This window comes from Lissotriton helveticus, chromosome 5_1 (genome assembly GCF_964261635.1).
Source record: "Lissotriton helveticus chromosome 5_1, aLisHel1.1, whole genome shotgun sequence".
NCBI classification, from domain to species: domain Eukaryota; kingdom Metazoa; phylum Chordata; class Amphibia; order Caudata; family Salamandridae; genus Lissotriton; species Lissotriton helveticus.
In genome coordinates, this window is record NC_136065.1 from 30,743,706 (window position 1) to 30,887,884 (window position 144,179).

A 144,179-nucleotide genomic window follows, 5' to 3' on the forward strand; every position below is an offset into this window, starting at 1 on the left:
AGCCAGAGCCCAGCAGCACCTGAGCCAGAGCCCAGCAGCAGACTAGCCCCAGAGCCCAGCAGTGACTGGCCCCAGAGCCCAGCAGCACCTGAGCCAGACCCCAGCAGCACCTGAGCCAGAGCCCAGCAGCACTTGAGCCAGGGCCCAGCAGCACCTGAGCCAGAGCCCAGCAGCACCTGAGCCAGAGCCCAGCAGCACCTGAGCCAGGGCCCAGCAGCACCTGAGCCAGAGCCTAGCACCTGAGCCAGGGCCCAGCAGCACCTGAGCCAGAGCCCAGCAGCACCTGAACCAGAGCCCAGCAGCACCTGAGCCAGGGCCCAGCAGCACCTGAGCCAGAGCCCAGCAGCACCTGAGCCAGAGCCCAGCAGCACCTGAGCCAGAGCCCAGCAGCACCTGAGCCAGAGCCCAGCAGCAGACTAGCCCCAGAGCCCAGCAGCACCTGAGCCAGAGCCCAGCAGCAGACTAGCCCCAGAGCCCAGCAGCACCTGAGTCAGAGCCCAGCAGCAGACTAGCCCCAGAGCCCAGAAGCAAAGGAAATGTCCCTATGTTTATACACTCCCATTGGGGATTGGTTAAGGAAAACATGTTGTTAGTACACACCAGCTAAATACTCCTCACAGCTTTTTATGGATTGTGTGGAAGAAGTTGCTGGTCATGTAGGCTCCATAAATTAGTACTGCGGCTGATTGGCACACCAGGTGTGCGTTTGCATTTTGTTTGTTTTTTTGCATTTCTTTTTAGATTGCGCAAATTCAACCCAAAGGTAATGACACACTTTACATGGGAATCAGTTACATTACACAAGGACACTTTCATGTTTTTTTGGCACCGCAAGGTTAAGTGATATTTCCAGAATCACAGGATGTTGTTGAGCCGATGCCGAGACTCCTTCCTTGTTTTTCCACTGTTGGCAGCTCTTGCTGTTACGACACATCCTCTTCCATTTGGTCCGACAGGGAAGGTATGACCGTGTAAGGACAGCGATGAAGACTATGGGGAACTGTTAGACCTGGCACCTTGGCGTGAGTTTCCCTTCCACTTTTTGCTGTTGTGCCTCAGATGTTTTTGCTGGTGTCCGCTGCTCAGGGCACTGCGCCACGGCCAACCCGTGCCGCAGTGCAAGTGCTCCCTACTGTAAAGTATACATGTGATTGATGTCCCTGATTGGTTCATTGGATTTACTGGTAGTCCCCAGTAAAGTGCACCAGGAATGCCAGGGCTTGTAAATGCCAATACTGCTAGTGGGCCTGCAGCGCTGATTGCGCCACCCACAGAAGCAGCCTTAAAATGTGTCTAGGGTCTGCCACTGCAGAACCTGCGTGCAGTCTGGTACTGTCATGCTGGCTGGGCAACTGCACACACTTGCCAGCCCCTAAACCTTCCCTTAACTTCATATTAGTCACCCCTATGGTAGGCCTGAGGGCAGGGTGCATTGTAAGTGTAAGGTAGGGCATGCTCTGATGTGTGTGGCATGTCCTAATAGTGAATTACTGCCAAATTCGTTTTTCACTATTGTAAGGCTACCAGTTCCCTTTAGGCCAGATGGGCTGCTGGAATTATTACACTCTATAATCCCAGCAGGCTCAGGGAACATGGTGGAAATTAATGTTTAGTATGCCTGAACTCAGAATAATAAAATACTTCTTTTAGTAAAGTTTATTTTAATATCCTGTGTTTGCAAATGCTACTTTTAGAAAGCTAGCATTTGCTTGCCTAACCATTTCAGCCCGCCTCTGCTTTTGTGTGTATCTGACTGTCTGAGTTGTGTGAGTGACAGGGCTGGGGGAATGACAGGTGGTGAATGGGAAGATTACACCTTAGTGGGAGGTGGGAGTTTCCCTCGGCTCTGCATCAGCCTGTGCTCTGCCACCACAATGCTGGCTCCGCCCCCCTGGGGAGCGGCTGATGACTCAGCCTGCACCTGGCCCAGGAAGGACCGAAGCTTGTCAACAAAGTGCTCCTGGCAGCCCCTGTCCACACAATGCTGGCTCCGCCCCCCTGGGGGGCGGCTGATGTGCCTGCCCTCACCCTGAATGAAGAAGCCAGAAGTACCCACCACAAGTGCTCAGAGGCTGAGAGCAGTTATGCAGAGGCCCCCCTGGCCTGTAAGGACAAAAGAAACTGGGTATAAGAGTAGGAGCCCTGCTCCTTGTAAATTAGATCCTGCCTGTGAACCAAGACGCCCCTCTGCCTGAGGAGAAGGAACCAAGGAAGCTGAAGGAGAGAGCCTGTCCCTATCCTGGAGGACTAAACCTGCAGTGGGAACATTGCTGCCAAAGGAGAGGAAGACCCCTTTTGAAAGACTTTGCTTTTATTTTACTTTCAACAAACTCTTGTGCTTCCTAGCTGATCTCCAAGGGCCTGGAAGTGAGCTGGCCCCCTGACCTGAGCCCCAGGACCATTGGGCTCTTCCCCCCTGCCTTCGCTGAAGAGTGCTGACCTGCCTGTGTCCCCGCCGCTGGAGCCGTCGCTGAATGCGCCTCAGAGACCTGCCCTGTGAATCCAGCCCGTGCTGTGCCACCTGACTCCGTGTGGCCCCGCTCCTCCTCGAGCCGGAGTCCGCACCGTAGCCTAATTTGGGCCGCCTTGCACTGTGCTATCCATTTTTCCCCCACGAGCCGCATTGCCACTGACTTCAAGCCGCCCGGACCCGCCAGCCTGTGACCTGCACTCTTCAGCCCCCGAAGTTACCCGGTACCGCCGTACGCTCAGTCCGCTTGAAGCGTACACTTCGGCAAGGCGCCGCAGTACGCTCCGTACGCTCTATACGCTTGACGCGTACATTTCGGCAAGGTGCCGCAGTACGCTCCGTACGCTTGAAGCGTGCACCTTGGCAAGAGGTCGCAGTGCGTTCTGAGCGTACTCCTGAAGCGTACGCCTGTGTTCTGGGCTTGCCCGCCTGGTGGAAACAAGCGTCCCCCAAGAAGACACCATCGCCAGCCTTTCCTTTTGGCGCAGCCCAGTACGGTGCGTACCTGGTAGACGTACTGCACCGAACTGCTCTCCCCGGGGCCGTGCCGCATTGAGAGCCGTCCTGTACCTTTAACCCCTTACAGGCCGCTCCGTGCCGCCTCCCTGCTCTGGAGCCCCTGAGCCCCCCAAAGGATCGCCTGTGCCCGGCCCCTCCGCTGCGCCCCCCTCGAGGTCCCGAATAGACGCCCTGCACCGCGGCGCCTCTCTACGGCCGGATCCCCGTGGACAGCCCGCCGAGGAACGTCTTCTTTTGCCCCGCAGCTATCCTCCAAGAAAACAGGTACTTTGCGCATCTAATCCCCGGGGCCCACTGTGGACCAGAGAGTCCGTTTTTGTTTTTGACAAGCCTCCTGCCTGTTAATCAGTAGAGGCCCCAGCCGGGAGTCAGAGTTGCGCAGAGCGCTATTCACAACAGTCCTCTTGTGATAGGAGGTATCGTGGGCATTTCTGGGAACAACGTGATTACTGCTTAAAAGAATGCTTTGCTGAATGAACATTGTTTTAAGAAACACCTGAACATTGTTTTAAGAAAAGAACTATTGCCTTCCAAGAAAAGTATCCAATCCAACCTCAACAAAAGTATTGTGGGCATCCTACTTGAATGTTATTTAAGGTCTTGTGATAAGTCTACAAATCTGCTATCTTTTACATAAAGTTTACGTATTTTTTTATATAAATACAGCCTGGTGTCCATTTGTGGGGGGATCAGTGTTATTTACTGTGTATGATTGTGAATGCTTAACTAAATGCGCCCTAGGGATTAGCCTTGACTGCTCGCGCCACGCAACCTAGAGGGTGAGCAGGGGTTATTCTTGAAGGGTAGTTCCCTTGCCCTGACTAGAGGAGAGGGTCCCTGTTTGTCACAAGTGCATACTTGCGTCAACCAGAGACCCCCAATTCTTACATTGGACGCAGCGGTGAGGATTTCGAATTTGCATTCATAATTTATATACAGTATACATACTGTTGAGGTCGTGTGTCTAATTGTGGAATTGCTGAGGAATCTCCATTTTTGTGAATCATGCCTGGCTCAAAGTCTGGAGGAAACGCAGTATCCATAGCCTCTGGTGGAAGTGGAATAGAAGAGGTAGATTGGGAAGAAGAGAGGCTAGAAAGCTACACAGTACAGCAACTGAAGGGCTTCTGTGAAAAATTTGGAGTCTCCAGAACTGGATTTAGAAACAAACCTCAATACGTAACGGCGCTGAGGGCCTGGATTGAGTCAAGGGCACCTGGGAATGGGGGGGAAATGGTACCCCCAGAAAACGGCCATGGAGTTGGCGCAGTCCTGGCGCCAGAGGAGCTGGCAGACAGGGCAACAACCAGGGCACATGAAGTGGAGATGGCAAAACTTAATGGACAGATGGAGCAACAAAGATTGGCAATAGAGGAGAAAAAAATCCTATTGGAACATGAAGTGAAATTGAGGGAGTTGGAGCTGAAAGCGAAAAGTTTGGATCATCCTCCCTCTGGTGGCAGCACAACGCTGGTGCAGGTAGAGTCCAGGGTGTACATCCCCAAAGATGTGGTTAAGGAGTTCTTTAGGGGGAATGACATAGGACAGTGGTTTAGGGCTTATGAGGTAGCCATGTCCTCCCACCGGGTCCCTGACAAGGATTGGGGAGCGGGGTTGTGGGGAAGGTTCCTTAGCGAAGGGCGGGATACCCTGCTAGATTTGCCCACTGAAGAACAGAGTTCCTACCCCCGCATGAAAGAGGCCTTAATGACCAGGTATGGGCTTACCCCTGAAATGTATAGACAGAGGTTCAGGGGGTGTGCAAAGCGTCCTGGGACTACATATGTGGAGAATGTGACTTTTTTTTGCAGAGCACTGGATGGTTGGGTGAAGGGTAACAAGGTGAATGATTTTCAAAGTCTCTTTGATTTAATTGCATGGGAGCACTTGTCTGATAACAGTTTTCCTGAGTTACGCCAGCACCTGATTGATAGCAAGCTGTCCAACCCGAGGAAGCTTGCTGAGGAGGCGGACCGCTGGCTCAGCACCAGGGTCCACAAGGGTTCAGTGGGAGACTCAGCCAAGGGTGGGCAGGGTCCCCAGCAGAAGAGTGGGGGGGACAGGGGTAAACAGAAAGGGTTCCCTAAAGGCCCCCAAAGTAATCCCCAAGGGAACCAGCAGCGAGGTTCTCAGCCACCCCCACCCCCAAAGCAGAATGGGGCCCGACAGGTAGGCCTGTTCCAAAGGGGCCCTTCAATTGTTTCAGATGTGGTGACCCGGGCCACATTGCCAGTGACCCCAAGTGTCGCCTGTTTGGAAAAACAGCACCCACTGGTGCTCCCCCCCGGCAAGTGACTAGTGTTCACTTAGGAGAAGAAGTAATGGTCCCAGGGGGTGGAGATCCTGTTCAGATGACCCTAGTCTCGCTAGGAGACAGTGAGATGGTCCCTACAAACTACCTGCCCTCTAACACTAAGAAATATGGGCAGGTGGTGACCATCAATGGTAGGAAAGCTGAGGCTCTTAGAGACACAGGAGCCAGTGTGACTGCAGTGAGGCATCACCTGGTGTCTCATGAGCAGGTTGTACCCCATGCCTACTGTAGGGTTATCAATGCTGATAATTCAGAGAGTCAGTGTCCGATGGCTCAAGTTCCCTTCGAGTGGGGGGGGGGTCTCTGGTACTCTGCAGGTCTGTGTGAGGAAAACCATGCCTGTAGACTGTTTGCTAGGGAATGACTTGGAGGACTCCCCTTGGGAAAAGGTGGAGAAGACGACTCACCTGAGGATGGTGGGTCTACCTGACTGGGCGTGCGTGACCACCCGGTCAATGGCAGCCAGTAGGGGTGATCAAGAGGTCCTGGGGCCTGAAGGAGAGGCCCAGGAACCGGCCTTAGGGAGAAGGCGCAGGGGGCGCGGGAAACCGGCCCCTGAAGTTCCCACGGTCCAGGAGGAAGCAGACCTTGAGGGGGATGCCCTGGAGCCTACAGGGGAACAGATTGCTGAACTGGGGGACCTGCCTGAGCTGACCCATTGGCAGCAAGAAGGAGGCCCCTCCAGGGAGGAATTCTGCAGGGAGCAGAAAGAATGCCCTTCTCTCGTGGGTATGCGGCAGCAGGCTGCAGACCAGGCCAATGGTGTTCAGGCCAAAAACCATTATGTGTACTGGGAGAATGACCTCCTGTATTCAGAGCCTAAGGCTGCTGAACCTGGGTCAGCCCGTGTGCTGGTGGTACCCCAGAAGTTCAGAGCCTTCCTACTGGGACTGGCTCATGATGTGCCGTTAGCAGGACATTTGGGGATGGACAAGACCTATGACAGGCTTGTCACCCACTTTTACTGGCCCCAAATGCACAAGAGCTCAGATGCTCATTGTAGGACCTGTCCAACTTGCCAGGCAAGTGGGAAGTGCGGAGGGAAGAACAAGGCTCCCCTCCAACCATTCCCTGTGGTCAGTACTCCATTCCAACGAGTGGGTATTGACATTGTTGGGCCTCTGGACCCCAAGACAGCCATGGGCAACAGGTTCATCCTGGTCTTGGTGGACCATGCCACCCGGTACCCTGAAGCCATCCCTCTGAGGACAGTGACGGCCCCCATGGTGAGACGTGCACTGATGGGAATTTTCTCACGAGTGGGATTCCCTCTAGAGGTGGTGAGCGACAGGGGGACCAACTTCATATCCAAGTATATGAAGTCCCTTTGGCAAGAGTGTGGTGTAACCTACAAGTTCACCACCCCTTACCATCCCCAAGGAAATGGGTTGGTTGAGAGGTTCAACCGAACCCTGAAGGGCATGATCATGGGCCTGGAAGGTCCAATGAGGCGTAAGTGGGACGTCCTCTTACCATGCCTACTCTTTGCATACCGTGAGGTGCCACAGAAGTCCCTAGGGTTCAGCCCCTTTGAACTACTGTATGGTCACCCCGTGAGAGGACCACTGAGTTTGGTAAAGGAAGGCTGGGAGCAATCTCCCAGGAAACCTCCCCAGAATGTATACAGTTACATGCTGGCCTTCAGAAACCAGACCAGGCGCTTCAGAAAACTTGCTGAGGCAAATCTAGAAGCTAGCCAGGAAGAAATGAAGCGGTGGTACGACCAGAATGCCACTCTGGTAGAGCTTCAGCCTGGACAAGAGGTGTGGGTCTTGGCCCCAGGGGAGCCTTGTGCACTTCAGGATAAGTGGACAGGTCCATTTGAGGTTGTGGAGCGCAAGAGTCCAGTAACCTACTTGGTGGACATGCAGACTCCCAGGAACCCTTTAAGGGTCCTACATGGTAACCGCCTCAAGCCCCACTTGAAAAGGTCCGAAGTGGGCATGTTGTTGGCAACTGATGATGGAATGGAGGAGGAGTCTGAGCCTCTTCCTGACCTCTTAGTGGCCTCTGAGAAAGATGGGTCAGTGGATGGAGTTAACCTCTCACCCACCCTGACCCCTGAGCAACAGGAAGACTGCCGCCAATTGCTGGGGCAGTTTCCAGATCTGTTCTCCCTGGTTCCTGGTGTCACAGATTGGTGCGTCCATGATGTGGACACAGGAGACAGCTTACCTGTGAAGCATAAGGCTTACAGAGTGACTGACAGGGTCAGGGCCTGCATCAAGGAGGAGGTCTCCAAGATGCTTGCTCTTAGGGTGGTTGAGTCCTCCAGCAGTCCTTGGTCCAGCCCCGTGGTCTTGGTCCCAAAGGCTGCTGCGCCGAGAGCCACACCTGAACTCCGGTTCTGTGTGGACTACAGAGGACTCAATTCAGTCACCAAGACTGACGCGCACCCTATCCCCAGAGCTGATGAGCTCATTGATCGGCTAGGGGCTGCCCGGTTCCTCAGCACGTTTGATTTAACGTCTGGGTACTGGCAGATCGCCTTGACCGATGGGGCAAAAGAGAGGTCAGCATTCTCTACACCAGATGGGCATTTCCAGTTCCGGGTTATGCCATTTGGAATGAAGAATGCCCCTGCCACCTTTCAGAGGTTGGTCAACCAGGTGTTGGTTGGGCTGGATGAGTTCAGTGCCGCCTACCTGGATGACATCGCAGTGTTCAGTGGTACCTGGCCAGAACACCTGCGACACCTCTGGGAAGTGTTGATGGCCCTGCGCAAGGCAGGCCTCACAATCAAGGCGAGCAAGTGCCAGATTGGGCAGGGTTCAGTGGTGTACTTGGGACACCAAGTGGGGAGTGGCAAGGTGGCACCCTTGCAACCCAAAATTGAAACCATCCTGGCTTGGGAACCCCCCAAGACCCAGACTGCAGTGAGAGCCTTCCTGGGGCTCACTGGGTATTACAGGAGGTTTGTCAAGGGCTTTGGCACTATTGTGACCACCTTGACAGAGCTGACTTCTAAGAAGCAGCCCAGGAATGTGATTTGGACTGACACCTGTCAGAAAGCTTTTGACACCCTGAAGACTGCCATGTGCACGGCGCCCGTGCTCTTGGCTCCTGATTTCTCCAAGGAATTCATAGTGCAAACAGACGCTTCAGAGCATGGTGTAGGGGCTGTTCTCTCACAGATGACTGAGGAGGGCTGGGACCAACCTGTAGCCTTCATCAGTAGGAGGTTACTTCCACGGGAAAGTAGGTGGAGTGCAATAGAGCGAGAAGCAGTTGCTGTGGTCTGGGCACTGAAGAAGCTAAGACCCTACTTGTTTGGGTCTCACTTCCGGGTTCAGACAGACCACAGGCCCCTCAGATGGTTAATGCAAATGAGGGGTGAGAACCCAAAACTGTTGAGGTGATCCATCTCCCTACAGGGTATGGACTTCACGGTGGAACATCGCCCTGGCACAGATCACGCCAATGCTGACGGTCTGTCCAGATTTTTCCGCCTTAGTGATGTGGAACTCCCTGGGGAAGGGTAGTTCTCCCCACATTTCAGCTGGAGGGGACACGTGTTAGACCTGGCACCTTGGCGTGAGTTTCCCTTCCACTTTTTGCTGTTGTGCCTCAGATGTTTTTGCTGGTGTCCGCTGCTCAGGGCACTGCGCCACGGCCAACCCGTGCCGCAGTGCAAGTGCTCCCTACTGTAAAGTATACATGTGATTGATGTCCCTGATTGGTTCATTAGATTTACTGTTAGTCCCCAGTAAAGTGCACCAGGAGTGCCAGGGCTTGTAAATGCCAATACTGCTAGTGGGCCTGCAGCGCTGATTGCGCCACCCACAGAAGCAGCCTTAAAATGTGTCTAGGGTCTGCCACTGCAGAACCTGCGTGCAGTCTGGTACTGTCATGCTGGCTGGGCAAGTGCACACACTTGCCAGCCCCTAAACTTTCCCTTAACTTCATATTAGTCACCCCTATGGTAGGCCTGAGGGCAGGGTGCATTGTAAGTGTAAGGTAGGGCATGCTCTGATGTGTGTGGCATGTCCTAATAGTGAATTACTGCCAAATTCGTTTTTCACTATTGTAAGGCTACCAGTTCCCTTTAGGCCAGATGGGCTGCTGGAATTATTACACTCTATAATCCCAGCAGGCTCAGGGTACATGGTGGAAATTAATGTTTAGTATGCCTGAACTCAGAATAATAAAATACTTCTTTTAGTAAAGTTTATTTTAATATCCTGTGTTTGCAAATGCTACTTTTAGAAAGCTAGCATTTGCTTGCCTAACCATTTCAGCCCGCCTCTGCTTTTGTGTGTATCTGACTGTCTGAGTTGTGTGAGTTACAGGGCTGGGGGAATGACAGGTAGTGAATGGGAAGATTACACCTTAGTGGGAGGTGGGAGTTTCCCTGGGCTCTGCATCAGCCTGTGCTCTGCCACCACAATGCTGGCTCCGCCCCCCTGGGGAGCGGCTGATGACTCAGCCTGCACCTGGCCCAGGAAGGACCGAAGCTTGTCAACAAAGTGCTCCTGGCAGCCCCTGTCCACACAATGCTGGCTCCGCCCCCCTGGGGGGCGGCTGATGTGCCTGCCCTCACCCTGAATGAAGAAGCCAGAAGTACCCACCACAAGTGCTCAGAGGCTGAGAGCAGTTATGCAGAGGCCCCCCTGGCCTGTAAGGACAAAAGAAACTGGGTATAAGAGTAGGAGCCCTGCTCCTTGTAAATTAGATCCTGCCTGTGAACCAAGACGCCCCTCTGCCTGAGGAGAAGGAATCAAGGAAGCTGAAGGAGAGAGCCTGTCCCTATCCTGGGGGACTAAACCTGCAGTGGGAACCTTGCTGCCAAAGGAGAGGAAGACCCCTTTTGAAAGACTTTGCTTTTATTTTACTTTCAACAAACTCTTGTGCTTCCTAGCTGATCTCCAAGGGCCTGGAAGTGAGCTGGCCCCCTGACCTGAGCCCCAGGACCATTGGGCTCTTCCCCCCTGCCTTCGCTGAAGAGTGCTGACCTGCCTGTGTCCCCGCCGCTGGAGCTGTCGCTGAATGCCCCTCAGAGACCTGCCCTGTGAATCCAGCCCGTGCTGTGCCGCCTGACTCCGTGTGGCCCCGCTCCTCCTCGAGCCGGAGTCCGCACCGTAGCCTAATTTGAGCCGCCTTGCACTGTGCTATCCATTTTTCCCCCACGAGCCGCATTGCCACTGACTTCAAGCCGCCCGGACCTGCCAGCCTGTGACCTGCACTCTTCAGCCCCCGAAGTTACCCGGTACCGCCGTACGCTCAGTCCGCTTGAAGCGTACACTTCGGCAAGGCGCCGCAGTACGCTCCGTACGCTCTATACGCTTGAAGCGTACATTTCGGCAAGGCGCCGCAGTACGCTCCGTACGCTCTATACGCTTGAAGCGTACATTTCGGCAAGGTGCCGCAGTACGCTCCGTACGCTTGAAGCGTACACCTTGGCAAGAGGTCGCAGTGCGTTCTGAGCGTACTCCTGAAGCGTACGCCTGTGTTCTGGGCTTGCCCGCCTGGTGGAAACAAGCGTCCCCCAAGAAGACACCATCGCCAGCCTTTCCTTTTGGCGCAGCCCAGTACGGTGCGTACCTGGTAGACGTACTGCACCGAACTGCTCTCCCCGGGGCCGTGCCGCATTGAGAGCCGTCCTGTACCTTTAACCCCGTACAGGCCGCTCCGTGCCGCCTCCCTGCTCTGGAGCCCCTGAGCCCCCCAAAGGATCGCCTGTGCCCGGACCCTCCGCTGCGCCCCCCTCGAGGTCCCGCCTAGACGCTCTGCACCGCGGCGCCTCTCTACGGCTGGATCCCTGCGGACAGCCCGCCGAGGAACGTCTTCTTTTGCCCCGCAGCTATCCTCCAAGAAAACAGGTACTTTGCGCATCTAATCCCCGGGGCCCACTGTGGACCAGAGAGTCCATTTTTGTTTTTGACAAGCCTCCTGCCTGTTAATCAGTAGAGGCCCCAGCCGGGAGTCAGAGTTGCGCAGAGCGCTATTCACAAGAGTCCTCTTGTGATAGGAGGTATAGTGGGCATTTCTGGGAACAACGTGATTACTGCTTAAAAGAACGCTTTGCTGAATGAACATTGTTTTAAGAAACACCTGAACATTGTTTTAAGAAAAGAACTATTGCCATCCAAGAAAAGTATCCAATCCAACCTCAACAAAAGTATTGTGGGCATCCTACTTGAATGTTATTTAAGGTCTTGTGATAAGTCTACAAATCTGCTATCTTTTACATAAAGTTTACGTATTTTTTTATATAAATACAGCCTGGTGTCCATTTGTGGGGGGATCAGTGTTATTTACTGTGTATGATTGTGAATGCTTAACTAAATGCGCCCTAGGGATTAGCCTTGACTGCTCGCGCCACGCAACCTAGAGGGTGAGCAGGGGTTATTCTTGAAGGGTAGTTCCCTTGCCCTGACTAGAGGAGAGGGTCCCTGTTTGTCACAAGTGCATACTTGCGCCAACCAGAGACCCCCAATTCTAACAGGAACTCTGGGCCATATTATCAAGAAAGGGCGATACATTATCGCCGCTTTTATTGGCAGGAAACTGCCGCTAAAGCGGGGATAATGGGCTTGATAATATGCCCTTTCTTGATAATATGTCTGTGCAGGTCATAATGTGGCCCATGCGAGGGCGTGTTTAAACCTCCCAGTGAGGCATTTAAAATGATTCCTATTGTTTTCTAAAACACCAGCCTACCTTTGCTGAAACATTTGCGCACTCACTCTTTCGTTCAAGGGGTGCCTAGAGGTGATCCATTTCCGCATGTTGTGCTATCCTAGTATCATATTCCATTCATCAGTTCCTCCCAGTCATTCAGTCTGGGTTGATCATTGGGGCGTGGGAGCTTTCTTCCCGTGCCCCCAGCTCCTCCTCATCACCCAGGGGTGAAGTCCTGGACTCGCTTCATTCGGCCCCGGCAGGGGTAGAGCCTGTCTAAGCCCATTGGGCCACACGCACTTGGAATGCATCCCTGCACCCGAGGTGTCCAGGTTGCCAGCTACACCAAGGTGAAACTCCCCCCTAGCAGAGGAAGACGGATTGAGACAGTCCATATGAATAAACACGCGACTTCAACACTGCCAACACGTATGAACAGAGAATTGGTAAGTAAAGCCTGTGTTCATAGAAGCAATCACAGGCAGACCCCAAAGAAGTGTCCGAGCCCAGGAAGGGTGAGAGGGCGGGGATAACGGTATGGATGGTAAACTGAGCACAGCAGTCAAGATCGTGTACAGAAGGCAATGTGGAAATAATGAAAACAACAAGATGAAGGCATGCAAGCAGCATGTGCGCTGCTGCTCGCTCCCGGGCCATACTACATGGGAGTGAACTTTTTAAATAAGGTGGGACATTCACCAATTTTTTGCCATTTGGAGGCTACGATTTTTTTAAATGACATAGACAAAAGCCAATCCAATGCGTGGGAGGAGTCAGACTCCACATGGTACAGACAACAGGTCATCGTCCAGTGCAAGCACTGTAGGCTCGACCTAAAAAGCACATCATTTCATTGTAGCGCTGCTTCTGAACCTATATAGGCAGTGTTCTCTAACGGTACCGGTTAGCTTTAAGGTACTTGACATCTACATAATGGATACATCCCTAATGAAGATTGCAACTGGAACTTGGTGTGAATGAAACCTTTACAGTGATTCAAGTTGTGAATTCCTCTGGAAGAGTGTTGACGCGCTTCGGCCGGATACATTTAGGCCTTCTCAGGACATTTGCAAGGGCGTGAAAGAACATTCCTGAATTTGTGCTTAAAGAAACGTATGGGAGTTGCCTCTATTGCTGTGTCTCTGGCTATATGAATTTACATGAGCACTACAAGATTATGCAAAATACATATTGTCCCTTAGGATGTCACCTCTATCAAGGGCAGCATTATGAAAGTCATCTGCAGTTCAGCGTGAGGGAGCAGCCATAGCACACCTATTCTTTCGAAGAGTACAGATGTGTCCATTGTGATGTAATGGTGGTTGGTGATATCTCCGAATAGGACACTTTACCCCACACACTTTTACTCCGCATGCCATTACCCTGCAGGTTTTACACCGCAAAATATTTTACAACACAGGGCTTTGCAACGCAATCCATTACAATGCATTTCCCAATACATTAGAGCAGGGGATCGCATTGTGGAGGGATTTTGCTTGTTTGAAGGGGGAAGTTAATCTCAGGAGGGGAAACCCTACAAAAGAGTGTGAGTTCAGAGGTTTAGGATTGTGGGCAAATAATTTTTGTGGCAGGGATCGAGAGTTTAGAGAAATAGGTGATGGTGGATTGGCCCTTGGGTACATGAAGCTGTGATGAGGCAACAGCTTGGCACTGAACAGATTGCTGTGAGCCAAAGGAGTCTCCTGACCTGAGCCCTGGAGGCCCACCAGTAAATGTCACCTGGATCTCTGGTGCCAGCATTGTCCTGGGAATCCACTTCACCTCAGGTTAACTGGGCGAGAGGAGGAAGAGGAGGAGAATGGGCTGGGCATAGTAAGTAATTGCAGGAGGTAAGAGGATAAAAGGAAGGGCTGCTAGAAGGGAAGGCAGAAGAAGCTGTGGACAGGAGCTGCAACTGTGAAGAGAAACTGAAGTTTGTGAAGCTGAGGTGAGAAGAGGGCGAGGTGGAGTATTTATTTTGTGAGGGCATGGCACCCAGAAACCACAACGATTCAGGTCTAGAGTGAGGGTTGAAACATTGCATCCTTTGGCTAGTCCTGACTTTAGACACAAAAGTACTTTGCATTCTAGGACATTTAGAACCTTACTGAGCCCTTGCCCATTTGGTCTGGTATTAAAAACTTTAAGGCAATCTGCCTTCTGGTTGAAGGATTGCCTTACTGTAAGTGATCCCATTCCACCTTATTAGCATCATGAAAGATAAGCATGTTTATTAACTTGCCCTGTTCATGAAACCTTCTGTGCTGCAGCTTCTTCTCCCAGGTAAATACATTCAGGACACTCAAAGTAGTTCTACAGAGCTCAGGTGGACAGTGAGCTGCAAGGGGCAAACGGTGAGGGACAAGCTGCAAGGGGCAAACTGTGAGGGACAAGCTGCAAGGACAAACTGTGATGGACAAGCTGCAGGGGACAAACTGTGAGGGACAAGCTGCAAGGGACAAACGGTGAGGGACAAGGGACAAACTTTGAGGGACAAGCTGCGAGAGACAAACTGTGAGGGACAACCTGCAAGGGACATACTGTAAGGGACAAGCTGCAAGAGACAAACTGTGAGGGACAAGCTGTAAGGGACACCCTGTGAGGGATAAGCTGCAAGGGACAAGCTGCAAGGGACAAGCTGCAAGGGACAAACTGTGAGGGACAAGCTGCAAGGGACACCCTGTGAGGGATAAGCTGCAAGGGACAAGCTGCAAGGGACAAACTGTGAGGGACAAGCTGCAAGGGACATATTATAAGGGACAAGATGCAAGCAACAAACTGTAAGGGACAAGGGACAAACTTTGAGGGACAAGCTGCGAGAGACAAACTGTGAGGGACAAGCTGCAAGGGACAAACTGTGAGGGCCAAGCTGCAAGGGACAAACTGCAAGGACAAGGGACAAACTGTGCATCACAAGCTGCAAGAGACAAGCTGTGAGGGATGAGCTGCAAGGGACAATCTGTGAGGGACAAGCTGCAAGGGACATATTATAAGGGACAGGATGCAAGCAACAAACTGTAAGGGACAAGTTAAAAGGGGCAAACTGTAAGGAACAAGGTGCAAGGGGCATACTGTGAGGGACAAACTGCAAGGGACAAACTGTAGGGGACACGCTGAAAGGGACAAACTGTAAGGGACAAGCTGCAAGCGACAAACTGTGAGGGACATGCTGCAAGGGGCATACTGTGAGGGACAAACTGCAAGGGACAAACTGTAGGGGACACGCTGAAAGGGACAAACTGTAAGGGACAAGCTGCAAGCGACAAACTGTGAGGGACATGCTGCAAGGGACATATTGCAAGGGACAAGCTGCAAGGGACAAACTGTGAGCATCAAGCTGCAAGAGACAAACTGTAAGCGACAAGGGACAAACTGTGTGAAACAAGCTGCAAGGGACTAACTGTGGGGCAAGCAGCAAGGGACAAACTGTGGGACAAGGGACAAACTGTGTGGGACAAGCAGCAAGAGACAAACTGTGGGACAAGCTGCAAGGGACAAACTGTGAGCAGCAAGCTGCAAAGGACAAACAGTGAGAGGCAAGCTGCAAAGGGCATACTGCTAGGGACAAGGTGCATGGGACATATTGCAAGGGCCAAACTGTGAGGGACAAGCTACTAGGGGCATAGTACAAGGAACATACTTTAAGAGACAATCTTCAAGGGACAAACTGTGAAGGACCAACTGCAAGGGAAACACTGTAAGGGACAAGCTTCAAGGGACAAACTGTGAAGGACCAACTGCAAGGGACACGCTGTAAGGGACAAGCTGCAAGAGACAAAGTGTAAGGGACCAACTGTAAGGGCCAACCTAAGAGGGATAAGCTGCAAGGGACACACTGTGAGGGACATGCTGCAAGGAACACACTGTGAGGGACAAGCTGCAAGGAACACACTGTGAGGGACAAGCTGCAAGGGACATACTGTGAGGGACAAGCTGCCAGGGACAAACTGTAAGTGACAAGGGACAAACTGTGTGAAACAAGCTGCAAGGGACAAACTGTGGGACAAGCAGCAAAGGGACAAACTGTGGGACAAGCAGCAAAAGGACAAACTGTGGGACAAGCTACAAGGGACAAACTGTGTGGGACAAGCTACAAGGAACAAACAGTGAGAGGCAAGCTGCAAGGGACAAACAGTGAGAGGCAAGCTGCAAGGGACAAACAGTGAGAAGAAAGCTGCAAGGGACAAACAGTGAGAAGAAAGCTGCAAGGGACAAACAGTGAGAGGCAAGCTGCAAGGGACAAACAGTGAGAGGTAAGCTGCAGGGGGCATACTGCTAGGGACAAGCTACTAGGGACATAGTACAAGGGACACACTGTAAGAGACAAGCTTCAAGGGACAAACTGTGAAGGACCAACTGCAAGGGACACACTGTAAGGGACAAGCTGCAAGAGGCAAAGTGTAAGGGACCAACTGCAAGGGTCAAACTGCGAGGGATAAGCTGCAAGGGACACACTGTGAGGGACAAGTTACAAGGGACACACTATAAGGGACAAGCTGCAAGGAACATACTGTAAGGGACAAGCTGCAAGGGACAAACTGTGATGGACAAGCTGCAAAGAACATACTGTAAGGAACAAGCTGCAAGGGACAAACTGTGATGGACAAGCTGCAAGGGACATACTGTAAGGGACAAGCTGCAAGGGACACACTGTGATGGACAAGCTGCAAGGGACATACTGTAAGGGACACGCTGCAAGGGACAAACTGTGATGGACAAGCTGCAAGGGACATACTGTAAGGGACACGCTTCAAGGGACAAACTGTGATGGACAAGCTGCAAGGGACACACTGTGAGGGACAAGCTGCAAGGAACATACTGTAAGGGACAAGCTGCAAGGGACAAACTGTGATGGACAAGCTGCAAGGAACATACTGTAAGGAACAAGCTGCAAGGGACAAACTGTGATGGACAAGCTGCAAGGGACATACTGTAAGGGACAAGGTGCTAGGGACATACTGTAATGGACAAGGTGCTAGGGACAAACTGTGATGGACATGCTGCAAGGAACAAACTGTTTGGGACAAGCTGCAAGGGAAAAACTGTGATGACAAGCTGCAAGGGACATACTGTAAGGGACAAGGTGCTAGGGACAAACTGTCCTTGAGGCACACAAGCCCGCTCCTGCCTTTTGCCATTATGAGGTGATGCAGGTGGGCCACTATGTGGCATTGTAAATCTACCCCTCACCACCCCTGGTGTTACTGATATTGGGGGCAGGGGAAGAATGGAAAAAACTGCCCCATTACAAGTTGGATACTAAGGGTACACTTATAAAAGGGAGGGCACTGAAGAATCGGGAAGACTGCACCAAGTTCCTTGTGTAATTCTTCATTTCTCCCAGAAGTTCACATCCAGCGCATAGATACACTTACACTGGTGATTGATCACGCTATATCCAATTGATTGACTGATTAAGGAGTTTCACAAAGAACACTGCCTGGTATTAAATAGGGTAAACTCAAGCTGAATTAACAAAGATCCCCAGATTCAGTGTATTTCTCCCAATTCTGATGGAGCCGATAACTCCCAATTTTTAATCGGCATCTAGGCGATCAAGAAGTTACAACCTGTAACAAGCCATCGGTGAACAACCAGAGACCAGCTGGGAATGTGGCGTGTCAAGGATCCAGGGGTGTAGGTTCCGGGTGGGGTGTTCAGGGTGTTACACCTCCCTAATAAATGTATTCTGTAGCAGTGGTGGCTGGTAGGGAACGGGATGGCGGGGTGGGCGAGGGGGTATGAAACCACCCCCCAAAAAACACTTACCTCTTCGGCTGGGAGCGTCTCTCCTCCGCTTCCCTGCCGACGTCCCCGAACAAAAGCAGGAACTGGAAGCACACACAGATTCCCTCTCTAAGCGAATTACAACACTGAATGCAGTGTTGTGATTGGTCTGAGCGCCCTGGTTTGGTCCTCAAATGGGGAATGGCAGACTGGGCATGTTCCTCACCAGGCTGTGTAATGTAGCCTGGTGGGGAACATGCTTAGTGTGCATGACTGTTTTGCCGGCCAAAATGGCGGGCCAAAAAGTCACCAACACTTAGATTGTGCCCACCACTCTTCCCTGTGTGACCTTAGCCCGCCCGCCCTAACCCAGCCCCCAGTTACCCCCCCAAATTATAATAATGACGTTATTATCATTGTTTTCTTCTTTTTTCTATGCTTTGAAAGAAGTAGGGCGACCCTCCTCCACCTTAGCGGAGGAGCCGCCCCTGTTCTGCAGAAAATTGTAGTAAATCGTTGGCTACAGGTGCTTTAAGTTGGATTTGGAGAGGTGTTTGTCGGATTTCCCATGGGATTCTACATATACATGTAAAAAACACCCAGCCACACTCTCTAGTCTCTGTTTTAAAGGTCTTAACATATGGTTATTTTACAAAATATTGAGTTGAAAGTACCCCCAATATTGGCAGTCCTCTCCCTTCCTGCTGCTCTTTAAGCAGCCCTTGTACTATGCTCCTCATATAATGTATTTCAACCAGCGTGATTGTTGGGAAATCTGAAGCCCAACCCCCATAGCCACCCAATCCTACTGACAAAGCTCCTTCCCTGCATGGGTCCCCTTGCAAACACTTTGTAACTTCTCACTCCCTAACCTGCCTACTACGGCTTCCTCCCACTGATGCAGGTCAAACTCATCAGGCCTACCTACTCCTCGTCCTGCCCACTCCTCGTTCTCCTCTTTACCCTTCGCTTTCTTTCCTCCTTCGCCCTCCTCTCATTCCCAGTCTTTCTCGCTCAACCTTAGCCTTGCCTGATTCCTTTTCTCTCCGTTCAATCCTCCTCCTCCACCTTTAGCTGTTTTATCCCATTGAACTCTCTTCCTCTGACACTCTCCTCCTGCTGACTTTACTATACTTCCTCTGTAGCAACCCCAGCACAGGATTATTCTTGAGGGGAGTCAAAAGGATATATTACAACATGAAAATATAGTTTATTAGTATAAAGTATTATTTCACAATCTTTTACAAATATCCTGAGTGAGACAAAATATTTCAGCAAAAGAAAACAAACAATTGACTCTCAAGTAATGAGATCATGAGTAGAGGCGGATCGTTTTTATTAGGATGACCACCGGCCGACACGTGTTTCTCCGAGTTAAATGGCTTTGACTTCCTCAGGGTAATGTTTTACCCCACAACTCAAAACGTTCATCAATTTTGTCATCTATCTAGAACTCACATTTAAAGTTAGCCTTAGTGGCACTCATTGTCCTCATCTAAGCAACTATCAACCGCACAGTACTTAAGTGCACAGTTATATTCATCTAATGAAAAAGGATTTAATCTAATTCTACGGCTCGTCACCAATCTTCATGAGGAACAGGTAAATACTACCAGGGGCGGCTACTCAGCTAAGGCGGAGGAGCGTCGCCCCACTGCTCTCAGAGCAGGAAAAAGGGGAAATAAAAGGATAATAACATTGTTATTATCGTTTTGTTTTTCGTAGCTACGGAGCTGGGTTAGGGCTGGGCCGGCCAGGTGTCACACGGGGAGGAATGGTTCATGCACTTAAGTGCGCATAATGGTTTCGCCAGGAGTCTTGGGCCGGCCAAACAGTCATGTGCACTTAGCATGTTTTCCACCGGGCTGTAATACACAGTCTGGGTAAAAAACATGCACATGCTCCCAGTCCCTCTCTGAGCGCCGAACCACAGTGCTCAGACCAATAACCATGCTGCATTGCAGAGTTGTGATTGGCTTAGGGGAGCCTGTGTGATTTCTGCTTCCAGGACTCATCAGGAAGCAAAGCAACGACGGAGGAGAGACTGCGGCTGTGAGGAGATAAGTCTTTTAAAAAATATATTTTGTCCCCCCTGCCCGTCCACCCCAATTCCCTGCTAGCCACCACTGAAGGCTACCAAAGAAATCCAAACCTGCAATTTGAAAACCACTATGCATCCGTGCTGGTACTCAGTGAGGGCCGGATGTTTCATTCTATTTCAATGCTCTTGCATCTCTCATGGTGTCACAAGAGCAGCACAATAATTTGGTCAGATTTACCAAACAACGCACGCAAGGCCGCATTGCCTGGCCCTGCATTGCTTGGTAAATCTGGAGTCACACACAGCGGTGCGAGTCCCTGCCTTGCATTGTCTGGCCCTGTGTTGCTTGGTAAATCTGGAGTAACGCACAGCGGTGCGAGTCCCTGCCTTGCATTCCCTGGCCCTGCATCGCTAGGTAAATCTGGAGTAACGCACGGCAGCGAGAGTCCCTGCCTTGCATTCCCTGGCCCTGCATCGCTAGGTAAATCTGGAGTAACGCACGGCAGCGAGAGTCCCTGCCTTGCATTGCCTGGCCCTGCGTCGCTTAGTAAATCTGGAGTAACACACGGCAGTGCGAGTCCCTGCCTTGCATTGCCTGGCCCTGCGTCGCTTAGTAAATCTGGAGTAACACAAGGCAGTGCGAGTCCCTGCCTTGCATTGCCTGGCCCTGCGTCGCTTAGTAAATCTGGAGTAACACAAGTCCGTGCGAGTCCCTGCCTCGCATTGCCTGGCCCTGCGTCGCTTGGTAAATCTGGAGTAACGCAAGGCAGTGCGAGTCCCTGCCTTGCATTGCCTGGCCCGGCATCGCTTGGTAAATCTGGAGTAAGGCAAGGCAGTGCGAGTCCCTGCCTTGCATTGCCTGGCCCTGCATCGCTTGGTAAATCTGGAGTAACGCACGGCAGTGCGAGTCCCTGCCTTGCATTGCCTGGCCCTGTGTCGCTTGGTAAATCTGGAGAAACACACGGCAGTGCGAGTCCCTGCCTTGCATTGCCTGGCCCTGCATCGCTTGGTAAATCTGGAGTAACACAAGGCAGTGCGAGTCCCTGCCTTGCATTGCCTGGCCCTGCGTCGCTTGGTGAATCTGGAGTAACCCACGGCAGTGCGAGTCCCTGCCTTGCATTGCCTGGCCTGCATCGCTTGGTAAATCTGGAGTAACGCACGGCAGTGTGAGTCCCTGCCTTGCATTGACTGGCCCTGCATCGCTTGGTAAATCTGGAGTAAGGCAAGGCAGTGCGAGTCCCTGCCTTGCATTGCCTGGCCTGCATCGCTTGGTAAATCTGGAGTAACGCACGGCAGTGTGAGTCCCTGCCTTGCATTGACTGGCCCTGTGTCGCTTGGTAAATCTGGAGAAACACACGGCAGTGCGAGTCCCTGCCTTGCATTGCCTGGCCCTGCGTCGCTTGGTGAATCTGGAGTAACGCACGGCGGTGCGAGTCCCTGCCTTGCATTGCCTGGCCCTGCATCGCTTGGTAAATCTGGAGTCACACACAGCGGTGCGAGTCCCTGCCTTGCATTGCCTGGCCCTGCATCGCTTGGTAAATCTGGAGTAACGCACGGCAGCGAGAGTCCCTGCCTTGCATTGCCTGGCCCTGCATCACTTGGTAAATCTGGAGTAACGCACGGCGATACGAGTCCCTGCCTTGCATTGCCTGGCCCTGCATCACTTGGTAAATCTGGAGTAACGCAAGGCAGTGCGAGTCCCTGCCTTGCATTGCCTAGCCCTGCATCGCTTGGTAAATCTGGAGTAACGCACGGCAGTGCGAGTCCCTGCCTTGCATTGCCTGGCCCTGCATCGCTTGGTAAATCTGGACTAACGCAAGGCAGTGCGAGTCCCTGCCTTGCATTGCCTGGCCCTGCGTTGCTTAGTAAATCTGGAGTAACACAAGTCAGTGCGAGTCCCTGCCTCGCATTGCCCTGCCCTGCATCGCTTGGTAAATCTGGAGTAACGCAAGGCGGTGCGAGTCCCTGCCTTGCATTGCCAGGCCCTGCGTCGCTTGGTGAATCTGGAGTAACCCACGGCAGTGCGAGTCCCTGCCTCGCATTGCCTGGCCCTGCATCGCTTGGTAAATCTGGAGTAACGCAAGGCAGTGCGAGTCCCTGCCTTGCATTGCCTGGCCCTGCGTCGCTTGGTGAATCTGGAGTAACCCACGGCAGTGCGAGTCCCTGCCTCGCATTGCCTGGCCCTGCATCGCTTGGTAAATCTGGAGTAACGCAAGGCAGTGCGGGTCCCTGCCTTGCATCGCTTGGTAAATCTGGAGTAACGCACGGCAGTGCGAGTCCCTGCCTTGCATTGACTGGCCATGTGTCGCTTGGTAAATCTGGAGTACCACACGGCAGTGGGAGTCCCTGCCTTGCATTGCCTGGCCCTGCGTCGCTTGGTAAATCTGGAGTAACGCAAGGCAGTGCGAGCCCCTGCCTTGCATTGCCTGGCCCTGCGTCGCTTGGTGAATCTGGAGTAACCCACGGCAGTGCGAGTCCCTGCCTCGCATTGCCTGGCCTGCATCGCTTGGTAAATCTGGAGTAACGCACGGCAGTGTGAGTCCCTGCCTTGCATTGACTGGCCCTGTGTCGCTTGGTAAATCTGGAGAAACACACGGCAGTGCGAGTCCCTGCCTTGCATTGCCTGGCCCTGCGTCGCTTGGTGAATCTGGAGTAACGCACGGCGGTGCGAGTCCCTGCCTTGCATTGCCTGGCCCTGCATCGCTTGGTAAATCTGGAGTCACACACAGCGGTGCGAGTCCCTGCCTTGCATTGTCTGGCCCTGTGTTGCTTGGTAAATCTGGAGTAACGCACAGCGGTGCGGGTCCCTGCCTTGCATTCCCTGGCCCTACATCGCTTGGTAAATCTGGAGTAACGCACGGCAGCGAGAGTCCCTGCCTTGCATTGCCTGGCCCTGCATCACTTGGTAAATCTGGAGTAAGGCAAGGCAGTGCGAGTCCCTGCCTTGCATTGCCTAGCCCTGCATCGCTTGGTAAATCTGGAGTAACGCACGGCAGTGTGAGTCCCTGCCTTGCATTGCCTGGCCCTGCATCGCTTGGTAAATCTGGACTAACGCAAGGCAGTGCGAGTCCCTGCCTTGCATTGCCTGGCCCTGCGTTGCTTAGTAAATCTGGAGTAACACAAGTCAGTGCGAGTCCCTGCCTCGCATTGCCCTGCCCTGCATCGCTTGGTAAATCTGGAGTAACGCAAGGCGGTGCGAGTCCCTGCCTTGCATTGCCAGGCCCTGCGTCGCTTGGTGAATCTGGAGTAACCCACGGCAGTGCGAGTCCCTGCCTCGCATTGCCTGGCCCTGCATCGCTTGGTAAATCTGGAGTAACGCAAGGCAGTGCGAGTCCCTGCCTTGCATTGCCTGGCCCTGCGTCGCTTGGTGAATCTGGAGTAACCCACGGCAGTGCGAGTCCCTGCCTCGCATTGCCTGGCCCTGCATCGCTTGGTAAATCTGGAGTAACGCAAGGCAGTGCGGGTCCCTGCCTTGCATCGCTTGGTAAATCTGGAGTAACGCACGGCAGTGCGAGTCCCTGCCTTGCATTGACTGGCCATGTGTCGCTTGGTAAATCTGGAGTAACACACGGCAGTGGGAGTCCCTGCCTTGCATTGCCTGGCCCTGCGTCGCTTGGTGAATCTGGAGTAACGCACGGCGGTGCGAGTCCCTGCCTTGCATTGCCTGGCCCTGCATCGCTTGGTAAATCTGGAGTAACGCACGGCGGTGCGAGTCCCTGCCTTGCATTGCCTGGCGCTGCGTCGCTTGGTAAATCTGGAGTAACGCACGGCGGTACGAGTCCCTGCCTTGCATTGCTCTGCCCTGGGAAGGCGTTCCGTGGGTGGCGAGTTGGCGTTCCACCCATCCACCTACAGACTTTGGCACATTCCCTGATTTACCATTACTGGTGGACCTGGGAATGTGTCAAAATGCTCCGCCTTCTCCTCGCTCTTTGTACGTGTGCTGCATTCAGAGAAAAAGCTTCAAAGGATTGATATTGTGAAGCAAAACCATCCTGCCTGCAATGGATAAACCCTTGCACCATGATGCAACCGTGCCTGCGTTGCTGCTAGGCAGGAGACTGTGCACCAGCGCAGGCAGAGAGCAAGGTGCCCCTTTCTGCACAAAACCATCCTGCCTGCAATGGATACACCCTTGCACCGTGATGCAACCGTGCCTGCTTTGCTGCTAGTAAGTGGACTGTGCACCAGCGCAGGCAGAGAGCAAGGTGTCCCTTTATGCACAAAACTATCCTGCCTGCAATAGATAAACCTTGCACCGTGATGCAACCGTGCCTGCGTTGCTGCTAGGCAGCAGACTGTGCACCAGCGCAGGCAGAGAGCAGGAATGTGCTATATCTTGGTAAATATGGGGCGTTCCTGCCCTCGTCCTTTCACGCAGCGCAGCGCAGCAAGGTGGGTGGCTGTGTTGCGTTGCGTGAAATATTAATAAATCAGCCCTAGCAGTCCAAACAAACAGGTCGAGCAAAGGATTTGTGCCTCAAAAATCAACACGATACAAAAGGGGATGATGGACGGAGCGTTTGAGCAAATTAAACACTCACCCCCAGTCAACTGATCTGGGTTTAATCCATCACCATTCTTTAGCCCACTCAGCCACCCCAGTTCAGACATGGCTATATGCAAATCAGTCTGACCCTGTGCCTCATGGGAACAGTCCAGCCCGAACTGCCAAGCCATGTCTTCCCTGGACGGGAAACAAGCATCCTGGGACCCGTTTCGGATTCATAATCCTCATCAGCCAGGCTATCTTGAATCCAGTGGCCAAGTGAGCAAGGGATTCACGTCTGAGCATACCCTGCCACACTTAGGGCGAACAAAGCGATACAAAAGGGGATGATGGACGGAGCGTTTGAGCAAATCAAACACTCACCCCCAGTCAACTGATCTGGGTTTAATCCATCACCATTCTTTAGCCCACTCAGCCACCCCAGTTCAGACATGGCTATATGCAAATCAGTCTGACCCTGTGCCTCATGGGAACAGTCCAGCCCGAACTGCCAAGCCATGTCTTCCCTGAACCGGAAACAAGCATCCTGGGACCGGTTTCGGATTCATAATCCTCATCAGCCAGGCTATCTTGAATCCAGTGGCCAAGTGAGCAAGGGACTCACGTCTGAGCATACCCTGCCACACATAGGGCGAACAAAGCGATACAAAAGGGGATGATGGACGGAGCATTTGAGCAAATCAAACACTCACCCCCAGTCAACTGATCTGGGTTTAATCCATCACCATTCTTTAGCCCACTCAGCCACCCCAGTTCAGACATGGCTATATGCAAATCAGTCTGACCCTGTGCCTCATGGGAACAGTCCAGCCCGAACTGCCAAGCCATGTCTTCCCTGGACCGGAAACAAGCATCCTGGGACCGGTTTTGGATTCATAATCCTCATCAGCCAGGCTATCTTGAATCCAGTGGCCAAGTGAGCAAGGGATTCACGTCTGAGCATACCCTGCCACACTTGGGGCGAACAAAGCGATACAAAAGGGGATGATGGACGGAGCGTTTGAGTAAATCAAACACTCACCCCCAGTCATCTGATCTGGGTTTAATCCATCACCATTCTTTAGCCCACTCAGCCACTCCAGTTCAGACATGGCTATATGCAAATCAGTCTGACCCTGTGCCTCATGGGAACAGTCCAGCCCGAACTGCCAAGCCATGTCTTCCCTGGACCGGAAACAAGCATCCTGGGACCGGTTTCGGATACATAATCCTCATCAGCCAGGCTATCTTGAATCCAGTGGCCAAGTGAGCAAGGGACTCACGTCTGAGCATACCCTGCCACACTTAGGGCGAACAAAGCGATACAAAAGGGGATGACGGACGGAGCGTTTGAGCAAATCAAACACTCACCCCCAGTCAACTGATCTGGGTTTAATCCATCACCATTCTTTAGCCCACTCAGCCACCCCAGTTCAGACATGGCTATATGCAAATCAGTCTGACCCTGTGCCTCATGGGAACAGTCCAGCCCGAACTGCCAAGCCATGTCTTCCCAGTGGCCAAGTGAACAAGGGACTCACGTCTGAGCATACCCTGCCACACTTAGGGCGAACAAAGCGATACAAAAGGGGATGATGGCCACTGGATTCAAGATAGCCTGGCTGATGAGGATTATGAATCCGAAACCGGTCCCAGGATGCTTGTTTCCGGTCCAGGGAAGACATGGCTTGGCAGTTCGGGCTGGACCGTTCCCATGAGGCACAGGGTCAAACTGATTTGCATATAGCCCTGTAAGGGGTGTCCGGGGGGCCCATGGGACCCCCTCTATCCCCACCAGCGGGCTGCCGTCACGGGGTGTACTGCTTTAAGGTGGCGTACTGTCAGTGCGCCTCCAGAGGGCTTCTTTGCCTCTGTCCCTGCGTCTATGGCGCTGGCGAAGAGGCAATAGGATTCCCTCATTTGAATGGGGCACGACCCCTGCAGATAGCACTAGCGCTTTATGTGCGCCAGCGTTATCGGTATTACAGAAGGGGACGCACAAGTCTGAGGCCCCTTCTGTAATACCAGAGTGCCCCGGGAAATCGCAAAGTGGGCGCAACCACCCATTGCGCCCCCGGGTCACTCTCCATAATACGGCCCCAGTTGTGTTACAGACATACACATTCATTTTTGTTAGGCACGGGGAGATTTTGTCCAGAATTACAGAATGTTGAGGGTCCCTGCAGAGACTCAAATTCGGTACCCCAACCTGAACGCTCTTGTCATTTGGCCACGTCCTCTCCTTATTAGTGTTTAATTTGTAAAAATAAATAAGTGCTGTGGTCCAATGGTTTGCTCTGAAGTATCTGGCGCTATCTAACTTCGGAGTTTGAAAAACTGAGGATGCCAGGGCCGGAGTGGCCGTAGCAGGTCCCGGGCATTACCCCAATGGACCGCCAGGGTGGGGGCCGGTTTTGGGCCCCAGGGGGGCCGTATTTGATACCGAGGGCCTGCAGTACTGGCCCCTGGTAACAAAATCGTCCAAAACCGGCGCATGCAAACAGCTTGGCCACACCCCCTCAGCCCCCCAGGGGGGGCAGCCGAGCAGTTTGCCAAGGCCGGTTTGGGTTCCCAGTCCGGCCCTGAAGGCTGCGTTGCCTTGATTCCTCCTCAGGCCTCTCATATCCACCGCCCAGGGGCTTCCTGCCCCATCTCAATTCTGCAGGTTCTTACTCATCCCTACTTTCTCCCTTTGTGGATGTTTTTCGTTTCCCCTTCCTTCCTCCTTGAGCGTGTTTCTTTCTCTTGCTCTAGGTCAAAGTGTGAGGGATAATAAGTGCCGGTCCCCCAAAAGAGTTCTGGGGGCCCCTACCTGCAACCACCAGCTCAAATTAAGCATGATTGGTAGACTTGTGATGCTGCTGAAGGTTGTTAAATCAATAAAAATATATATATTGAAAAACAGTAAGTTGTAAAATCTATTAAAAATATATTGAAAAAAAATAACTCTTGGACATGGCAAAACCAATGTAACAGAGTCAGACTTACTCAGCACACTGAACCCTCTCAAGAGCAGGAAAGGTTTTGAGTGTGTCTGACAGGCCCGCGAAACTCCTCCTGCGAGCAGCAGGCGGGGCTTAGCTCAGTAATGATCAATAACGCGCAATACAGCAGTGTCATATATGCATTATTAAGTTGTATGTATGCACATTGCAATCTATCATCTCTCTTCTTTAAAAACACACTTACCTTTACAATATTTTTGTTGTCAGTTCTCTTGCTGCATATTTTAAGAGCAATATGTTTGTGGCTGATAGTCAACCAATCCTCTTCCTCATCACTTTATTTCGCCAGTAGAAAAATCAGCATATAAAGTATTCGACAAACAATACACATAGAATCTTAATATACAAACTTTAAGAGTACAAATATGTGTGCAGTTCTTTCACAAGTTCCAATTAAACTTTTATGATTTGACACCGCACAGCTCAAAGGAGAGACAATAAGTATAAAGAATACATATATTACTTTCATTGTATTTCATATACAGAAGTTGTTTTCTACTTTTCAAGGCACACCATCAAAACAAGCCAGGCAAGAGCATGTACAAAGGACCAGGCAGCGACTGCAAGAAATAGAGAGAGCAGCGACATGGTCTAAAATAAAAACTAGGGATGAGCGGGAGGAGGTATCTTTTCCTTTCCTCATTACACCGACTACAGAAGTACAAGAGATGAGGATCCCCTTGAGAGGACCCTGCATCACATGGGCAAAGTGAAAGAGCATCTCCAGAGTAAGAACTGGAAGGAAAGCCTCACAGGAGGGGAGTGAACTTCAAACCAAACCTCAGCAATACAGATCTGTGTTGTGCGTTCACAACAAAGCATAGATATGTAGTGCCAATTTTATTTGTTCTAGGTGCAAAATGATATTGTATGACCCAAGATTTCATATAGTTAGAGCCCCACCTATCTCTGTTGGTTTAGGCAGTCCAGCAGCATTTCTTGAGTTAGCTTTAAGGATTCTCTTCTCCAATCTGAATGCCATAAGAGAGTCGGAGCAGAGCGGATCTGATCCAAATTGTAAGGGCCATCCAGGTCAAAGGGACAATTCTAGCTGGAGCACGATTCGGGGACACCTACCAATCTTTTCAGAAAGCTGTCCGCCATTCGATGTGAGTCAGATGTATTCGTCATCCCCGCACGGCTGCCCCATATGTAGTGACCGATATCCATTTTTGTCTCATAAATATTTTTAATTGTATCTTTGGATCCAAGCATTTTTATGAATCTAAACAGAGCCCCTCAACGTCCTTCCATTAGAAGCCCTCTGTTCTCCACCATGTTTTGCCATGTGTTTTTTTTGTCAATTAGTACTCCCAAATGGGAGAAAGTATCCACCACCTCCAATTTTCTTCCTTCTATAGTTAGTCTTGGCTGTTTTTCAAGTCTCGCTCCTGCCACAAGCACATAAGCCGTAGATTAATTTACCCTGAGGTCTAGGTTCTTCATGCATTTAGCATATGTTTCTCTGAGGGTCTGCAGTGTGTTGTTAGTTCATGCCACTAGCACCGCATTATCTGCATATTGGAGTAACAGGACTGAAGATGAGTTAATAAAAGGGACATCTGAGTTAGACCCACCAGCGCGGCCTTCACACCATTAAGATATAGTGAGAATAGGAAGTGGGCAAGTACACACCCCTGTCTCATCCCACTGGTGATTCCAAAGTGTCTTGTACATTCGCTCTGTCTACCGTAATGGACACACGCTGAAGCCGAAGTGTACATCCCTCGAATGTAATTGATTATGGACTTCTCCCTACCCATACCTTCCATTATTGTCCATAGTTTATCGTGGGCCATGCAATCGAAGGCGGATGATAGATCCATAAATGCCATGTAAAGATGGTCTTCCTTAGCCGCAGTGTACTTGGCAATTAACACATTTAGGTTGAGGCACTGGCACACGATATTAAATCATCAAAAAACCTCTCGGTTGCAAAGTATATTTCTTTGCAAATATCAACAGATAAGGTATTAAAGTAGGCAAAATGACAATTAGCAACAGAAAAATATTCTAATAAAATTCTAGGTATCACAATGCATTATGAAATCACATCTAAGAAAAAATTTGGTTAAAAGAAAGATTTATTGTTCTTCATATATCATGAACCTGGGGCCTCCCTAGTGGTTACAATCTAAAAAGATAAAAGATCTTGTCTCCATTTAATGAGACACTAACAATTAGTTAAAAACAGTCAACGCGGCATTTCGGTGTAGTTTCCATCTTCATCAGGACGTAACCATTTCTTGTATTTACAATCTTATTGTATTCATAGGGTTATGTGTCATCACTGCCGGTATACTACAATAAATCTTTCTAACATTGTGCTCTTATCATTAATACATTTATGTATTTTAAGTTGCAGTGATCATGAACGAAAGTCATGATTTCTTAATTTGTGAACATATATTAGAAAGTACTGTGTTGCTGAGATAATGGATGAGCCAGCAAGTTCATATCTACTGTTTCTATGCCCAGGTGCATAAAGATAGGGCAATTGCCAAGCCACTGCTACATTCCATAAAGTTATATGGAATAGAGTACCCACTACTATTTATTCTAAGGGCCTAATTATGTGCTTGTTGGTCCATTGGACCTCCAAACATGCGGTGGAGGTGCAGTGGCAGTCAGGTACTGCCGGATTACGACTAAGGTGGTCGGACCGCCATAGGACCACTGCAACCGGTGGCATGGTGGTCTGAAGCCACAATATGCTTGGCGGTGTCGCTGCAGCAGTGCAAAGCATATTCAAGTTTCCTCACTGGTAATGGTCTTGTGGCAGTGGTCAAGCCATGAAAATGCGGCTGTTGAGGAAACTAAGGGGCCGATTATGATTGCGGTGAATCCGCATCTTCCGGGACGGCGGAAGCCACCGCCGGCCCGGAGGATGCGGATTCACCGCTGCGTTGTTTGTAAAGACCACCCGCCAGATTAGGATGGCTGGGGGGTCATCGGCGGACGGGGAGACCGTCCGCCGCTTTTCCGCCCCGGTCGCCTTCAGACCACGGCGGAAAAGCTCTAATATGGTGGCGGTGTCTGTCAGACACCGCCAGCCATATTAGGATTGGTCTTGGGACATGCCTTTCCGCGGCGGCAATGCCGCCACGAAAAGGCATACGGTCTTTTCTTTGGGGGCCCGTTGCGGGCCCCCAGGGTGAAGGGGGGGTGAAAGTGCACTGCAGGCAGTTTTAACATTGCGGCGGGTGCTGCTTCAAGCAGCACCCGCCGCCATGTTAAAAAGACAGGATGTTACCGCCAGGGTGGCGGTCACATCCTAATTCGCACGGAGGGACCGCCGCTGCCCCTGCGGACGGTCCCTCCACCTCTGGGCTGGCGGACGGACGCAGGTCCGTCTGCCATCATAATGACCCCCATAGTTAGGGGCCCCCTGTTGCCTCTGAGCCTAGGGATACATGCAGGGGGCACATTATGTATGAGATTGTATGGTTGCAGACATGAAAAGTGAAAGGAAAGTCTGTTGGGCAAAATTAAATACACCAGAAATCAGTTAGTAATTTGAAATACAAATATAATAGAATCAGTTAAATGTTACATCAGAATAAAAAATGTTGTAGCTCAAACTGCAGAGTCCATCTTTCCTGTTATGACCCAGACCGTTTTAAAAATAAACTTGTTGACATAAATATTTTCTTTCTGCTATCTGCTGATAGAATGAAAAATCAGTTAGCATTTTCCTTCTTTAAACAGCAGCTGAAATAATGCACCATCATCTGCCAGCAATGATCCTCTGTGACTTGCCTTTCATCTTGGCTGCTGGCTCCGGCACGCAACATCGCGACACAACTGTGGTAACTTACTGCATCTGAGCAGCAATGCCATTTTGTTAATACAGAAACATCACAACTTGACTGGAATAAGGAAATCAGAAGCAGGATTTTAGACAGGAATTGCAGGCTACAATGAGAGTCACAAGGTTAGAAGATGAATATGGAAAATATTTATTGAGCACAAACAATGACCCTGAGTGTTATCTCACGCTGGCACAACACACACATTACAGACAAACATCCATGAAAGGTGAATAACAAAATAAAAAAATCTGAAGATTAAAAGAGTTGCCTAAATAAGTACTTTTTCAAATTTGCAGTAGAATAAACAGAAGCTATGTACTACACCTCATATATGTCAGGAATGTATTCTACAAATGTGTTTTTCAGAAAAGGGCAGCATACTCTGTAGAAAGAAGTGATACAGAAAGAACACAGACCTCCGGATAGAGAGACAGTTAAGCTCTACTTCATTCACACCTGATCCTGACTGCCTGGCCTAGCACCTGAAGATCAGAGGGAGACACGTCCGACATCACTGAATCTCGCTCTGTCACTAGGGCATGTCCCAGCCCTCTGCTGCATGGCCTGGCACCTGAAGATCAGAGGGAGACACGTCCCACGTCACTGAATCTCGCTCTTTCACTAGGGCATGTCCCAGCCCTCTGATGCATGGCCTGGCAGCTGAAGATCAGAGGGAGACACGTCCGACGTCACTGAATCTCGCTCTTTCACTAGGGCATGTCCCTGCTCTCTGCTGCATGGCCTGGCAGCTGAAGATCAGAGGGAGACACGTCCGACGTCACTGAATCTCGCTCTGTCACTAGGGCATGTCCCAGCCCTCTGCTGCATGGCCTGGCAGCTGAAGATCAGAGGGAGACACGTCCGACGTCACTGAATCTCGCTCTGTCACTAGGGCATGTCCCAGCCCTCTGCTGCATGGCCTGGCAGCTGAAGATCTGAGGGAGACACGTCCGACGTCACTGAATCTCGCTCTGTCACTAGGGCATGTCCCAGCCCTCTGCTGCATGGCCTGGCACCTGAAGATCAGAGGGAGACACGTCCCACGTCACTGAATCTCGCTCTTTCACTAGGGCATGTCCCAGCCCTCTGCTGCATGGCCTGGCAGCTGAAGATCAGAGGGAGACACGTCCGACGCCACTGAATCTCGCTCTGTCACTAGGGCATGTCCCTGCTCTCTGCTGCATGGCCTGGCAGCTGAAGATCAGAGGGAGACACGTCCGACGTTACTGAATCTCGCTCTGTCACTAGGGCATGTCCCAGCCCTCTGCTGCATGGCCTGGCAGCTGAAGATCAGAGGGAGACACGTCCGACGCCACTGAATCTCGCTCTGTCACTAGGGCATGTCCCAGCCCTCTGCTGCATGGCCTGGCAGCTGAAGATCAGAGGGAGACACGTCCGACGCCACTGAATCTCGCTCTGTCACTAGGGCATGTCCCTGCCCTCTGCTGCATGGCCTGGCAGCTGAAGATCAGAGGGAGACACGTCCGACGTCACTGAATCTCGCTCTGTCACTAGGGCATGTCCCAGCCCTCTGCTGCATGGCCTGGCCCAGGACCTGAAGATCAGAGGGAGACACGTCCGATGTCACTGAATCTCGCTCTGTCACTAGGGCATGTCCCAGCCCTCTGCTGCATGACCTGGCAGCTGAAGATCTGAGGGAGACACGTCCGACGTCACTGAATCTCGCTCTGTCACTAGGGCATGTCCCAGCCCTCTGCTGCATGGCCTGGCAGCTGAAGATCAGAGGGAGACACGCCCGACGCCACTGAATCTCGCTCTGTCACTAGGGCATGTCCCAGCCCTCTGCTGCATGGCCTGGCAGCTGAAGATCTGAGGGAGACACGTCCGACGTCACTGAATCTCGCTCTGTCACTAGGGCATGTCCCAGCCCTCTGCTGCATGGCCTGGTAGCTGAAGATCTATTATAATCATTCTAATATCTACTTGCAAAAGCATCAAATCCGGCTCTCCAAGTGATCCTGCGCCTCCGAAAATTCTAGCAGCTTGTCTGTCTGTCTTAGAGCCCCATTTCAGACACATACTGCAACTCTCCTTTTCCAATGCCTGTCTACCTGCAGTATGGAAGAAAGCCATAGTCCTCCCCATAAAAAAAAAACCCAATGTGAGTCAGGATCTGTTAGAGAATTTACGCCCCATCTCCCTGCTACCATATCTGGCTAAGCTAGCAGAGAAAATTGCCAACGTCCAACTTATGGCTCATCTGGAAGCCCAAAATGCCTTTCATACATCTCAGTCCGGTTTCAGACCAAGATTTTCTACTGAAACAGCTCTCTTGAGAGCTACTGAAACCCTGCGGGAGGGAGCTGATGAAGGCAAGACTATGGCCCTTATCATGCTAGACCTAAGTGCCGCGTTTGACACTGTAGCTCATTACACCTTGCTACAGTGTCTAAACCGAGCGGGTGTTATCAAAGAGGCTCTGGGATGGCTGAAGGCTTTTCTCACCAACAGAAGCTTTCAGGTTCAGAGAGGGATCTTCCTCTCTGATAGTATGACACTGGAACAGGGGGTACCTCAGGGCTCTGCCCTGAGTCCCACCCTGTTCAATTTGTACATGGCTCCTCTGGCAGAGGTGGTACAATCGTTCGGCGTAGAGCTAGTCTCTTACGCCGACGATACCCAACTGCTGATCTCTCTATCTCAAGCACCCTCCTCTGAGGCTGATAACTTCAAATCCTGCATGAGTAGACTGGCAGCCTGGATGAATGAAAACTGCCTCAAATTAAATGGTATAAAAAGTTTTAGCCGCACTCCGCGAAGCTACGCGAAGACGCACTTGCACTCCGCGAGCTACGCGTAGCTCCGCGGACATGCGTAGTAGCTTGCTAGACCCGTTCGCGCGCCGTTTTTCGTCTTCGGGAGCGCGGTGCGCGTGTTCGGGGCGCTGCCTGCATGCTCGCAATAGCTAGCGCGCTAAGTTACTCAATGAGGTTTGTCCCGCCCGCTTGCGTTCCCTTATTTCCGGTTCCGGGTCACAAGTAACGTGTTCGCGTTGTGTTAGACATGTTCGGGAACTCATCTTCTCGTTCGCACTGCCAAAGTGCGTGATCGCGTCAAATATCGCGCGAACTTACCGCGGCGGTCGCGACGGGCAGAGCCATCTTCGATTTCACACTCTGGCTATGGTTTTGGGCCTACTTTAGCATCTCACTCCTATCTCTTCCATCCTGGTCTTTTCCCTCAGTTTTTCTAACTTTCTTTACTTCTTACCTATTTCTGTCTGTGCCTAGGTTTATATTTCTCATTTTATTTTTACTTTTACCACTTTTTTTGCAACTTTTCTCTTGTTTTATATTACTTCCTTCTTTTATCTTTCTTCTTTCTTCCCCTAACCTTTTTGTCTTCAACTTTCCTTCTCCCCTCCACCCAGAACCATGGTGAAGGGTGCCAGCAGCATCGGCGGCTCAAAGGGCAAGGCGGCTGTGCCTAAAAAAACCCGGCTGCCTTGCGGCAGAATGCGCCCGGCAGGAGTGACGCCCCGCCAACTTTTTGGGGAGGAGGAGGTGGCCGCCCTGGTCTTTTTTATCCAACGTCACCTCCCCTTGACTTTGGCAGCAGGCGGCAGGCCCGGCTCCGGCTACCAGCGCATTGAAGAGCGTCTCCGGCGGTGGGCGAAGGTGCGCCGTGCAGTCTTCCGCTGCTCCGGTATCCGGCGTACCCACCATCAGCTGTCCCACCGCTGGGCCGACATTTTGGACCGGGAGCAGGACCTGTTGGACCTGCTTGGTGTGGAGGTTGTGGGTCTTGGTGAGTGGCTACCCCAAAAATAAAGTGTGTATATATATATATATATATATATATATATATATATATATATATATATATATATATATATATAGTTATATACATATATATATATATATATATATATATATATATATATATATATATATATATATATATATATATATATAGTTGTATAAATATTGTTATTGTATCTTTGTAAATATTGGCTGAATAAGTAACGCGATGACTGTTGCCCCTAGTTACATTTGCGATGTATTCCGGTATATCTACTGTCATTGTATGACAGTGTTCTTCTTCTTCACTGGCTCTTGCGTGTTGTTTCAACTTGGCGCTAGCTGTTGCTGTTTATTGATGTGAGATTTTCTTTATTGTTGAGAACTGAAGTTAGTTAATGCTATTAATAGAGTCTTGTCCTTTCTTTGTCCGTCAGTGAAATAGCGGTGGATGGATAATTGTACGTTGTTTGCATATTGTAGCATTTTTTTCACAGCCTTCTCTTCTGCATGAATCGAATCCTTTTCTTGCAAAGAATGCTAACGTTACTTTGTTCTTCTTACCTCAGCCAGGGCCGGCTCTAGGGGGCATGTGCAAGCTGTGCAACTGCACAGGGGCACCAAACTTCAGGGGCCACCGCACCAATAGATATCCTTAATTTAATAATACTCTAAGGATGGATACATATTTGCGTTGCGGCCCCTGGCATGGATTTGTTGCCTCCGGCTCTGTTCCACTGTAGCAGTGTTATTTGCAATGATGTCTATGTTTCACAGCACTCAATGTTTTTCTCTTTGTTTATTATTTTAATTTTTACATGAACCACAGAACCCAGGGGCAAGCAGAATACAGGGACCGAGTCGGCGGGTGAACCACCAGTTACACAGAGCTCCTCTACTGAGGATCCTGCTGCTGTCCCCAGTAAGTCCAACAGTGCTTGTTTTTTCCTCTGTAATGTGTCTGCAGTGCTTTGGCAATTGACAGCAACCAAGTATGCATCCAGAATGATGTTTGTCTAGTATTTTTGTAAACGTTAGTATACCACTACTAGTCTTGTGGGTATTCTTCTATCTCCTATGGAGTTATATACATATTACACAACTATGTAACTATGCACACGAAAATTGGATGTTGTTGGTACTGATAGGCAGGTTGGACCTTACTTACACCTCAGTCACAGAACTCTGAGGAACGCACAATTCACTGAACGTCAGCCTATATGGCCTGAGTCATTGGTCTATTGTTCAAATCACACTCCTGAACCCCAATACCAAGATGCCAAATGCTTTTAGGACACAAACCGTTACCTAAGAAACCCCCTTTTGCTCACTCACTCGTGTGAGCCTCTAAGACAACAGACACTGAAAATAAACTTCAGAGTCAAAGTGGTCATTCAAAAGCTTTATTTTGTTAGAAGTAAGTAAGTAACATCAATGTTTTTAAGTTGTTCCGTCAAATACGTTGAAGGGCCCACCAGAAAAAATCCAGAGTTAAAACAGGCATAATAAAGTAATCAACATTTGTACAGCTACTAGTGCACAATAGGGAAATGTGGCAACTATCGGAGACCTCTCACCAACGTATACTGGTCAGATATTCCTCTTTTTTTGTAAGCTATGGAAATGTCCGCTTCGTAGAAGGCAATCTTCTCACCTGCCGAAAAATAATGACAAAAGTGGTGCACGTTAGACAGTATGAAATACATTTATGCCAGTTTTATGCAGCCATGCTAAAAAGAAGTTGTAACCTGTAAGCAAACTCTATTCCACAATCCACATAGAAAACTTAAATACGGGCCCTTTTACTTTCCCACCTCTTCAGGTGTATGCATTGAACAATGATGTGTTGCCCCAGAGCGTCTTCTCGTACTGCGCAACAAGCTGCGAGTTAACATGCGCAAAACTGGATACATTGATGTACAAAGGTTACATAGTTCACTTCCAATTTCCAAGGACTAGAGTAGCAGGACAGATGAGATGAGCTTGGGTACCATACCATAACAATGAATGCTAATATGTGTAGTGACTCTGCTGTACTATGCAATGTGGACTCATACTGATTACGTACGTTGTACTTAACTGTTTTGAAGAACTCCATTCTTGGTGAACAAGTACAAAGGGGGCTGTGCATCCATCTAAAAAGGTGTACTTATTTTTATAGGTGCAGAACCCTTACCATCGACCAGTGCCGACGGGGACAGCGGCGCAGCTTCAGCGATCCCGGCGGGGACAGGAGGAACAGAGGCACCTACACCAGCAGCAGTGGGGGGGGAGCCAACAGCGGCGGGCGATGGTAAGTTACATTCAATAGTGATCTGCATTACTTGGTGGGAGGGGAAAACTTTCTCACTGTACTCTACTGGAAAATATATGATGTTACCTTTACTTGTCATTAGCATGCTAAGCATTACCACTACAGTAATGCAAGTGGCTGATAGCAGTCGGATGCATGGGTTGTTGTTAAAGCATGTAAAGGGGAAAACACAGCTGCCAGCGTGGTTGGGAGACACACCCAATACCGGTGGTTAGTGGATAGTCTCAGCAGCAGCGGTGTTTTGGGCAAACCCAAAGGCAAGGGAAGGAGGGGACGACTGGGTGCATGGGTCGTTGCTGGTGAAACACAAACCAAATAAGGTTTGTTGCGCGGTATAAAGTATTATAGTCTTTACTAGACATGTGCTACTAGCTGCCCCCTGTTAATTAATGTTACTTTGAGAGTGTTCCCGCCTTCCCGGAATCAGAGTATATAATACAAAAGGAGATATGAAAAAGACAGGTGTTCGTTCTAATGTGTGTGACCGTTGAAGTACACCCATGCTAATAGGGCAGGCATAATGCCGTGCCAAAAAGTCCAAAAAATTAATAGAGGCTGTAGAATGTTCAAGATAGACGCAACACAATTTCTGGTACTCAGCTTGCTTGCTAGTGCTACTGTGCCGCCCACTATGTGTTGAATCAATGTTGTGTTCTTGATTTGCGGGGAGTTTGGATTACAACAATTCTGTTTCTTTCTTTATAGTTACTCCTTCCCAAAAACCAACAAGGAAGGAGTTGGCAGTCCGGGCCCGGCAGCGGAAACTGCAGGCAATTGTAGAGGCCTACCGCCGGCTGGTGGATCAGGCCGAGGAGGAGGAGGAGGAGGCGGCGGCAGCAGCTGCTGCCTCTTCCAATGCCCCGGGCCCCAAGCCTGCAGGACTACGTCGCCGTGGTCAGGCAGCCGCCCGCCGCCGCATTGTTACATCTTCGGCGGCCCCCCCACAACAACAACAACATGCATGCAAGTGTAGGTGCCGTGATTTCAAAGCAAAGATTCTCCGCCGGGTAGCGAAGTTGGAGGAGGAGCGGAAGAAGCTGGAGGACGGTCTAGAGGAGCGTGTGAAGATACTGGTGGACAAACACCTGAAAGCCCGCCGGCTTTGAAATGGACCCTGTTTTTTGCCCCTTTTTTAATCCTTTTGTTGGTGGGTGGGATGTGGGAGTTGGGGTGTACATTTGGGTTGAAATTTGGTTGGGGTTAGGGGAGGGTAGGGACAGCTCTGGGTCAGGGGGGTTACATTTGTTATATATTTTATTTTTCTATTATCATTATGAAAATATAAAAATAAAACAAAGATATTTTCACAAGAAAACATTTGAAGTTCATTTGTGTTTGTTGGGGGGGTGGAGGGGGGACTGTTTCACCAAATAATGTACGTTGTGCAACATGAACATGAACTACGAACGATAAATTAAGTACTGACTGCACCTGTAGTAGTAGGGTCACAAGTGCATAAATAATTTATATTATTAAATAACATGGGAAAATTGCCCATCACGTGAGTCTGAAGTTACTACTAGTATACTTTAATTCCATGCACATTTGCTCAGAGTCGGCTAAACAATCCTATGCAATGCATTGCATCATTCCTTTAATATACCTGTCCTAGTTGTCAGGGAAGAGGAGCTCGTCCTCAAACTCTGTGCGTTCAGACAGAAGTAGGTCATGTAACCCAGTAGTGAGGACGTCTTCTTCACACTCGCTTTCTTCATCCGGCGGTGATTCACGTACTTGATAGTCTGGTGGTATGAAGCGTTGATTCATTTTTATCATTGTCAGCCGCTCCACGCTTTTGGGGGAGAGACTAGTCCTTTTCGATGTGACAATGGCACCAGCAGCACTGAAAACCCGCTCAGAGGAGACACTGGCTACAGGACAAGCCAGATACTTTATCGCCAGCCTGCTCAGCACTGGCCACTGTCTCCTTCTTTCATACCAATAGACCAATGGGCTTTGCTCCATGAACACCTCTGTTGTGTCATCCAGATAGGCCTGAACCATCCGCTCAATGTTCATTGGTGCTCGGCTTTGCTGGTCCTCTTTTCCCTTTGCAACAGCAACGGACTTACCCATCCCTTTCTGTAGAAAAAAAGCAGTTATGCTTTTGGTTGGGTCTGCTGAATCAGATCGTGTAGGTGCTGCTTTTGGTACTGTTGGTGCCTGCTGGAAAGCAGACGCACTGCTCTCACGCTGTGAAGAACTTGCGTCAGGAGTACTTGGACTGGCCTGGGCTGGCAGTGGCAGGCCTTTAAGTAACAGCCGTTCAGTTTCTAACTCATTAGCTTCCGCAGCTATGGAAGTTTTGTACTTGTCAACATCCTCATCTGAAAATGGAATTACTTCGTTACTGCTGACAAATAATTTGTACCGTGGATCCAAGATTGTTGCAGTTATGTAATGTTCACCTGACACAATATTGTTGAGCCTTACATTTTCACACAAGCGGTTGACTAAGCCCTTGGCTAAGGTATATGCATCAACTTTTTGTTCGTCACCTTCGTATGTTTCACAGACCTCCTTCACCTGTTGCTCAAGCATGTACAACAATGGGATGGCTTGGCCCATAGTACAGTCCTCCCTGCTAACTGCACGTGTGAAGACCTCAAAGGGTTGTAGCATCTCTGTGATGCATTTAATGAGGTCCCACTGCCACATCTCAATGGTCAGGGCTTTAAGATTAACAGTAGGATCCCCTAATCTTCTTGACATGACATAAGCATTCAGTGGGATGTACTGCTCAAAGAGACGCTCAAGCATGAAATAAGTTGAGTTCCAACGTGTTGGGACCTCCTGGATCAGTGCTTTGACTGGCAACCTATGCTCTTGCTGAATGACCCGTAGCAGCTTCCGTCCTTTGAAAGAATGGTTAAAGTGCGTGCATATTCTTCTGCAGATGGCCATTATGTTGCTGACTTTGGCTTCATTTTTCAGAAAGTCTTGCACGACTAAGTTTATGCAGTGTGCCAAACAGGGTACCCTGAAATAATGTCCTTCTCTCATTGCCTTCACTACATTACTGCCATTGTCGGTGGAAACAAAACCAATCTTAAGGCCTCTTGGTTTCAGCCATTCAAAGACCTTGTCGTTAAAGTCAGACAAAATGTTTTCAGCAGTATGACTTTTGTCCATACCAAACATGGCTATAGTTGCATGTCTGCGCGTATCATTAAAAATTCCAGCAACGTCACGGAGGCCTGAAGTTAACTTGTCTTTAACACCTGCAAAAGAGATCCAGTGTGCGGTGATGCACATGAAATCTGTAGCATCGCAACTGCTCCACATGTCTGTTGTCAGGTGGATACAATGGACAACACTCTGTTGTAAGGCTTTCCCAATCAATTCCAGCACATCGTGGTGTAGTGCTGGAACAGCCACTCGGGCAAAATAGTAGCGACTGGGAACGTTCCATTTTGGGCAGAGGGTTGCCACTAATTCCAGAAATCCAACAGCCTCAACAAATGAAAATGGGAGAAGGTCCAGTGCTAACATTTTCGCAAGCTTGGCATTGTATAAACGTGCTACTGGGTGGTTCCGCTCGTACTTTCCCTCCTGCCTTAACATGCTAGGAATGGTAAGCTGCTTTGCATGTCTTTGAGTTGTGCTAGACGGACCACCTTGCATCGCAGACTTTGCACTCCTTGGTGTTTCCAGCTGACTCTGGTGCCACTGAGAAGTTGCAGATGCGGAGGATGTGGACTTTACCACTCCAGTGCTGGCGACAGGGGTCGATTGTGTACCACTCCTAGATAGAAGGTCATCGTCTCCCTCTTCTTCTACCTCCTGGTCAACCATGAGTGGACCTTGTACCACTGTATCCCCACCAACACGAGTGCTAACATTTTTTAAGCTTGCAAGGTGGTTCTCCCACCTGATCACGTGTGTTTTTTTCAAATGGGTCGTTTGGCCTCCAGTCCCATAGTTTGTACCAAGCTTACCACGACTAACATTGACATGACAAATGGTGCATACAGCAATGTTCTCCTGAACTGGGTGAACCGTAAAGAAGTCCCACACTGGGGAGGTAAACTTTTGTCTCCTGCCATAGGAAGAGGAGGACCCACTGCCAATGCCGGATGGACTGGAGGATTGTGGAATTTCACTATGGGACAGCTCAGTCCTAGTACTGCCACTACCTCCTTCTGTTGAAGTGGCGCTTCTGCTGGATGTCGGATGCTGCCGGGCCTTCGCTGTTGAAAAAATTGGAGCTGGTGTTACTGTGGGTGTTGAGTGTGTAGGAGTTATGCGTGGTACCTGCTCATCAGTCATTGCAGCATTTCTGGATAGGGTGAAAATGTTGGTCTCTACATCCTCTGCACCAGGAATAACGCTTGTGATGATGACAGTGTTAGACCCGTCTTTATCACCAGCAGTATCCTGCTCACCTACATCGACCTCCATAAGTTCAAGCCTGCCTGGAAACTTCCTTTTTCCTAGCATGGTCTTCTTGGGATGTCTCTCCTTTGAATGCGCAGATAGTTGTGGCTGCCAATCCGTATCAAGGTCATCGGAAGGGATGCTTTGCGAAGAACTCGATGCACTAACCCTCCTTTCCCTTGGTGAATTCAAAGGAAATAGATCACCTACAGAAGTGGCTTCCTCTTCTTCTTGCTCGGAAGGAGGCTCTACTTCCTGAACTGCCCCGACTTCGGGAGGAACAACTACTACTATTTGGTGCGGAGATGGTGGTTGTTGTTCTTGAGGAAGTACTATTGCGGGCTGGGGTTTTTCAACAACAACTGTTGCGGGCGGTGGTTGTGGTTGTTCAACAACTGTTGCGGGAAGTGGTTGTGGTTGTGGGTGAACAACTCCTATTGCGGGCGGTGGTTGTGGTTGTTGAACATCTACTGCTGGCGGTGGTTGTTGAGCACTTCCATCTTGCGTGGATTGTGTACTACTTTGAGACAGCGATAAGTTTAGTTCTGGCTCAGTATCACTGCTCGCAAGCAGAAGGCTGGCTACCTCTTCGACCCTCATCATGTGCTTGGAACTGGGATGCTGGCTTGCCCCCACTAATGCAGATGTGCTGGTCCCAGCTTGCACCCCAGACCCCGCTGCTGCAGGCGTACCTTTTGGGGTGCCAAAAAAGGTTTTGGGGTCCATACCAGACTTAAGTGACACTTCCTTCTGCTGTTCCTTCTTCGCAGCAACTTTCTTTGTGGTGGAGGACCTGGTAGCTTTCTTAGGGCCCATCTTCTTCTGATGTCAGTCAGCTCACAGCAGCACAAATTGCAGAGATGTCTGGTCAGATGAGTCACACACCACACGTGGCGTACAACTGAAGGACGTCCGTCTGGCAGTAGAACGAGCGATGGATGAAAAAACAACCAGCACCTCCTCAGTCTTTTTTGTGCACCTACAAGTAAAGAAGGCAGAACAACATCAGTCAAACAAGCAGTAAGGCAACATGAACAATTGAAAGACACACAGGTCAATGTATAAAAGACAAAACAGAAGACTAATAATACCAGTCCAGCAGCACCACAGCTCAAAGGCCACATGAAGTCCAGAAAGAACCAATAAAGTCAAGCAGGCCTATAGATACCAATATGGACAGAAAAACGAGGATGCCTGCTGCACATGACAGGTTAATGTGCAAGGAATAAATAGCCCATGGCTAAGACAGAGGTTGTAAACCTAATACCGCAAAAACACATACAAAGAAACCCCTGCCCATGCTCCCAAAACAACAACCAAATGACAAATTCTGTTTTTTTGGGTGCACAAGAAAGACCTGCAACATTTTTGAGAAACTTTTATGCAACTCGGGACATATTGTCCGCGAGAATGCTAAATCGGCATGTTCGGCAGCGCGAACGGAATAAAAAGTCGTGTTCGCGTTCCCGAGCAAGTACATTGAGTGCGCGAACAAGACAAAAAATGTAAGTTCACGTGCTCACACTGTGCGAAGTTACCAAAACTACCCAAGCTGTATTCCTAGGGTTACCTAATGGCAGAAATTGACAGAGTATTTAAAGTTTAAACACACCCAAAACCAGAAATACCCCACACATAAAAATAAGATTTTCTATATCAATCCAAGACATCCATGATTTTCACATTAAGGGTACACCACAAAAACAGTTGATTAACTTTCATGACCCTACTATGAGTAGTACCTATGGCCTACTGCCAGAGTAGGCCACAAGGTTGGAGGCCTATGCCTATGGCAAAAGCACAAAGGAAGGACACACAAAATGGCCGCCGACATAGGGCCTGGCCACCAACAACAACATGGCAAAATCACAAAGGATGTATACACAAAATGGCCTCCACCACATGGCCTGTCCACCAACAACAACATGGCAAAATAAATCACAAAGGAAGCCTACACAAAAGGATCACCACCATAGGGCCTGGCCACCAACAACAACATGGACAACTTTACAAAATGGCCTCCACCACATGGCCTGGCCACCAACAACAACATGGCAAAATAAATCACAAAGGAAGCATACACAAAATGGCCGCCACCACATGGCCTGGCCACCAACAACAACATGGCAAAATCACAAAGGATGTATACACAAAATGGCCTCCACCACATGGCCTGGCCACCAACAACGACATGGCAAAATAAATCACAAAGGAAGCATACACAAAAAGATCACCACCATAGGGCCTGGCCACCAACAACAACATGGACAACTTTACAAAATGGCCTCCACCACATGGCCTGGCCACCAACAACAACATGGCAAAATAAATCACAAAGGAAGCATACACAAAATGGCCGCCACCACATGGCCTGGCCACCAACAACAACATGACAAGAAAGAGAAGACAGACAATATTGCCTATGGCAAAGGGACAATGCTTTGCTTCAGAAAATGGACACACCACACCACCGCCCAAATTGGTCACCCCACCCCAAAAAAAAAAAAAAAATTACATAGAGGACAGAAAATGGAAGTGGTCCATGCTCCAAAAAGAGAAAACTACAACCAAAATGACAACATAACATAAATGAGGACTTTTTAGGTGCACAAGAAAGACCTGCAACATTTTTGAGAAACTTTTATGCAACTCGGGACATATTGTCCGCGAGAATGCTAAATCGGCATGTTCGGCAGCGCGAACGGATTGAAAAGTCGTGTTCGCGTTCCCGAGCAAGTACATTGAGTGCGCGAACAAGACAAAAAATGTAAGTTCACGTGCTCACACTGTGCGAAGTTACCAAAACTACCCAAGCTGTATTCCTAGGGTTACCTAATGGCAGAAATTGACAGAGTATTTAAAGTTTAAACACACCCAAAACCAGAAATACCCCACACATAAAAATAAGATTTTCTATATCAATCCAAGCCATCCATGATTTTCACATTAAGGGTACACCACAAAAACAGTTGATTAACTTTCATGACCCTATGAGTAGTACCCATGGCCTACTGCCAGAGTAGGCCACAAGGTTGGAGGCCTATGGCAAGAGCAAAGTGGCTGGAAACATTAAATGGCCGCCAACACATGGCCAGGCCAACCACAGAAAGTTAATACAATGAACTCATGCATGCCTACACACTAACTACATGGGGTACTAGGGTCAGATATTGGCTTAAAAATTAGAAACATTTTAACTTCCACAAAATGCAATGTTAGAAAAAAATTACAATTTGGGACCTCATGAAAGTACAGGCCTCCATCAATAATTTCATTCCAGGATTGAATACTGTAGTTAAAAAAAAAATCAAATCAAACAAGCACAAGTCTACATCACTCATACATTACACAAACTTACTTGAAAAAGAGAATTCCAATTCAAAAAGTCCTCATTAAATCCAAGGTAAATCAGTAATGCAGCCAACACAGACAGAAAGTGATCCTTCCAGCTCAAAATCCAAAGGAAAGTGAGCACCACATGGACAAAGCACTGGGAGGAGCCTGGTGGACAGGAACAGGAAGTTGTAAACTCAAGAGCCCTTCCTCCTTACTCTGCAAAACAAGAGTAGAAACAAAAAGAGGGGTCCTTCCCCCCTAAAAATAAAGCCAAAGGTACAACTTTAAGGTTTTTTGCTTTTTTTTCCTAACCAAAATGGTAATTTATTATGGTTTTAACATGCTCGCGAGTTATTCTGTGCAAGAATGCAGTTTCTGCGTGTTCGGCAACTCGATCTTACCAAAAAGCATCCTCGCGCATCCTTATGACGCTATCTCGCATCAAAATGACGTTATCGCGTTCGCACAGTCGCACGGGACTGTGCGAGAGTGTTTCCAAACATGGTGGCACAAGCGACCAGGAAAAAACGAACGCAGAACGAAGGTAAGCCATTGCCGCGCACGCGATAATGTTATTCAGCACGCGAGAACTACGCTACGCACCGGATCGCGGAGTTATCGACAGCTACGCGTTCTCCGCGGAACGCGGAGCTGCCGAAACTCCGCAAGCTCCGCGAACGGAGCGTAGTTCTTCGCCCAGGGTTAATAAAAACAGAGGTACTGGTAATAGGAGGAAGAGACACTATGTGGACAAAGGACTGGTGGCCCGCTAGTTTGGGACCCCTACCTAATCCTAGTAAAGAAGCGAAGAACTTGGGTGTCTGGATAGACAACAAGCTCTCGTATGACAGCCATGTAAAAAAAACGGTAGGCAAGTGCTTTGGAGTCATGAAAACTCTTAACCGCATCCTGGATCTGCTCCCCCTGAACTCCAGGCGGACCATGACTCAGGCACTTGTTACCTCCCGAATAGACTATGGCAATGTACTGCTGTTGGGAACAACGGATAAAAACATCAGAAAACTGCAAGTCCTGCAAAATTCAGCTGCACGCCTTGTGCTGAGACTTCCCCGTAGGGCTCCTTCCAAACCCTCCTTGGCCTCCCTCCACTGGCTACCCATTGGACAGAGGATACTATTCAAAGCTCTCCTGTGGTGTCACAGGATCATCCATCAAAAAGCCCCCTCTTATATGTCCGACTTAGCTATACCCTACGAGCCGAATAGGTCCCTTCGCTCCGAGGGAATGGGGCTGCTTAAAACATCACGCATAAAAAAAGCCAGGATGGGAGGCAAGTCCTTCCGCACTCTGGCGGCTAGGAAATGGAACGCCCTCCCCACACCCATCAGGTTAGAAAATAATGAGGCCTCCTTCAGGAAACTGCTAAAGACCCATTTGTTCACCTGTTAATCAGCCTGTTCTCCTTGGTTCTGGTTATGATTCTTTCTCCACAGCGCGGGGACACGCCGGGAGGCGTCACCAGGCGCTTTATAAGCCCCTTTAAAAATAATAATAATAATAATCTGAGGGAGACACGTCCGGCGCCACTGAATCTCGCTCTGTCACTAGGGCATGTCCCAGCCCTCTGCTGCATGGCCTGGCAGCTGAAGATCTGAGGGAGACACGTCCGACGTCACTGAATCTCGCTCTGTCACTAGGGCATGTCCCAGGCCTCTGCTGCATGGCCTGGCACCTGAAGATCAGAGGGAGACACGTCCGACGCCACTGAATCTCGCTCTGTCACTAGGGCATGTCCCAGCCCTCTGCTGCATGGCCTGGCAGCTGAAGATCTGAGGGAGACACGTCCGACGTCACTGAATCTCGCTCTGTCACTAGGGCATGTCCCAGCCCTCTGCTGCATGGCCTGGCAGCTGAAGATCTGAGGGAGACACGTCCGACGCCACTGAATCTCGCTCTGTCACTAGGGCATGTCCCAGCCCTCTGCTGCATGGCCTGGCAGCTGAAGATCTGAGGGAGACACGTCCGACGTCACTGAATCTCGCTCTGTCACTAGGGCATGTCCCAGGCCTCTGCTGCATGGCCTGGCACCTGAAGATCAGAGGGAGACACGTCCGACGCCACTGAATCTCGCTCTGTCACTAGGGCATGTCCCAGGCCTCTGCTGCATGGCCTGGCACCTGAAGATCAGAGGGAGACACGTCCTATGTCACTGAATCTCGCTCTGTCACTAGGGCATGTCCCAGCCCTCTGCTGCATGGCCTGGCAGCTGAAGATCAGAGGGAGACATGTCCGACGTCACTGAATCTCGCTCTGTCACTAGGGCATGTCCCCGGCCTCTGCTGCATGGCCTGGCAGCTGAAGATCAGAGGGAGACACGTCCGACGTCACTGAATCTCGCTCTGTCACTAGGGCATGTCCCAGCCCTCTGCTGCATGGCCTGGCAGCTGAAGATCAGAGGGAGACACGTCCGACGTCACTGAATCTCGCTCTGTCACTAGGGCATGTCCCAGCCCTCTGCTGCATGGCCTGGCAGCTGAAGATCTGAGGGAGACACGTCCGACGTCACTGAATCTCGCTCTGTCACTAGAGCATGTCCCAGGCCTCTGCTGCATGGCCTGGCACCTGAAGATCAGAGGGAGACACGTCCGACGCCACTGAATCTCGCTCTGTCACTTGGGCATGTCCCAGCCCTCTGCTGCATGGCCTGGCAGCTGAAGATCTGAGGGAGACACGTCCGACGTCACTGAATCTCGCTCTGTCACTAGGGCATGTCCCCGGCCTCTGCTGCATGGCCTGGCAGCTGAAGATCAGAGGGAGACACGTCCGACGTCACTGAATCTCGCTCTGTCACTAGGGCATGTCCCAGCCCTCTGCTGCATGGCCTGGCAGCTGAAGATCAGAGGGAGACACGTCCGACGTCACTGAATCTCGCTCTTTCACTAGGGCATGTCCCAGCCCTCTGCTGCATGGCCTGGCAGCTGAAGATCTGAGGGAGACACGTCCGACGTCACTGAATCTCGCTCTGTCACTAGGGCATGTCCCAGGCCTCTGCTGCATGGCCTGGCAGCTGAAGATCAGAGGGAGACACGTCCGACGTCACTGAATCTTGCTCTGTCACTAGGGCATGTCCCAGCCCTCTGCTGCATGGCCTGGCAGCTGAAGATCTGAGGGAGACACGTCCGACGCCACTGAATCTCGCTCTGTCACTAGGGCATGTCCCAGCTCTCTGCTGCATGGCCTGGCAGCTGAAGATCAGAGGGAGACACGTCCGACGCCACTGAATCTCGCTCTGTCACTAGGGCATGTCCCAGCCCTCTGCTGCATGGCCTGGCAGCTGAAGATCAGAGGGAGACACGTCCGACGCCACTGAATCTCGCTCTGTCACTAGGGCATGTCCCAGGCCTCTACTGCATGGCCTGGCAGCTGAAGATCAGAGGGAGACACGTCCGACGCCACTGAATCTCGCTCTGTCACTAGGGCATGTCCCAGCCCTCTGCTGCATGGCCTGGCAGCTGAAGATCAGAGGGAGACACGTCCGACGTCACTGAATCTCGCTCTGTCACTAGGGCATGTCCCCGGCCTCTGCTGCATGGCCTGGCAGCTGAAGATCAGAGGGAGACACGTCCGACGTCACTGAATCTCGCTCTGTCACTAGGGCATGTCCCAGCCCTCTGCTGCATGGCCTGGCAGCTGAAGATCAGAGGGAGACACGTCCGACGTCACTGAATCTCGCTCTTTCACTAGGGCATGTCCCAGCCCTCTGCTGCATGGCCTGGCAGCTGAAGATCTGAGGGAGACACGTCCGACGTCACTGAATCTCGCTCTGTCACTAGGGCATGTCCCAGGCCTCTGCTGCATGGCCTGGCAGCTGAAGATCAGAGGGAGACACGTCCGACGTCACTGAATCTCGCTCTGTCACTAGGGCATGTCCCAGCCCTCTGCTGCATGGCCTGGCAGCTGAAGATCTGAGGGAGACACGTCCGACGCCACTGAATCTCGCTCTGTCACTAGGGCATGTCCCAGCTCTCTGCTGCATGGCCTGGCAGCTGAAGATCAGAGGGAGACACGTCCGACGCCACTGAATCTCGCTCTGTCACTAGGGCATGTCCCAGCCCTCTGCTGCATGGCCTGGCAGCTGAAGATCAGAGGGAGACACGTCCGACGCCACTGAATCTCGCTCTGTCACTAGGGCATGTCCCAGCCCTCTACTGCATGGCCTGGCAGCTGAAGATCAGAGGGAGACACGTCCGACGCCACTGAATCTCGCTCTGTCACTAGGGCATGTCCCAGCCCTCTGCTGCATGGCCTGGCAGCTGAAGATCAGAGGGAGACACGTCCGACGTCACTGAATCTCGCTCTGTCACTAGGGCATGTCCCCGGCCTCTGCTGCATGGCCTGGCAGCTGAAGATCAGAGGGAGACACGTCCGACGTCACTGAATCTCGCTCTGTCACTAGGGCATGTCCCAGCCCTCTGCTGCATGGCCTGGCAGCTGAAGATCAGAGGGAGACACGTCCGACGTCACTGAATCTCGCTCTTTCACTAGGGCATGTCCCAGCCCTCTGCTGCATGGCCTGGCAGCTGAAGATCTGAGGGAGACACGTCCGACGTCACTGAATCTCGCTCTGTCACTAGGGCATGTCCCAGGCCTCTGCTGCATGGCCTGGCAGCTGAAGATCAGAGGGAGACACGTCCGACGTCACTGAATCTCGCTCTGTCACTAGGGCATGTCCCAGCCCTCTGCTGCATGGCCTGGCAGCTGAAGATCTGAGGGAGACACGTCCGACGCCACTGAATCTCGCTCTGTCACTAGGGCATGTCCCAGCTCTCTGCTGCATGGCCTGGCAGCTGAAGATCAGAGGGAGACACGTCCGACGCCACTGAATCTCGCTCTGTCACTAGGGCATGTCCCAGCCCTCTGCTGCATGGCCTGGCAGCTGAAGATCAGAGGGAGACACGTCCGACGCCACTGAATCTCGCTCTGTCACTAGGGCATGTCCCAGCCCTCTACTGCATGGCCTGGCAGCTGAAGATCAGAGGGAGACACGTCCGACGCCACTGAATCTCGCTCTGTCACTAGGGCATGTCCCAGCCCTCTGCTGCATGGCCTGGCAGCTGAAGATCAGAGGGAGACACGTCCGACGTCACTGAATCTCGCTCTGTCACTAGGGCATGTCCCAGCCCTCTGCTGCATGGCCTGGCAGCTGAAGATCAGAGGGAGACACGTCCGACGCCACTGAATCTCGCTCTGTCACTAGGGCATGTCCCAGCCCTCTGCTGCATGGCCTGGCAGCTGAAGATCAGAGGGAGACACGTCCGACGCCACTGAATCTTGCTCTGTCACTAGGGCATGTCCCAGCCCTCTGCTGCATGGCCTGGCACCTGAAGATCAGAGGGAGACACGTCCTATGTCACTGAATCTCGCTCTGTCACTAGGGCATGTCCCAGCCCTCTGCTGCATGGCCTGGCAGCTGAAGATCAGAGGGAGACACGTCCGACGCCACTGAATCTCGCTCTGTCACTAGGGCATGTCCCAGCCCTCTGCTGCATGGCCTGGCAGCTGAAGATCTGAGGGAGACACGTCCGACGCCACTGAATCTCGCTCTGTCACTAGGGCATGTCCCAGCCCTCTGCTGCATGGCCTGGCACCTGAAGATCAGAGGGAGACACGTCCGACGCCACTGAATCTTGCTCTGTCACTAGGGCATGTCCCAGCCCTCTGCTGCATGGCCTGGCAGCTGAAGATCTGAGGGAGACACATCCGACGCCACTGAATCTCGCTCTGTCACTAGGGCATGTCCCAGCCCTCTGCTGCATGGCCTGGCAGCTGAAGATCTGAGGGAGACACGTCCGACGCCACTGAATCTCGCTCTGTCACTAGGGCATGTCCCAGCCCTCTGCTGCATGGCCTGGCAGCTGAAGATCTGAGGGAGACACGTCCGACGTCACTGAATCTCGCTCTGTCACTAGGGCATGTCCCAGGCCTCTGCTGCATGGCCTGGCACCTGAAGATCAGAGGGAGACACGTCCGACGCCACTGAATCTCGCTCTGTCACTAGGGCATGTCCCAGGCCTCTGCTGCATGGCCTGGCACCTGAAGATCTGAGGGAGACACGTCCGACGTCACTGAATCTTGCTCTGTCACTAGGGCATGTCCCAGCCCTCTGCTGCATGGCCTGGCACCTGAAGATCAGAGGGAGACACGTCCTATGTCACTGAATCTCGCTCTGTCACTAGGGCATGTCCCAGCCCTCTGCTGCATGGCCTGGCAGCTGAAGATCAGAGGGAGACACGTCCGACGCCACTGAATCTCGCTCTGTCACTAGGGCATGTCCCAGCCCTCTGCTGCATGGCCTGGCAGCTGAAGATCTGAGGGAGACACGTCCGACGCCACTGAATCTCGCTCTGTCACTAGGGCATGTCCCAGCCCTCTGCTGCATGGCCTGGCAGCTGAAGATCAGAGGGAGACACGTCCGACGCCACTGAATCTCGCTCTGTCACTAGGGCATGTCCCAGCCCTCTGCTGCATGGCCTGGCAGCTGAAGATCTGAGGGAGACACGTCCGACGTCACTGAATCTCGCTCTGTCACTAGGGCATGTCCCAGCCCTCTGCTGCATGGCCTGGCAGCTGAAGATCAGAGGGAGACACGTCCGACGTCACTGAATCTCGCTCTTTCACTAGGGCATGTCCCAGCCCTCTGCTGCATGGCCTGGCAGCTGAAGATCAGAGGGAGACACGTCCGACGCCACTGAATCTCGCTCTGTCACTAGGGCATGTCCCAGCCCTCTGCTGCATGGCCTGGCAGCTGAAGATCAGAGGGAGACACGTCCGACGTCACTGAATCTCGCTCTGTCACTAGGGCATGTCCCAGCCCTCTGCTGCATGGCCTGGCAGCTGAAGATCAGAGGGAGACACGTCCGACGCCACTGAATCTCGCTCTGTCACTAGGGCATGTCCCAGCCCTCTGCTGCATGGCCTGGCAGCTGAAGATCTGAGGGAGACACGTCTGACGTCACTGAATCTCGCTCTGTCACTAGGGCATGTCCCAGCCCTCTGCTGCATGGCCTGGCACCTGAAGATCAGAGGGAGACACGTCCGACGCCACTGAATCTCGCTCTGTCACTAGGGCATGTCCCAGCCCTCTGCTGCATGGCCTGGCAGCTGAAGATCTGAGGGAGACACGTCCGACGTCACTGAATCTCGCTCTGTCACTAGGGCATGTCCCAGCCCTCTGCTGCATGGCCTGGCAGCTGAAGATCAGAGGGAGTCACGTCCGACGTCACTGAATCTCGCTCTTTCACTAGGGCATGTCCCAGCCCTCTGCTGCATGGCCTGGCACCTGAAGATCAGAGGGAGACACGTCCGACGTCACTGAATCTCGCTCTGTCACTAGGGCATGTCCCAGCCCTCTGCTGCATGGCCTGGCAGCTGAAGATCAGAGGGAGACACGTCCGACGCCACTGAATCTCGCTCTGTCACTAGGGCATGTCCCAGCCCTCTGCTGCATGGCCTGGCAGCTGAAGATCTGAGGGAGACACGTCCGACGTCACTGAATCTCGCTCTGTCACTAGGGCATGTCCCAGCCCTCTGCTGCATGGCCTGGCAGCTGAAGATCAGAGGGAGACACGTCCGACGTCACTGAATCTCGCTCTGTCACTAGGGCATGTCCCAGCCCTCTGCTGCATGGCCTGGCAGCTGAAGATCAGAGGGAGACAAGTCCGACGCCACTGAATCTCGCTCTGTCACTAGGGCATGTCCCAGCCCTCTGCTGCATGGCCTGGCAGCTGAAGATCAGAGGGAGACACGTCCGACGCCACTGAATCTCGCTCTGTCACTAGGGCATGTCCCAGCCCTCTGCTGCATGGCCTGGCAGCTGAAGATCAGAGGGAGACACGTCGGACGCCACTGAATCTCGCTCTGTCACTAGGGCATGTCCCAGCTCTCTGCTGCATGGCCTGGCAGCTGAAGATCAGAGGGAGACACGTCCGACGTCACTGAATCTCGCTCTGTCACTAGGGCATGTCCCAGCCCTCTGCTGCATGGCCTGGCAGCTGAAGATCTGAGGGAGACATGTCCGACGTCACTGAATCTCGCTCTGTCACTAGGGCATGTCCCCGGCCTCTGCTGCATGGCCTGGCAGCTGAAGATCAGAGGGAGACACGTCCGACGCCACTGAATCTCGCTCTGTCACTAGGGCATGTCCCAGCCCTCTGCTGCATGGCCTGGCAGCTGAAGATCTGAGGGAGACACGTCCGACGTCACTGAATCTCGCTCTGTCACTAGGGCATGTCCCAGCCCTCTGCTGCATGGCCTGGCACCTGAAGATCAGAGGGAGACACGTCCAACGCCACTGAATCTCGCTCTGTCACTAGGGCATGTCCCAGCCCTCTGCTGCATGGCCTGGCAGCTGAAGATCAGAGGGAGACACGTCCGACGCCACTGAATCTCGCTCTGTCACTAGGGCATGTCCCAGCCCTCTGCTGCATGGCCTGGCAGCTGAAGATCAGAGGGAGACACGTCCGACGCCACTGAATCTCGCTCTGTCACTAGGGCATGTCCCAGCCCTCTGCTGCATGGCCTGGCAGCTGAAGATCTGAGGGAGACACGTCCGACGTCACTGAATCTCGCTCTGTCACTAGGGCATGTCCCAGCCCTCTGCTGCATGGCCTGGCAGCTGAAGATCATAGGGAGACACGTCCGACGTCACTGAATCTCGCTCTTTCACTAGGGCATGTCCCAGCCCTCTGCTGCATGGCCTGGCAGCTGAAGATCAGAGGGAGACACGTCCGACGCCACTGAATCTCGCTCTGTCACTAGGGCATGTCCCAGCCCTCTGCTGCATGGCCTGGCACCTGAAGATCAGAGGGAGACACGTCCGACGCCACTGAATCTCGCTCTGTCACTAGGGCATGTCCCAGCCCTCTGCTGCATGGCCTGGCAGCTGACCCCCACTCCTGAATCTCCTTTCCAGCTAGGAACAACTGAAGCCAAGAACACTGCATGCTCCAGAAATGATGTACCTTGGGGCAGAGCACTTCCTTGGGATACTTTTTCGTTGATGCTAGCTTGCTTTGTGATTGTTTACAGCAGTAGTCATCCATGCTACAATATATGGCCATAAAATACTTCTCTTCACTGCCCGTCTGGAGCTTGGGACAGTAACTTATCTTTCAAGCCCTCCCACCCTCTCCTCAGAGTAAACTTAGATTCAAGCCCTGGGCAGATGTTGTGAACAAAGTCAGAGTGGGTGGTGTGTTAGAATGACTGCATCCTGTGGAGGAGAGAACCGACCCCTCCCCTCTGGAAGCTTTTGCCACCTCACCATGGATAGCTGCACCCTTGGGAGTCAGAGGTCTTATCTCAGAAAGTAACTCCTTACTTCTTTTACAGGATGGCGCTGATGTATTCCCTGGCAGTGTTTTTCGCCATGGTTCTTGCGGCTCGTGGACAGAACGCCACATGCGGGCCTTGCGGGGCATCAGGTAGGAAGCCACCTTGCGTGTTTCTTCTACTCTGGGAGGTGGTGAGCAATGTATGGGATAAGAAAATAAAGGCGGTCCAGGCAGGCCTCACTCATCTCAGAATGACTCATTTTACAAATAAATACAGGTGATAAATGAGTAACAGCTTGTACTATAGAGCTGAGTCCATCGATATCCAGGGCATTGCCAAAGACCACATGAACAGTGTCAAATGTGAAAAAGTCTGCTTTAATGCGACAGATGAGTGGATTTCACTGAAACAACCCTTGGCATTATGCCGTACGAACTAGCATTGAACCCTGTCCTCACTTGTCTTTAAGAGAACCTACCCATCCACCTCCCCCTCCCAAATAACCCATATCACGTCTTCACTCCCAACTTCATGCATTCGACCATCACTGCGCATGCTCAAACTGTTGCCTTCCTCTTGCCTTCCAACTCCCTTCTCTCTCAAATGAATCTCAAACTCACCAATTTTCTTAAAATGATTTGAAAAGTTGTAAAATTCCAAATGACACCTGAACAAACTCCGCGTTTTTCTGCTCTCCCCAAACCTTAGCAAGGGAAGTGCAACAACTCTTTCCTAGCACCATGCGACTGAAGCAGATAGAGCTCCATCCCAAAGACAGCCAGATGCACACCATCATCCCTAAGAAAAGGGAAGAATCTCATGCCTAATGCCAGGATGCTCCAGCAAGAAAAACCCCTTTAACTCTGCAAACCCTGGTCATTTCCCTATTAAACTTCCTCAGTTCTTTGTCAATAGCCCCTGGTTTCTTGGTGCCTCTCCACTCCCTAAGGGGCAAAAGCTCAGTCCAAACCACCTTTTTATTCCCATAAGGTCCTCTTTTGTACATTTCAATAGGGCAAAACCTTTCCTGTTCATGAGACTATTCTCTCCTAAATGCATAACTAGCAAATGTAGGCAAGCGGGCGCGCTCCTCATCAGTTCTAACTTTCATAGGGCTTTGTGCCAATACATTACACCTTTACCGAACCATTTTTTTTGCACCGTCAGGTTATCAAACCCCAGTTGCTTTCCAAATTTCTATCATTCGGCATGATGGACTGTCCATTTTATGAAGGAATGCCCTAAATCATGACAGGTCCTGCAATGCATCCTGCAACAAACAAAAACATTACTCTTAGCCACCATTCTGCAGTGTCAATCCCAAATGTACATACCTCTTATAACAGTCTGACATTCACCTCCCCAAACGCTGACTCAAGGCAGCAGACCAACCCCGGACTTCCGCTGCTGTCACCAAACCAATACAAAATGAGTGAGTACCAAGTTAACCACGTTGCAAACAACGCCTTTCTCATTACTCCCAGAACTTGCGATGCCAAGTTATCAAGCGGAAAAACCTCCCTTTGTCTGCTCCCCCCTCAAAAAACTACTCCCACAAGCACAGAGGGCAAATCTTCTCATATGTGTAGCTCTGTAAATTGGCACATTTTACTCTACCAGAGTGATCAGTCTTCCGCCTGGGGGGCCACACCTGAACCCCTCCCTCCAAAACCTAATGTCTTCCCCCTGAAGTTCCTCTTTCCACTTCAAACCCCAAAAAACAACCACACCATGACCACAGAGAACAATAAAAACTCCTGTGCATCCACACACCTCCGGAAGCATCCTCAATAATCCCTTAAAAATGCACACCATCTCTGCACTCTGTCTCTTCTTCCGCTTTCCTGCACTCTGGCCTCTAATATATTATTTCCCATCTCACCTGTTGACTGTGTATTATAGACGGTTTGTTCAGAACTATGGGATAATAGTGCCCCCTGACAGAACTCACCTATAAAAAGCAGCCCAAGAAAGTCAATTAAACCCCAGAGTGTCAGAAGGCCTTTGACACTTTGAAAAAGGCTCTATGTTTAGCCCCAGTGTTACTGCCCCCTCCGACAACAGAATGGAATTTATAGTTTAGGCCGATGCTTAAGAACAAGTTTGGTGCAGTGTTGGCACAAGTAAATGAAATGGGCCTTTGTCAGCCATTTGCCTTCATCAGCAGGCAACGTCTCCCTAGAGAAAACGGAGATGGAAGCCTTTGCTGTGGTCTGGTCCCTGAAGAAGTTGAGGCCAAACCTGTTTGGCACTCACTTCCGTGTTCAAACTGAACACAGACCTCTCAGATGTCTCATGCAGAAGAGGGAGAAAATCCTAAACTGTTGAGGTGGACAATTTCACTGCAGGGGATCAAGTTCACAGTGGTACACAGACCTGGGACTGACGTGTCAAAGCAGGTGAACTCCCCATGTTTTTTCACTTAGCTGATAAGGGCTCCCAGAGTGTAGGTTAGTTACCCATCACCTTTCATTTGAGGGGTCTGTGTGAGAAAGTCATCCTTTTTTCCCTGATCACCCCCAATTTTTGACTGACACTGGTGGTAACTGACTCTGATTGTGCCCTTGGCTTTGCTAACCAGACCCAGGGCCAGTGCTCTGGTTAAATGGTATATGGTAATTAGGTGTAATTATAATTGGTACTGACAGACTTTTTGTAAGTCTCTAGTATATAATAGGGCATGTAGGCTTAGAGGCCCAGTAGATTTAAAACACTTAAGTGTGTACTGTTAAGGTACCTACTGTCATTTTAAAAGCCATTGCTGCCTCGAAGGCTGCTTTAAAAATAACATTATATGCAAATGTAACTTTGAAATTATAAAAGTACTTCCAGAGACTCAAACGACCTTATTTTTATATTTGAGTCTCCCCGGAAGGTTTCCCATAGGTGCCCTAGTGGAGGGTGCCTTGTAGCTATGAGCATGGACATTATAAAATATATTTTATATGCCCCAATGACAGAAAATCTGCTAAATTCAGTTTTCCCTATTGTAGTAAATTAGCTTGACAGGCTAACATGGGAATACTTTATTAAAGTATAAATATATCCTGGAGTTAGCTACAAATCTATTTCAAAGTATCAAAATGACAGTTACGATAAATCTAACAACTTGCCACTGTTAGATTTATAATAACTATTACACAAAATAAGTTATAGAACTTTCTTTTCTGTGAGCCAAAATCCAGCCTTCCAGCAGCCCTCTCCTAATTGGCCAGCTTTACCAGGCTGAGCCAAGCTGTCTTAATGAGGTGTCAAGCAGCCTGACTAGGGACAAAGGACATCCTGTGAGAGGAGATCTGCAGTTGCAGAGCTAAAGGCAGAATGGGGTAGAGAAGCCAAACTGCCCTTCAAAGGATGAAGGGCAGTTTAAGATAGCACACGCTCACCCCCACTACCTGCACCCCCAGCGAGACAGGAGTCCCAATAATTGGATTAGCAGAGGGGCTGGAAGGAAAGTGTTAAACAAACTTAGCCACACCAGACCAGTGGGTTGGCTAAGCCAGCTCTAACCCTTCAGGAGAGAGTTTCTCCATTTTGGATTTTGCATGAATATTGTTTTCTGGGACAATAAAATGGCACACTTTGGAGGAAGTGGTCATACCTAAGGGTGGCACCCTGCATGTCATTGGTCAAGGGTGTCCCCCTGCTTGGCTCTCAGAAACACTGGATAAATATGGGGGAGCTGCACAGCAACTGAGATCCTTATCTGAAGAAGGGCTGCCCTGCTAAACCTTTTGGAGGAAGTAGTCATACCTAATGTGGCACTCTGGATGCCATTAGTCAGGGGTGCTCCCCTGCTTGATGCCCAGGGACACTGGATAAATATGGGGGAGCTGCAAGGCAACTGAGATCCCTGCCTGAAAGAAACATGAAGAAAAAGGGATGCTCTGCTGAACCCCTGGCCTGCACCAGGAGGACTGCATTCACAAGGACTGCACCTGCTGCACACTTTGGGCTCTAGCAAAAGAAGGACTTTGCCTGACTCTAAAAGCGTAAGGCGTGAACTCCCAGAAAGCAACAGGTGAAAAGAGGTCCTTCTGTATCACCACCACCAAGAAGAACCCAGCTGGACAGCATCTAGTGGATTTTAAAGGTGTTGGCCAGGTGGATTGTGGGAAACGTAGTCCCAATATCCCAAGGAGAAACTCAGAGCTTCAGGAACCTTGCGTTGGTGTTGTGGACCCTTTTGAACTGAAGAAAGATTTTATGGAAGAAGATCTAGAAGTTTGAGCAACTTTTATAAAAAACTCAATGAGTTGAATGACCCATTGTTGAGAGTCAAGCCGCCGTTGTCGAACCGCTATCCAGCCTGACTTTCAGGTACGTCCGGCTGAAAGACCCGGAGCTCTTGACATCGACAAGACTTCCAGAATTTTCACTGATGCCTCGAGCTGAAGCAAGCCGCCGTGATAAACTTAAAACCAGGCCTGAAGAGGTGCCTCACTCATTGACAAGCAAAAAGCTCCAGAAAAATGATTAAGTGTAAAAGTAAAAACTTGACAGAGACCTCCTACTCAGTGTAGCTGACCTGTGCTCCATAGCGGTGGACCTCAACTTTGCATTTGTCCCAGTCAAGCACGATCAGATGTCTCAAGCTGTTGCAATTTGTTTTTAGGCACTAGAAAACATTTAAACACTAAACATTTATCTCTCTGTTTCCCCACATTGGATTTTGTTTGTTTGGGTGCCATTTTAACCTTACACATATTTCCTATTTTTATAAATTGGCTTTGGATTTTTATTATGTGTTGGATCTTACTCATTTAATGTATTAGTCTTTTTAAATGCTTTAAACACCTGTCTCCTAAGTTGAGCCTGCATGCTCGTACCAACTACCAAGAGGTGAGCAAGAGAATAATTTATTGAGACCTTGACAACGATAATGTAGGGCACAATATTTTTGCATCATAATATTTGTTTTCATTTTTAATGTATTCTGATATTTTGTCCAAACACCCCATATTCTGAACTGCACACTGGTGATAATAAGCTGAGGCCTGGAAGGCCCAGGAAATCTAAATAATAATGTCTCAGTAATGGCTCAGTAGTAGTAGACCATCCAGCACTTACCTCGCTAAGGGTGCTGTCCATTCTCCAGTAGTTATTCTGCTGGTATTATTATGCACTTCATTCATTCTTACCTTGCATACTGAAGTAGGCTAACTGTTTTTTGGAATCCTGAAGAACATATACACTCTAACACAAAGACAATCACAGTTCATAAGCACAACATTGATCTCTTTGCACTGTTACTTACTCAAACATGTCTAAGGAGTACCTGAATATCACAAGAGGTACTTTAGGGCACACTAAAGGTGGCAGATTTGATGCCTTCAGCAAGAGTTCACCTCCTGCTTCCCGTAAACACACTGTAGGGAAAACAGCTCTCCTCTAATGTAGCATTAGTGGATATAGAGCCAACCAATAACTATCACAACTGGCTCTTATCAGACTTACTGAGTAGCAGGTGAGAACAAGGTTCCGTGCACTAACTAGCATGATTGACTATATCCAAAGTCATGGTGCTATTAGGCGGAGTTCCAAACTACCCCTGTCCCAACCGCGTCTTCACCATCGGACAGAAATCAGACCCTCCCTCATTGGAGTCATCAACTCGACGTTCAGCTTCGCTGCCTTTCCGGAAACCTGGAAGCACACCGAAGGTAAAGCACTTCTGAAGAAACCCACAGCGGGCCAGTCCGACCTCAAGAACTACTGCCCCATATCGATCCTCCCCTTCCCAGCCAAGGTACTGGAGAAAGCAGTCAACCGCCAGTTTACAGTCTACCTGGAATCCAACCACTTGCTTGACCCCTCCGAATCCGGCTACCCGCTCAAACCACAGCACAGAAACCGCCCACATCAGAGCCATCCTTGACTGCGGTGAGTCTGCAGCCCTGATCCTCCTTGACCTGTCACCTGCCTTTGACACCGTCTCCCACCACCTCCTCATCCAAAGACTTTACCACATTGGCATCTACGGCAACACCTTCAAGATGCTATCCTCTTTTCTCACCGGACACACTTAGAGAATTTGTCTCCCGCCGTACACCTCTGATCCCAAGAGCATCATCTGCGGCCTAGCCCAGGGCTCCTGACTCAGCCCCACACTGTTCAACATCTATATGACTCTGCTGGCACCCATCGTTCACAGCCACGTTTTCAACATCATCTCCTGCGGTTTATCACCCAGCTTATATTCTCCCTCACTAAAGACACGGACACCACCATGGCGAACTTCCAGAACGCCATGACCGACACCGCCAACTGGATGAGAGCCAACTGCCTCCAACGCAACACTGACAAAACCAAAGTTCCACTCTTCGATTTTTTTTTTTTGCATCCCCAAGAAGACGACAGCGCGGAGGAGCAGGGAGGCCGAATTTTAAAGATAAGAAAAAAACTCCAACCAGGAGAACAGCCTGTGGACAAAAGACAAGAAGGAACAGTGTCATTATATGAATTGGCCAAATTCAAAAGCAGAGACTTGGGATATAAGATCAAAAGAAGTTCTTACCCCACCAACGGTGGCTCCTCCGTGCGACTATAAGTCGATATTTTACATATGAGAGCTCAAGGATTTATGATAGACCTGAGCAGTCCAGAGTACGTGTAGTGATGAATTGAAATGAGACTACCATAAAGAAGAAAGAGATTTTTTGGAGTCAAATGTTTTAAAGTCCTGAAGAAGGTGTCAAAAGAAAATAAAGCACCGAAACGCTGCGTCGACTGTTGTTGTAACTTTGACTGTTTTTTTAAGATTTTTTCATTGTATGACCACGCCAGGTGGCGTTTTTAACTGTATGGATGGTACTACTTTTTAGAATGTAACCCAATTGGGAGGGTAATAATAAATTCTATGTTTTTATATGACTTATTTGTTTTAGTACTATATTTAGTTGTGTGTTTAATTGATTCAAGTCGTAGTCCATTAATCCAACCTTGCCTAGTGGGAGATCACCGTAATCCACAGAAAAGATAGAATTTCATCTCTATAAAGTTAGATCGTGTCCATAAATATGTAGTTGGCCATTTCAATTGTGCCAATCTAAAGAGTCAGGGACATTTTACTTTGTCTGTTGGAAAAAAGTAAACCAACCGTTATTTTCGGGTGAGGAGAATTCCCCACTTGAAGCCAACATTCCAGATGAGGGATGGATAAAACATTTTGGAGAAATATACTCTGACCCCAGCAATGATACACAAAGGGGTGACTTCCCTCTTAGAATCAAGGGTTCCACTGTAACCTTTGAGGTCTCGGAAGTGGAAAAAGCGATAGACCTGACCCTAAAAAATAAGGCTCCTGGCCCAGACGGGGTCCCTGCAGATGTATTTAAATGCGCACCGAAATTTTGGTCAAAGATTTTGTGCAATGTTTTTAATGTTCTAAACCAGGATAACATACCGGCCTCGTGGAAAAAAATCGATCATCATCCCCGTCTTCAAGAAGGAAAATAGACAGGACCTGTTATAGACCCATTTCATTAATTGACTCGGGTCATTTTGTTTAAATTGAATGAATGGGTAAACGAAAAAGGGGTCCTGCCAAATGTGCAATATGGATTTAGACCAAAAAGGGGTACTTTAGACCAATGTCTCAACTTACATCTGCTCCTGAATAAATACACCACGGCTAAGGAGGGGTCCATGTACCTGGGGTTCATGGACCTCTCCTCAGCTTTTGACATTGTAAATCGGTCAAAGCTGTGGGAAATTTTACTCAATATTGGTCTTGATAGGGCCCTGGTTAACCTTCTGGCGGACTTACACACGGGACTGTTAGCCTCTATCAGGGTCACCACGGAGGGCCGATGTACCACCCATTTTAAATCAGAAAGGGGGGTCAGGCAATGGTGCATCCTGGCTCCCCTTCTTTTTACGATATATATAAACGCTTTGGAACCCGTACTAAAGGAGGCCACCCTTGACATCCCCTGTGTAGGAGAACTTGGAATACCAGTTCTCCTTTACGCGGATGAAGCTGTTCTTCTTTCGCGGACCGGGGTTGGATTACAACGCCTGTTGGATGTTTTTGAGAATTTTATGGGCTCCTTGGACCTTAAAATGAATGCTAAGAAGTCCCAGATCATGATCATGGGAAAGTGTTCTAGGAAGAAGTACTTTAAGACATTCACCTGTGGAAAAGAAGAACTCTGCAGAGTTACTACATTCCCCTATTTGGGGATAATGTTTGATGAAAGAGGGAACTGGGGACCGCAGTTAAAAAATAGAAACATTTCCCTCGCAAGAACTACTTCTGCTCTCCAGGGTTTTTCTAAACGATTGAGGGCAAGGCCCATAGTAGCTCTAATGAAAATTTATAAAGATAAATGCCTTGCAGTGGCAACTTATGGCAGTTCAATCTGGGGATATTGCTCCCCGGACTGTCTGCAGACTACTGAAAATAAATTTTTAAGATCTGTCCTCTCAGTGCCACAGTCTACTCCCTCATATACTATCCATTCCGAACTTGGGGAAGGTTTTATTTCAGACAGGATAAAAATGGCCCCTCTAATATCTTGGATGAAGACCAGGTTAAATCAGGAGATTCCCCAGAACCATATTATCCTGAAAGACTGTCTACTCTTATTAAAAACAGTTTTGTCAAACTAGGGAGACAATAACATCAAAGGACATTGCACTAATTAAGGGTGCAATGGGACACATGTTAAGTTTGGAAAGGGAAGAACTGGAACTGAAAAAACCTACTGTGAGGGCTAATCTTATCATTTCTAGTCAACCAGGACCTGAAACCTATCTTAAAATAGTGAATCGCCAATATCATAGGTTTCTTTTAACCCGATTCCGTTTCAATATGATCCACTTGAACCTTGGACATTTCCCCATCTGGAGTACCCCAGAAAATGCAACTCTGTGTTCTTGTGACAACTTTTCTACCCAGAACACAATGCATTTCCTGATGTTCTGTGGTCATTATACGGAACTAAGGTTAACATTTTTGGTCCCTATTTTAAAGGAGGCTGGGCTTCTGCAGGTTAAGCCTGCCCTTTTGTACCTGCAACTACTACATATCCCCAGGATTATCTTCCATGTTGCTAGTTTTTTAGTGGGGGCAGTCAGGATTAGAAACAAGAACATGAACGAAAACCCGTAAACGTACGGAAATGAACTGAGCTGAAATCTGGGCTAACTATTCACAATATGACATAGCATTTAAGGATAATTATTATGAAAGATCCATTTTAAATAATCGAAAAAGTTTTTTTAATTTTTTACATTATGATCTCATTGTAGGATATTTTATGAAACTTTTTATGAATTTTATGGAAATTTTAAATGTTTGATATTCTTTTTGTGTAAAATAAATTTTGTATAAATTAATTCTGTTTTTAGTACGCACAATTATTGCAACTGTATTTTATGTTAATTCTGTATTGTACCATTGTCTTTTTATGATATTAATTTATAGAAATAAAGTATTCTGACTGACTGACAGGTGTAATTACAATTGGTACTGACAGACTATTTGTAAGTCTCTAGTATATAATTGGGCATGTAGGTTTAGAGGCCCAGTAGATTTAAAGTACTGTTGAGGTACCTGCTGTCATTTTAAAAGCCATTGCTGCCTCGCAGGCTTCTTTAAAAATAACATTATATGCAAATGTAACTTTGAAATTATAAAAGTACTTCCAGAGACTCAAACGACCGTATTTTTACATTTGAGTCACCCCGGAAGGTTTCCCATAGGTGCCCTAGTGGAGGGTGCCTTGTAACTATGAGCATGTACATTATAAAAGATATTTTATGTGCCCTGATGACAGAAAATCTGCTAAATTCAGTTTTCCCTATTGTAGTGAATTAGCTTGATAGGCTAACATGGGAAAAGTTTATTAAAGTATAAAAATATCCTGGAGTTAGCTAAAAAATCTATTTCAAAGTATCAAAATGACAGTTACGATAAATCTAACAACTTGCCACTGTTAGATTTATAATAACTATTACACAAAATAAGTTATAGAACTTTCTTTTCTGTGAGCCAAAATCCAGCCTTCCAGCAGCCCTCTCCTAATTGGCCAGCTTTACCAGGCTGAGCCAAGCTGTCTTAATGAGGTGTCAAGCAGCCTGACTAGGGACAAAGGACATCCTGTGAGAGGAGATCTGCAGTTGCAGATCTAAAGGCAGAATGGGCTAGAGAAGCCAAACTGGCCATCAAAGGATGAAGGGCAGTTTAAGATAGCACAAGCTCACCCCCACTACCTGCACCCCCAGCGAGACAGGAGCCCCAATAATTGGATTAGCAGAGGGGCTGGAAGGAAAGTGTTAAACAAACTTAGCCAAACCAGTCCAGTGGGTTGGCTTAGCCAGCTCTAATCCTTCAGGAGAAAGTTTCTCCATTTTGGATTTTGCACGAATATTGTTTTCTGGGACAATAAAATGGCACACTTTGGAGGAAGTGGTCATACCTGAGGGTGGCACCCTGCATGCCATTGGTCAAGGGTGTCCCCCTGCTTGGCTCTCAGAAACACTGGATAAATATGGGGGAGCTGCACAGCAACTGAGATCCTTATCTGAAGAAGGGCTGCCCTGCTAAACCTTTTGGAGGAAGTAGTCATACCTATTGTGGCACTCTGGATGCCATTAGTCAGGGGTGCTCCCCTGCTTGATGCCCAGGGACACTGGATAAATATGGGGGAGCTGCAAGGCAACTGAGATCCCTGCCTGAAAGAAACAAGAAGAAAAAGGGATGCCCTGGCCTGCACCAGGAGGACTGCATTCACAAGGACTTTGCCTGACTCTAAAAGCGTAAGGCGTGAACTCCCAGAAAGCAACAGGTGAAAAGAGGTCCTTCTGTATCACCACCACCAAGAAGAACCCAGCTGGACAGCATCTAGTGGATTTTAAAGGTGTTGGCCAGGAGGATTGTGGGAAACGTAGTCCCAATATCCCAAGGAGAAACTCAGAGCTTCAGGAACCTTGAGTTGGTGTTGTGGACCCTTTTGAACTGAAGAAAGATTTTATGGAAGAAGATCTAGAAGTTTGAGCAACTTTTATAAAAAACTCAATGAGTTGACTGACCCATTGTTGAGAGTCAAGCCGCCGTTATCGAAACCGCTATCCAGCCTGAATTTCAGGTATGTCCGGCTGAAAGACCCGGAGCTCTTGACATCGACAAGACTTCCAGAATTTTCACAGAGGCCTCGAGCTGAAGAAAGCCGCCGTGGTAAACTTAAAACCAGGCCCGAAGAGTTGCCTCGCTCATTGACAAGAGAAAAGCTCCAGAAAAATGATTAAGTGCAAAAGTAAAAACTTGACAGAGACCTCCTACTCAGTGTAGCTGACCTGTGCTCCATAGCGGTGGACTTCAACTTTGCATTTGTCCCAGTCAAGCGCGATCAGATGTCTCAAGCTGTTGCAATTTGTTCATCACCACCCCCTTTTCTGAATCGTTTTTGGCCACTATAGGTGTGGCAGGGTATACTCAGACATGAGTCCCTTGCTCACTGCTCCATCAGGATTCAAGCAAGCCGGGCCGACGAGGCTGAAATGCCAGAAACCGGTCCCCGGTAGCTTGTCTCCTTTCTGGTGAAGAATTGGCTTGGTAGTTTGGTCTGCCCTGTTCCCATGATGCACTGGGCCAGGGACAGACTAATCTGCATATAGCCAGGTTCTGAGCTGGGATGGGGCAGTGAGCTAAATAACGGTGATGGATCAAGCCCTGATCTTTGGACTGGGTAAGAGTGGTCTGTTTAATTCAGACACTCTGTTCATCACCACCCCTTTTTCTGAATCGTTTTTGGCCACTATAGGTATGGCAGGGTATACTCAGACATGAGTCCCTTGCTCACTGCTCCATCAGGATTCAAGCAAGCCGGGCCGACGAGGCTGAAATGCCAGAAACCGGTCCCCGGTAGCTTGTCTCCTTTCTTGTGAAGAATTGGCTTGGTAGTTTGGTCTGCCCTGTTCCCATGATGCACTGGGACAGGGACAGACTAATTTGCATATAGCCAGGTTCTGAGCTGGGATGGGGCAGTGAGCTAAATAACGGTGATGGATCAAGCCCTGATCTTTGGACTGGGTAAGAGTGGTCTGCTTAATTCAGACACTCTGTTCATCACCACCCCCTTTTCTGAATCGTTTTTGGCCACTATAGGTGTGGCAGGGTATACTCAGACATGAGTCCCTTGCTCACTGCTCCATCAGGATTCAAGCAAGCCGGGCCGTGAGGCTGAAATGCCAGAAACCGGTCCCCGGTAGCTTGTCTCCTTTCTGATGAAGAATTGGCTTGGTAGTTTGGTCTGCCCTGTTCCCATGATGCACTGGGCCAGGGACAGACTAATTTGCATATAGCCAGGTTCTGAGCTGGGATGGGGCAGTGAGCTAAATAACAGTGATGGATCAAGCCCTGATCTTTGGACTGGGTAAGAGTGGTCTGCTTAATTCAGACACTCTGTTCATCACCACCCCCTTTTCTGAATCGTTTTTGGCCACTATAGGTGTGGCAGGGTATACTCAGACATGAGTCCCTTGCTCACTGCTCCATCAGGATTCAAGCAAGCCGGGCCGTGAGGCTGAAATGCCAGAAACCGGTCCCCGGTAGCTTGTCTCCTTTCTGATGAAGAATTGGCTTGGTAGTTTGGTCTGCCCTGTTCCCATGATGCACTGGGCCAGGGACAGACTAATTTGCATATAGCCAGGTTCTGAGCTGGGATGGAGCAGTGAGCTAAATAACAGTGATGGATCAAGCCCTGATCTTTGGAATGGGTAAGAGTGGTCTGCTTAATTCAGACACTCTTTTCATCACCACCCCCTTTTCTGAATCGTTTTTGGCCACTGTAGGTGTGGCAGGGTATACTCAGACATGAGTCCCTTGCTCACTGCTCCATGAGGATTCAAGCAAGCCGGGCCGACGAGGCTGAAATGCCAGAAACCGGTCCCCGGTAGCTTGTCTCCTTTCTGGTGAAGAATTGGCTTGGTAGTTTGGTCTGCCCTGTTCCCATGATGCACTGGGCCAGGGACAGACTAATTTGCATATAGCCAGGTTCTGAGCTGGGATGGGGCAGTGAGCTAAATAACGGTGATGGATCAAGCCCTGATCTTTGGACTGGGTAAGAGTGGTCTGCTTAATTCAGACACTCTGTTCATCACCACCCCCTTTTCTGAATCGTTTTTGGCCACTATAGGTGTGGCAGGGTATACTCAGACATGAGTCCCTTGCTCACTGCTCCATCAGGATTCAAGCAAGCCGGGCCGTGAGGCTGAAATGCCAGAAACCGGTCCCCGGTAGCTTGTCTCCTTTCTGATGAAGAATTGGCTTGGTAGTTTGGTCTGCCCTGTTCCCATGATGCACTGGGCCAGGGACAGACTAATTTGCATATAGCCAGGTTCTGAGCTGGGATGGGGCAGTGAGCTAAATAACAGTGATGGATCAAGCCCTGATCTTTGGAATGGGTAAGAGTGGTCTGCTTAATTCAGACACTCTTTTCATCACCACCCCCTTTTCTGAATCGTTTTTGGCCACTGTAGGTGTGGCAGGGTATACTCAGACATGAGTCCCTTGCTCACTGCTCCATGAGGATTCAAGCAAGCCGGGCCGACGAGGCTGAAATGCCAGAAACCGGTCCCCGGTAGCTTGTCTCCTTTCTGGTGAAGAATTGGCTTGGTAGTTTGGTCTGCCCTGTTCCCATGATGCACTGGGCCAGGGACAGACTAATTTGCATATAGCCAGGTTCTGAGCTGGGATGGGGCAGTGAGCTAAATAACGGTGATGGATCAAGCCCTGATCTTTGGACTGGGTAAGAGTGGTCTGCTTAATTCAGACACTCTGTTCATCACCACCCCCTTTTCTGAATCGTTTTTGGCCACTATAGGTGTGGCAGGGTATACTCAGACATGAGTCCCTTGCTCACTGCTCCATCAGGATTCAAGCAAGCCGGGCCGACGAGGCTGAAATGCCAGAAACCGGTCCCCGGTAGCTTGTCTCCTTTCTGGTGAAGAATTGGCTTGGTAGTTTGGTCTGCCCTGTTCCCATGATGCACTGGGCCAGGGACAGACTAATTTGCATATAGCCAGGTTCTGAGCTGGGATGGGGCAGTGAGCTAAATAACAGTGATGGATCAAGCCCTGATCTTTGGATTGGGTAAGAGTGGTCTGCTTAATTCAGACACTCTGTTCATCACCACCCCCTTTTCTGAATCGTTTTTGGCCACTGTAGGTGTGGCAGGGTATACTCAGACATGAGTCCCTTGCTCACTGCTCCATCAGGATTCAAGCAAGCCGGGCCGACGAGGCTGAAATGCCAGAAACCGGTCCCCGGTAGCTTGTCTCCTTTCTTGTGAAGAATTGGCTTGGTAGTTTGGTCTGCCCTGTTCCCATGATGCACTGGGCCAGGGACAGACTAATTTGCATATAGCCAGGTTCTGAGCTGGGATGGGGCAGTGAGCTAAATAACGGTGATGGATCAAGCCCTGATCTTTGGACTGGGTAAGAGTGGTCTGCTTAATTCAGACACTCTGTTCATCACCACCCCCTTTTCTGAATCGTTTTTGGCCACTATAGGTGTGGCAGGGTATACTCAGACATGAGTCCCTTGCTCACTGCTCCATCAGGATTCAAGCAAGCCGGGCCTACGAGGCTGAAATGCCAGAAACCGGTCCCCGGTAGCTTGTCTCCTTTCTGGTGAAGAATTGGCTTGGTAGTTTGGTCTGCCCTGTTCCCATGATGCACTGGGCCAGGGACAGACTAATTTGCATATAGCCAGGTTCTGAGCTGGGATGGGGCAGTGAGATAAATAACGGTGATGGATCAAGCCCTGATCTTTGGACTGGGTAAGAGTGGTCTGCTTAATTCAGACACTCTGTTCATCACCACCCCCTTTTCTGAATCGTTTTTGGCCACTATAGGTGTGGCAGGGTATACTCAGACATGAGTCCCTTGCTCACTGCTCCATCAGGATTCAAGCAAGCCGGGTCGACGAGGCTGAAATGCCAGAAACCGGTCCCCGGTAGCTTGTCTCCTTTCTGGTGAAGAATTGGCTTGGTAGTTTGGTCTGCCCTGTTCCCATGATGCACTGGGCCAGGGACAGACTAATTTGCATATAGCCAGGTTCTGAGCTGGGATGGGGCAGTGAGCTAAATAACAGTGATGGATCAAGCCCTGATCTTTGGATTGGGTAAGAGTGGTCTGCTTAATTCAGACACTCTGTTCATCACCACCCCCTTTTCTGAATCGTTTTTGGCCACTGTAGGTGTGGCAGGGTATACTCAGACATGAGTCCCTTGCTCACTGCTCCATGAGGATTCAAGCAAGCCGGGCCGACGAGGCTGAAATGCCAGAAACCGGTCCCCGGTAGCTTGTCTCCTTTCTTGTGAAGAATTGGCTTGGTAGTTTGGTCTGCCCTGTTCCCATGATGCACTGGGACAGGGACAGACTAATTTGCATATAGCCAGGTTCTGAGCTGGGATGGGGCAGTGAGCTAAATAACGGTGATGGATCAAGCCCTGATCTTTGGACTGGGTAAGAGTGGTCTGCTTAATTCAGACACTCTGTTCATCACCACCCCCTTTTCTGAATCGTTTTTGGCCACTATAGGTGTGGCAGGGTATACTCAGACATGAGTCCCTTGCTCACTGCTCCATCAGGATTCAAGCAAGCCGGGCCGTGAGGCTGAAATGCCAGAAACCGGTCCCCGGTAGCTTGTCTCCTTTCTGATGAAGAATTGGCTTGGTAGTTTGGTCTGCCCTGTTCCCATGATGCACTGGGCCAGGGACAGACTAATTTGCATATAGCCAGGTTCTGAGCTGGGATGGGGCAGTGAGCTAAATAACAGTGATGGATCAAGCCCTGATCTTTGGACTGGGTAAGAGTGGTCTGCTTAATTCAGACACTCTGTTCATCACCACCCCCTTTTCTGAATCGTTTTTGGCCACTATAGGTGTGGCAGGGTATACTCAGACATGAGTCCCTTGCTCACTGCTCCATCAGGATTCAAGCAAGCCGGGCCGTGAGGCTGAAATGCCAGAAACCGGTCCCCGGTAGCTTGTCTCCTTTCTGATGAAGAATTGGCTTGGTAGTTTGGTCTGCCCTGTTCCCATGATGCACTGGGCCAGGGACAGACTAATTTGCATATAGCCAGGTTCTGAGCTGGGATGGGGCAGTGAGCTAAATAACAGTGATGGATCAAGCCCTGATCTTTGGAATGGGTAAGAGTGGTCTGCTTAATTCAGACACTCTTTTCATCACCACCCCCTTTTCTGAATCGTTTTTGGCCACTGTAGGTGTGGCAGGGTATACTCAGACATGAGTCCCTTGCTCACTGCTCCATGAGGATTCAAGCAAGCCGGGCCGACGAGGCTGAAATGCCAGAAACCGGTCCCCGGTAGCTTGTCTCCTTTCTGGTGAAGAATTGGCTTGGTAGTTTGGTCTGCCCTGTTCCCATGATGCACTGGGCCAGGGACAGACTAATTTGCATATAGCCAGGTTCTGAGCTGGGATGGGGCAGTGAGCTAAATAACGGTGATGGATCAAGCCCTGATCTTTGGACTGGGTAAGAGTGGTCTGCTTAATTCAGACACTCTGTTCATCACCACCCCCTTTTCTGAATCGTTTTTGGCCACTATAGGTGTGGCAGGGTATACTCAGACATGAGTCCCTTGCTCACTGCTCCATCAGGATTCAAGCAAGCCGGGCCGTGAGGCTGAAATGCCAGAAACCGGTCCCCGGTAGCTTGTCTCCTTTCTGATGAAGAATTGGCTTGGTAGTTTGGTCTGCCCTGTTCCCATGATGCACTGGGCCAGGGACAGACTAATTTGCATATAGCCAGGTTCTGAGCTGGGATGGGGCAGTGAGCTAAATAACAGTGATGGATCAAGCCCTGATCTTTGGAATGGGTAAGAGTGGTCTGCTTAATTCAGACACTCTTTTCATCACCACCCCCTTTTCTGAATCGTTTTTGGCCACTGTAGGTGTGGCAGGGTATACTCAGACATGAGTCCCTTGCTCACTGCTCCATGAGGATTCAAGCAAGCCGGGCCGACGAGGCTGAAATGCCAGAAACCGGTCCCCGGTAGCTTGTCTCCTTTCTGGTGAAGAATTGGCTTGGTAGTTTGGTCTGCCCTGTTCCCATGATGCACTGGGCCAGGGACAGACTAATTTGCATATAGCCAGGTTCTGAGCTGGGATGGGGCAGTGAGCTAAATAACGGTGATGGATCAAGCCCTGATCTTTGGACTGGGTAAGAGTGGTCTGCTTAATTCAGACACTCTGTTCATCACCACCCCCTTTTCTGAATCGTTTTTGGCCACTATAGGTGTGGCAGGGTATACTCAGACATGAGTCCCTTGCTCACTGCTCCATCAGGATTCAAGCAAGCCGGGCCGACGAGGCTGAAATGCCAGAAACCGGTCCCCGGTAGCTTGTCTCCTTTCTGGTGAAGAATTGGCTTGGTAGTTTGGTCTGCCCTGTTCCCATGATGCACTGGGCCAGGGACAGACTAATTTGCATATAGCCAGGTTCTGAGCTGGGATGGGGCAGTGAGCTAAATAACAGTGATGGATCAAGCCCTGATCTTTGGATTGGGTAAGAGTGGTCTGCTTAATTCAGACACTCTGTTCATCACCACCCCCTTTTCTGAATCGTTTTTGGCCACTGTAGGTGTGGCAGGGTATACTCAGACATGAGTCCCTTGCTCACTGCTCCATCAGGATTCAAGCAAGCCGGGCCGACGAGGCTGAAATGCCAGAAACCGGTCCCCGGTAGCTTGTCTCCTTTCTTGTGAAGAATTGGCTTGGTAGTTTGGTCTGCCCTGTTCCCATGATGCACTGGGCCAGGGACAGACTAATTTGCATATAGCCAGGTTCTGAGCTGGGATGGGGCAGTGAGCTAAATAACGGTGATGGATCAAGCCCTGATCTTTGGACTGGGTAAGAGTGGTCTGCTTAATTCAGACACTCTGTTCATCACCACCCCCTTTTCTGAATCGTTTTTGGCCACTATAGGTGTGGCAGGGTATACTCAGACATGAGTCCCTTGCTCACTGCTCCATCAGGATTCAAGCAAGCCGGGCCTACGAGGCTGAAATGCCAGAAACCGGTCCCCGGTAGCTTGTCTCCTTTCTGGTGAAGAATTGGCTTGGTAGTTTGGTCTACCCTGTTCCCATGATGCACTGGGCCAGGGACAGACTAATTTGCATATAGCCAGGTTCTGAGCTGGGATGGGGCAGTGAGATAAATAACGGTGATGGATCAAGCCCTGATCTTTGGACTGGGTAAGAGTGGTCTGCTTAATTCAGACACTCTGTTCATCACCACCCCCTTTTCTGAATCGTTTTTGGCCACTATAGGTGTGGCAGGGTATACTCAGACATGAGTCCCTTGCTCACTGCTCCATCAGGATTCAAGCAAGCCGGGTCGACGAGGCTGAAATGCCAGAAACCGGTCCCCGGTAGCTTGTCTCCTTTCTGGTGAAGAATTGGCTTGGTAGTTTGGTCTGCCCTGTTCCCATGATGCACTGGGCCAGGGACAGACTAATTTGCATATAGCCAGGTTCTGAGCTGGGATGGGGCAGTGAGCTAAATAACAGTGATGGATCAAGCCCTGATCTTTGGATTGGGTAAGAGTGGTCTGCTTAATTCAGACACTCTGTTCATCACCACCCCCTTTTCTGAATCGTTTTTGGCCACTGTAGGTGTGGCAGGGTATACTCAGACATGAGTCCCTTGCTCACTGCTCCATGAGGATTCAAGCAAGCCGGGCCGACGAGGCTGAAATGCCAGAAACCGGTCCCCGGTAGCTTGTCTCCTTTCTGGTGAAGAATTGGCTTGGTAGTTTGGTCTGCCCTGTTCCCATGATGCACTGGGCCAGGGACAGACTAATTTGCATATAGCCAGGTTCTGAGCTGGGATGGGGCAGTGAGCTAAATAACAGTGATGGATCAAGCCCTGATCTTTGGATTGGGTAAGAGTGGTCTGCTTAATTCAGACACTCTGTTCATCACCACCCCCTTTTCTGAATCGTTTTTGGCCACTATAGGTGTGGCAGGGTATACTCAGACATGAGTCCCTTGCTCACTGCTCCATCAGGATTCAAGCAAGCCGGGCCGACGAGGCTGAAATGCCAGAAACCGGTCCCCGGTAGCTTGTCTCCTTTCTTGTGAAGAATTGGCTTGGTAGTTTGGTCTGCCCTGTTCCCATGATGCACTGGGCCAGGGACAGACTAATTTGCATATAGCCAGGTTCTGAGCTGGGATGGGGCAGTGAGCTAAATAACGGTGATGGATCAAGCCCTGATCTTTGGACTGGGTAAGAGTGGTCTGCTTAATTCAGACACTCTGTTCATCACCACCCCCTTTTCTGAATCGTTTTTGGCCACTATAGGTGTGGCAGGGTATACTCAGACATGAGTCCCTGGCTCACTGCTCCATCAGGATTCAAGCAAGCCGGGCCGACGAGGCTGAAATGCCAGAAACCGGTCCCCGGTAGCTTGTCTCCTTTCTGGTGAAGAATTGGCTTGGTAGTTTGGTCTGCCCTGTTCCCATGATGCACTGGGCCAGGGACAGACTAATTTGCATATAGCCAGGTTCTGAGCTGGGATGGGGCAGTGAGCTAAATAACAGTGATGGATCAAGCCCTGATCTTTGGACTGGGTAAGAGTGGTCTGCTTAATTCAGACACTCTGTTCATCACCACCCCCTTTTCTGAATCGTTTTGGGCCACTATAGGTGTGGCAGGGTATACTCAGACATGAGTCCCTTGCTCACTGCTCCATCAGGATTCAAGCAAGCCGGGCCGACGAGGCTGAAATGCCAGAAACCGGTCCCCGGTAGCTTGTCTCCTTTCTGGTGAAGAATTGGCTTGGTAGTTTGGTCTGCCCTGTTCCCATGATGCACTGGGCCAGGGACAGACTAATTTGCATATAGCCAGGTTCTGAGCTGGGATGGGGCAGTGAGCTAAATAACAGTGATGGATCAAGCCCTGATCTTTGGATTGGGTAAGAGTGGTCTGCTTAATTCAGACACTCTGTTCATCACCACCCCCTTTTCTGAATCGTTTTTGGCCACTGTAGGTGTGGCAGGGTATACTCAGACATGAGTCCCTTGCTCACTGCTCCATGAGGATTCAAGCAAGCCGGGCCGACGAGGCTGAAATGCCAGAAACCGGTCCCCGGTAGCTTGTCTCCTTTCTGGTGAAGAATTGGCTTGGTAGTTTGGTCTGCCCTGTTCCCATGATGCACTGGGCAGGGACAGACTAATTTGCATATAGCCAGGTTCTGAGCTGGGATGGGGCAGTGAGCTAAATAACGGTGATGGATCAAGCCCTGATCTTTGGACTGGGTAAGAGTGGTCTGCTTAATTCAGACACTCTGTTCATCACCACCCCCTTTTCTGAATCGTTTTTGGCCACTATAGGTGTGGCAGGGTATACTCAGACATGAGTCCCTTGCTCACTGCTCCATCATGATTCAAGCAAGCCGGGCCGACGAGGCTGAAATGCCAGAAACCGGTCCCCGGTAGCTTGTCTCCTTTCTGGTGAAGAATTGGCTTGGTAGTTTGGTCTGCCCTGTTCCCATGATGCACTGGGCCAGGGACAGACAAATTTGCATATAGCCAGGTTCTGAGCTGGGATGGGGCAGTGAGCTAAATAACAGTGATGGATCAAGCCCTGATCTTTGGATTGGGTAAGAGTGGTCTGCTTAATTCAGACACTCTGTTCATCACCACCCCCTTTTCTGAATCGTTTTTGGCCACTGTAGGTGTGGCAGGGTATACTCAGACATGAGTCCCTTGCTCACTGCTCCATCAGGATTCAAGCAAGCCGGGCCGACGAGGCTGAAATGCCAGAAACCGGTCCCCGGTAGCCTGTCTCCTTTCTTGTGAAGAATTGGCTTGGTAGTTTGGTCTGCCCTGTTCCCATGATGCACTGGGCCAGGGACAGACTAATTTGCATATAGCCAGGTTCTGAGCTGGGATGGGGCAGTGAGCTAAATAACGGTGATGGATCAAGCCCTGATCTTTGGACTGGGTAAGAGTGGTCTGCTTAATTCAGACACTCTGTTCATCACCACCCCCTTTTCTGAATCGTTTTTGGCCACTATAGGTGTGGCAGGGTATACTCAGACATGAGTCCCTTGCTCACTGCTCCATCAGGATTCAAGCAAGCCGGGCCGACGAGGCTGAAATGCCAGAAACCGGTCCCCGGTAGCTTGTCTCCTTTCTGGTGAAGAATTGGCTTGGTAGTTTGGTCTGCCCTGTTCCCATGATGCACTGGGCCAGGGACAGACTAATTTGCATATAGCCAGGTTCTGAGCTGGGATGGGGCAGTGAGCTAAATAACGGTGATGGATCAAGCCCTGATCTTTGGTCTGGGTAAGAGTGGTCTGCTTAATTCAGACACTCTGTTCATCACCACCCCCTTTTCTGAATCGTTTTTGGCCACTATAGGTGTGGCAGGGTATACTCAGACATGAGTCCCTTGCTCACTGCTCCATCAGGATTCAAGCAAGCCGGGCCGACGAGGCTGAAATGCCAGAAACCGGTCCCCGGTAGCTTGTCTCCTTTCTGGTGAAGAATTGGCTTGGTAGTTTGGTCTGCCCTGTTCCCATGATGCACTGGGCCAGGGACAGACTAATTTGCATATAGCCAGGTTCTGAGCTGGGATGGGGCAGTGAGCTAAATAACAGTGATGGATCAAGCCCTGATCTTTGGATTGGGTAAGAGTGGTCTGCTTAATTCAGACACTCTGTTCATCACCACCCCCTTTTCTGAATCGTTTTTGGCCACTGTAGGTGTGGCAGGGTATACTCAGACATGAGTCCCTTGCTCACTGCTCCATGAGGATTCAAGCAAGCCGGGCCGACGAGGCTGAAATGCCAGAAACCGGTCCTCGGTAGCTTGTCTCCTTTCTGGTGAAGAATTGGCTTGGTAGTTTGGTCTGCCCTGTTCCCATGATGCACTGGGCCAGGGACAGACTAATTTGCATATAGCCAGGTTCTGAGCTGGGATGGGGCAGTGAGCTAAATAACAGTGATGGATCAAGCCCTGATCTTTGGATTGGGTAAGAGTGGTCTGCTTAATTCAGACACTCTGTTCATCACCACCCCCTTTTCTGAATCGTTTTTGGCCACTATAGGTGTGGCAGGGTATACTCAGACATGAGTCCCTTGCTCACTGCTCCATCAGGATTCAAGCAAGCCGGGCCGACGAGGCTGAAATGCCAGAAACCGGTCCCCGGTAGCTTGTCTCCTTTCTGGTGAAGAATTGGCTTGGTAGTTTGGTCTGCCCTGTTCCCATGATGCACTGGGCCAGGGACAGACTAATTTGCATATAGCCAGGTTCTGAGCTGGGATGGGGCAGTGAGCTAAATAACAGTGATGGATCAAGCCCTGATCTTTGGATTGGGTAAGAGTGGTCTGCTTAATTCAGACACTCTGTTCATCACCACCCCCTTTTCTGAATCGTTTTTGGCCACTGTAGGTGTGGCAGGGTATACTCAGACATGAGTCCCTTGCTCACTGCTCCATCAGGATTCAAGCAAGCCGGGCCGACGAGGCTGAAATGCCAGAAACCGGTCCCCGGTAGCTTGTCTCCTTTCTGGTGAAGAATTGGCTTGGTAGTTTGGTCTGCCCTGTTCTCATGATGCACTGGGCCAGGGACAGACTAATTTGCACATAGCCAGGTTCTGAGCTGGGATGGGGCAGTGAGCTAAATAACGGTGATGGATCAAGCCCTGATCTTTGGACTGGGTAAGAGTGGTCTGCTTAATTCAGACACTCTGTTCATCACCACCCCCTTTTCTGAATCGTTTTTGGCCACTATAGGTGTGGCAGGGTATACTCAGACATGAGTCCCTTGCTCACTGCTCCATCAGGATTCAAGCAAGCCGGGCCGACAAGGCTGAAATGCCAGAAACCGGTCCCCGGTAGCTTGTCTCCTTTCTTGTGAAGAATTGGCTTGGTAGTTTGGTCTGCCCTGTTCCCATGATGCACTGGGCCAGGGACAGACTAATTTGCATATAGCCAGGTTCTGAGCTGGGATGGGGCAGTGAGCTAAATAACGGTGATGGATCAAGCCCTGATCTTTGGACTGGGTAAGAGTGGTCTGCTTAATTCAGACACTCTGTTCATCACCACCCCCTTTTCTGAATCGGTTTTGGCCACTATAGGTGTGGCAGGGTATACTCAGACAGGAGTCCCTTGCTCACTGCTCCATCAGGATTCAAGCAAGCCGGGCCGACGAGGCTGAAATGCCAGAAACCGGTCCCCGGTAGCTTGTCTCCTTTCTGGTGAAGAATTGGCTTGGTAGTTTGGTCTGCCCTGTTCCCATGATGCACTGGGCCAGGGACAGACTAATTTGCTTATAGCCAGGTTCTGAGCTGGGATGGGGCAGTGAGCTAAATAGCGGTGATGGATCAAGCCCTGATCTTTGGACTGAGTAAGAGTGGTCTGCTTAATTCAGACACTCTGTTCATCACCACCCCCTTTTCTGAATCGTTTTTGGCCACTATAGATGTGGCAGGGTATACTCAGACATGAGTCCCTTGCTCACTGCTCCATCAGGATTCAAGCAAGCCGGGCCGACGAGGCTGAAATGCCAGAAACCGGTCCCCGGTAGCTTGTCTCCTTTCTGGTGAAGAATTGGCTTGGTAGTTTGGTCTGCCCTGTTCCCATGATGCACTGGGCCAGGGACAGACTAATTTGCATATAGCCAGGTTCTGAGCTGGGATGGGGCAGTGAGCTAAATAACGGTGATGGATCAAGCCCTGATCTTTGGACTGGGTAAGAGTGGTCTGCTTAATTCAGACACTCTGTTCATCACCACCCCCTTTACTGAATCGTTTTTGGCCACTATAGGTGTGGCAGGGTATACTCAGACATGAGTCCCTTGCTCACTGCTCCATCAGGATTCAAGCAAGCCGGGCCGACGAGGCTGAAATGCCAGAAACCGGTCCCCGGTAGCTTGTCTCCTTTCTGGTGAAGAATTGGCTTGGTAGTTTGGTCTGCCCTGTTCCCATGATGCACTGGGCCAGGGACAGACTAATTTGCATATAGCCAGGTTCTGAGCTGGGATGGGGCAGTGAGCTAAATACCGGTGATGGATCAAGCCCTGATCTTTGGACCGGGTAAGAGTGGTCTGCTTAATTCAGACACTCTGTTCATCACCACCCCCTTTTCTGAATCGTTTTTGGCCACTATAGGTGTGGCAGGGTATACTCAGACATGAGTCCCTTGCTCACTGCTCCATCAGGATTCAAGCAAGCCGGGCCGACGAGGCTGAAATGCCAGAAACCGGTCCCCGGTAGCTTGTCTCCTTTCTGGTGAAGAATTGGCTTGGTAGTTTGGTCTGCCCTGTTCCCATGATGCCCTGGGCCAGGGACAGACTAATTTGCATATAGCCAGGTTCTGAGCTGGGATGGGGCAGTGAGTTAAATAACGGTGATGGATCAAGCCCTGATCTTTGGACTGAGTAAGAGTGGTCTGCTTAATTCAGACACTCTGTTCATCACCATCCCCTTTTCTGAATCGTTTTTGGCCACTATAGGCGTGGCAGGGTATACTCAGACATGAGTCCCTTGCTCACTGCTCCATCAGTATTCAAGCAAGCCGGGCCGACGAGGCTGAAATGCCAGAAACAGGTCCCCGGTAGCTTGTCTCCTTTCTGGTGAAGAATTGGCTTGGTAGTTTGGTCTGCCCTGTTCCCATGATGCACTGGGCCAGGGACAGAATAATTTGCATATAGCCAGGTTCTGAGCTGGGATGGGGCAGTGAGCTAAATAACGGTGATGGATCAAACCCTGATCTTTGGACTGGGTAAGAGTGGTCTGCTTAATTCAGACACTCTGTTCATCACCACCCCCTTTTCTGAATCGTTTTTGGCCACTATCGGTGTGGCAGGGTATACTCAGACATGAGTCCCTTGCTCACTGCTCCATCAGGATTCAAGCAAGCCGGGCCGACGAGGCTGAAATGCCAGAAACCGGTCCCCGGTAGCTTGTCTCCTTTCTGGTGAAGAATTGGCTTGGTAGTTTGGTCTGCCCTGTTCCCATGATGCACTGGGCCAGGGACAGACTAATTTGCATATAGCCAGGTTCTGAGCTGGGATGGGGCAGTGAGCTAAATAACGGTGATGGATCACGCCCTGATCTTTGGACTGGGTAAGAGTGGTCTGCTTAATTCAGACACTCTGTTCATCACCACCCCCTTTTCTGAATCGTTTTTGGCCACTATAGGTGTGGCAGGGTATACTCAGACATGAGTCCCTTGCTCACTGCTCCATCAGGATTCAAGCAAGCCGGGCCGACGAGGCTGAAATGCCAGAAACCGGTCCCCGGTAGCTTGTCTCCTTTCTGGTGAAGAATTGGCTTGGTAGTTTGGTCTGCCCTGTTCCCATGATGCACTGGGCCAGGGACAGACTAATTTGCATATAGCCAGGTTCTGAGCTGGGATGGGGCAGTGAGCTAAATAACGGTGATGGATCAAGGCCTGATCTTTGGACTGGGTAAGAGTGGTCTGCTTAATTCAGACACTCTGTTCATCACCACCCCCTTTTCTGAATCGTTTTTGGCCACTATAGGTGTGGCAGGGTATACTCAGACATGAGTCCCTTGCTCACTGCTCCATCAGGATTCAAGCAAGCCGGTCCGACGAGGCTGAAATGCCAGAAACTGGTCCCCGGTAGCTTGTCTCCTTTCTGGTGAAGAATTGGCTTGGTAGTTTGGTCTGCCCTGTTCCCATGATGCACTGGGCCAGGGACAGACTAATTTGCATATAGCCTGGTTCTGAGCTGGGATGGGGCAGTGAGCTAAATAACGGTGATGGATCAAGCCCTGATCTTTGGACTGGGTAAGAGTGCTCCATCAGGATTCAAGCAAGCTGGGCCGACGAGGCTGAAATGCCAGAAACCGGTCCCCGGTAGCTTGTCTCCTTTCTGGTGAAGAATTGGCTTGGTAGTTTGGTCTGCCCTGTTCCCATGATGCACCGGGCCAGGGACAGACTAATTTGCATATAGCCAGGTTCTGAGCTGGGATGGGGCAGTGAGCTAAATAACGGTGATGGATCAAGCCCTGATCTTTGGACTGGGTAAGAGTGGTCTGCTTAATTCAGACACTCTGTTCATCACCACCCCCTTTTCTGAATCGTTTTTGGCCACTATAGGTGTGGCAGGGTATACTCAGACATGAGTCCCTTGTTCACTGCTCCATCAGGATTCAAGCAAGCCGGGCCGACGAGGCTGAAATGCCAGAAACCGGTCCCCGGTAGCTTGTCTCCTTTCTGGTGAAGAATTGGCTTGGTAGTTTGGTCTGCCCTGTTCCCATGATGCACTGGGCCAGGGACAGACTAATTTGCATATAGCCAGGTTCTGAGCTGGGATGGGGCAGTGAGCTAAATAACGGTGATGGATCAAGCCCTGATCTTTGGACTGGGTAAGAGTGGTCTGCTTAATTCAGACACTCTGTTCATCACCACCCCCTTTTCTGAATCGTTTTTGGCCACTATAGGTGTGGCAGGGTATACTCAGACATGAGTCCCTTGCTCACTGCTCCATCAGGATTCAAGCAAGCCGGGCCGACGAGGCTGAAATGCCAGAAACCGGTCCCCGGTAGCTTGTCTCCTTTCTGGTGAAGAATTGGCTTGGTAGTTTGGTCTGCCCTGTTCCCATGATGCACTGGGCCAGGGACAGACTAATTTGCATATAGCCAGGTTCTGAGCTGGGATGGGGCAGTGAGCTAAATAACGGTGATGGATCAAGCCCTGATCTTTGGACTGGGTAAGAGTGGTCTGCTTAATTCAGACACTCTGTTCATCACCACCCCCTTTTCTGAATCGTTTTTGGCCACTATAGGTGTGGCAGGGTATACTCAGACATGAGTCCCTTGTTCACTGCTCCATCAGGATTCAAGCAAGCCGGGCCGACGAGGCTGAAATGCCAGAAACCGGTCCCCGGTAGCTTGTCTCCTTTCTGGTGAAGAATTGGCTTGGTAGTTTGGTCTGCCCTGTTCCCATGATGCACTGGGCCAGGGACAGACTAATTTGCATATAGCCAGGTTCTGAGCTGGGATGGGGCAGTGAGATAAATAACGGTGATGGATCAAGCCCTGATCTTTGGACTGGGTAAGAGTGGCCTGCTTAATTCAGACACTCTGTTCATCACCACCCCCTTTTCTGAATCGTTTTTGGCCACTATAGGTGTGGCAGGGTATACTCAGACATGAGTCCCTTGCTCACTGCTCCATCAGGATTCAAGCAAGCCGGGCCGACGAGGCTGAAATTCCAGAACCCGGTCCCCGGTAGCTTGTCTCCTTTCTGGTGAAGAATTGGCTTGGTAGTTTGGTCTGCCCTGTTCCCATGATGCACTGGGCCAGGGACAGACTAATTTGCATATAGCCAGGTTCTGAGCTGGGATGGGGCAGTGAGCTAAATAACGGTGATGGATCAAGCCCTGATCTTTGGACTGGGTAAGAGTGGTCTGCTTAATTCAGACACTCTGTTCATCACCACCCATGTTCTGAATCGTTTTTGGCCACTATAGGTGTGGCAGGGTATACTCAGACATGAGTCCCTTGCTCACTGCTCCATCAGGATTCAAGCAAGCCGGGCCGATGAGGCTGAAATGCCAGAAACCGGTCCCCGGTAGCTTGTCTCCTTTCTGGTGAAGAATTGGCTTGGTAGTTTGGTCTGCCCTGTTCCCATGATGAACTGGGCCAGGGGCAGACTAATTTGCATATAGCCAGGTTCTGAGCTGGGATGGGGCAGTGAGCTAAATAACGGTGATGGATCAAGCCCTGATCTTTGGACTGGGTAAGAGTGGTCTGCTTAATTCAGACACTCTGTTCATCACCACCCCCTTTTCTGAATCGTTTTTGGCCACTATGGGTGTGGCAGGGTATACTCAGACATGAGTCCCTTGCTCACTGCTCCATCAGGATTCAAGCAAGCCGGGCCGACGAGATTGAAATGCCAGAAACCGGTCCCCGGTAGCTTGTCTCCTTTCTGGTGAAGAATTGGCTTGGTAGTTTGGTCTGCCCTGTTCCCATGATGCACTGGGCCAGGGGCAGACTAATTTGCATATAGCCAGGTTCTGAGCTGGGATGGGGCAGTGAGCTAAATAACGGTGATGGATCAAGCCCTGATCTTTGGACTGGGTAAGAGTGGTCTGCTTAGTTCAGACACTCTGTTCATCACCACCCCTTTTCTGAATCGTTTTTGGCCACTATAGGTGTGGCAGGGTATACTCAGACATGAGTCCCTTGCTCACTGCTCCATCAGGATTCAAGCAAGCCGGGCCGACGAGGTTGAACTGCCAGAAACCGGTCCCCGGTAGCTTGTCTCCTTTCTGGTGAAGAATTGGCTTGGTAGTTTGGTCTGCCCTGTTCCCATGATGCACTGGGCCAGGGACAGACTAATTTGCATATAGCCAGGTTCTGAGCTGGGATGGGGCAGTGAGCTAAATAACGGTGATGGATCAAGCCCTGATCTTTGGACTGGGTAAGAGTGGTCCGCTTAATTCAGACACTCTGTTCATCACCACCCCCTTTTCTGAATCGTTTTTGGCCACTATAGGTGTGGCAGGGTATACTCAGACATGAGTCCCTTGCTCACTGCTCCATCAGGATTCAAGCAAGCCGGGCCGACGAGGCTGAAATGCCAGAAACCGGTCCCCGGTAGCTTGTCTCCTTTCTGGTGAAGAATTGGCTTGGTAGTTTGGTCTGCCCTGTTCCCATGATGCACTGGGCCAGGGACAGACTAATTTGCATATAGCCAGGTTCTGAGCTGGGATGGGGCAGTGAGCTAAATAACGGTGATGGATCAAGGCCTGATCTTTGGACTGGGTAAGAGTGGTCTGCTTAATTCAGACACTCTGTTCATCACCACCCCCTTTTCTGAATCGTTTTTGGCCACTATAGGTGTGGCAGGGTATACTCAGACATGAGTCCCTTGCTCACTGCTCCATCAGGATTCAAGCAAGCCGGGCCGACGAGGCTGAAATGCCAGAAACCGGTCCCCGGTAGTTTGTCTCCTTTCTGGTGAAGAATTGGCTTGGTAGTTTGGTCTGCCCTGTTCCTATGATGCACTGGGCCAGGGACAGACTAATTTGCATATAGCCAGGTTCTGAGCTGGGATGGGGCAGTGAGCTAAATAACGGTGATGGATCAAACCCTGATCTTTGGACTGGGTAAGAGTGGTCTGCTTAATTCAGACACTCTGTTCATCACCACCCCCTTTTCTGAATCGTTTTTGGCCACTATCGGTGTGGCAGGGTATACTCAGACATGAGTCCCTTGCTCACTGCTCCATCAGGATTCAAGCAAGCCGGGCCGACGAGGCTGAAATGCCAGAAACCGGTCCCCGGTAGCTTGTCTCCTTTCTGGTGAAGAATTGGCTTGGTAGTTTGGTCTGCCCTGTTCCCATGATGCACTGGGCCAGGGACAGACTAATTTGCATATAGCCAGGTTCTGAGCTGGGATGGGGCAGTGAGCTAAATAACGGTGATGGATCAAGCCCTGATCTTTGGACTGGGTAAGAGTGGTCTGCTTAATTCAGACACTCTGTTCATCACCACCCCCTTTTCTGAATCGTTTTTGGCCACTATAGGTGTGGCAGGGTATACTCAGACATGAGTCCCTTGCTCACTGCTCCATCAGGATTCAAGCAAGCCGGGCCGACGAGGCTGAAATGCCAGAAACCGGTCCCCGGTAGCTTGTCTCCTTTCTGGTGAAGAATTGGCTTGGTAGTTTGGTCTGCCCTGTTCCCATGATGCACTGGGCCAGGGACAGACTAATTTGCATATAGCCAGGTTCTGAGCTGGGATGGGGCAGTGAGCTAAATAACGGTGATGGATCAAGCCCTGATCTTTGGACTGGGTAAGAGTGGTCTGCTTAATTCCGACACTCTGTTCATCACAACCCCCTTTTCTGAATCGTTTTTGGCCACTATAGGTGTGGCAGGGTATACTCAGACATGAGTCCCTTGCTCACTGCTCCATCAGGATTCAAGCAAGCCGGGCCGACGAGGCTGAAATGCCAGAAACTGGTCCCCGGTAGCTTGTCTCCTTTCTGGTGAAGAATTGGCTTGGTAGTTTGGTCTGCCCTGTTCCCATGATGCACTGGGCCAGGGACAGACTAATTTGCATATAGCCAGGTTCTGAGCTGGGATGGGGCAGTGAGCTAAATAACGGTGATGGATCAAGCCCTGATCTTTGGACTGGGTAAGAGTGCTCCATCAGGATTCAAGCAAGCTGGGCCGACGAGGCTGAAATGCCAGAAACCGGTCCCCGGTAGCTTGTCTCCTTTCTGGTGAAGAATTGGCTTGGTAGTTTGGTCTGCCCTGTTCCCATGATGCACTGGGCCAGGGACAGACTAATTTGCATATAGCCAGGTTCTGAGCTGGGATGGGGCAGTGAGCTAAATAACGGTGATGGATCAAGCTCTGATCTTTGGACTGGGTAAGAGTGGTCTGCTTAATTCAGACACTCTGTTCATCACCACCCCCTTTTCTGAATCGTTTTTGGCCACTATAGGTGTGGCAGGGTATACTCAGACATGAGTCCCTTGTTCACTGCTCCATCAGGATTCAAGCAAGCCGGGCCGACGAGGCTGAAATGCCAGAAACCGGTCCCCGGTAGCTTGTCTCCTTTCTGGTGAAGAATTGGCTTGGTAGTTTGGTCTGCCCTGTTCCCATGATGCACTGGGCCAGGGACAGACTAATTTGCATATAGCCAGGTTCTGAGCTGGGATGGGGCAGTGAGATAAATAACGGTGATGGATCAAGCCCTGATCTTTGGACTGGGTAAGAGTGGTCTGCTTAATTCAGACACTCTGTTCATCACCACCCCCTTTTCTGAATCGTTTTTGGCCACTATAGGTGTGGCAGGGTATACTCAGACATGAGTCCCTTGCTCACTGCTCCATCAGGATTCAAGCAAGCCGGGCCGACGAGGCTGAAATTCCAGAAACCGGTCCCCGGTAGCTTGTCTCCTTTCTGGTGAAGAATTGGCTTGGTAGTTTGGTCTGCCCTGTTCCCATGATGCACTGGGCCAGGGACAGACTAATTTGCATATAGCCAGGTTCTGAGCTGGGATGGGGCAGTGAGCTAAATAACGGTGATGGATCAAGCCCTGATCTTTGGACTGGGTAAGAGTGGTCTGCTTAATTCAGACACTCTGTTCATCACCACCCATGTTCTGAATCGTTTTTGGCCACTATAGGTGTGGCAGGGTATACTCAGACATGAGTCCCTTGCTCACTGCTCCATCAGGATTCAAGCAAGCCGGGCCGATGAGGCTGAAATGCCAGAAACCGGTCCCCGGTAGCTTGTCTCCTTTCTGGTGAAGAATTGGCTTGGTAGTTTGGTCTGCCCTGTTCCCATGATGCACTGGGCCAGGGGCAGACTAATTTGCATATAGCCAGGTTCTGAGCTGGGATGGGGCAGTGAGCTAAATAACGGTGATGGATCAAGCCCTGATCTTTGGACTGGGTAAGAGTGGTCTGCTTAATTCAGACACTCTGTTCATCACCACCCCCTTTTCTGAATCGTTTTTGGCCACTATAGGTGTGGCAGGGTATACTCAGACATGAGTCCCTTGCTCACTGCTCCATCAGGATTCAAGCAAGCCGGGCCGACGAGATTGAAATGCCAGAAACCGGTCCCCGGTAGCTTGTCTCCTTTCTGGTGAAGAATTGGCTTGGTAGTTTGGTCTGCCCTGTTCCCATGATGCACTGGGCCAGGGGCAGACTAATTTGCATATAGCCAGGTTCTGAGCTGGGATGGGGCAGTGAGCTAAATAACGGTGATGGATCAAGCCCTGATCTTTGGACTGGGTAAGAGTGGTCTGCTTAATTCAGACACTCTGTTCATCACCACCCCCTTTTCTGAATCGTTTTTGGCCACTATAGGTGTGGCAGGGTATACTCAGACATGAGTCCCTTGCTCACTGCTCCATCAGGATTCAAGCAAGCCGGGCCGACGAGGTTGAAATGCCAGAAACCGGTCCCCGGTAGCTTGTCTCCTTTCTGGTGAAGAATTGGCTTGGTAGTTTGGTCTGCCCTGTTCCCATGATGCACTGGGCCAGGGACAGACTAATTTGCATATAGCCAGGTTCTGAGCTGGGATGGGGCAGTGAGCTAAATAACGGTGATGGATCAAGCCCTGATCTTTGGACTGGGTAAGAGTGGTCTGCTTAATTCAGACACTCTGTTCATCACCACCCCCTTTTCTGAATCGTTTTTGGCCACTATAGGTGTGGCAGGGTATACTCAGACATGAGTCCCTTGCTCACTGCTCCATCAGGATTCAAGCAAGCCGGGCCGACGAGGCTGAAATGCCAGAAACCGGTCCCCGGTAGCTTGTCTCCTTTCTGGTGAAGAATTGGCTTGGTAGTTTGGTCTGCCCTGTTCCCATGATGCACTGGGCCAGGGACAGACTAATTTGCATATAGCCAGGTTCTGAGCTGGGATGGGGCAGTGAGCTAAATAACGGTGATGGATCAAGGCCTGATCTTTGGACTGGGTAAGAGTGGTCTGCTTAATTCAGACACTCTGTTCATCACCACCCCCTTTTCTGAATCGTTTTTGGCCACTATAGGTGTGGCAGGGTATACTCAGACATGAGTCCCTTGCTCACTGCTCCATCAGGATTCAAGCAAGCCGGGCCGACGAGGCTGAAATGCCAGAAACCGGTCCCCGGTAGTTTGTCTCCTTTCTGGTGAAGAATTGGCTTGGTAGTTTGGTCTGCCCTGTTCCTATGATGCACTGGGCCAGGGACAGACTAATTTGCATATAGCCAGGTTCTGAGCTGGGATGGGGCAGTGAGCTAAATAACGGTGATGGATCAAGCCCTGATCTTTGGACTGGGTAAGAGTGGTCTGCTTAATTCAGACACTCTGTTCATCACCACCCCCTTTTCTGAATCGTTTTTGGCCACTATAGGTGTGGCAGGGTATACTCAGACATGAGTCCCTTGCTCACTGCTCCATCAGGATTCAAGCAAGCCGGGCCGACGAGGCTGAAATGCCAGAAACCGGTCCCCGGTAGCTTGTCTCCTTTCTGGTGAAGAATTGGCTTGGTAGTTTGGTCTGCCCTGTTCCCATGATGCACTGGGCCAGGGACAGACTAATTTGCATATAGCCAGGTTCTGAGCTGGGATGGGGCAGTGAGCTAAATAACGGTGATGGATCAAGCCCTGATCTTTGGACTGGGTAAGAGTGGTCTGCTTAATTCAGACACTCTGTTCATCACCACCCCCTTTTCTGAATCGTTTTTGGCCACTATAGGTGTGGCAGGGTATACTCAGACATGAGTCCCTTGCTCACTGCTCCATCAGGATTCAAGCAAGCCGGGCCGACGAGGCTGAAATGCCAGAAACCGGTCCCCGGTAGCTTGTCTCCTTTCTGGTGAAGAATTGGCTTGGTAGTTTGGTCTGCCCTGTTCCCATGATGCACTGGGCCAGGGACAGACTAATTTGCATATAGCCAGGTTCTGAGCTGGGATGGGGCAGTGAGCTAAATAACGGTGATGGATCAAGCCCTGATCTTTGGACTGGGTAAGAGTGGTCTGCTTAATTCAGACACTCTGTTCATCACCACCCCCTTTTCTGAATCGTTTTTGGCCACTATAGGTGTGGCAGGGTATACTCAGACATGAGTCCCTTGCTCACTGCTCCATCAGGATTCAAGCAAGCCGGGACGACGAGGCTGAAATGCCAGAAACCGGTCCCCGGTAGCTTGTCTCCTTTCTGGTGAAGAATTGGCTTGTTAGTTTGGTCTGCCCTGTTCCCATGATGCACTGGGCCAGGGACAGACTAATTTGCATATAGCCAGATTCTGAGCTGGGATGGGGCAGTGAGCTAAATAACGGTGATGGATCAAGCCCTGATCTTTGGACTGGGTAAGAGTGGTCTGCTTAATTCAGACACTCTGTTCATCACCACCCCCTTTTCTGAATCGTTTTTGGCCACTATAGGTGTGGCAGGGTATACTCAGACATGAGTCCCTTGCTCACTGCTCCATCAGGATTCAAGCAAGCCGGGCCGACGAGGCTGAAATGCCAGAAACCGGTCCCCGGTAGCTTGTCTCCTTTCTGGTGAAGAATTGGCTTGGTAGTTTGGTCTGCCCTGTTCCCATGATGCACTGGGCCAGGGACAGACTAATTTGCATATAGCCAGGTTCTGAGCTGGGATGGGGCAGTGAGCTAAATAACGGTGATGGATCAAGCCCTGATCTTTGGACTGGGTAAGAGTGGTCTGCTTAATTCAGACACTCTGTTCATCACCACCCCCTTTTCTGAATCGTTTTTGGCCACTATAGGTGTGGCAGGGTATACTCAGACATGAGTCCCTTGCTCACTGCTCCATCAGGATTCAAGCAAGCCGGGCCGACGAGGCTGAAATGCCAGAAACCGGTCCCCGGTAGTTTGTCTCCTTTCTGGTGAAGAATTGGCTTGGTAGTTTGGTCTGCCCTGTTCCCATGATGCACTGGGCCAGGGACAGACTAATTTGCATATAGCCAGGTTCTGAGCTGGGATGGGGCAGTGAGCTAAATAACGGTGATGGATCAAGCCCTGATCTTTGAACTGGGTAAGAGTGGTCTGCTTAATTCAGACACTCTGTTCATCACCACCCCCTTTTCTGAATCGTTGGCCACTATAGGTGTGGCAGGGTATACTCAGACATGAGTCCCTTGCTCACTGCTCCATCAGGATTCAAGCAAGCCGGGCTGACGAGGCTGAAATGCCAGAAACCGGTCCCCGGTAGCTTGTCTCCTTTCTGGTGAAGAATTGGCTTGGTAGTTTGGTCTGCTCTGTTCCCATGATGCACTGGGCCAGGGACAGACTAATTTGCATATAGCCAGGTTCTGAGCTGGGATGGGGCAGTGAGCTAAATAACGGTGATGGATCAAGCCCTGATCTTTGGACTGGGTAAGAGTGGTCTGCTTAATTCAGACACTCTGTTCATCACCACCCCCTTTTCTGAATCGCAATTTGTTTTTAGGCACTAGAAAACATTTAAACACTAAACATTTATCTCTCTGTTTCCCCACATTGGATTTTGTTTGTTTCGGTGCCATTTTAACCTCACACATTTTTCCTATTTTGATAAATTGGTTTTGGATTTTTATTATGTGTTGGATCTTACTCATTTAATGTATTAGTCTTTTTAAATGATTTAAACACCTGTCTCCTAAGTTGAGCCTGCATGCTCGTACCAACTACCAAGAGGGGAGCAAGAGAATAATTTATTGAGACCTTGACAATGATAATGTAGGGCACAATATTTTTGCATCATAATATTTGTTTTCAATTGTAATGTATTCTGATATTTTGTCCAAACACCCCATATTCTGAACTGCACACTGGTGATAATAAGCTGAGGCCTGGAAGGCCCAGGAAATCTAAATAATAATGTCTCAGACATGGCTCAGTAGTAGTAGACCATCCATCACTTACGTCGTTAAGGGTGCTGTCCATTCTCCAGTAGTAATTCTGCTGGTATTATTATGCACTTCATTCATTCTTACCTTGCATACTGAAGTAGGCTAACTGTTTTTGGAATCCTGAAGAACATATACACTCTAACACAAAGACAATCACAGTTCATAAGCACAACAATGATCTCTTTGCACTGTTACTTACTCAAACATGTCTAAGGAGTACCTGAATATCACAAGAGGTACTTTAGGGCACACTAAAGGTGGCAGACTTGATGCCTTCAGCAAGAGTTCAACACCTGCTTCCCGTAAACACACTGTAGGGAAAACAGCTCTCCTCTAATGTAGCATTAGTGGATATAGAGCCAACCAATAACTATCACAACTGGCTCTTATCAGACTTACTGAGTAGCAGGTGGGAACAAGGTTCTGGGCACTAACTAGCATGATTGACTATATCCAAAGTCATGGTGCTATTAGTCGGAGTTCCAAACTACCCCTGTCCCAACCGCGTCTTCACCATCGGACAGAAATCAGACCCTCCCTCAATGGAATCATCATCTCGACGTTCAGCTTCGCTGCCTACCCGGAAACCTGGAGGCCAGTCCGACCTCAAGAACTACTGCCCCATATCGATCCTCCCCTTCCCAGCCAAGGTACTGGAGAAAGCAGTCAACCGCCAGTTTACAGTCTACCTGGAATCCAACCACTTGCTTGACCCCTCCCAATCCGGCTACCCGCTCAAAACACAGCACAGAAACCGCCCTTATAGCTGCCATGGACTAAGTCAGAGCCATCCTTGAATGCGGTGAGTCTGCAGCCCTGATCCTCCTTGACCTGTCACCTGCCTTTGACACCGTCTCCCACCACCTCCTCATCCAAAGACTTTACCACATTGGCATCTACGGCAACACCTTCAAGATGCTATCCTCTTTTCTCACCGGACAAACTTAGAGAATTTGTCTCCCGCCGTACACCTCTGATCCCAAGAGCATCATCTGCGGCTTACCCCAGGGCTCCTGACTCAGCCCCACACTGTTCAACATCTATATGACTCTGCTGGCACCCATCGTTCACAGCCACGTTTTCAACATCATCTCCTGCGCTTTATCACCCAGCTTATATTCTCCCTCAATAAAGACACGGACACCACCATGGCGAACTTCCAGAATGCCATGACCGACACCGCCAACTGGATGAGAGCCAACTGCCTCCAACGCAACACTGACAAAACCAAAGTTCTACTCTTCGGAACACCCCTCACTATGGGATGGTGGCCTGCAGCACCCTCTCCCACCATCCACACCCGCAACCTCAGAATCATCCTCGACAGCAAATTCTCCATGAGACGACAGGTCAACTTGGTTGCTTCCACCTGCTTCAGCACCCTCAGACTGATCTGCAAAGTCTTCAGATGGATCCCAACCGACACCAGAAGAACCTTCACTTAAGACCTCATCACCAGTCAACTTGATTATCGGCACGCCCTCTATGCAGGTACCACCAAACTCCTACTCAAGCTCCTCCAAACAATCCAGAATGCAGCAGCAAGAATGATCCTGGACCTGTCCAGCTGATCCCACATCACCCCCACCTCGGTAGCCTGCACTGGCTCCCTATCAAGAGGAGATGCCACTTCAAGCTGCTCACATACGCCTTCAAAGCCCTACACAACATGGGACCAGAATACCTGGACAACTGCCTCATCTTTCACCAACCCACCAGACACCTGCGGTCAGCCTCGCTGGCCCTCCCACTGTCCCCCGCATCCATTGTACCCGAGCCGGGGGATAATCCTTCTCCCACCTCGCAGCCAAAACCTGGAACTACCTCCCCTTCCACCTCCAAACCTCTACCTCCCTCACCAAATTCAGGAGTGCACTCAATACCTGGCTGTTGAAGTAGCTCCGCCTCACGCAGCGCCTGGATACCCATCGGGGTGATTAGCACACTTTACAAGTACTGATTGATTGATTGATTGATAGATTTTCCTGTCATCCTCCTTCCACCCACCTTTCTCCTATTCCTCTAAATTGTCAGATGTCTGCTGTGGGCCTACACAACAGTTAAAGACTACATTCCGAGAAATGTGATTGGCCGTTCTGCTTTTGACACTTGAATGGGTGCACTGATTTAAATTGTAATTGTTCATGCATCCCTTTTCAAAGTTGAAAGTGTTATATCCTGTTTATTTAAGTATATGTATCCCAGTTTACCTCCCTCCCTGCTGCTCAGCCAGTGTGAGTGTTGAGCGTGATATGTCGGTGTGCCTGTGATGCTTGGAATGCTTGGGTGCCTGTGATGCTTGGAATGCTTGGGTGGCTGTGCGAATGTGTTAGGTCTATTCACCTAGATGTGAGGCCGGAGTTATTTTACTAACCAATGAGCGGCCTCATCTATAATCTGTACAAATGCACTATTAGGTAAGATGACATTTATTTACAAAAGTATGAGAAGTATAAACCATCTTTCCTCCTACAGATGGTTCCCGTGGGTTCATGTGCACCCCGAGGGGGCTCTCCTTGCAGCTGGACATCGGCCAGTACTGGAGCTCGACGTCCGGGGGGTTCGTGGGTCAGCTGGAGAGGAACAGCAGCACCTGGCTGCAGGTGTGCGTCGTGAACGGGGGGAAGGTGGACATCACCGACTACCAGGGCGCGTATCTATGTCTGCGCCCAGGATCCGGGGATCAAGCCATCAGGGCAGTCAAAAACAAGACGTCTCCCGACTGTGACTTTGAGCTCGAGTATAAAGGTCATAAGGTGTCTCTGAGGGCTTCCAATGGGCTGTATTTGGCCAGAGTTGCCCGCTCAAAGTCAATACAATACTTAGAGGCAGCAACAAAATCAATTGATGTTTTTTCCTCCTTCTGCCTGGTGGGGGCCGATGCCTAAGGCTCTCTCTGTTGCTGACAAAAGAATATGACATGTGCTGGTTATATGAGGTTGTATTCGGCAGCCTTCAGGCGCATTCATTGTAACCACTGCAAAAGGCAACAGAGAACGGGAGATGAAAAATGTTAATTGCGCTTTAAATTGCGTTGTAGCGTAGAATCCATCACTGACACTGCCAACTAAATATATGTAACTGCAAAAATCAAATCAGATTTTGAAAACAAAAGAAAATAAAGTGTCCATGCTTGACTCTAGATTTACTGTTTGTATGATACATATTTTCATGTTTGATTTTTCTTGCATTCCCGTACCTTGCATATTTCAGTCCAGTATAGCATACAGTATGCACTTGTTTCCTTATTTGAAGTGAATGTGACACTTTTATGTACCTACATAGTACATATATCTTCAGGGTACTTAGATGAGGAGTTAGTTATAGTATATTGTGGTACATAAAAGATGATTCGTAGTCCAGGTGTAGTAGTAGATCCCTCTTTATTAGCAGGTAGATAGGTGGCAAGTTATAAGGTAAGAAGATATAAAGGAGAAAACTCCACCAGGAGCGAGCTACCAGCTGCTCAGCCTGAGATGGCTAACTGGCAATCTAGTCGCAGAAAGGCACTCAACATTCTATGATGTCACAGGACATACTGATGGAGAAGTACTGAGGGAAAAGACAGAGACTTCATTTACCACACATCCTCCTTCGTTAAGGAACAACAACAGGAAAGATGTGAAGTCCGAATATAGGCACTCAGAGTAAGCTATAGACACAAGAGCAAAGGATGGAATCAAAAGTGTGAAACCAGAAACAAAAGAAATAAGAGAGACATGTAGGAAGATATATAAAATGCACAAATGGTGAGAAACACAAGAATGCAAATTACAATCTAACATGCCCATCCACCCTCCTTAGAAAAACAAGGTAAAAACCCTGTGTAAAGAAGTAACACTTCTTTTAAATAGTTAAAAGTATGATTTATTCTTATAAAAGGATCCCATCCATTAGGTTACAAATCCCAATACAGCCAGTCAGCTCCAACTCCAAACTCTTTCTAATCATAACATTCTAATCAGGCTGCTGGCACTGATGTAAGAACATTTTAATCTAAAAGGTGTAGCATCAAGATGCCACACATCTCCCTTCCTACAATAAAGTAATATATAAAACTATTTAACAAAGTCTTTCAGATGTGCTGGTTCACGAGTGATCCTTGACGACTTGCGAAGACACAGAGATGGTCCATCATGACGAGATGAATCTAAAGATGAATCAGGATTTAAATCAGAAGGGTTACCACCGGAGATCAAATCCTTTCTGATGACCACCACTCTGTTGAGATTCCAAATACGATGATCAGCCGTCTTATTTGCATTTTGGAAAACCTTGATGACTTGAATAGGTTTCATGAACATAGCAGACAACATCTTATTCTTATTAGATGGATTTTTTATGAGAACCCAATCTCCCACTTTAACACAAGTTTTCTTAACACTCTTCCTCACATCAAAAAGTCTTTTCCTATTTTGTATTCTTTGAGCTTCACGTAATTTCCAGTCAACATGATCATTGGTAGAATTCAACCTGGGTTGTAAATCATTAACCCATGCTGGTGTTACCAATGTGTTGGCTCTTCTAGATCTAAAAAGCTCAAAGGGAGACTTATTGGTTGTGGCATGTGGAGACAATCTATACACTTTAACCTTTTTAAAGATATCACACCTCCAGTCGGTACCTGAAGATTTAGCCATCCTAATAGTCCCTTTAAGTACTCAGTTGAACCTCTCAACTATGCCATTGGTTTCTGGGTGGTATAAAGATGACTTCTTGTGTCTTATGCCATGTTTGGAAAGAAATACCTCCATCTCTTTTGAGACAAATTGACAACCATTGTCAGTAAGTATACTGTCAGGAATACCTTCCCTGTCAAAATATTTTTCAAGGAAGTTAATAACATGTTTTGTTTCAATTCCATGCGTGATAGCTATCTCAGGCCACCTTGAGTAAAAATCAACTAAGACTAAAACATACCAATCAGATCCGGATGCTGAAATAGGCCCTAGAATATCTAAACCTACTTCTTTCCAAGGTGAATCTGGACGATCTCTAATGATCATGGGTTGTGTTTTTGGCTTGGCTACTCTGTCACTTAAAGCACATTGAACACAATCCCTAACTGTCCTTTCTACTTCTAAATCCATCCCTGGCCACCAGTAGGAAGATCTTAACGTTTCTTTAGTCTTAGAAATGCCCATGTGACCAATGTGAGCTAAAGAAATGAGTTCATTCCTTATGGACTGTGGTGGAACTAACCTTGTTCCCCTCATTAATAAACCATCATGTTCCGCCAACTGATCTTTGACATGCCAGAACTTTTCTAACATCTCATCTCCTTTGTTTCTACACCTCCAACCTGTATTAATTCGTTTCAAGACTTCCACAAGAACTGCATCAACTTCTAAGGCTTTGTCCCATTTTTCTCTGTCAATAATACTATCTTGTATGGAACACACCAACTCATCTTCTTCATCAAAGTCATCCTTCTCGCTAGACTCTCCAGATGGAACAAGGCGAGACAATGCGTCAGCAACCTCATTTTCTACTCCAGGAAGATACTTAACTTCAAAATCATAATCTTGTAACCCTACAACCCACTTAGTGATTCTACTAGATATAGCATATATACCTTTCTTCATTAGAATTTCACATAAAGGTTTATGGTCTGTCCTTATTTCAAAAGAAGTTCCCCACAATAAATTCTTTAATTTTTTGACAGACCAATACACTGCTAATGCCTCCCTCTCAACAACAGAGTATCTACATTCTGCACCTCTTAGACCCCTTGACAAGAATAAAATGACTACTTCTCCTCTTTCACTTTTTTGGACCAAAACAGCACCCAGACCTTTTAAACTGGCATCAGTGATCAAAATAGACTTCCGAGCAGGATCAAAACTATTGAGTTTTGGGGCACAGCTCAATTTTTCTTTCAATAACAGAAATTCTTGCTCACACTTGTCACTCCAAACAAAATTACACCCTTTCTTGAGCAAAAGTCTCATATTAACACAAAGAGAAGCAAAACCCTTGATAAACTTGTCATAGTACTCTGCCATTCCTAAAAAACTCATTAACTCCTCCTTGCTGGTTGGTGAAGCCATTTTGGAAATGGTGGATACTAAACTCTCTTTCGGCAGAATACCTCCCTCTGAGATAGTGTGACCTAAATATTCAATGGAGTCTTTCCTAAATTTACACTTCTCAATTTTTACAGTAAGTCCAGCAACACATAATGCTTCCAAAACTTCCATAAGTCTCAGATCATGTTCCTCATTGTCTGAGCCAAAAATTAGTATATCATCTTGATATATCTTGACACCATTCAAGCCTTTAAGTACTTTCTCCAATGCTCGCTGAAAAACGGAGGCAGCAGAAACTAGCCCAAATGGCAGCCTCACAAAACGGAACGTACCAAAGGGTGTGATAAATGCTGTTAAATCTTTTGACTTCTCATCCAGACTAATCTGGTGGTAGGCAGATCTCAAATCTACTGTGCTAAAAACTTTAGCACCTTCCAAAAGGATCAACATATCAGAGATCTTAGGCAAAGGGTAATGATCACTAACTACACTCTTATTTAATTCTCTCAAATCTACACAGAGGCGTAAAGAACCATCCGATTTCTTCCCTGCGACAATGGGGGCGACCCATTCAGTCCCCTCAACAACTTCTATGATGCCTTCCCTAACAAGTTTCTCTAACTCTGCTTTCACCTGATCCCTGACAGCAATGGGTACATTACGCACCTTACAACACACCGGAACAGGATTATCTCTCAACTTAATATGATGTGTATAGTTTCTTAGACATCCTAATTTTTGTGAAAAGACACTAGGGAATTTTTTCTCCAGACCACGACTAAATTCCAGATCATCAACCGTAACAGCTTTGAGATCTTGATTAAAAGGTTCTTTTAAAATGATTGGAGGTGACGAATTCGGGTCTAACATAACTCCAAGATCTCTTTGCGCAAACCAACTTATAATGCTGTCACCCTCTTGAGACACATAGACTTTAGTCGTGGTCAACCTTTCTTTGTAATTAATGTGTCCCATAAAATAGCCAAGTAGTTTGATGGGCTTATTACCATATGCTAAAGGTCTGATATCAGGGCGAGACAAACTTGTCTTGTCTTTTAAATTCTTTAAATAAAAATCTCTTGCAACTATAGTTATTTTGGCTCCAGAATCAAATAAGACATTGGTTTGATGCCCATCAACAAAAATGTCATCAGAAGGACCATTTTTGCTATCTTGACTGCTTATGACTTGTACCAAAATCTGACCACAGTCAACTTCCTCAATATCTTCTGCTAATTCATCAAAGTCATAATAGATTTCATTCACTTTACCTTTATAATCTTTCCCTTTACACATATGGGATACATGGCCTTTTTTTTACACTTACCACAGGTCATTTTCCAACCTGGACACTGTCTGTCGTTGGCGAAATGTCCCATTTTGCTGCATCTAAAGCATGTAATTTGAGAAAAATTGAATTTACCCTGAGGTTTTCTAGAAGGCACACTACTTGACACATTTTCTTCTCTATTTACCTTCGGAGCAGTATTGACTTTGTGATTTAACTTAACAGTTTGAATTACATCTTTACTTTTTGTCTCACCATTTTTTTTAATCACTTCTACACATTTAATGGAATGTTCAATCCTTTTCGCTATTGAGATGACATCATCCAAACATGGCTCATCCTTTTGCCACAGCTCATCCCTAACCTTTTCACTAATACAACCTAACATAAACTGATCTCTTATACGTTCATCAACTAATGCTCCAAATTTACAACTAGAAGCAAGTTTCCTGAGAGCTGTAATATAACTTTCAATATTCTCTTCCTCTTGTTGAGCCCTGCGACCAAAGTGATACCTTTCTAGAATGGTACTGACTTTCGGCAAATAATGTTTATCTAGTTTAGCCATGCAAATTTCATTCTCATTTAGAGAACTGTCATCATGTTCTGGAAGATGATCGAATACGTCTTGTCCTTCAGAACCAAGACAGTGTAATAATAGAGCTGTTTTCCTTTCAGTACTAAGACTGGAACCACAAACCCTCGCATATCGCTCAAAAACTTTGCGCCATTTTTGCCATCTAATGGGAGGGTCTCCAGGAGAAGATAGAAAAAATGGCAGTGATGTGACATTCTGCATGTTGATAAGGGAAGAAAAAAATAATTAAATAAATAAACAATTACTATATGCTCAAAGTTATTATTAAATACACACTAGCCTTGAAGACTACAGTAAAGAAAAACAGTAATGTGTTTGAGACCAAAGAAGAAGGGTGAAATGATACCAAAGTATACAACCTATTTGTTAAAATCACCTTCACTAAAGGAGAAAGCACTTTGAGCTATATATAAAATTGCAAATTTCCATATTATAGATGACAGTATAAATTTCGATATAATAAATAAAGAATACGCTTGGAACAATGAGAATTCCGAACGTGCTTAAACCAAAAGTCACTCAATTGCCAAAAAGAACATAATATATTAATATTAACATCAATATATATGTGAATAGCGAAGAGTATTTGATAACAGTGTGCGTGTCACTGAAATATTAGTAACACGCAAAGAGGTCCAGCACGTTGCAAAAATTTGAAGTAAGTGAGCATGTCACTGAAATATTGGAAGTCGTGATGCAGGAATGATAAACTTGACAATAGTGTGCGTGTCACTGAAACGGCACGCCAAACTGCTGTGAGATCGAAGATTTTGAGCAAAGTGTGCGTGCCACTGAAACAGCACGCTTCAACCTTCAAAACTTTACCAAAATGGCCGCCATAACGTTGAGCGCGATGATGTAAGCAGACACGCTGTACACGCGCTGTCAATATCCGCACTGCAGACGTTCGAGCTTCCGTGAAGAAATGAAGGACGCTCGTGTAGTTTGGTAAGTGACGCGCTTGAGCGTTGCAGCTTGCACATCAGAGCTTGTATGTTTAAAAGATGCACTGGCTTCTCCACTTAGGCGAGTAACACGGGAAGCGCAAAACCCGCGTTATAGCTTATTAGTTTAAAAAAAAAATTTAGTGTCCTCTCCGCCTAAGCCAGTAACAGGAACTTAAAACCCTTCATGAAAGTGCACAACCCTTCGTGAAAGTGCACAGAACCACTCCAACCAAATTGTGACCAAAGCAACATAAGCGCATGGGGGTCTAAATAAAGTAGACAGCGCCAAAGGTTGACAGAATTAAATCTCAGTCACAGTGATGGTCAAGGTGATGGGTGTTATTCAAACGCTGGAGAAGTTCAAAAGATATAAGAAGAGTAAAATAAAAGCGCTTAATTTAAATAAAGTTCTAAAGTGTAAATGCAAGAGTTTTACACTTTTGAAGTTTAAGACAGTACCTTGAGGCGTTTTGAAGTTCAGAAGCCTTGTTGGGGTCTTGTAAAGTAGCAGCTTATTGGAAGCACAAACTTGATTACTTGATCTCTTCTCCTTGTTTTTAAAAACATTTTTTTGCAGATGTTGATATCCTTTCTTCTTCTTTATCCCGTCCTCGTCGCCAAGTGTAAAGAAGTAACACTTCTTGTAAATAGTTAAAAGTATGATTTATTCTTATAAAAGGATCCCATCCATTAGGTTACAAATCCCAATACAGCCAGTCAGCTCCAACTCCAAACTCTTTCTAATCATAACATTCTAATCAGGCTGCTGGCACTGATGTAAGAACATTCTAATCTAAAAGGTGTAGCATCAAGATGCCACACCCTGGTTGTCCGAAGAGGGTATGACGACCAAGTGATGAAGTGTGCAGATGGAAGAAGGCACAATGAAAATGTACAGCAGAATTAAAACTAAACCAACACACACTCTTCAAGCATGAGGATGCACCCAAAAATATTTTTGAAACGGTGCAAACAAAAGACAACTCCCATTTCCCAAAAACATTTTGGCAACGGTGCAATCAAAAGACAACTCCCCAAGGAAGGGTACCCAAAGGATATAAACCACCTGGAACAAGGAACATAGTAGGTACAACCTAACAACCTCCCCTAAGAAAAGGGTACCACATGCAAACAATGTTAAAATTGTTTGACGCAAATTGACCAAATAGTGGGGCTGACCACACACAGCGCCTCCCCAAGAAAGGACAAAACACAGTAGTCACACACTGACAACCTCCCCCAATAAAAGGGTACACCTTGCAACACAACACAAGAGTAGTGTGACACAACAGAGTAGACACAACCTGATAACTTCCCCTAACAAAAGGGTACACCTTGCAACACAACGCAAGAGTAGTGTGACACAACAGAGTAGACACAACAACCTCCCCTAATAAAAGGGTAAACCACGTCACTGACAACCTCCCCTAATAAAAGGGTACACCTTGCAAAACAACGCAAGAATAGTGTGACACAACAAAGTAGACACAAGTCAATAACCTCCGCTAACAAAAGGGTACACCTTACAAGATACCCTAGCTATCAAAGTAGGGTACAACACAACAGAGGATTCACACCCTGTAAGACCAAGAGAACAACATCCCCTATACAGGGTACACCATAAGGAACAACATCACCCTTGAAACCAAAATCGGGCCTTGGCTGGCCCCACAACCTCCCCAACCGAGGGTACACTGTAGGATTAAGATGTTGCCCTAGGAAACCAAACTCCCCACCAAAAGGGTACAACATAAAGTACTAGACCACCTAGAGAAAGTTCTGTGTAACTCTAGGTGTATGTCAATGCAACCACAACAGCAGAAGATACAATATGCAAAATACACAATGTGAAAATAAAACAAACAAAAAACTTGAAGAACCTCCCAATCAGAACAAGAGATTATGCTCCAAATATACGCCCACCCACAACATGCACATAGATACTAATAAGTTCAAGCATAAGCAGATGAATAAACAAAAGACATTAGCTCCGGTGAGCGATCTCTCACCCGGGATCCCCATACTCAGCACTCCGCAGTCGGCACCGCAATTCGCCACCAAAGTAAAAAGTGATGCTCAGCTCCTGTGAGCGATTTCTCACCCGGGGTCTTCATAGACAGCTCCAGGAAATATCGAGCACCGAATGCATAGCACGATGTAGTTAAGGCACTTGCAGTGTTCCAGTGATGCATGTCTCTCACCCAAGACTGTCCATAATCTGCAGGTAGATGAGATGTTCCCATGAGGGACATAGCATGACGTTAAGGCAAGTTCCGAAGGGTTGACAAAGAGGTCCAGAAGACTGCTGCATGAATACATCGACACCGCCGGAAAGTTGACTCCGTAAACAAACTGTGGTAGGCAAGGCTTGTGTTAGGGAACTGCACTAGAAGCTGCCGCAGACTGACGAAGGAATACCAAATCCAAGATGGTGGTGTGCCTGCCTGATGCTCGCCGGGAGGCTCACGTTGCGCCGCTGCGCCACAACGTCTCAGGGCAGCAAGGTCGTGACGTACGAAGACAAAAGTCATAGAGAGATGAACGTGAGATGCATGCGAAGAGGTAAGATGCGCGTGGCAAGTGCGCACTTTCAAATTAAAACATGTCGGTTTAATGGTGATGAAGGGGCCGCCACTCATGTTGGACGACAAGGTGCCTCTCACACCAAGACTCGCCAAGACACAGTGACACACAGGTGACACATTGAGCAAGTCAGTCCCAACGACCGTAGTAGCACTCAGGGAAAACTTCACTAAAAGGAACTTGAAAAGACACTCACCAGCATAGAAGTAGGGGCGAGACATGACTTAGCAGATGACGGCTGTTGTGATAAAGAGAGCTGCTAGCGCCAGGGCACCTCCGGAAGAACAAACACAGCAAGCGCTCACAGGAGGAGAAGTGCCCACACTGTAGGAAAAGACACCAGTTCCACAGTGGTTATGTTGAGGGCGAGCTGTCAAGATGCACAGGGCAGACGGAAGGCACAACAGGGTGATTAGGCCCGCTGAGACAGTGGCTCCAGTAGCTGGAGACAGACAGTCTCCAGATGACATCAAGATGGCAGTTAGCTCTCTCACAACACAAACACCCAGGGTGCAGGCTGTCCAAGTTGAAACGGACACTGGTGGGGTCAGCTGGGCGTTACCTTTTAGTTTCAATTTGAAGTTTAGGTTCCTTCTTTTAAAGTTGCTTAGTTACTTAGTTGACCCTTGTCCTTAGTTCACACGTAGGTTCATCCGCTTCAAAACGTCGCCAAACTGTGGTACATAAAAGATGATTCGTAGTCCAGGTGTAGTAGTAGATCCCTCTTTATTAGCAGGTAGATAGGTGGCAAGTTATAAGGTAAGAATATATAAAGGAGAAAACCCCACCAGGAGCGAGCTACCAGCTGCTCAGCCTGAGATGGCTAACTGACAATCTAGTCACAGAAAGGCACTCAACATTCTATGATGTCACAGGACATACCGATGGAGAAGTACTGAGGGGAAAGACAGAGACTTCATTTACCACACATCCTCCTTCGTTAAGGAACAACAACAGGAAAGATGTGAATTTCGAATATAAGCACTCAGAGTAAGCTATAGACACAAGAGCTAAGGGTGGAAACAAACGTGTGAAACCAAAAGCAAAAGAAATAAGAGAGACATGTAGGAAGATATATAAATGCACAAATGGTGAGAAACACAAGAATGCAAATTACAATCTTACATGCCCATCCACCCTCCTTAGAAAAACAGGGTAAAAACCCTGGTTGTCCGAAGAGGTTATGACGATCAAGTGATGAAGTGTGCAAATGTAAGAAGGCACAAGGAAAATGTACAGCAGAATTAAAACTAAACCAACACACACTCTTCAAGCATGAGGATGCACCCAAAAATATTTTTGAAACGGTGCAAACAAAAGACAACTCCCCTTTCCCAAAAGATTTTTGGCAACAGTGCAATCAAAAGACAACTCCCCAAGGAAGGGTACCCAAGGATATTAACCACCTGGAACAAGGAACATAGTAGGTACAACCTAACAACCTCCCCTAAGAAAAGGGTACCACATGCAAACAATGTTAAAATTGTTTGACGCAAATTGACCAAATAGTGGGGCTGACCACACACAGCGCCTCCCCAAGAAAGGAAAAACACAGGAGTCACACACTGACAACCTCCCCCAATAAAAGGGTACACCTTGCAACACAACGCAAGAGTAGTGTGACACAACAGAGTAGACACAACCTAATCACTTCCCCTAACAAAAGGGTACACCTTGCAACACAATGCAAGAGTAGTGTGACACAACAGAGTAGACACAACAACCTCCCCTAATAAAAGGGTAAACCACGTCACTGACAACCTCCCCTAATAAAAGGGTACACCTTGCAAAACAACGCAAGAATAGTGTGACACAACAAAGTAGACACAAGTCAATAACCTCCCCTAACAAAAGGGTACACCTTACAAGATACCCTAGCTACCAAAGTAGGGTAATACACAACAGAGGATTCACACCCTGTAAGACCAAGAGAACAACATCCCCTATACAGGGTACACCATAAGGAACAACATCACCCTTGAAACCAAAATCGGGCCTTGGCTGGCCCCACAACCTCCCCAACCGAGGGCACACCGTAGGATTAAGGTGTTGCCCTAGGAAACCAAACTCCCCACTAAAAGGGTACAACATAAAGTACTAGACCACCTAGAGAAAGTTCTGTGTAACTCTAGGTGTATGTCAATGCAACCACAACAGCAGAAGATACAATATGCAAAATACACAATGTGAAAATAAAACAAAAAAATACTTGAAGAACCTCCCAATCAGAACAAGAGAATATGCTCCAAATATACGCCCACCCACAACATGCACATAGATACTAATAAGTTCAAGCATAAGCAGATGAATAAACAAAAGACATTAGCTCCGGTGAGCGATCTCTCACCCGGGATCCCCATAATCAGCACTCCGCAGTCGGCACCGCAATTCGCCACCAAAGTAAAAAGTGTTGCTCAGCTCCGCTGAACGATTTCTCACCCGGGGTCTTCATAGACAGCTCCAGGAAATATCAAGCACCGAATGCACAGCGCGATGTGGTTAAGGCACTTGCAGTGTTCCAGTGATGCATGTCTCTCACCCAAGACTGTCCATAATCTGCAGGTAGATGAGATGTTCCCATGAGGGACATAGCATGACGTTAAGGCAAGTTCCGAAGGGTTGACAAAGAGGTCCAGAAGACTGCTGCATGAATACATCGACACCACCGGAAAGTTGACTCCGTAAACAAACTGTGGTAGGCAACGCTTGTGTTAGGAAACTGCACTAGAAGCTGCCGTAGACTGACAAAGGAATACCAAATCCAAGATGGTGGTGTGTCTGCCTGATGCTCGCCGAGAGGCTCACGTCGCGCCGCTGCGCCACAACGTCTCAGGGCAGCAAGGGAGTGACGTACGAAGACAAAAGTCATAGAGAGATGAACGTGAGATGCATGCGAAGAGGTAATATGCGCGTGGCAAGTGCGCACTTTCAAATTAAAACATGTTGGTTTAATGGTGATGAAGGGGCAGTCACTCATGTTGGACGAGAGGGTGCCTCTCACGCCAAGACTCGCCAAGACACAGTGACACACAGGTGACACATTGAGCAAGTCAGTCCCAACAACCGTAGTAGCACTTCGGGAAAACTTCACTAAAAGGAACTTGAAAAGACACTCACCAACATAGAAGTAGGGGAGAGACATGACTTAACAGATGACGGCTGTTCTGATAAAGAGAACTGCTAGCGCCAGGGCACCTTCCGGAAGAACAAACACAGCAAGCGCTCACAGGAGGAGAAGTGCCCACACTGTAGGAAAAGACACCAGTTCCATAGTGGTTATGTTGAGGGCGAGCTGTCAAGACGCACAGGGCAGACGGAAGTCACAACAGGATGATCAGGCCCGCTGAGACAGTGGCTCCAGTAGCTGGAGACAGACAGTCTCCAGATGACATCAAGATGGCAGTTAGCTCTCTCACAACACAAACGCCCAGGGTGCAGGCTGTCCAAGTTGAAACGGACACTGGTGGGGTCAGCTGGGCGTTACCTTTTAGTTTCAATTTGAAGTTTAGGTTCCTTCTTTTAAAGTTGCTTAGTTCCTTAGTTGACCCTTGTCCTTAGTTCACACGTGTGTTCATCCGCTTCAAAACGTCGCCAAACTGTGGTACATAAAAGATGATTCGTAGTCCAGGTGTAGTAGTAGATCCCTCTTTATTAGCAGGTAGATAGGTGGCAGGTTATAAGGTAAGAAGATATAAAGGAGAAAACCCCACCAGGAGCGAGCTACCAGCTGCTCAGCCTGAGATGGCTAACTGGCAATCTAGTCACAGAAAGGCACTCAACATTCTATGATGTCACAGGACATACCGATGGAGAAGTACTGAGGGAAAAGACAGAGACTTCATTTACCACACATCCTCCTTCGTTAAGGAACAACAACTGGAAAGATGTGAAGTCCGAATATAAGCACTCAGAGTAAGCTATAGACACAAGAGCAAAGGATGGAAACAAACGTGTGAAACCAGAAGCAAAAGAAATAAGAGAGACATGTAGGAAGATATATAAAATGCACAAATGGTGAGAAACACAAGAATGCAAATTACAATCTTACATGCCCATCCACCCTCCTTAGAAAAACAAGGTGAAAACCCTGGTTGTCCGAAGAGGGTATGACGATCAAGTGATGAAGTGTGTAGATGTAAGAAGGCACAATGAAAATGTACAGCAGAGTTAAAACTAAACCAACACACACTCTTCAAGCATGAGGATGCACCCAAAAATATTTTTGAAACGGTGCAAAAAAAAAGACAACTCCCCTTTCCCAAAAATATTTTGGCAACGGTGCAATCAAAAGACAACTCCCCAAGGAAGGGTACCCAAAGGATATTAACCACCTGGAACAAGGAACATAGTAGGTACAACCTAACAACCTCCCCTAAGAAAAGGGTACCACATGCAAACAATGTTAAAATTGTTTGACGCAAATTGACCAAATAGTGGGGCTGACCACACACCGCGCCTCCCCAAGAAAGGAAAAACACAGTAGTCACACACTGACAACCTCCCCCAATAAAAGGGTACAGCTTGCAACACAACGCAAGAGTAGTGTGACACAACAGAGTAGACACAACCTAATAACTTCCCCTAACAAAAGGGTACACCTTGCAACACAATGCAAGAGTAGTGTGACACAACAGAGTAGACACAACAACCTCCCCTAATAAAAGGGTAAACCACGTCACTGACAACCTCCCCTAATAAAAGGGTACACCTTGCAAAACAACGCAAGAATAGTGTGACACAACAAAGTAGACACAAGTCAATAACCTCCCCTAACAAAAGGGTACACCTTACAAGATACCCTAGCTACCAAAGTAGGGTACAACACAACAGAGGATTCACACCCTGTAAGACCAAGAGAACAACATCCCCTATACAGGGTACACCATAAGGAACAACATCACCCTTGAAACCAAAATCGGGCCTTGGCTGGCCCCACAACCTCCCCAACCGAGGGTACACCGTAGGATTAAGATGTTGCCCTAGGAAACCAAACTCCCCACCAAAAGGGTACAACATAAAGTACTAGACCACCTAGAGAAAGTTCTGTGTAACTCTAGGTGTATGTCAATGCAACCACAACAGCAGAAGATACAATATGCAAAATACACAATGTGAAAATAAAACAAAAAAATACTTGAAGAACCTCCCAATCAGAACAAGAGATTATGCTCCAAATATACGCCCACCCACAACATGCACATAGATACTAATAAGTTCAAGCATAAGCAGATGAATAAACAAAAGACATTAGCTCTGGTGAGCGATCTCTCACCCGGGATCCCCATAATCAGCACTCCGCAGTCGGAACCGCAATTCGCCACCAAAGTAAAAAGTGATGCTCAGCTCCGGTGAACGATTTCTCACCCGGGGTCTTCATAGACAGCTCCAGGAAATATCAAGCACCGAATGCACAGCGCGATGTGGTTAAGGCACTTGCAGTGTTCCAGTGATGCATGTCTCTCACCCAAGACTGTCCATAATCTGCAGGTAGATGAGATGTTCCCGTGAGGGACATAGCATGACGTTAAGGCAAGTTCCGAAGGGTTGACAAAGTGGTCCAGAAGACTGCTGCATGAATACATCGACACCGCCGGAAAGTTGACTCCGTAAACAAACTGTGGTAGGCAACGCTTGTGTTAGGAAACTGCACTAGAAGCTGCCGCAGACTGACAAAGGAATACCAAATCCAAGATGGTGGTGTGTCTGCCTGACGCTCGCCGAGAGGCTCACGTCGCGCCGCTGCGCCACAACGTCTCAGGGCAGCAAGGGCGTGACGTACGAAGACAAAAGTCATAGAGAGATGAACGTGAGATGCATGCGAAGAGGTAAGATGCGCGTGGCAAGTGCGCACTTTCAAATTAAAACATGTCGGTTTAATGGTGATGAAGGGGCAGCCACTCATGTTGGACGAGAGGGTGCCTCTCACGCCAAGACTCGCCAAGACACAGTGACACACAGGTGACACATTGAGCAAGTCAGTCCCAACGACCCTAGTAGCACTCAGGGAAAACTTCACTAAAAGGAACTTGAAAAGACACTCACCAACATAGAAGTAGGGGAGAGACATGACTTAACAGATGATGGCTGTTGTGATAAAGAGAACTGCTAGCGCCAGGGCACCTCCGTAAGAACAAACACAGCAAGCGCTCACAGGAGGAGAAGTGCCCACACTGTAGGAAAAGACACCAGTTCCACCGTGGTTATGTTGAGGGCGAGCTGTCAAGACGCACAGGGCAGACGGAAGGCACAACAGGATGATCAGGCCCGCTGAGACAGTGGCTCCAGTAGCTGGAGACAGACAGTCTCCAGATGACATCAAGATGGCAGTTAGCTCTCTCACAACACAAACACCCAGGGTGCAGGCTGTCCAAGTTGAAACGGCCACTGGTGGGGTCAGCTGGGCGTTACCTTTTAGTTTCAATTTGAAGTTTAGGTTCCTTCTTTTAAAGTTGCTTAGTTCCTTAGTTGACCCTTGTCCTTAGTTCACACGTAGGTTCATCCGCTTCAAAACGTCGCCAAACTGTGGTACATAAAAGATGATTTGTAGTCCAGGTGTAGTAGTAGATCCCTCTTTATTAGCAGGTAGATAGGTGGCAAGTTATAAGGTAAGAAGATATAAAGGAGAAAACCCCACCAGGAGCGAGCTACCAGCTGCTCAGCCTGAGATGGCTAACTGACAATCTAGTCACAGAAAGGCACTCAACATTCTATGAGTGGAGTGGTGTGGCTCACTGGTGTGGAGTGGTGTGGCTCACTGGTTAGAGGCGGCAGACGGCCCGGGACCAGGATTCAATTCCCGACGCGGCAGGGTTGTGGACCAGGGTCAGCGGACTCAATAATTCTCGCTTCGGTGCCTACTCTAACCAGGGATCACACTCGGCAACTCTGGGCATTAGCTTGCCTCATCTCCACAACAGCCCCCCACGTACGCCGGGGATGCCTGGTATCACCTTGGAGATACCCAGTAGGGACCATCTCACAGGGAAAGCCAGGGAAAGCCAGGACGGGTTCCCAAGCGGTCTACAGCACGGAGATACCCCATGTGGGGTGATTCGTGGGCTTTACAAGACATCATTACATTACATTACATGATGTCACAGGACATACTGATGGAGAAGTACTGAGGGAAAAGACAGAGGATTCATTTACCACATATATCTACACTTCCCTATACACACTTCATTTGTCCCTTGATTTTCTTGCACCAAAATGCTGTTGTTGTCAATATTCAATAGTACACATATGCCTGGATAAGCTCACAATCCAACCATGATTCAGGAAAGGGCAAGGACCAGGCTGCATAGACATCATTAGACTGTGTTAGTACTTGAGACATCAGAGTTTCAGGCATCCTAGCCTTGATTGAAACGCTGCTTATCATGCCACTGACATGACTACACTGAGATACTGCCTTCATGATGTAAGTATGGAATTTCTAAAATTAGCACGCTAAATCAATCAATCAATCACCCGCGAGGGTCTCAAGGCGCTGGGGGTGGGGAGTGCAGGTCCGAGTCACCTGAAGAGCCAGGTCTACACACTGGTTATAAAATGTCAATACAATTTATGTTTTAAATCAGTAATTCATAAACTTTAGTAACTGACAAGAGAAACATGCTCAGCATTTCATTAGCAGGACAAGACAGGCAATTCACCCTCATGCAAGGACAACAACAGTTTGGACTTACTACAGAAAATATGGACAAACTACCAAAGTCAGGCCCACCAGGTCCCCTCCCTGAAAAGTATGTCTGTCTATAAGAGAGCCACCCTGCTGGCCAAGTGTAGTGGTCTAGTTCTTGCTGCTCAGCCATATGATGAATAAAGCATCCTACTTATGCTACACCTCGTCTATTCATCATTTATTAATCTTATTACACCAAGCACATGCCTATCCTGACACACTTTGTCCTGCATTGCATGACATACAATGGTTTGCAAACATTGACAATGGGCAAACCCATCATCAAGTTGCAAAAGCACAAATACATTTCTACAGTCAGATGGACATCCAAGAATGATACATTATGTGAAGGACCCCGCAGACATCAATAGTACTGGTTGACATTCATGCAATTCTATTGTAAACAGAAAATTGTGTGGGTGATCCGGAGTACAAATGCACTGGTAGTTTTCAAAACCGCCTACTAGAAACCTTTTAAGTAGGACAAATGTTTAGGCATTAAACGAGTTACAAAGATACAAATTAAAATACAATTACCCAAATAGTCATCATATACATTATCAATTTCTACTGAAAGTGTGGAAATGGGAATTTTAGAGAAATCAGAGTTGAAAGTAGTGCAGTGAAAAATTAAGGGGAAACACTTACACACAAATTGTTGGGTTGTGTAGGATACTTACCATTCTGTCTGAATCTCCCGAAAATTTGCAAAAATATGTTGCATAAAAAAGCTTTTAAATGAAAACTGCACCAGATATGTGATAGAGCATTGGCCCATATAAACAATCCCAATAACTCTGATGACCTTTTTACCTGCTTCAGAGGTAAGAGGGAGAAAACATTCACCATTTCAATTTAATACAGTGTAACCAATTTGGCTACATATTAACTCACTCAACCAATTCAAGGATTTTTGTTATAAATTCAAAAACAAATTGATATAAACCAGTTTCAGCAATATGGTATAGAAATACATACCAAACAAAGGGGATATTCACAAGGACTTATCTCTGATTTATCTCCTCCTTAACGCATCAAAAGTGGAGATAGATCTAACACCCCATTCATCACCTGGTGCAAACTGCAGACATCGCCAGTATTCCTGCGCTAACTGCCCCAAAATCTATCTCCACGGTGGACACCACCAAAAAACCCTAATGAGATGCAGAGTAGGCGCTCCCATGCAAAAACAAATGAAAAACCCTTTCACAACTAACTGCCAGATCTGCGATGCGAATCAAACACAGGCGATAAGCCGCGGTAGCAGCAGGGAATTAATACCATCCTTTTGCTGGTGTTAAGCAGGCTGACTACCTGCATCATAAAAGGAAGACCCACAGATGCCATGGAGACAATGATCAAGCAATGCGGATACCCATGAGGGCCACAACACCCACTGCTACCATCCCAGGCCTGCCACCACCCCAGGACCCATCATAGCTGCATTCCCTCCCATGTCAGGGACAATCAACTGCACACATGTACCCCTCGTGCCCCCTGCCCACACTGCACACAACTACTACAACAGAAATCACACGCATACCATGAATGTGCAGGCAATGGTGGACCGCCTGGGAATCCTCAACAATGTCGTGGCCAACTCCCCTGGCTCTCCTGACAGTCCATCATCACCCAGCACCCAAGGATGACACACATGGAAATGCAGTGCCCGCAGTGCCCGCAGTGCCCGTTGGTAAGTCCAAAATAAACATACTACACACCTCCAAGCCCATAGTCATGCAACTCATGACATTGCCAATGGGCACTCAGCACAACCACATTCAACATGACACACAACTTGCCAACCGACCAGACACGACACGACAACACAACTTCATTGGGAATCCAGCCTTGCCATGCCCACAACCCAGCCATTGCATTGCATATGGCCATGTCTGAACTGGGGTGGCAGAGTGGGATAAAGAACGGTGATGGATTAAACCCAGATCTGGTAGGAGTCAAACATGTGGTTGGATTTAAGGTAGGTTTTTGGTTGGAATGATACTGCTTTTTCCTATATTTTAGGTGTTCAGATGAGGCCAGTTATGGGGCGGTATTTAGTGGGAAACATCCTTTACAACGCAACTTTTACAACGCACTACCATTACGACGCAACTTTTACAACGCAAGTTATTACAACGAATTGCGCTGGAGGGCGCTCTAGGATAGGGAATAGTTTAATTACTATCCAACACCTTCCCTACTATCCACGGGGACTGGAGTTGGAATAGTAAATTAAACTATTCACTATCCAGCGCCCCCCAACGCAAGTCGTTGTAACGATTTGCATTGTAAAACCTGTGTCGTAATGGCATGCGTTGTAAAAGCATGCGTTGAAGTGACATACATCCTATTTAGTAGGGTCAGCAGGATTGAGACAGGGTGTTTTAGTTAGGAGAGTGACCACAAAGTGTTTTAGCATAGGAAAGAATTCTCTGGAGAGGAATGCTGCTGATAGAAGCTGTCAGGAGGGGGGCGAGGGAGGAAGAGCGGTGTGTGGACTTCTAAGTTGGGCTAGGATTGCCAGGGCTGGTGCTTGGTCTGAGTCTTTTAGTAAGAAAGTAAAGGTGTTAATGGTGGAAACCCTGAGCTCTTGGATGGCCAGCTGGGCCTAAGGCCCCAATCTTCTGCCTTTGTCTATGTTTGACTAAGGTTTACTCATTAAATGTTGTGTGTTCATTGACGCGACTCTCTGTAGCCCTGTATTTGGATTACATTCTGGCAAGGGTTGTATCAGACACTAAGAAATATTATTCTGCAGGACAAGCTGAATAAATTGCTTCAACTTCTTCTACAGAGTAATGGTGGACCAAGTTATGTTGTTTGAAAATGATAGGAGAAGGAAATGTAATGTATTTATATTGATTTGGGGTTTCGTATAACTCTGACATTCTTAACTTAGGGTTACTTTGCAGCACCAATATCCAACTTTTGTACTTTTGTCTACAAGGACATCTTGAAGAAAGCTTGGAATTCTTCAAAGTTTGGGTTCCAATCCTTATTGCTTAACACAGTTTTTATATATAATTCTGATCAGGTACCTTAGCGGCATTTGGTTTGCGCAATGTTGACTCTCAACAAGCTTGTACAAACCAACGCAATATTCCTTTTCATAGCAGCTGAAATGCAACATATGACACATTTGATGTATGCTTTTACCATTTCCTTTATTCGGCAGAGTTTCTTTCCATTCATGATGACAGCCTAATAATCATTATCACAGGTATGTAAAGTCTAAAGCTATTCATAATATATAAAAGTTGAGATTGCAAACAATCATGGGCAGTTTCCTGTACTGGGCTATTCCAACATTTACTTGACTCTGCCCCAGCTCTACTGGGCGTTCAGTGATACAATTCTTTTAAGAAATCACCTGATTGCTCTGTAGGCTGCTCTTCTACCACACAGCCTTGCGACACATAGAAAGAACTATCAGGAGGCAATCTTATTTAAATTGATCAAGATGACACTTTTGATTCATGACGCATGGACCTCTACACTGCCTTAGAATGCTTGATTGTGTCCTGTAAGGACCAATGATGTATAGTTTGGTGAATCAAAGTCCCTTTAGTCAATTATGGACGGTCGTTCCATTCCATTCCTGTGTTTTTAACCTGTGTGTGCCCCGTTAAAGAAGGAGGCCTGACCATGAGGATCAGTCTGGTCTAAATTGCAAGGCAGCATCTCCTCGGCGTGGGGCCACAAGCAACCTTAGGTGCACTTCAGCCTCATTCAATTTCATCGGTGTGGTCCAGTTTCAGTTCATAGGTACAGTGAGCTCAACGCCCATATCAGGAGCTACCTTTGGCTCACCAAGATGACTAGAATGTGATGGATAGAAATACCTGAGACAATGCTTCTGAACCACTGGAAGTGGACATTCAACTTCATGGCACCCAGTCCATTTGCTGACTTGTGCTCTCGTACAGAGGGGGTGGGGCTTAGCAATGCAGGCTGGACTGCTGCCTCCAGGTACAGTCAAGGCAAAATTGCATATGGATCTCGAAGACCTTGCTTCATGATGCAGACAAAGTGAAAGATGATGGAAAGAAGCCTATCAGCTAGATTAAAGGTATTAATGACAGGGCTTGATTGCTGTTAACGGGGAGATTTCCATGTAGAACAAAGTGCAACATCGCACCAGGCTCTCGCAAGAGTATTCTCACCATGTTTTTGTCTCTCGCGCTCCTCAACAGTTGTGGTGATATTGCTCCTGCGTCTACTCATCGCGCTCCTTGCTATGCTCTTCCTGTTCTTCCAGCACTATAAGGGCTCGTACCACACAAATGAACCCAAAGCCATAGACGACGCTGGCACCATCAAGCCCCTGCCTGTACGAAAAGAAGCTGAACTACCTCAAATGGAGGAGGAGGAGGCCAAACCAGAGTAAACACGAAGGACAAAGACCGCTCAGCACCCTGCACCGACACCTTGGCTTGTGCAGGAAGATTTCTTTTCACAAGAGGGCGCTGTGGCTCAAATTGTGCAGGGGCTCAGGCGGATCCTCACAGTCCTTGGTGCAGACCAGAGGATGAAAAGTGAACCAAAATGTCTTCCAGTCTTTCTGGCGCGAGCAAACGACTGGATCAAACAGTAGCGGAAGATGCTAAATAAACCCCCTACAGAATGAAACATCTGGATTGTTGGCCCATTATCAGTTTATCACTTGTTTCCTCCTTTAATGTAATTTTATGCCTATTTACCAAGGGCTAAAAATAGTATGACTTGGCCACTTGCAAAGACCAAGAAACTGTATAAGTGTGTGCTATTAATTCCAGTGTTATTTTAGGGATTATTGGGGCCATGGGCAAGATATATTTTGGCACCCCCGTTCCAAACAGCTTTGTATTTTACTACACATTTTCTGCTAATTCCAGCACACATAATGCCAAACAATATTGAATTATCCTTTCACAAATGGGGGTCCTAAAACGGATTAAATACTTCTTACCTGTGGTCACAACACTCCTTAGAATGACAAAGGATAGAGAGAGGAAGAGAGAGGTAAAGGAAGGCATCAAAAGGAGACTTTTTCAGAAAATGAAATAGATGAGGTGAGATAAAGAGAAAAAGGTCATTTCCCCAGGGGCCCCTAGGAAGGTGGGAGCCCTGGGCAATTGCCCACTTTGCCCATGTATTAAAATGTCTCTTATTAATTCACACAGCTGCCTACATTAGTAGGAGTGATTTTTGGTTCTAGAAGGGCAGGTACTGTTTTACAAATCCCACTTCAAATGATTGCACAAAGTCTGATTTTACGAGGTCCAAGGCAGAGATAAACACAGTAAACGAGGCCGTGAGCCTCTGAGAGGGGAAAGTGAGGGGTTAACGGGTGGACTCAATCTACAGGTTCTGGACGCACTGGGTCCGTCCTGGTTTCTTATATCATTATTTCTTATGTAATTATGATGACATATTAGTAAAAAGTTTAGGTGGGCTCTATTCGGCTTGGACTAAATGTCTTTCTTGAAATCTGATAATAAATTTAGTTAATCCAAGTAGTAATCTCGGTTGAAGTGCTCAGGAACCAAGCCTGATCGATGCAATCTGCTGGCAAGAAGTACAGAAAAGCTGAGCACTAATGTCTCAAATATATCTTATTTTGACAGAAGTGTATGTCACGTTCAATTTGAAGGGCTGGCAGGGCATTTAATTCTCATCTCATTTTCATTCATGAACTGCAGAAAGTAGTAAGGGCAATACTTACTGAGCTGGACCTTGTATAGGTGCACGGGGCTCGCAGGCTGCACAGCCTGCACAGCAGGACAGGATGTGACGTTGCCAGGCAGACAGAAAGTGTGGGCCTGTTCTGGTGCACTAGGCACATGTCATTGGAGCATGATAAGAAGCAGAAAGCTGTGGATTATTAGCTGAAAAGGTGTATAAAGCGCACAACTGTCTGTATTTCAAATATGTGTAAAAAACCCTATCAATTATTTTGAGTAGGCTGCAAACAAAACAAGCATTTGCAATGCAATAGATCTCACGTTGAGCGTTGAGCTATTGGTGTTGCAAATAATAACGCAACCCCAATAGCTCACACTTTTAGTAATGCAACACCTATTGCATTGCACATGCTTGTTTCCTAGTTGTGACCTGGCTGTAAGTGTCCGCAATAAACGGAAACCCAGCTGGATACAGCTACATCTTTTTACAGACTCATTAGACCATTGGAGTAAACTTAGATGCAGCTGTGAATGCAGCTGGAAATTAAACTCTTGTCGACAGACCCTTTTTCTTAAAAAAGCAAAGATGTTCCTCAGAGCATGTTACTAAGGGTATGGTGCTCTCAGCGTGCACTGCTCAGGCAGGGAGGGCTGGGGCAGATGGCGGGGGAGGGGCTGGTATGTCCGAAACTCACAGGAGGAGATCACTTCACTGTGTGCTCCTTTCAAAGAAGGGAGCTGATCAGGAGGGCTTCTTAGGGTGGAGAGGAGGGGCCGGCAAACCTGAAAGGTGGCCTTTGTCTAACATGCTTTTTCACAAAAAAGCAAGACCATCACCTTCTCCAATAAATAACTTCTGGATGCCTCCAAGAATCACCCAAAGACATTTCAAAGTGATCAAAGACCAAACAAGTCCACTTCCAGGTCAATGATAGGTCATTATGTCCCACCCATGCCCAAGAGGAGGTGTAAAGGCTTCCTGAATTTCTCCAAAACCTGTAGGCTCAGATTACTGCATTTTTTTAAAGGAGAAAAATCACTACATTAATGAAAAGAATCATCACACAATAAAAATCACAATGTAGCAAATTAACAGTCCATATCTGAAAGAAAAGGGATAAGAGGGGAAAGGAGAGAGAGGGAAAGGGAAAGAAAAGAGGGGAAGGGGAGTATCATGTTTAACAGTACAAATTAAGGTATTATCTGAATCTTACTTACAAATCGTCATTAAGAAAATAGTTAGGAATATCATAAGTCATAAGTATGAAAATATAATAACTGGGAGGGAATAAGGGAGTAGTATCATAAAGGAGTATAGTTGGAATATAAAATTAGAAGGCAATCCAAGAATTTACGGAGGTTTTCTAACTTCATCTGGATTGTTAACTTTTATAGATGAGGTTGTAGCAATATCTGTTAAATAAGAGGTTAGAGGGAGCAATAAAAGGTCTCTTTTAATATGTAGAGATAACGGGGTAATATTCTGCGTATCTAATCTATGATGAAAACAAATAGCATTCCACCAGGCTTTGAAAGTAACCTTGTCGGCCTGTTTCCAATTAGAGGTTATTAAATGTAGGGCTATTGCCAGTAATAAGTCGATTAAAGTGGGAGTAGGGGTAGAGTGTGGCCAGAAAGTTGATAAGGAACCTAGAAAAATATTGAGAATAGAAAAAGGGATCCGGGTATGGAAAATTTTATTAATCTGAGACCAAACTGAGAGCCAAAAGCGAGAGAGGAAGGGGCAATCAAAAAGTATATGTTTTAATTCAGCTGGATCGTTCTTACACGACCAACAAGCTGAAGGGAGGTCCGTAGAGAAAGATGCTAATTTCATTGGGGTGAACAAAAGGCGTTTATAAATAAAATACAGGGTTTGAGATGTATCAGCTGCTCTTGACATTTTATGGATTTTTAACCATAATTTGTCCCAAAAAGGTATAGACCAACATACCACAATATCTTTTTCCCAGACCAATTCAGATTTCTCATTAGGTCTAACAGAGGGGAAACAAAAGAATTTTGTATAAAGAAGAGGCAGAGGTAGTAACAGAGAGTAGAGGGAAAATAGTGGAGGATCTATAAGGAATATCGGAATTAGAAGGTAGGGAATGTAAATATTGTAAAAGGGAAGGAAGAAGTAAATCGTATTGGGGTTTACAAGAAGAGGGTAAAGAAAAATTGGATTGAAGTACAGAGAAAGAGAGGGGAAGAGAGCCAGACACCAATTGTGAGATCCAAAGTAGACCTTGGATTCTCCATTTCTTCCAGTAGAAGGTACGACCTTTGATAAGCAGTAAATGATTATGCCAAATAGGTTGATGCTCTAAGGAAGTAAGTGCAGGGTAAGAGGACGGAAGAAAAGGTTTTAATATTTTACGTGTGTGAGAGATTACTTGGGGACGGAAAGAAGAAATATTATTACTAAAAGCTAGAGATTCATTAAAGTGGAAGGGATCTATAAAGTATTTCTCGATAGTCATCCAAACAGGCTGAAAGGTACATGGAGTTTGATCAAGCCATCGAGAAGATTGTCTTAAAAAAAAATCGAGATGATATGATTTGAAATCAGGGAATTTGAGGCCTCCAGAGATTTTATCAGCCTTGAGAGCTGTAAGAGAAATACGGGGAGATTTCTTTTTCCAAAGGAATTTGTTCAATATAGAATCAATTCTCTTAAAGTAAAAACCAGGAATTTGGATTGGAATCATAGATAAAAGATAAAGAACCAGCGGAGAGAGCATCATTTTAATGGAGTCTAAGCGCCCCCACCAGGAGAGGAAAAGCGGGTGCCATCGGTCAATGGATGTGGACAAAGACTTGGAAAGACTATCAAAATTGTCTTTTAGAGTTTCTGGAATAGTGGGAGAAAACCACAAGCCTAAGTATTTGATTTTAGAAATTTTCCAAGAGAAGCCACAGGATATAAAATCTTGTTTTAAACAAAGAATATTTAAGGGAAGGATTTCACACTTATCTGAATTGAGACGATAGCCGGATAATTGAGAAAAAGTATGAACTTGAGAAAGAAAAGCTGGAAGAGAGATAGAAGGATTGGAACAATAGAGAAGAATGTCATCTGCGTAGACAGATATTTTAACATGTGAAGTGTCGAGTTTAAGGCCAGAAATTCTATTATCAAGTCGAATTTTGGTTAAGAAAGGTTCTAGTGCTATGATAAATAAAAGAGGTGATGAAGGACAGCCTTGACGAACCCCTTTAGAAAGAGAGAAATAACCAGATGTTTTCCCATTAACAAAAATAGAGGCTTTGGAGTTAGAATATAATAAAGAAAGGAAAGATACTAATTTAGCAGGAAGACCAATCCATTTAAGCTTGGAACATTAATTCCCATCCAATTCTATCAAATGCTTTCTCAGCATCAAGTGCTATAGCAGCAATGGGATAATCAAGGGAAGAATCTTTACTTAAAATATTGAAGAAAACCCTGGAATTGTCAGATGATAAGCGACCCTTGACAAAACCTGATTGTTCCAGACCTATAATGTTCGGGAGAATGGGATCAAGACGAAGAGCAAGAATTTTTACAAAAATCTTGTAAACCAAATTGACTAAGGAGATGGAGCAGTCATTTTTACAGGAAGACGGATCTTTATATTCTTTACGGATTAAGCAAATCACTGCTTCTTGAAAAGATCCTGAAGAGGAGCCTTTTGCTACAAAAAATGTATAGAGCAATAAAAGATGATAAAGAGGCAAAGTGGGAGTAAAATTCGATAGTGAAACCGTCAGGACCAGGCGCTTTACCCCTTTTCAATTTAGAAATAGCGTGTTTAATTTCAGATAAAGTGATGTCTGAATCCAGTGAGGTCAAATCTGTGTCATTAATGAGAGGTGGGTGAAGGGAGTCAAAAAAAGAGGAAAGAGCATCAGGGGGCGGATGTTGTTCCTGCGTATATACATTCTTATAAAAGGTGACAAATTCATTTAAAATATCATCATCTTTAAACAATGAAACTCCAGCATTGTTGCGTATGGATTCAATTTTAGTTCGTTCCCGGTGAATTTTTAAATAGTTTGCTAGTTATTTGCCCATCTTATTCTGGCCACCATAATAACGGGCGCTGCTTTTTAAAAGATAGGAAGAGGCAGCTTCTGTAGATAACGTATTGAAGGAGATTTTAGCGTCAATCAGATTTTTAATGAGCTGTCAGAATTGGAGCGATAGTAGGAATTTTCAAGTGTTTAATTTTGGTTAATAACTGAGCATCTTGGGCTTCAAAAAATGTCTTTTTCCATGACACGGAGCTGAATATAAAGCCCCTAGCATCAGCTTTAAAGGAGTCCCATTACATTACTGGATAAGAGTCTGGAGTAGAATTAATAGAAAAGAATTCAGACGCAAAATAAGTGAATTGGCCTGTGAAATTGGGATCTGATAATAATGAATTATTAAAACGCCATCTGCCTGTAGGAGGGGTAAAAGGTATAAGGTCAAAATCTACAAAAACCGGAGCATGATCTGAAATGAGAATTGAACCAATTTCGGCATGGGTAATTAATTGAGATAATTGAAGAAAAGATAATCTATTCTAGATTATGAATTATGAGGGGGAGAGTAAAAGGTATACTCCAATAGGTCTGGATTACAAAGTCTCCATATGTCAGTTAAGGCTTTGCGACGTATAGCAGAGGTGAATTGTAAGTGCATTTTGGTATTGGAGAATTTTTACTGAGAAGTGTCTATCAAGAATGGGGTCAAGGAAATGATTACAGTCACCTCCAAAGATAACATACTCATCAGGAAACATAAGGAGTTTATCAGAGATTTGGTTCCAGAACACATTATCAATGCTAACAGGGGCATACACGTTAAACAATACTAAGGGTATTTGACCATCAAGTAATTTAACGATTACCCAGCGACCCTCAAGATCATTTTCTTGATGAACCACAGTGAATTGATGCTTTTTATGACACTGTATAGATAAACCATTTTTCTTTCCTAAGGCTGGAGAGGGGAAAACATGCCCAACCCAACCTCTTTTCAGTTTGACAGCTTCAACATCAGATAGGTGGGTTTCTTGAATAAAGGCTATATCTGTATTTAATCTAGCTAAATGAATTAACACGCGTTCTCTTTTTATAGGGTTATGAACTCCCTTAACATTCCAAGTTAAGACTCTAAAAGGGAGTCATGAGAACAAACATGCACAGTTATTATAAGAACAGCAACGAGATAATACCCATGAAATGGAACAAGTAAACTAGTCATAAGAATGTAACTTATCAAAGAATCTGGGTTGATATGATGAATAAAAACATGCAAAAGTCTTATAAAGACTATAAAAGAGTATCTGTTAAATAAGCTGTGAACAACTAAAATGCATACAATATAACAATGCAAGATCATACTGTTTAAAGAAGATCGGGAAAAATAGAAAAGAAAAAGAGATAGATTCAGGATTAAGTAAATAAAATAATAGAAGATGAGGTGATGGAAAGTTAAGAAGAGTATTATAGGGAGAGGAAAGAAAGAAAAGGTAGGTAAGGAATGAAAAGAAAAGGGAAGAACATCGCTGCAAGAGAAAGGAACAAAAAAGAAAAAGAAAAATGTAAGGTAATATATGATACTGAAGAGAAACATCAAAGGGACATACCACAAGAGGACAATGAGACTGGGGGTGGTGGAGCCGCATGAGGGAGGTAGGACACCGACCAGGGGAACCACAAGGACTCGTGCAGGGGGAATGACCTCTGGGTGCACATGAAGAACAAACAAATCAAGGGGGTCACAAACCGCATCTGAAAGAAATCAAAGAAATATTGTTAACAAAGTAATATCACAACAGGATAGTACATCAGTCTACAAAAGAGATAAATAAAACAAGGCGTGAAATACAAAATAGAAAATACGAAATACGAAAGGAGGGGAAGGAATACAAAGGAGATAATATGACTAAACATCTTCTAACAAATAAATGTAAATGTCGGCATTTTGTAGAGCGCACAGCTACCTCCAACGGAAGTGTCCCGGCGCTGTCCGTATACCGCTTAGGAACCCTTCCTGGCTTTTCCCTGTGAAATGTCCATTCCTGGGCACCCCCAAGGTGAAGCCAGGCATCCCAGCGCTGTTGGGGCTGTTGTGGAGATTAAGCAAACTATTGCCCAGAGTTGCAGAGTGGGACCCATGATTAGAATAGGCACCGAGGCGAGAATGATCAGGTCCGAGGAAATTCAGCCCAAGACCTGCCGAGGCAGGTATTGAACCCTGGTCCCGGACCAGACCTCTGCATCAGGGTCTGCTGTTCTAACCATTTGAGCCACACTTCTCCACAATAGAGAGGTCACACAGAGAATTTAAGAATGTGGAATTTCCATCGACACATTTGTACAAGAGTCCAGAAGTTGCTGCAGCATGGCTGGGTCTTCATAATTCGTCGTCTTATTGTTATAAGTCACTTTGAAAAGGCATGGGTGGAATAAGCCATTTCGAGCATTCATAGATCGAAGAGTAAGTCTCATATCTAGAAACTTCTTGCTATGACCTGCAGTACTCTTGGCGTAATCTTGTGCAAAGAAAAGGTTGGAGCAATTCCAGTTTCTTTTTCCTTTTTGTTTGGCTGCTTGAAGAACCTTTAGTAGATCAGTATACTCCAAAAAGTACAAGATAACTCCTCTGGGTTTAGTTGTCGAAGATAAGGATGTAGAAGTGCAAGACGGTGGACCCAAATGATGAACACGTTGGATGTTTAAGCTAGGAGAACTTGGAAGATGAAGAAGAGTAGGCAAAAATGATTGGAAGAAGGATATGGGATTTGACCCCTCAAGTCCCTCCGCAAGGCCATAAATGCGAAGGTTGTTGCGTTTGTTTCGATTTTCTAAATTTTCCACCTGTAGCTTGAGATTTAGAATCTCTTTTTGCATATTAGGAACTTGATCAGTGACAACTTGAACTGAAGAAATGGGTTTTTCAAGATGATCTACTTTTTGCTCCGTATGCGACCAATTGACTTCAAGGCTTTGAAGGCGAGCATTTGTATCAGCCATATAGGGTTTTATTGAACGAATCTCCTCCATGTAGGGCTTAAGTGAACGGATTTTTTCTAACAAAAGCTCCATAGAAATAGAAGAAGCTGAATTAGTAGGAGAAGGAGGATTTGTTTTAACTCGCTTCCCTGTAGTAGCGGCAGATGCAAAAGGCAGTTTCTACGTATTTTTGATATTTAGGCGGGAGGCATGAGGGGAGGAACTCTCCGTATTGGAAGAGTCAGTGGTTGCATCTTCCAAATTGTCCTGCAAAATACTAAAGGGGTTAACATCTTCTAAAGACGTGTTGAGGAGCTGCGGTTTTGTCGTACTGTCACCATTGATAAGGTGAACAACAAGTGTCAAAAATTCAGATAAGTGAACTGGCTGAGCATGGTAAAAGTGAAAAATTATGGCACAGCAATAAGTTATTATATGAATATGAATAGCAGATCCAGAAGAAGGATTAAACCACAGTTGTAACAGCCATATCACATAAATGCCAAATGTACAGGTTGGCAAAGGAATGAGAAAAAGTGTAGAACACACAATTTCCTAGAAGGCAGTCATATTTTGAAAGCACTTGTAAATGTATGCTTTATATACACCTTATCAAAAGAGAGAATACAGGCTCCATTGAGAGAGGGTAAAAATATCAAGACGCAGGTGAGGTAAATCTTCACAAGAAAATGGCGGCAAGGAGAGCGTTGGATTGCAGAAGTGAAGAAAAACAGTCAAAAACGAAAAACAATGCGTTAAAATTTCATATTGGGCCGAAATGTCCACAAAAACATAAGAGCAGAGTTGTATAAGCCAGCAAACAGGGTTTATACAGAAAAAACTATTTGGGGCTCGTCCGAGCGTCAGAGGCGACAAAATAGCGGTTGCGGCTCCGAGTCAGTCAGTTTATGCTCAGAAAATGAAAGAAAACCATGTTGCTGCTTACCATAGTCAGAACAGAACACAACAATGATGCCAGCAGGTATTCCAACGTCTGAATCTGCGGGTTTGGAGACCACAAAGTCGTTGGGAGCACACAGAGACTTCCCGTCGCAACTACGTCCCCGCGGAGCTCCCCAGACCAGAGGCCATCTCCGTCAGCGTCGAGACCACGCCCGTCCGATTACTGCATTAACCTTCAATTATTTGTCTATGAAACATTATAAAAAATTGCAATAATAACAGGAAGATAAATAGGATGTAGTTAAATTCCCTGTGATTTTGACTGGCTGATCCCACGGAAGAAAGGTATGTTTTCAATCCCAACTGCACCCTTTAGAAATGCCAGTCCCACTTGAAATTCTATCACAGAAGCCTAAGTGCTAGCTTCATAATTTAGAGAAAGAGAACATAAATACAAACGCCTTTCATTTAAAAACAATAGCGATGGCATTATTTAATAATACATAATGCAAATGTGCGTGTATTTTTTAAAATGAAATTACTGAAGGGCCATCATCTGAACCATGCCACAATCATTTTAAATCCCAAAGTGAAATAATTTACAAAGGATCATACTAGAATGTCTATTTTAGGAGATTGAATGCAATGCTCCACTTGTTAAAATATTTCTTTTTCTTTCCAATGGAGGGCCCTCTAAATTGCCAATTTGTAATATGATTATACAAAGAAATCAATGCAGGTGTTTTAAAACAGAGTATGAATCCCCTAATAATCCCAGCACTGTATCATAAGTGTAATGTAAAAAAATATTTTGGGTAGAATCTTGAAATAAGCCCTTAAACGCTTGAGTTCGAGACAGACAGATAGACACACACACACACCCCTACCCACCCATCGAATAAAAGATGCTCCCTCTGTAAAGAAGAAACTGTCACTAGGAAACATGGTTTGGGGAGAAAGTATGACGTAACGGCTAAGCCGGCGACCTTTGAAGCAAAGGTGATGGAGCTGGGGAGATACAAAAATGTTTGTGTACTGTACCCCTTGTAAAGTCATTCTCTCATAACTATAATTATATTAATTGTGTGAAGCATGGAAACTAATCAACAAAGTGCACATTTTTTCGACATAACACGAGGAAAACTTATTGTTGATATGCTGAAATAACTTGCTAACAAAAACAATGAGTCACACTAATATAGAGCTGTTGTATTGTAGACATAACTGAATACATGTGTGTATTTGTGCTTATATTAGAAGTTTTTTTGGCATAAAGAGAATGCAGATGGTGAGTAAATGACGCTTATTTGTGTGCTTTTGCTAGGTAACAACTAATAGGGAAAATTAGAATTGTGGGAGGTAAACAGAAGGGCTAGAATTCTATATCTAATTTCTGTTGTGTTTGCTTTCGTATTAGTTCCCACTGAGGCCTGCGTGGCCTAGTCTGAAAATGGCTGTTTAAATGAAACATTAAAGTTGTCTCTGAAAAGATGGCCCCCACACATGCGCGGAGAATATAAGAGATGAGCGAACGACCTGTGCCCGGAGAGAGAGATGTCAAGGTCTGCTTGGCCTATGACCGGGAGATGTGCCTGCATTTAAAAGCCTTGTAAAGAAAGACGCTGTAACCTTATTATGAATAAAAGATACAAGGACTGAACGACAATTGCAAATGTGGACATTTGGTCATGAGAAAGCATTGGGAATGACAGGGCAAAATTGAGAACTGGTTTGGACAAGAAGGAAATGAGGTGATCATCACTACCCCTCTAATGGACCAATGAGAAATGAGTGTGGACCCATTCATTTCATTTCATGAAGCTTTATTCGGTACATGATATACAATGACCACAAAAGCACAGCAAAATGTAATACAGTTATAAATACAGGTATAAAACAGGTGAATGTTTAAAATATCATGCTTTTCCTAAGCTGAATTGATTTACATAACAACATAGCAGTAATTCAATTCTTTATTTATGTTTTGGAACTCATAAGAGATCCACATAAAAGAAATACAACATATATTTGTACATACACAAACTTTGCATGAAGCAAATACTGACAAGCATTTGATTCCCAAGCCCTCTAATAAATATCTAGAAAACATTTAAAAAAGTTAAATATATTAAAACAGAACATTTCATTGGGCGGATTGTACAAAGCATTCAGAAAGGAACTCGCCGTCAAGAGACCCAATTTTAAACATATATGTCTAAACCACTTTCTACGTGATATCCGCAAGGCTGGACATATAAAGAGGACATGTACAATATCCTGGGTGGACATATTAAGAAGGTGACAAATTGCAGGGGACCCATACCATCTAGATATTAAATTATTTAGAGGAAGAAGGTCCTGCCTCAAGAGGAACCAAAAACGCCGTATACCGTGAGGTATATTCCAAGAAACATACGGTTGCATTTTCTTATATAGGCAGGAGTCAAGAAATGGGGAAGGGCCTTTTTTTGCAAGAATTGCCACCCTGTCTAGGCTAAAACTCAATTTCCAAGTGGCCAGTTTTAAAACAGCCTTCAACTGGCCTGGGGACAATGTGAATAAAGTTAGTTCATCTAATTGCAGGTATTCAACCGCCTTTCTAAAATTCCTCACAATTCTAGAGTGTTCTTTTAAGGATCCCAACAATTCTATTTTCATAAGATTCCGCATAGTCCCTAAGTCCCCCCGGGCCAGGCACGACACCCAACAAACGATCCCTGCTAAAGCCTGCACCCAACTACTGCGGATTCCAAACTCTAATCTAAGGACAGCCGCTGTGCAGGCGGTATTAACTGAGGCTAATTGTCGGAGAATTTTTCCCCTCTACAGTATTCAGAAAACTTCATTGCCCCAAATCAATTAGTTCAACACCATAGAGCAGGGATGCTGAAATCTTTGCGCGAAAAACCTCTAGCAAATAAGGGAAATGTCTTTTCCCCGTTGCGCAATAAAAAACACTCAGACTTTTACCCTGAGCCAGAGCCTTTCGAGAATTGTTAGCAACATGATCCTTATCGCTCAAATTGGCAGATATTATCTTCCCTAAGAACACATAGGAATTCACCACCTCCAGCCTATGTCCTCCCACCATCCACCTAAAATTCTCATATTTCGTCTTTCTCCTACCAGCCATACACATGGTTTTACTTTTTGCTACGTTTATTTTCAGGTGATGATGTTCTGCATATGCGTAAAGTGCTTGTAGATGATTGTTCAAGCCTTTTCGGTGTTAAATCCAATATCAGGATATCAACCGCATACAGCATACAGACAATCGGAGAGCCCCCTAATACTGGGGCGTTACCATCACTTGAAGACAAAAACGAAGGTAAGTCAGAAATTTATAGGGAGAATAATAATGGCGCTAACAGACATCCTTGTTTCAACTAAGGGTGGGCGTCCGAATCGGCTACGCCCACGGAGTAGGCGTAGTGTTGCCTTCTACGCATTTTGCGTAGACAGCGTAGCCGGCAACACTACGCCCACTCCGTGAGCGTAGCCGAGTCGGCCGCCACCCGCCTCCCTCCCGCCCTCCACTAGATACTTTATTTAAGCATTTGCACGGATAAAAACAAGTTAAAAGCACTTACCTTGTCCGGGGCTCGTCCGGGTCTTCATCTTTGAATAGCGTCCTTTGCCTGGATACCAATGCGCATGCGCGGGCGGCCGCGCATGCGCATTTCTCGGGAGATAAAATAAAGTATGTAGGGGAGAGCGGGAGGGAGGTGCGTAGTGGGGCTACGCGGAGTGCGGGAGTGGGCGTAGCTTCTCGCCCTCTCCGCGTAGCTCCGCGGAGCCCCACTACGCCCCACTACGCCCAGGGTTAGTTTCAACAGGTGAATGTTTAAAATATCATGCTTTTCCTAAGCTGAATTGATTTACATAAAAACATAGCAGTATAAAAACATATGTCCAAAGAGTTCATATTAAAAATCAACTTCATGGAGTGTGGACCCTAAAAGTTTCAACTTTGAGTTAGATAGTTAGTGCAAAGGGTATAAAAGGGCTTGTGTGAATGAGGGTTTGGAAGGATTGTTTCCGTAGACTTTCGCACCACGACATGCTGTCGGTTTGACCAATTTTTTTGGTGCAAGAGACTTTGAAATATTTTGGACTTTAAATTTTTGATGGGGCAAAGAAAAGAAATCAATTGCTGAGAATCTATGTCGGGAGTGAGACATTGAGGAGGTTAGAAAGACAGCTTGGGAACTTGATCTATGCAGTTCTGTCATCTTCCTATGGCAGATTGGTAATATGTTTTCTAATTTTCCATTTCTTTAATGTACTAAATAAATGCTTAAATTGTACTTGTCTAAAGAATATGCTAACTTCTTTCCTAAATTAATTCTATATAAAGTTTATGAAATATAAACTGGAGTGCTTGTTTATTAGATTAAAAGTCATGACATTTTAAATGCTAAAAAGTTATGGGAATATTTGTGATTGAGCTGGTCTTAATCGCCATCAACTGACTTCTACTAGTTTGGTCCATCGACCAAAAATACCTTAATGTTTATTTCCTTAGGTCAGTTGAGGAAAAAACTGAGATGTTTGTATGTATATAATGTATAAAATATAGAAATTAGGCTAAGTGAGGTACCCTGCTTTACAGCAGCTCGCCTTCTTTTTCACTGATTCAGGGGCAGTGTGGTGTGTGAATGTGTGACCCGCGGTGTTATGGGCCCCATCGAAGAGTAAATTGAGTTGCTCCTGGATTAAGTGGGATGAGTGTGAGGGTTGTTTGGGAGCCACGCTGCATCAGAATTCTTGGTAGCAGAGGTCTAGTTGCTATAGGTCAGTTTGGTGATTAGTAATGGTTATTTTGACTAGCTTACTGTATATAAAACCCCTATATTCAAAGGTTTATGTCTAACACTTTAGGTTGAGTTTGTATTGCGTTTTATGTTGTCAATTGTTTTAAAGACTTTTCAGGAAGTAGGAAGTTGGTTGCCCTGTATGCAGGCAGGGGAAACGTGTGGCAAATGAAGTCGCACAGTGCATTGTCTAGTTTCAAAGTTGATAACACAGGAAGGTGTTATGTTAAGGAATTCTTGTGTGAGTCATGTTGAATGAATAGCATTAGGTATTCTTGTGAAACTCTGGCATCAATTCTCCGGAGCTGTAGTCTCTACAGTGTCTTATCCCCAGAGAAATGGGTTTGCCTTCTGCTTGATAGAAGGGTAAGGTAGAGGGAAGTGCTACTTTATTGACGAAACACAATTCTGTGGTAGGGAAGAGGTAAGCACTACCTACTGGAAATACAGAAAACTTGTATGCTTGGACAAACTATCACTTTGGTTCTGGCGAAATAGACAATGGAAATGTGTTTTGTGTTGTAACTAACTGATTTTAGTTGTATAAAGTATATAAATAAAGTGCCAATACATTTTGTGAAGGAGGGGTCAGCAGAAGCAGGAGTAGAGCTGACATCAGCAAGAGTCGCGCTGGGATAGGTCCATGTGACTGTGACGTTTGTAACTCTAATTGGTGCATTAGCAAGAACTGTGCTGGAACAGGTCTGAAAAATTGTGACGGGTACTGATTGGTGCGTTAGTGTGAGTCACAATGGAACAGATCAGAATAGCAGTACAGACTGAAAAAGAAGCGTACAAGCGTTTTGAGGAGAATATCTGTGAAAATTGAATATTATTATGAGCTAGATAGGGAAAACCCTTCATGGTTCAAGAAAATTAAGAATCTATTTAAGAAGGACAAAGAAATAGTTACCAGAGAGGGAAAAGTACTTCCTCCGCCGAAAATGCCAGCATCGTACATGATGACAAAATATGGCTATACTGGTATATGGTTAGAGAATAGGGTGAAATACACTAAAGGAGACAGAGTATTGGCGTTTCCAGCAATAGGTTAGTTTAGCACAGCGGTATTGCGAAATTTGAGAGAAAAGATGATGAAACTTCCACTTTCCTGGGTCTGCCTCTCCCTGCTCCTGCCCTGCTCCAAGTTGTTTCTCTCATCCCCCTGGATCTTCCCCAGGGGCGTCCTCATCCACGGGGCTCCCACCATGGTCCCTCTGTTAAAAAGGGGGCTGTTCTGGGTAAGTGTTCCCAAGGTTAGGGGTTTACCCAGTCGTCCAAATTAGACAAATTGGCAAAAGATGTAAAATTCTATGACAAAAAGATAACCTACCCATACCTACAGGAGGGGTATTATACAAAAGAGTCACAGGGCACATTCTCAAGCCGAGGGAGGAGTGGGTTTAGGAAGTATACTCCTTTCACAGGCTTATCTGCAGGGAGCGGGTCTGAAAGTGACACTGACAGACCAGGCCCAAGTAACACCACCCCTCACCTTGGGAACACTTACCCAGAACAGCCCCCTTTTTAGGTCTCAGACTAGGCAGTGCATGTGCTGTCTCGTCAGAGTGATGCTGTACATATTATAGTAGGGGAAGCTCCGCCCACTTTCCGCCCCATCTTTGTCATTGGCTTAGGTTAGTAAATGCTGCCTTCTGATTGGTGTAGAGGCTGCTAGTGCTGCCTTATGACAGCCATGTCTCCTTCCACGGCCATTGGCCCCTTTACTGCATTTTCCTGAGCACTACTTTGGTCCCGTGCCACCCCTCCCGCTGTCCGAGCCTTCTCTCTCGCCCCCCCCCCCCACTTCCGTTGTTCGTGCCTTATTAATGCCCGCCACTCCTGTTCCATTGCCCGCCTCTTACTCCCTTTGGCCACGCCCCCTGACTCTTCCGAGTTTTGCTGCTGCTCCGCTTTGGCTGCCCGCTGCTGCGGGAGAAAGGGCACTTCCCACCAGGTTCCTGGAGCCTCAGCTATTGCTCCGGGTGATGCAGGTCCTGTGGGGGAAGAGAAGCCTCCCGGATCGCCGTTCCGCCGCCTCACTGCATTGCAGCTTCGCTCACAGCAGAGCGTGCCCCTCCTCAACGTCCTCAGTCAGGCCTGCTTTCCCGGGTCTCTTCAGGCCTCGCCAGCGCTCCGGGCAGAGGTTTCAGGTTTCTGACGCACCTTGCCAGAGGAATGCTTGCCTTCCTTTACAGTTCTGAACCGGAGTCTCTGCCCCAGTGTTGCGCAAGGGCGGCTGCGAGGGGAGATTTCTGCGCTATTACTCATCCCCGACACCCAAGAAGTAAATTATTAATGTGCCGCGAAGGGGATAGCACACCTGGATACAGTAACAGTGAAAGGCTTGTTCAAATCCGGCATTACACGGGAAATGGGTTTCGGTTACGAAACGCTGCCGCCTATCGGGGCTCAGTCTGTCGAGCTGTCATTCTGGGAGCTGCGCGAGCTCCTCGGAGGGCTGGCTGCTGGTGACCCCAGGCACGATCCCTCCTGCGCACTAAGCGCTCCTCTGACGTTCACAGCTTCTTTCAGAGAGCAGCGCTAGTCCGGTCAGCGCGTGCCACGCGTTCCCTTCGAAGCTGTGCTGCGCTGTCTGCCTTATATGGTAGTGACTTGATTCTATGTAGCGCTTATTACAACACTTATGCCCTTTACAACTGCACAAATAACACGTGTTGTTGTTACTCCGCAATGTATTGCACAGAGCATGCCCACCTCTGAAGGATGTAAGGTTGAGTCTGCCTTGGTGGGGTTTTAACTCATGACTTACAGAAAACCGCATTTGCAGACTGCTTCCTGAGTGAATTTTCTGGACTATCATATTCCAGTGTCATTCTTTTCATTATGTTATTAAACGTTTATGAACAATTCATGTTGCAATAGACTAATTAACATGTTCGAATACTTGTATTATGTTGTAGACAGATTGGTTACTAGAATGCTGGAAGTATGTAGTAGTGATTTTAAATTCATTTTTTACCTTGGAGTACTTGTGTTGTAGGCACACTCATTTCTTCAGTGTTTTATACTCTTTAGTGCTGTTACTCACGGTTTCTTGCATGAGGCTTCTGTCTTGCAGTGTGTGGCGCTTACCGTAGATGTGATTGTCTGTCATGTGGTGGCCACCGGCCTCATTCAGTAGCCCAGGATTATTCGCATCATTTTGAAGTACTCTCTACTGGGGTATATCCTGGATAGCTTTTGATGTTTAAAAGCAGAGTATTGGCACTGTCCGGCAGGATATTTGACTGGAGTTACTTTACCATTGGACTTGAATTTCAGACAGCAGTATACTGTAAACGTAAATCCAAACGGCATGTCTTGGTGTATTAAGTCGTAAAGGGTTCGCAGCAGAATCTGCCTGGCGAGTCTGATACCCTGGCATTTCCCCACTAGGCTAGGGGGCTGCATCCAGAGAGGAATGGACTCCCAGGACCCCACTGTGCCCCCCTCTCCATTCTAGTCGGGGTGTCATGCACTGTGGGACTGTTGCCAACATCATTTCCAGAGCTGAGTTTTAGTTTCCAGTCTGGTCCTATTTGTATTTGTTATAAATAACTAAAACTTTTATCACAACTCCCTCCAGGTGTCATTCGTGAATGGATTTTCCCCTCCAGTTGTCTTTCCTTCTCCTTCTTCCTTGATGTTCCTGGCAATCTACAGCATCTTTTGCTAGCATGAGCGTTTTACAAAAAAATGGAAAATATGCCAAAATAAAATTATCAAACCCCAATTATCTCTCTCAACAAGCAAGAAACACTACACACCTACACCCTATATTCAAAGGTGAAAAGCTGAGATGCATCACACACCTCCTGTTTTAATATGTGGTCCCAGGGCTCGCTCAGGAGCCTTAATCAAAAGCCAACATTTAGGCACCGCAGAGGACAAGCTGCACGCGTGGGGCTGCGGCTTCATATTTGTATTTTGCTTGGATTATCTCCCACTCTCACTCCCCCTTTCACATATTGTGTAACTGCTCATTGGAATGTTCACCTCTAATGAGGTCATTTCCTGTTTTACGGGGGTTTGTGCCCCTTCTCTATAGCAGGCTACTTCAACACCTGGACCAGATGATGACTCTTGAGGAGTCTGAAGGTTCAATATGGACCTTTTATTGGGGTGTTGTTGGTAGGTTGAGTCCTGTCAATCTGTCGCACCGCATCTCCCTTTCCACCAAACCCTTGTCCTCACCTCCTTCAATTTGAATCAAGCTTTGAGACAGTCTGTGGGGTGGATATCACCCAAAAACCATATATGTGGAGGGTCAAGGGGAATATTTACCGACCTGTCTGCTCATACCCCTAGTGTCAAGATACATAGCACACAAAGGAACAGACCAGGTCACAAGGTGGTGTGAAACTATACAGATAACCGTGACACAGTGAGGCACATATGTAGACAAATACTGTTGAATCGCAACGGCTAGGACAAGTACCATCCGCCCACCCTTATGGTGGAATTTCGTCATGTGGGACTTGCTGAACATTCATAACCTGACCAAGTAGTGTCAGGAACGGTTGTCAAAATCATAGCCTTGTTGTTCCTCAAGCAATAATGTTAGTAAAGTGCAGTGCTCATGTGATAGTGATAGGTAAAAATAACTACAAAGACTCAAGTAACGTACAAGAAGAAGTCTATGTGTCAATGATTAAAAATGCGCCGAGTAGTTTAACATTGACACTACTCAGTGGCGCTTCGCAGGACGGTCAACATGTATCAGCCTACAGGGGAAATACCCCGGCTTTCTTCAGGACCTTTGGTATGTAGTAACTACTGCAACTGGAAACTGGTGAGTGAGAGAGGAATAAAAACAATGTACCAAAGAAGTTACATATCTACCAGGGACTCTGCGCTCCAATGTCCACTGGAGGGAGAGACATATCTCCTTCCTGTCAAAAGAAAAAAATTCTCTTTTTTACAACAGTACCAAGTAAACACACGCACCCGCACAGTCACACAGAAAACGCATAGATAAACACACCTGCGCGAATAATTTGTATTCCGCAAATTTACAAGAAGCATACTAACTTCATCACAAGGAGGCATTTCCTCATAGTGATACTCACCCAGCTTTATGTGGGTGAAAGCCTCACCTCACCCGGCAACCGCTCGGGAGAATGAGGCCCCGCTCTGCAGTGTAGAAAAAGGACATAGTAAGTACAGAGCTTTACTATGCCCAGCCAAATAGCTCTACACAATTAACCCAACAAATGTGTGATAGTGCACCACCTATCAGACCACAGTTAGCCCATACATCGACCTATAATGAACAGAAAACTATCTTAGACAGCCACTGGGGAGGCTTATCACACAACCAGAAATATGTAAGTGGGGGCTGCCTGTGAGATACAGTCCCATGAATTTAACACAGAATTCATTGGTAATGCCCCTTCCATAGTATCTATTTACACCACTGTTAATACCCTTGGAACATCAACACAGTAGTAAAAGAACAAAGTCTGTATCTTAACACGGTCTATATAGTTTAAAAACCAAAAAGGCTCGATTCTAGTTAACTCGGTATAAATCAAGTGAACACGGCAAGGGAAATGGCGTCTCACCTGTCCGTCGGTGCCCCAAATTAGCAGCCAAGCGGAAGTGGAGGTGCTCACAGTGCCGCCCTCCTCCCTATTTAAACAAGTTTACACGATAAGTGGCTCGTAAGTCACATTGGACAAACGATCTCAGGTCAGCGCCCCTCAGGAGCCATTTGCGGCCTTCAAATGGAGTAGAAGTTTTGCGGCTTCTGAGTGGCCGTGAATCAAAGGGGCAGCTGCGCTCGCGTGTGGTAGAAGCCACTATACCTACGCGCTTGCGCAGTCTAAAAAGGGGGGGCGCGCCCAGAAGATAGTGGTCATCATTTCTATGCGCATGTGCATATCAAAAACGGAGCCGTAATGTAAAACACATTGTAGTGCAAACAAGACCTCTATCTCTGGCTCGCATATTAAATCTTGAAGGGTGTATGTAAGAGGCACTACTCAAAGGGACTTATTATTGAAGTCGGTACGCCTATTCTGAACATGCCGACTTTTATGGTTAGATTTCCACCATGATCTGACAGTCGTGGTCATGCAGAAAAATACTCTTATCTGGAATAGTGACCATGTAGAAGACAGTAAGCAGTATGCTAATAACAAAAAAACAAAAGAATCTTTATAATATAACAGGACTACTTCCACGGAGAAAAAATATTTTTTGTTATATGTCCATGCGGAGTGAACCTGTAAATAACTGGGAAATATTCATGGTTGATGTCATGAAGAGCCTCCAGTTTCTAACATAAACTGGATGGAGTGTTGTTGTCATCAGATGTCAAGGAGGACGATGTGGGTAAGGCAGGGTCGAACAGGAGGTGACATGCACAAATAAGTTAGGTGAGCTTATAGGATGTAAGAATGGGTGCCTTAACATCCAGGACAGACCCGCAACTTGAAAGTTGCTCTAAATACTCAAAAACCATATATGTGGAGGGTCAAGGGGAATATTTACCGACCTGTCTGCTCATACCCCTAGTGTCAAGATACATAGCACACAAAGGAACAGACCAGGTCACAAGGTGGTGTGAAACTATACAGATAACCGTGACACAGTGAGGCACATATGTAGACAAATACTGTTGAATCGCAACGGCTAGGACAAGTACCATCCGCCCACCCTTATGGTGGAATTTCGTCATGTGGGACTTGCTGAACATTCATAACCTGACCAAGTAGTGTCAGGAATGGTTGTCAAAATCATAGCCTTGTTGTTCCTCAAGCAATAATGTTAGTAAAGTGCAGTGCTCATGTGATAGTGATAGGTAAAAATAACTACAAAGACTCAAGTAACGTACAAGAAGAAGTCTATGTGTCAATGATTAAAAATGCGCCGAGTAGTTTAACATTGACACTACTCAGTGGCGCTTCGCAGGACGGTCAACATGTTTCAGCCTACAGGGGAAATACCCCGGCTTTCTTCAGGACCTTTGGTATGTAGTAACTACTGCAACTGGAAACTGGTGAGTGAGAGAGGAATAAAAACAATGTACCAAAGAAGTTACATATCTACCAGGGACTCTGCGCTCCAATGTCCACTGGAGGGAGAGACATATCTCCTTCCTGTCAAAAGAAAAAAATTCTCTTTTTTACAACAGTACCAAGTAAACACACGCACCCGCACAGTCACACAGAAAACGCATAGATAAACACACCTGCGCGAATAATTTGTATTCCGCAAATTTACAAGAAGCATACTAACTTCATCACAAGGAGGCATTTCCTCATAGTGATACTCACCCAGCTTTATGTGGGTGAAAGCCTCACCTCACCCGGCAACCGCTCGGGAGAATGAGGCCCCGCTCTGCAGTGTAGAAAAAGGACATAGTAAGTACAGAGCTTTACTATGCCCAGCCAAATAGCTCTACACAATTAACCCAACAAATGTGTGATAGTGCACCACCTATCAGACCACAGTTAGCCCATACATCGACCTATAATGAACAGAAAACTATCTTAGACAGCCACTGGGGAGGCTTATCACACAACCAGAAATATGTAAGTGGGGGCTGCCTGTGAGATACAGTCCCATGAATTTAACACAGAATTCATTGGTAATGCCCCTTCCATAGTATCTATTTACACCACTGTTAATACCCTTGGAACATCAACACAGTAGTAAAAGAACAAAGTCTGTATCTTAACACGGTCTATATAGTTTAAAAACCAAAAAGGCTCGATTCTAGTTAACTCGGTATAAATCAAGTGAACACGGCAAGGGAAATGGCGTCTCACCTGTCCGTCGGTGCCCCAAATTAGCAGCCAAGCGGAAGTGGAGGTGCTCACAGTGCCGCCCTCCTCCCTATTTAAACAAGTTTACACGATAAGTGGCTCGTAAGTCACATTGGACAAACGATCTCAGGTCAGCGCCCCTCAGGAGCCATTTGCGGCCTTCAAATGGAGTAGAAGTTTCGCGGCTTCTGAGTGGCCGTGAATCAAAGGGGCAGCTGCGCTCGCGTGTGGTAGAAGCCACTATACCTACGCGCTTGCGCAGTCTAAAAAGGGGGGGCGCGCCCAGAAGATAGTGGTCATCATTTCTATGCGCATGTGCATATCAAAAACGGAGCCGTAATGTAAAACACATTGTAGTGCAAACAAGACCTCTATCTCTGGCTCGCATATTAAATCTTGAAGGGTGTATGTAAGAGGCACTACTCAAAGGGACTTATTATTGAAGTCGGTACGCCTAGTCTGAACATGCCGACTTTTATGGTTAGGTTTCCACCATGATCTGACAGTCGTGGTCATGCAGAAAAATACTCTTATCTGGACTAGTGACCATGTAGAAGACAGTAAGCAGCATGCTAATAACAAAAAAACAAAAGAATCTTTATAATATAACAGGACTACTTCCACGGAGAAAAAATATTTTTTGTTATATGTCCATGCGGAGTGAACCTGTAAATAACTGGGAAATATTCATGGTTGATGTCATTAAGAGCCTCCAGTTTCTAACATAAACTGGATGGAGTGTTGTTGTCATCAGATGTCAAGGAGGACGATGTGGGTAAGGCAGGGTCGAACAGGAGGTGACATGCACAAATAAGTTAGGTGAGCTTATAGGATGTAAGAATGGGTGCCTTAACATCCAGGACAGACCCGCAACTTGAAAGTTGCTCTAAATACTCAAAAACCATATATGTGGAGGGTCAAGGGGAATATTTACCGACCTGTCTGCTCATACCCCTAGTGTCAAGATACATAGCACACAAAGGAACAGACCAGGTCACAAGGTGGTGTGAAACTATACAGATAACCGTGACACAGTGAGGCACATATGTAGACAAATACTGTTGAATCGCAACGGCTAGGACAAGTACCATCCGCCCACCCTTATGGTGGAATTTCGTCATGTGGGACTTGCTGAACATTCATAACCTGACCAAGTAGTGTCAGGAACGGTTGTCAAAATCATAGCCTTGTTGTTCCTCAAGCAATAATGTTAGTAAAGTGGAGTGCTCATGTGATAGTGATAGGTAAAAATAACTACAAAGACTCAAGTAACGTACAAGAAGAAGTCTATGTGTCAATGATTAAAAATGCGCCGAGTAGTTTAACATTGACACTACTCAGATATCACCACCTCAGAATGCACTAATGGAAGACAGACACCCAGACTCATAATAACATGCCCATCTTTATCCAACAGAGGTTCATATGCCCACCATTGACTCTTCTGATGTTTGGTTCTAATATGCAGCATTGCTGGAGCTACAGAAGCCTGTAAGAATGCAGAGTGGACATGTGAAAGTTGAGCCTCAGTGAGAGGTGCTTTAGCTTCAATGGCCTGGCTCACACTTGACAACCCAACAAAAAGGGAAATATTCCTTTCTCCTTTCAGTCAGGTGTTTTTCATAAACATATGTTGACGCACAATGACATTCTGTAGGTCAGGAGTCCTGCCATGCTTCAGGATGACGTGAGCAGGAGGGCACTAATGGGTATTCACAGACTAATGGATTTACAAAAGACTGGCATGGTTGAAGCCTCTGTCAAGATGGCTGCACTTTTCTTGTGGGCCAAGTGGAGGAGGTTGGAAGAAGAAGTGCAAAAGCAGGATGTGGGTGTTCAAGAGCTTTGATTACAGTATGTAGCATAAGGGAAAGAAAGTGAAGGAGCAATCCAGAGGCTGAATAGCAGATTACTGCTCACAAATATGAATAAGGTCGACTTTTTATGACAGACATATTCAAATATTTTTGACCCAAATCTGTTACTGTCGAACTGGTAGGACCAAAGGCGTTGACAAATGAAAATATTGGTGACACAACATGACAGGATATAGCGCCGTGTGTTCCCTTAAAAATTACAATGAGCTTTAAAAAAATAAAAGCACACAATCACACACACTAGCAGCCACAAATCCGATCATCATAAAAACGTCCCATATACATGCACAGCCATACGTTCACTTCTCATACATGCTGACACACACACCACCCACTAGAAAGACCAAACTTACTTCCCTATCCTAAACTCTACTGTATCAAAACAGACCGCTTCAGTGACCTTTGCTATGGGACCCGCGTCCCCACTATTGCACACGCGGGTGCAGGGCGCCACCCCAGGACACATCGTAAACTGTGCACACACACCGTGTGTGCACCAGAGAAGGAGTGAATGGGGTAGATGTGGTTAGGGAGCTGCTAGCGGGCACTGGTGTTTAGGAGGGCGATTCAGCCCCTGTGGTGGACACAACGGGTCAGTGTGTGTGCTGTTGGACTGGAGGTTACAGGGTCTTACACGGGGTGCAATGTAAGATAATGGAGCCCTTTTTCCTACGCCTCGATACCAGTCGCTGGCTGGCTCCCTCGAGCTGCCAGCTTGACTTTCCCCTCGGCAGCCTGCAGCTAGTCCCCAAATTGCCAGGCTATGAACTTATCAGAGTACGCCTGTTTAAGTTACAAGCTTTTTTTTTAACTCTAAATGAAACTTGAGGACGGACCTGTCTGTCCTCTCCTTATCTAGGGAGTCACTTTCTGGTCAGCCCTCTCAATGTATCTCTCTTATATTTAATCAGCATTAAGGTATTGCTTGTCCTTAACAGCTTTGTCTAATGGGGTTACTGGACACTTTTGTTGGTCTGACTTTACCTTTTTATCATATACTTAACTTTCAAAAGCACAATTGGAGGCAGGCAGGGCATAAGGTACTGCATAGCTCAATACATATAAGGTGCCAAAGCCGAGACCGTTTGCATTGCAAATGCTTGTTTTTATCACAATCATACACTTTGGTAGAAGGCCTCTTGCCACTGACTGGGTGAGAGTATTCTGCTTAATTCAGAGACTCTGTCCCTCACCACCCCTTGTTGTAAATATTTTTGTCCACCCTAAGCGTGGAAGGGTATACTCAGACATGAGTCCCTTGCTCATTGCACCATCAGGATTCAAGCAAGCCGGGCCGAAGACGGCTGTAATGCCAGAAACCGGTCCCCGGAAGCTTGTTTCCTTTCCAGTGTAAGAATTGGCTTTTGTAGTTTGGTTTGCCCTGTTCCCATCATGCACTGGGACAGGAACAGACTAATTTGCATACAGCCAGGTTCTGAAACTGGGATGGTGCAGTGAGCTAAAAAACGGTGTTGGATCTAGCCCTGATCTCTTGACTGGGTGAGAGTATTCTGCTTAATTCAGAGACTCTGTCCCTCACCACCCCTTGTTGTAAATACTCTTGCCACTATAGAACAAAGAGTAAATTCTGAAAAAAAGATTATAAAGGGCAAGATGGCAATTAATCAAAACAGAAATGTTTTTTTTAACAGTTCCTCACAACACTACACATAGATCACAAAATACCAGTTCCGTCCCCTAGATGATTTCTGCCACAGACCCTGAACCAAGACAAAATTCATCCCCTAAAAAGAGAATACCATAGCACATACCCACATTTGAAAATGTCACTTCAACACCTCAAAAATAGAATACCACAGCAGTACACCCACAGACATCACATGCAAAGCTCCAACAAGACACCAGCCTTTGTACAACCCAAGCTAAGAAATCCAAAATAAATTGCTGATGGCCAAACTCAATGTCCTCACAACAAACCCCAAACTTCTTCCTCTGTAGCTACCAAATGCCCCTGATGTGCTCCAACAAGTAGGGAGAGGAGCCACTCAAAATGCCTTTCAGGAACAAGGAAAACCCCAAAAGTCACTGTTCGGACTCTGTTAGCACAATCAAGGACCACGATTAGGGGCTTGCGTCACCGGTGTGTCACTCTTCATATGGGAAAAGGTGATGCACCAGCGGCGCAAGGGCCTTGTAAATAAGCCCCTTAGAGTCTTGTACATAATATTCCCAATCTGATCCTTTCTTTTCCAGACTACTTAAAAACCTATAGCCGACACGTGTTTCAACTCGCATCACAGCCTACACTTCCTCAGGGCCACGTACTAATGATTCTCGCAAATATCTTCTATCTCACCACAGTACCCATGCTGCTAAAAGTAAACAAAACGATAAAAGTTCTCAGAGTATGGGTTGTCATGTTCAGTCAAACCGGTATATACCTCACATTGGACACTTCCTGTCAGGATGCGGTTACTGGCAGTGTGGTTCTAAGGTACCTTGAATTCCGGCTCACACTGTGGTCGATCATATGCAGATTTGACTGAACATGACAGCCCTCACTTGTGGAACTTTAATCCCTTTCAATACTTTTAGCAGTGTAGTTACTGCGGTGAGATTTAAGGTATTAGCGAGAATTATTAGTACTAGGCCCTGAGGAAGTCTAGGAGATGATGCAAGATGAAACACGTTAGGTAGGCTAGAGGTTTTGAAGGCATAATGAAAATAAAGTAGCAGATATTGCTTATTACCTGCAACACCCTGCTACGTGTAATGTGTGTTCCTTGATTGTGCTCACAAAGACTGAACAAATGCAAACTAACCTGCCCAAAAGCCAACATAACAAGGCAACCTGACACCTCATCCAGTATTGGTAATCACTTGTACCTGTAACGTTGATCCTTTTAATACTTTGTGCGGTATTGTTGCCTGAATATATAGGAGTGCCTGCCACCTGAGAGTCTCTTCAGACCCGTGTACATGAGTGTCCTTTTCTCCTTCTACACTACATTACTTATCTCTCTACTATTACCCTTACTCTCTACCTCTAACCTTTTCCCCTATCTCTCCTGCATTATGTGTCTCTGTATTAGCTCCCTTCCTCTCTACCTCCACTGTAATTTTCCCCTATCTCTACTACATTACATATCTATCTGCTATCTCCCTTACTCTCTACCTCCACTTCCCTCATCTCCCATCTCCACTACATTATGTGCCTTTCTACTATCACCCTTACTCTCTGCCTCCACTGTCTTTATGTTCCATCTCCACTACATTACATGCTTCTCTACAATTATCCTTTTATACGTTTCTACTATCTCCCTTACTCTTTACCTATGCAGTTCTTTCCCCCTATCTCCACTTCTTTACATATCTCTCTGCCATCACTCTTACTCTACATTCCTGCTGTCCTCATCTCCACTCTTTCCCCAATGTTCTCTCACTGCCCTGCCTCTGACATCTTCAACACTCTGCAATAGCTCACCAGTTTACTCTTGTATCTCTGCCTTTCATTTGGGATCTGGCAGTCTAGGGTTTCTATTTCTCCCAGGTAAAACAACAGCAGAATCTGCAAGTGGTGCCTGGTTTAAAGATGGCGTGAGCGGAAGCCCTAATGCAGTAGCTTGACGTATTTTGTGTATGTGTGTGAAAAGTGTGCGTTCTCCACTCCTTATACTCAGTTACTGATCACAGGATCAATAATGTACATCTGGACATTATTATATGCTAAAAGGCTTGCCCTTGACCTGTGAAGACAACAGACCAGCTCCATTCCAACCACTCCAACTCAAGCATCCTCCACCCTCTGGTACTCAACAGACAGATCGTGATCTTCTCAAGCGCCATCGCACCCGAGGGAAAGGTGGAAAACATGAGAGCGGAGGAAAAGAGGAATAATCATTTGTGTGCACCACCTACACTCTCCATGGCTTAAGTTGGATGTGTTATTTTCAGATCCATTTTACTTCCACCGCTGCTTGGACACAACATGGACAGGGTTAAGGATGAGTTAACCTGGAACACTGAGTACCTAAGTACTAGGACACCTTTTCTCTACAGAACCAGATCTTCTTTTTCCAGATCAGAGGCAGTGAATAACTTGGTCCTCAGCGGTCCACAACAGTGAATATGCCTTTTCAATTCGATATGCTCATCTTGCACTTTAATAAACATATACCACTGCCAAACTGTTGCTTATTGCATGGTATTAATTACCGGGGTAGAGTGGAAGTAGACAGGAAAGAAAAAGAGTTATCAAAATTGTGTTTTTCTATGATTTGCACATGCAAGTTCTTTCCTAGTGAGCTCAACCTGCTCTCTTCTCTTTGTATCTTTCTTCTCAAGTGAGGTGATATCGCTCTTCTTTTTTAGGCTTTTTTGGTGTGCTGGTCTATGATTCCCATCCTTTTCTAACAAATTGGTTTCTCTCTTCCCCACGCTTTCTTTGGGAAGATGGCCTTCCTCTATCATCTGTGGTGAGTCTGGAACAGATTGTGTCATTTGACTATGATGTCCTGTTGCTCAACTCCATCCCCTCCAATGGCTTTGCGTAGTCGGGCCCAGAACAGAGGCTGCTGGCCCAAGTCCTCCTCCCACTCCAGGTAGGTTTTCTTCTTCACCAGCTTGGCCAGTTGGTGGTAGCGGGAGAGGCTCCTCGTCGACACTTTCTCCAGTAACACCATCACCAAGGAATCCTTCCTCTCTGCCAGAAGGCGGTATCTGGCCACCCGCACTTCCAAGGAGCACCAGTGGCTGCGCAGGTAATGGCGGCTGATCATACTCACCACCCAGCGGCTCCTATAAATGCTGTCCATGATGTTATCCAAGATGTCTTTGCCCACTTCGAAGTCCCTGCCATGCAGCCATACTTTGAAGAACGGCGGTCCCCTCTCTTCCAAGTTAGGCAGGAACTCGCGGACAACCCAAGCCTTATCACAGCTGCTGTAAGACACAAAGGCATCAAAGTCATATTGCCTCTTCCTGTCGTGTCTCACACCATAGTTCCACCAGGTCCTGAGCATGTAGGGGAGATACAGAAGGTACCAGCGCACCTTGTGATACAGCAGTGCCGTGATTGGGAAAGAGATGTTGAAGGAGAACGTCCCAATGAAGAGTGTGTAACCTATCAGTAAGCTGCAGTCTTTCTCCAAGAAATTCAGGAAATTCGGCTTCTGTGGCCCAAGGGAGCATGTCTGAATTCCCAGCTGTGGCATGCTCACTTGGGGGTGGGTGGTCACCCATCTTCTTATCCAGGCTTGTTCACATAAGCAATCCAGGGATACATCCTTCAGGTAAATGTAGACGTGGTCAAGCAGACCCTCCTGTATGGTTTCACAGGTTGGGACTTGAAGATTAGGAGTTCCAGAGAGACATGGTCTCTAAACATGGTGGCCGTAAAGTGCTCTATCCCAGAATCCTCCAGGATCAGGGTTCTGAGGAGTCAGGTTCCCAGAACAGCTGATCAGGTGCCAGAAACTCATACTTTATGTCCAATTTTAGGTTTCTTAGATGGAGATGACGTAAATTGTGAAGATGCTGCAGGCTGTTATTCAAGGGGCTATATGATTTATAGAAAGGCATAACTGCAGATGAACTGTAGTACAAATATTCAACAATAATAAAAAGATGAGAGTCCCAAGCCTTCAGGCTTTGTGAGCTCAAGTAGTGGACATTCCACCAAGTGGTTTTCCCGTAGGTAAAGTTCTTTCACAAATCTGAAGGGGGAGGGATAGCACTAGTCAATAATAACCACTGGAGCACTAATGTTAAGGACTTCAAGTATGCTGCAGTTGTTTATGTATGTCAAGGTTATTCTAGACTTTGATTCCAAGGTAAGAGTAGTGAGTTGTTTCTGTTTGATTTTTAATTCCATACTATTCTCAAAGCTGATGGATAGCGCCTGAAGCTCGCTCATCGCGATCAGAGAGCTATAGTTGTTCTTGAGTAAGGTGCCCCTGAGGCCGAGCACCCTGACACTACTCAAGTGATCAAAATAGAAGTTCTCAAGCAGAAATAGTTTATTGCAGTCCAGCTGCTGAGATTACAGCCTGATGAGACAAACAATGGCGTCCTTTTCCAGCGACCCAAGGTAATTACTACTAAGATCCAGTGTCACCAGATTAGCCAGGCAGAGGAGACGCCCAGAGCCAATACTGGTGATGCGGTTGAAAGACAGATCCAGGTGTGTGAGGTTGGACAGAACATTGGGGGTCCCAGGTGTGCACAGGTCTATGCTTTTTATCTTGTTTACAGAGAGAACGAGGGACCTCAGATTCAGGAGTTTCTTTGCCATATCATTCGTGAAAGCTGTGAGGAGGTTGGCAGACATGGTGAGAGACAACAGCATGGAGCATCCTTCAAAGGTCTCAGCGGGACGATCTGAAATAAAGTTTTGCGCGACTGTCAAGTTCCTGACCCCCAGCCGAGACTCCACAGTGCAGACATCTTTCATCTTCAGATAGTCCTGATTTTTCATGGCATTTCAATGCTCTTTATTCCAGACCGGAGAAGCTTGATGACCTTGACACCAGACGCATCTACCTTGAGGACAGTAAAACGAGGGAGGTTGCAAAATGCATTTTTCTCCACATGTTTTAGATCATTGCTTGACAAATCGTGCCTGGTAATCCTTGGAGAGAAAAGTGTGCTTTTGGTGAGGTTGTTTGTCTCAATGCAGTCCACCTCCCAAGCTGCATCAATACCATTCCTCTTGGTTTCCAAGATCCTCCGAGAAGCCAGGGACTGAAGCATAGTGGTCAGGCTGTACAGCCTACTAACCTCATTCCCAGATAAGGCTATCGTCTGTATTCCATGTAAGGGTTTAAAAATGTTTTCTTGAAAAGCTGCATCAGTTTTCACATTTCTGAGGTCCAAACAGGTTAGGTTCTCCAATCCAATGAAAACCTGATCATCCATGTCTACGGTTATAACACACCAAATATATTCTCCATTGATTCCCAGATGTCTCAGGTTGGCCGCACCATTGAAGGCTCTTGCAGAAACATAAAATTATCCATACAAATAGAGCCGGGTCAGGTTCTGATACCTGGAGAAGGTGTCTGTGGGGACGGTTGGTACGTGTAACACCAGGCAGAGGGTGTCCACATCCCCTGGAACCTCTCTTAGATCCACCTCCATGTTCCTCACTGTGCTGCATCTGCTCAAGACCCTGAACCCCTCCAAGGGGAAGTGAAAGCAGGTCATGGTCAGCACTCCCAGGGATCCCAGCAGGTCCCACTGGTAGATCTCACACTTGGCAGTGGCCGTGCCTGACACGATGGTCCAGCAAGAGATGACCGATGGGCAAACCACGGCCACGTAGAACATTCTCAGTGCCATTTCAAACAGCTGCTGTCTAATGGGTGGTTTGAAGTGCAGGTCTCTGGGCAGTGATTTGCTGCATCGCCTTAAAAGTAAGTGAAACATCTCCTTTCTCTGTGCTTGTCTGATTGAGAAGGGAGGGCCCTATAAAAAAGGAACCAAGAGAGAGAGATTTATAATTAGAATAAACTCAGAACGCAGAGTCTGAGTGTGTGAAAGAAGAGCAAAGAGCAGTAATGTCCCCTGCAACATGTTCAGTCATGGGAATGTGAGACCGCCTTCCTATCCGTC

The 144,179-nt window shown here is 47.5% G+C and overlaps 2 protein-coding genes and 1 pseudogene across 2 annotated transcripts; 1 reads left to right on the forward strand and 2 right to left on the reverse strand.

Annotated features, from left to right (window-relative positions):
• Window positions 1–13,828: 13,828 nt before the first annotated feature.
• Window positions 13,829–92,441, forward strand: LOC144752911 (uncharacterized). Its single transcript, XM_078640738.1, has 3 exons — window positions 13,829–13,872; window positions 54,138–54,229; window positions 91,929–92,441. The coding sequence occupies exons 2-3, from the start codon at window positions 54,139–54,141 to the stop codon at window positions 92,339–92,341; spliced, it is 504 nt and encodes a 167-aa protein (XP_078496864.1). The 5' UTR covers window positions 13,829–13,872; window position 54,138; the 3' UTR covers window positions 92,342–92,441.
• On the reverse strand, window positions 36,222–40,388 carry LOC144752910 (zinc finger BED domain-containing protein 6-like). Its single transcript, XM_078640736.1, has 2 exons — window positions 38,677–40,388; window positions 36,222–36,413 (listed from the first exon to the last, which is right to left on the reverse strand). Exon 1 carries the CDS (start codon window positions 40,356–40,358, stop codon window positions 38,682–38,684), a length of 1,677 nt encoding a protein of 558 aa, XP_078496862.1. The 5' UTR covers window positions 40,359–40,388; the 3' UTR covers window positions 36,222–36,413; window positions 38,677–38,681.
• A 48,573-nt stretch (window positions 92,442–141,014) lies between the features above and the next one.
• LOC144752912 (uncharacterized) lies at window positions 141,015–143,934 on the reverse strand (annotated as a pseudogene).
• Between the last annotated feature and the right edge of the window lie 245 nt (window positions 143,935–144,179).

Excerpts from the sequence above, each read along its gene's own strand:
- LOC144752910 (XM_078640736.1), bottom strand. The coding sequence starts at position 40,358 with ATGTGGAGCAGTTGCGATGCTACAGATTTCATGTGCATCACCGCACAC.
- LOC144752911 (XM_078640738.1), top strand. The coding sequence starts at position 54,139 with ATGGCGCTGATGTATTCCCTGGCAGTGTTTTTCGCCATGGTTCTTGCG. Across the intron at positions 54,230-91,928 it reads CGGGCCTTGCGGGGCATCAG|ATGGTTCCCGTGGGTTCATG; the intron begins GTAGGAAGCCAC and ends TTCCTCCTACAG.